This window comes from Rhea pennata, chromosome 9, assembly GCF_028389875.1.
Source record: "Rhea pennata isolate bPtePen1 chromosome 9, bPtePen1.pri, whole genome shotgun sequence".
NCBI lineage: Eukaryota > Metazoa > Chordata > Aves > Rheiformes > Rheidae > Rhea > Rhea pennata.
This window is the reverse complement of record NC_084671.1, coordinates 20,555,564-20,697,889: the sequence shown is the minus strand read 5'-3', so window position 1 is coordinate 20,697,889 and position 142,326 is coordinate 20,555,564. Positions and strand designations below refer to the sequence as shown.

General features: G+C 44.9%; 5 protein-coding genes across 8 annotated transcripts in view; 2 read left to right on the top strand and 3 right to left on the bottom strand.

The window, feature by feature from the left end:
• The window catches only part of PAX3 (paired box 3), a 72,510-nt gene extending 64,014 nt beyond the window's left edge, over positions 1–8,496 (bottom strand). For 3 of the 4 annotated variants that reach the window (XM_062582466.1, XM_062582464.1, XM_062582465.1), the window contains exons 1-4: positions 8,412–8,496; positions 7,382–7,617; positions 5,811–5,940; positions 5,174–5,308 (exon numbers count right to left, since the gene is read on the bottom strand). In XM_062582466.1, coding sequence (XP_062438450.1) covers positions 5,174–5,308; positions 5,811–5,940; positions 7,382–7,617; positions 8,412–8,496 — 586 coding nt within the window. The remainder of the gene's footprint in view (positions 1–5,173; positions 5,309–5,810; positions 5,941–7,381; positions 7,618–8,411) is intronic. The other variant, XM_062582463.1, reaches the window with a different exon arrangement.
• Positions 8,497–21,006: 12,510 nt separating this feature from the next.
• On the bottom strand, positions 21,007–22,111 carry LOC134144273 (RING finger protein 225). Its single transcript, XM_062583067.1, has 2 exons — positions 21,470–22,111; positions 21,007–21,147 (listed from the first exon to the last, which is right to left on the bottom strand). The coding sequence occupies exons 1-2, from the start codon at positions 22,109–22,111 to the stop codon at positions 21,007–21,009; spliced, it is 783 nt and encodes a 260-aa protein (XP_062439051.1).
• Positions 22,112–32,551: 10,440 nt separating this feature from the next.
• On the top strand, positions 32,552–57,580 carry SGPP2 (sphingosine-1-phosphate phosphatase 2). The gene is made up of 5 exons (XM_062582836.1): positions 32,552–32,764; positions 42,636–42,794; positions 50,383–50,562; positions 52,836–52,925; positions 57,035–57,580. Exons 1-5 carry the CDS (start codon positions 32,552–32,554, stop codon positions 57,578–57,580), a joined length of 1,188 nt encoding a protein of 395 aa, XP_062438820.1.
• Positions 57,581–62,973: 5,393 nt separating this feature from the next.
• FARSB (phenylalanyl-tRNA synthetase subunit beta) lies at positions 62,974–103,950 on the bottom strand. The gene is made up of 17 exons (XM_062582641.1): positions 103,876–103,950; positions 102,668–102,723; positions 102,374–102,528; positions 101,744–101,816; positions 101,209–101,324; positions 100,428–100,578; positions 99,224–99,332; positions 96,675–96,745; positions 95,300–95,361; positions 95,165–95,216; positions 93,475–93,536; positions 92,845–93,052; positions 92,321–92,401; positions 89,834–89,926; positions 88,722–88,839; positions 81,302–81,454; positions 62,974–63,659 (listed from the first exon to the last, which is right to left on the bottom strand). The coding sequence occupies exons 1-17, from the start codon at positions 103,931–103,933 to the stop codon at positions 63,508–63,510; spliced, it is 1,770 nt and encodes a 589-aa protein (XP_062438625.1). The 5' UTR covers positions 103,934–103,950; the 3' UTR covers positions 62,974–63,507.
• A 1,729-nt stretch (positions 103,951–105,679) lies between these two features.
• On the top strand, positions 105,680–131,082 carry MOGAT1 (monoacylglycerol O-acyltransferase 1). Its single transcript, XM_062582355.1, has 6 exons — positions 105,680–105,849; positions 115,967–116,145; positions 116,563–116,764; positions 119,812–119,986; positions 123,288–123,487; positions 127,075–131,082. The coding sequence occupies exons 1-6, from the start codon at positions 105,756–105,758 to the stop codon at positions 127,227–127,229; spliced, it is 1,005 nt and encodes a 334-aa protein (XP_062438339.1). The 5' UTR covers positions 105,680–105,755; the 3' UTR covers positions 127,230–131,082.
• Positions 131,083–142,326: the final 11,244 nt, after the last annotated feature.

The following is a 142,326-nucleotide window of genomic DNA, read 5'->3' as shown; positions in this document are numbered from 1 at the left end:
CCCGGGAACCCACGCTGGCTCCGAGCCTGCAGACGGCACCGAGAGCCGCCGGGGCTCGGCGCGTTTCGGAGCCGGCTCCGAGACCAGCCTGGTCCCTAACGGGCCGAACTCCCGCTGCCGCGCTGAAGTCACCCGACCGTTTCCTCCTTGCTTCGGTTGTTTCAGAATGGCGCTATCAATTATATATATATATATAGAGAGAGAGAGAGAGAGAGATAAAAATATAGATCAACAAGCAATAATCTATTATTTTAGATTTCCACGGCAATGCAAGGAGATGCAATCTTGAATAGAAATTCAGCTAAATAAACAGATGTGCGAGGAGCGATCCTGATATTTGCTAAAGTAACTTTTATGTGTGTTCTAGATGAATATACTTAGGAGAATTGGAAGTGCAGTCCACAGTGATTCTGTCCGCATCGGTGCTGACTGCTTTAAGTTAAGGTGTTCTCAAGACAAAACATGTAACACAGTTAATGTAACCCTAATTTCAAGAAGGGGATAGGATGCATCAATATTCTCTGAATTACTTCAGAGAACTCTTGCTAAAATGTGTATTTCTCTTCCCACAGCTGTGAGTCTAATTATTGCTCATATAAAGCTATTATAGGTACACTGTCATACATATCTGCGCACTAACAACGAGTGCTTTCCTCAGTGTCTCCCGACTTGCCTTCAGGAAAGCAGCACAGGCTGCTCCTGGGAGATTTGGAGCAGCCAGCTCCACCCCAAAGTCATGTAAAATTGAAGATTTAGCACCTTTCTGGAAACGCTCAGCATGCTGTGACATTTCTTTTGCTTGTTTGCAAGTTATTGATTACTGAAGCCAATAATTACTACTTGTTAGCTTAGAATAAAGATTCAGATCCTGACCATGGTCCAGAGCCCCACAGCGATGGACACACTCAGGCAGAAGAAACAAGGCTCCTTGAGCTGCCATCCAGCTACATCGATTACATTTGTACAGCACCTGGCACAAAGACTTTTCTAGTCCATGACTAAACTCTCACATACTGCTACAAAACAAAGGAAGAAAAGGAAGAAAAAAAATACAGGCAAAAATGCTATCGATGCTATCTGCCTTGAGCCAAATCCTGAAGCCATTAAGGAGTTTTCCTTAACTAAGCACTATTTTCCCATTGACTTTGAGAGCCTCAGAAACGAAATTCTGTTTGAATTACATGAGCCGATCCATTAGACCTGCTGGTCACCAAATATTTAAGGTACTGTAAGAAATTCCAGGCTCAGGAAGATGATTGCCTGCAGCCACAGCCATCGCGTTTCATTCCTTAAGTGACTCTTTGCCGGTAACATTTGGCGAGGAGAACGCATCGCGCTCTTTAGCCCGAAGTCAGAGCCGTGCTTTACGCGGCGAGTAATTCCCGCTGCCGCCGCTCCCCGGGGCAGCAGCAAAATCCCAACAAGCCCCAGATCAGAAAATCGCCGCCTAAATCTAACGCAGCCGCTGCCTCGTCCCGCGCTCCCGCCGCCGCCGCGGCACGGCAGCCGACGGGGTGACTCAGGCCGATATCTGGCGGCTGCGCGTTAATCCTTTCCCTTAATAAACTGCCTTTATTAGTTTAACAACCTAAAAATAACTGGCTGCACGGTACTGACCAACCCTAATCAAAACATCTGCCGGCCCGGCCGGCCTGAGCCACCCTCCAGACCGAGCGCCACCACTTCAAAGCCCCTGCATCAAGTCAGTAATTGTAGCATTGCATCTAAATATTTGAGCTAGGGGCTGGTAGTCGCGTGTCCCGTTTACAGTCAGCATCTGTCCTCTAATTCCATTACAGTACAAAGCAAAAATGCTCCCCCGAACGCACAAACAGGAAAAGCACCGCGCGGCCGGAGAAGCGGCGGCCGCTTGAACTTTCGAGCTGCTGAGCAGCGCTTTTGTGCTAAGCTCTTTTTCTTTTCTTCCCCCCCCCCGACCCAAACTGCCCAAATACACACACAGAAATAGGGGTGGTGCCGAAATTGTATTAATGTGAGCCTCGGGCGGGGGGGGGGAGGGAAAAAAAAAAAAGAAAAAAGAAAAGAGGAAGGGGAGGGAGAGGGGGGAAGGGTTTGGTCCGAGATGAAAGTACGAAGGAAATAAAGAAGGCAATTTAGTCCGGGGAGCCTGAATCGCCCTCAGTGAAGCACAGGGAAGAGGGCCGGGAGCGGGGCGCTCGGGGAGGGGGCGCGCGCCACGGGGGCGGCTCCGCCGCGCCGGGCCCCGGGGCCGAACGCGCCGCCGCCGACAGAGCCCCATTGAGGGGCGCCCCGGCCCCCCGGGCCCGCCGGCCGCCCGCTGCCCGAAAACAACAGCTGTCTTGTGACGCGGGGAGCCGCCGCGCCGGGCAGCGCCCGCGGCGCCCGCGAAAGCTGCGCCCGGCTCCCTCTGCCCGAGCGCTTCGTCTGCGAACGCCGCCCCGGGCCCAGGAGCGTCCCTCCGCCTCGCTCCAGCCGCCTCGTACGCCCCTGGGCAAAGCGGACCAGAACCGCGCGCAGCGCCCGCCGCCCGCCGCGCGCCCGGGCTCGGCCCGGCCTCTCGCCGAGCGCGCGCCCAGAGGCAGCGCGGAGGGCCGCAGCGGCGCACGTGCAGAGGCGCAGCACAGAGGGCGGCGCGCGCCGTCCGCGTTCGCGCGCACGTCTGAGCCTCCGGAAACAGAGGCTGAAATACAAATACAGTGGGGCGGACGGAAGTTTAGATAAAACATGTATCTGTATAATTATATATATAGGAAAAATATATCTTTCATATATACATATACATATATATTTATGGGGTGATTGCAGGTGAAAAAACGCAAGGCACCAAGGTACTGTTTCTATCACTCATTTTTTAACCATGCCATCCATATTCTTTCCTTTCCCTTATCCCGCTCTGCCGCAAGTACTTGCAAACTCCCAAATTTCGCAGAAGCCTGAATTAGCTGCCATCAGCACCAGAACAGCTGTTATCCTTCTCCCCCACCACCTCCCTCGAGATAATAACTGCCAGAATCACCCCAAAGCCCTCGGCGAGGAGGGATTTCAGCCCACCGGCCGCCGAGCAGGGCGATCCCAGCTCCCTCCCTCCCAGGTGCAGGACCTGCCTTTGGACCCGATACCAGCTGCGCCGTCACGGCGCCGTGCGGCTGCGCTGTGCCGCCACCACAGCCTGGCCCCCGCGCACCAGAGGGGTAAAAATTACTTAAGACTCCAGAAACACCCTACAACACCGCTATGGGTCTGCAGCTCCATGAAGTGGAGCCTCCAGCTCTGCAGGGCCCCAGCACCTCCGCGCAGAGCCCCCTGCCCAGCACCTGGCCGCCCTGCAGCCCCGGCACCTCCACACAGAGCCCCCTGCCCGTGCCCAGCGCCCGGCTGCGCTGCAGCCCCAGCACCTCCACACAGGACCCACTGCCCTGTGCCCAGCGCCCAGCCTCAGCCCCACTGCCGACTGAGCCTGGCCCTGCAGCATCACAGCCCGTGGGAGCACTGCTGGTTATTTGGACAGGAAGGGTCAGGGATCGGACCTGGTGGTTTTTGCAGACCGAGTGAAACCGTAGCTGCCCTGCAGGCCACAGGGGCTGAACAATCTTTGCTCCTGGCTGCATGCAGAAAGGAGAGGTGGGCTCTGTTTTTTTTTCAAATGTGCTCCCCAGCGTGCTCTCCCTACCGCATCATGCTGTACATAACATGTTACACAGCAACTCTCTCCAGCATCTCTCCCACTCCAGCAGCAACTTTAAGCAGCAGATTGCGAGTCAGGGAGGAGCAGAGCCCAGGTTCCTACAAGGAAGAGCAGAGTCTCCCGCGACTGCCAAACCCTCCCAGGAACCAGTACTGAATCTGCAGGACGTAAAGGCTGCCATTTGCACAGAGCTGCCTAGCCACGTTCATCCAGTGAGACCTACTTAATCTCCGTTCACCAGCTCAGGGGAGGCAGAAAAGTTAGTTATTTTAACAACTGGGGCTCCAAATTTGGCCATTTTTTCCCTTGATGAGCATCCTTCTCAGAAGGAGAAGCAATCCCCTTCCAGAGAGCAATTCTCCAGTGCAGGAAGTCCTGGGAGAAACTCTGGAGACCTGACACGGAGCGGAGGACAGACCAGAGGACAGACGGGGCAATCCGACTGCTTCCTTCTGGCCTTAAAGCTACGACTCCGTTAGCATCTTCTGTGTGCATGTGTTACTCACATTTGCACAAACACAGGCACACTGAAGATGAAGCTTCCCTAAAGCCCTAGTAACTGAGCTGAAAACTAAGTTTTGAGAGTGTTTTTTGGTTTGTCCTGACAACAAAGGGATACCCTATTTTAAAGGATGGGTTTCAGTTGTTCTTCTTGAACAGCACGCAGTCAGCATCTCTGGATGCCTAGAAATGCTAGAAACATTTTGTAGGTGAAAACAGTCACTTTTTCCATGGTGGAGAGTCCATAAAACTGCGTGGAGCATTGGCTATTAGGGGCTCATTGAATAATTCATCCCTCATTGCAAGCCCATAATGTCTTTTCTCGGCCTTTTGTGGGGCTGTTTTCTCTTCTTTTCTCCTTGAATTATAAAAAGGTTGCCTTCTTTTGTTCACATCAAGCTGCTGCTAGCTGAAGCTTTGTCTGTGCAAAGCCAAAGTGTGAGTTTCAATGGACTCCCCCCTCTTTGTTTTCCAAGTTCATCTCCAAGTGTAGATTGTGTATAGAAGGCCTTCTTTGTAAAAGCTGGAAAAGTTGTACAAATGTTTGACCAGCTCATTTGGTACTTTTGTCTCGCCTTCCCCAGGGCCGCTGCATGTGCTGGGCAGGCACCTCGGCGCGGCGGCCGCGGCTGACCTGGCCCGGCCCGGCCCGGCCCGGAGGCAGCAGCCGCCCCCGGGGCAGGGGGGGAAGGCGACCTGCTCCCTCGCTCGGGCTGCGCCCCCGCGCAGCCCCCCGCGGGCTCTCAGCGCGCAGCCCCGCGCCGGGCCGGCCGCCTCCAGCCCGGCGTGTCGCCGTGCCCCGCCGCGGTGGGCAGCGCACACCCGAGCCGTGCGACCCGCGGGGCCTCCGCGCCGCTCGCCGCGGCCGCCCCGTCGGGGCGCGGAGCCGGCGCCGCGGCTGCGGGCGCCGCCAGGAGGGAGGCGGGGAGCCGCCGGCCGCCCCGGGCTCCGCGCCCGCGCAGCCCTGCCCCGCGCCCGCGCAGCCCCCCCGGAGCCGGACTCTACCTCTTTCGCTGAGGATGCCGTCGATGCTGTGCTTAGCCTTCTTGTCGCCCTCCTCCACCTCCTTCCGCTCCAGCTCGGCCTCCTCCTCCTCGCCTTTCCCAAACTTGCTCCGCAGGATGCGGCTGATGGAGCTCACTTCGGGGGGGAGCGCAGAGCTGTGACCGAGCCGCCCCCAGGAGTCCCCCGGCGCAGCGATTTCGGGCTGGGCTCCGGCACGCACGGAGCCCCGGGGCGAGCCGGGTGCCTCTGGCATTATTTTTTCCCCGTGCCAGGGCAGCAGGTGACGGGAAAACACCGCCGACACCCGCGCAAACGCCGCCGCGGCTCCGTGTCCGCCCGCCGCGGCCGCAAATCGCCGATCGCCGCCCCCGGGCCCCGCTCCGCCCGCCGCCCCCCGGCCCCGCGCCGCCGCCCGCAGCCCCAGAGGCGGCCGAAGAGCCGGCGGGGGTGCAACGCAATTTAGCTGAAAACACCCACCACGGCGGAGGGCAGAAACTCCCGCGGGTCGCGGGGCCGCCGCGCTAAGGCGGCACTAGCCCAGTCGGGGCTCTGCTCGCCACCTCAGCACCCCGCAGGCCCGGCCCGGCCCGGCCCGGCCCGGCGCGGCCGCTCCACCACCCCCGACGGCTCCCCGTACCTGAAGGCACCGTGTTCCGGTCACACACCCCGTCCTTGAGCAGCTTGTCTCGGATCTCCCAGCTGAACATGCCCGCGTTTTCCCTCTTGTATTCCTCGATTTTCTTCTCAACGTCCGGCGTCGTCACCTGCTTCAGTGAAGAGAAGCGAAGCGGGCGCGGAGGTTGCGGGGCTGGGGAGCGCCAGGTGGCCCGGCCCGGCCCGGCCCGGCCCAGTCCGGGTCCCGGTCCGGGTCCCTCTGCCACCGCCGCCCGGGCTCCCGCTGCTGCCAGCGAGAGCCGAAAACAGTCCCTCTTAGAAATCCGATTTTAAACCCGCCTGAAGACGGGTGAGTTAAATTAAGAACGCGCAGAATAAACAAGTTAAAATAAGAAGAGACATAATACCTAACAACGGGCCAGCATAATACAACCCCCCCCCCGAGTCAAACAAAACTTCCCACGAAATCCTCTGGGGTTATATGAGACGGTAGGATCGAGCCCTCCGCAATGAAAACCTAGAATTATACCGCAGTGTTATACAGCAATAGCATGGTGCGCAGCTGTGCGGGGCCGGCTCTGAAATGCCCACAGCGGAGATGAAAATCAGAAGCAAACACAGGACCGTGATTAGAGGAGGAATCTATGTAACTGAAACTTCGCGTCAGGAAAGTTTCTGCACAGCAAAGTTAGCAGCACCAAATAAAAAGTCGCATAATAAAAATGCTGATGAGTACCAAGACTGATATAAAGAGATTTACTATGTAGTCTGAAGATTTTAAAATTAAGCCGAATTCAAGCAAAACAAAGAACTCCTGGCAGGAAGTAACATTTCGTTCAGATAACACTCAAAAAAAATCTATACTTTAGCATCGGAACAGAAAGTTCAGGAATTGCTACTTTAAGAAGCTGCAAAGGAAAAAAAAATCTCTGCAAACCAACTTTCAACAAAAACTCAAACTTTTACTTTTTCTGGAGATAATAAGATATAATAAAAGGAAGAGCGTAATCTTGAGATAAGGATCAGTATTTGTCCGCCTTATTGCGAGCGCAAACTTTTTACCAGTGTAACTATAAATACATGCAGCTTTGGGGCAAATAGAAAAAATAAACGGTAGGAGAAAGCAACAGACAGACAGAGTGATAGCTTCGGGGGCCGCCGAGAGGCAGGCTCTCGGACCGCGGCCCGACCCGCGGAGCTCCCCGGTCTCTGCGCGCCCCGCCGGCTCGGGGCTCGCTGCCCTGCAAAGCGCCGAGCCCACCCGCCGGGCCGGGGCTTTTCGGGCAGCGAAACCTTTGCGGAGCGAACCCCTGTTCCCGCGATTCGTTTCAGAAAGCTTTCTGTTTGCTTTTGTTTGTTTGCTTTTTAATTAGCATTTTCTTAGAAAAGCAAACCGTAGCCACAAAACTTCAACAATATTTTTTTAAAGCCTCGAGTACTCCTGGAGCAACAGGCAGGGAAGGTCGTGGCCGGTGCGTGCGCACGCCGAGAGCCCGCGCGGCCGCGCGCGCAGCCCCGCGCAGGGGCCCGCTGCCTGCCTGCCCCCTGCCTGCCCCCGCTGCGCGGGTGCGGAGCGGCGCCGGCGCGGCTCACCTTGGGCTTGCTGCCGCCGATGGCCCCCGGCCGGATGGAGCCCGTCTCCTGGTACCTGCAGAGAATTTTGGAGACGCAGCCGTGGGACACTCGCAGCTGGCGAGAGATGACACAGGGCCTTATGCCATGGTGGGCCATCTCCACTATCTTGTGTCGGATATGGTTGGGTAAAGGCCTGCCATTGATAAAAACTCCACCGAGCTGATTGACTCTGCCCTGCCCTAGAGGAGTAGAGACTAGAAAAGGAGGGGAGGGGAGGCAGGAGGGGGAAATGGCGTTAACTTCTCGTCCAGTTCCTGCTGGCTCGCTTTTTTTAATTATTATTTATTTTATTTTATTTTATTTATTTCAGCCTTCTCCGTAAGGCAAGTCTCCCCACCGCGCCCGCGCGCAGCGCTGCGGCGGCTCCGCGGAGCCCCGCGCCCCGGCCCCGGGGCCGCTGTCACCTGCTGCTGCTCCGCGGCGCGGCGCGGCCGCCCGCCCGCGCGTCCCGCCGCCCCCCGCCCCGCGCGGCGGGGTCTGCGCTGCAGCTGCCCCGGGAACGGAGCGGCGCTCGTCGCGGCGCAGCCTGGCCCGGGAGCGTGGGAGCCGCGCATTTGTTTCCAAGGTCCTTTTCGATTCGCCTTGGTTACATTAATTTTGGTTTATTTATTTTATTGTATTTTATTCTATTCTTTTCTCCTCTTTCTCTTCTTTTCTGTCATTCTGTTTGTCCTGCTCTGCTCCCCAGATCATCCCCCTCACTTTGCTAAGGAGCAGAGGGATTCACGGCAGAGGCCTGCGGCGGCCGCCGCCCCCAGGTTCAGGCTGCTCTCCTCGGAGGGAGGCTCGCTGCCGGGATCCGGGGTGCGCCGGCGGGGCGGGACGGGACGGGACGGGACGGGCGCGGGGCACCGGCATCCCGGCCGCGGCCCCGGGGCTGCCCGCGGAGCCGCGCAGCGCCCGAGCGCCCCGGGCCCTAACACCGAGCAACTCCGGCTGCGCCGCTGCTGCGCCGCTGCTGCGCCGCTGCTGCGCCGGCGGGGCTTACCTTCCAGCGGGAACCCGCTGCGCGGGTAGCTCTGCCCGGGGCCCGGCCGCATCATCCTCGGCACAGCCCCGGCGAGAGCGGTCATGTCGGGCGCGGCGCGGCGGGAGCGACACCCAGGTGACGGGCGGCCGGGGCAGAGCCGCTCTGCCAGCGCGTCCCGCCGCGGCAGCGAAAGTCCCGCGAGGGGGTGGGCGCAGCGCGGGCGGGGGGGGGCGGAGGGGGGGAGGGACCTGCGCTGCCGCCCTTTTGTCAGTGCCCGCCGGCACCGGGAGGGCCGGGGCAGGACGGAGAGCGGCCGGCGCGCTCCGGGCGGGGGAGGAAGGGCGCGGAGGGGCGGCGCGGGCGCGGGCGCGGGCCGGGACCACTCATGGCCCCGCGCCGCGCCGCCGCCGCCGCCGCGATTGGCCGCCGCCCGCCCGGCCCGGCCGCGCCGCCCCCGCTGATTGGGCGAGAGCCCGGCTCGGCTCGGCCCGGCCCGGCCCGGCCCGGCTCGGCTCGGCTCGGCTCGGTTCCGCTCCGCTCCCGTCGACCCGACCCGGCTGTAGTCGACCCAGCTCGGCTCCGCTCTGCTGCGCTCCCCTGGATCGGCTCGGCGCGGCGCGGCTCGGCTCGGCTCGCCTCGGCCCGGGGCTGTCCCCGCGGCCCGATCCGCGCCGTCTCCCTGCGGCTACAGCGGTGCGGGCGCGGGGCAGCGCGGCCCGTCGGGGGCCCCCGCCGGCCGCCACCGCGCTTTGTCTCCCGGCTGCGCCTCTCCCGGCGCGGGGCTCGGGGGTCAGCTGGCCGCAACCTCCCTGCCATTTTTTCCCAACAAAAAAAAAGTTTTTTTCCTCCTTCTTATTTATTTATCTTGCACTGAAATCTGTCGCCGCCGGGAAGAAACATCTCTGGACCAAATGGTGCTAACGGTTTTGAAAGCGAGAGCTGCCATTGATCTCAGTGGGGATTTCTGCTTTTAAAAATTGATGGCACGAGAGTGGCCCTGCGGTATATTCGTGTGTTCGAGTGTATACATGCGTGCGTGTATGTGTGTGAGGCGGGGTGTGTGGAAGTCTTGCGAACAAGCGTTTGTTCCCAGGAATTTATTGTAGTATTCAAACTAAACTGCTGGAAAAATAAAAGAGGTAAAGTCTGCCTAGGAGCTGAAGTGACCACAGCAGGATATGACGCCAGGAGTGTTGTAAAGACTGTCTGTCCTTAAAGAAGGTACTATTGTGCATGGGCTTTTATTTATAACTTGGTAAGTGCCAGCAAACTCGCCTCCTTTACACTCTGAAGTGCCAGCCCAGCTTTCCACAGTGCTCTTTATTTGCAATAGTCTATTCAGCAACTGTCACTCCCGAGCTTCAAGTTATTCAGGACCTTAATCAATCAGAAGGATGAGAATCGTTCAGGTTTCCTCCTTTGAAATAAAGGAAACAATGTTTTCGGGCCGCGGAGCCCACTTCCCCCGACGATTCGCGGCGATTCAGCGGCTGGTACCAGTCTCCGGGGATGCCGAGGATCCGCGTTGTTTAAAAAGAAATCCCCGGGCGGAATAATGAGGCGAAGCGGCCGGCGAGGGGAAGGCGAGCGGGGGAGCGCCGCGCCGCCCGGCGGGGGCTCCGCGCCGCCCGGCGGGGGCTCCGCGCGGGGCCCGGCCGGCGGCGGGACGAGCCGCCGGTTACTCACGGGCCGCAGCTCGGCCCGGCGGCGCCCGCGGGCGGCTGCGAGGCTGCGGCCGCCCGAGCTGCTCTTCCAGCCCCCGCGGCGCGCCGGCCGGGGAGCGCAGCGCTTTCCCTCGCTTGCATAACGCGTCGGATAAAAAGTACGACTCCCTGGCGGCCGCCGGCTCTCGCGTAGCCGCTGAGCAGCGACCCGGCAGAAAGGCTTTAAAAATGCCAAGAAACAGGTTGGTAACAGAAGTTCGCATAGCAGAAAATGTCACTGTATGTTTTATACAAATTTCGTACTTTACGAAATAGCGTAATGACCAAAACTTTGAGAAAAACTTTAGCGAGACCTGTAAAATCTCAGTCAAAGCTAGAAAACTAGAATACGATCGCTGGCGAAACTACTGTGTTTTCTCCGTGACTCCCATTGCTCTCCAGGCTTTGCAGTACTCCCTGGCAGTCCTACCACAACAGGATCCGAGCAGGAAAAATGTTAGCGGAGCAGGCAGTTCCTCTAGAAATTTGCAAAACGTACAACTTAGACTGCACTATTTGTCACGCATTTTTTTTTTTATCACAGAAGGAATATGGGAGAAGTACTATTAAAAATAAAACTAAATATTTATTTATGTATTTAAGAGTTAACTGGCTCTTGAAAAATACGCGGGTAGAAGTATGCGCGGCATAGAGGTATGCACGGGAATGAAACACGGCTTCGCCAGCGTAGGAGCCCCTCGGTCGCTGCACACCGCAGCACTAACGCGGGGGCGGTAATCACGTCCCTCTTGCCGCTGAGGGGCTCGCCGGCACCAGGTTTGTGCGCGGCGCAGCGCAAACAGCGCGCAGCTCGGCTGGGGCTTGCTCCGCGCACCGCCGCGGAGCCGGGAGCGGAGCCCCCGCGCCCCCGCTCCTGCGAGATGGCGCTTCGAAGTCACCAAGCCGCATTTTCCTGCCCCCTACGCGTGTGCGGAGCGGAGCCACGCCGCGCGGGCTCCCGGAGGTCGGTCTCAGCCGCGGCCGTGCGCCCCGACGGCTCCGCAGCGCGGCCCGCGGGAGCGGCAGGGCCCGCGCAGCCCCGCGGCCCCGGTGCGCGGGCCGGGAAACCGCTTCCGACCCACCTAGTCGGGCCCGGCTGGGCCGCGCCGCTCCGCGCTACAGCGCACCGCCTGTCCCGGAGGAAACGGCCCCATCCTCCTGCTAAAATTCAAGGAAAAAAAAAAAAAAATAGACATGAATGCCTGGCCCTGCTCCTCCCTCCCCTCCTTGCCCCCACCCCCATATTACAGTCCTTTAGGCCAGCAGAGATGATTTCACGCTTTTTCAGTGGAAATAGCTAAAAATGCTCCTGCTAATTACAGAGCTCTTCCAGGCCAGGTGCACTTTTAATTGGATTAGTAAGTGCTCTGTATTAAACCTGCAGCACATCAAATGGACAGTGAAAATTAGTGCTATTAGGAACAGAGGCAATCATTTCTGAACGATAACATTACTGTTTTCTCCTCTATTAGAAATAAATCAATTACACTGTTTCCGGGATTGTGCGCATACAGTAATTTCTTATAAGGATTTCGGATGGAATTCTCTGCAGCACTATTTCCAAGGGAGGTGAGGGGGGAAAAGAAAAAGAAAGAAAGAAGGAAAGAAGGAAAGAAGGAAAGAAGGAAAGAAGGAAAGAAGGAAAGAAGGAAAGAAGGAAAGAAAGAAAGAAAGAAAGAAAGAAAGAAAGAAAAGAAGGAAAGAAAGAGAGAGAGAAAGAGAGAAGGAGAGAAGGAAAAAGAAAAAGAAAAAGAAAAAGAAAAAGAAAAAGAAAAAGAAAAAGAAAAAGAAAAAGGGAAAGGAAAGGAAAAAGAAAAAGAAAAGAAAAAGAAAAATAAAAATAAAAATAAAAAGAAAAAGAAAAAGAAAAAGAAAAAGAAAAAGAAAAAGAAAAAGAAAAAAACAAGAAAGAAAAGCAAGCAAGCAAGAAATACAAGAAGGGAAACAAGGAAGTGAGCAAGAAAGAAAGATCACCAAGTAAGAAAGAAAGAAAACGAAAGAAAGCAGCAAGCAAGAAAGAAAACAAGTAAGAAAACAATTAGGAAAGAAAGAAAAGAAGGAAAAAGAAAGCAAGGAAGCAAGCAAGGAAACTGATTTTTTCAGGAAGCTTTCCAGAACAGACTGCTACGTGTGCGCAACTATTATTTCAGGTTTTCGTTCTACGGTGGCCGCCCCAAACCGGGGGCCCCTGGCTTGGGGGATCCGGACCTGGCCCGTCTCGGGGTGGCAAGTTCTGGTTTCCCCGGTTCCTGACGAGCTCGCCTTGACGCAGGTTTCCTCGTTTCTTTCTGACTTCCAGAGGGAGCGTTTCCGTGGCTGGGCGAAGCCCGTGCAGCCGGACGGGGCCGCGCTGGCACCACGGTCTCCGCTGCCGGGCCGGGCCGGGCCGGGCCGGGGCCGCCGCGGGGCCCGGGGTCGCGGGTGGCCGCGCCCCGCAGCCGGGCGAGATTAAAATATACCGACTTTTTTATTATTTTTATTTTCGATCGTAGGAGAGTTACCTATAGACGATGGCAAGTTGTAAAACGCCGCGGAAGAGAAAGCTCAAACTGCATTAGTGATTTGGGACATGGTTGAAACTTTCTGTGCTTTGCACAGCGGCCACGCAGCGAGGCACACGCGTGGGGCAGCGCAGGTGACGCGCTGCGCCCCGCACGGGTCGCTCCGCGGCTACAAACACACCGCGCTCTGAGCCCCCGCGGCGTTTCCGCGGAAGGGGCCGCGTCTCTGCAGGCCGCGTCTCCGCGTTTTCTCCCGCCGAGTTCACGGAGCCGGAGGAGCCTCCGCCCCGCTCCTGGGCCCGAGCCTCCGAGAAGATTTAGAGACAAGTAGCTTCAAGATTAATTGTTTTAAGTTTTTTTTTTGTTTGTTTCGGAAATACAATATATTTGGCGAAAAAAAAATTACCAGCAAAGGGCCGGGAAGATTAACATTTGGAAGCTTATGAAATGTAATCTGCATATCCAATTGATTCCCAGCGTATCAGTTGAAAGGATAAAGATGCATATCTCCATGATGGATATTGCATTAATAGGCACATAAATAAAGGTTGAAAAGTCATCACTGAAAGCTTTGAACCATTTTTTTTTCTGCTGCTTTTATGTCCCATCCACACGCCTCAGCGCAGTCTTTTATTTGTTTATTTATTTATTTATTCCTTTTTAAGCTACGTTTCCTGTCCTTACCGCCGCAGCGCGCTGCCAGCCCGCGGGGAACTCCTTGGCCAGGACCAGGGAGGAAGGAGAGATCTGGCGGGCAGAAGAAGCGCCTCCACGGGCGGGTGGGTCCGAGGGGGCTCCCCCGCCCCGGCCTCCGCAGCACCCGCGCCGCGAGGGGGGCGCGAGAAGCCGCGAGAGCCCCCAAATGGCCGCGCGGGTCCGGCCCTCGGAGGGAAGGGGGGCGGCCGCCCCGGGGAGGCCCGAGGCGGGCTCCCTGCAGGCCGGCGGGGCTGCCCGGGGGCAAGCCCGGCCCCAGCACCCACCCTGCTCACGGAGGGAGCGCTCCCCGCAGCGCCGGTGCCCTCTCCCTTTGAAACGGCAATAAATACAACATGTATTTCACTAGCTCCTCACCTTTCTGATTACTACCAGATTTCTCAGTAAGCGATACTACAGCTGCCACTTTACAGTAACAAATGCCTGCTGGGAGGAGGGCAGAGACGCCTCTGCGGTCCCGGTGCCCACGAGCACCTGAGCTCGGCTCGCAGCTCTGCGGCGGCGGAGTGCGAGGCCGGGCCCCGCGGCGCGGCAGCCCCGGCGGGGGGGCCAGGCTCCGGCGAAGCGGCAGCCCCGGCGGCGGGGCCAGGCTCCGGCGAAGCGGCAGCCCCGGCGGCGGGGCCAGGCTCCGGCGAAGCGGCAGCCCCGACGGCCGGGCCAGCTCGGCTGTGCGGGAACAGGCAGCAGCAGCCAGGAGCTCTGCTAAGCCCTGGGGCTTCCTTCCAGCAGGCGGAGGTGGCAGGGACGAGCTGGTCCTTTCCCGCAAAGACATGGGAGGAAAAGGCAAGTTGTGTTTGTTTCCTTATTTATGATTTCAAAGATTGGCACTGAGCTTTTGACTAGCCTCAGAGAGGGGGAGTGCTCCCCAAAAGGAGGGTTTCCCCGGCTGGGCCGCTGCCCCGCGCCCACCTGCGTGCCTATCCCAGGAGGTCACCCTGGCAGAGGGACTTCGCCTCCCCCCTCCTCACCTCCCCCGTAATTAACAGCCACGTTTCAAAATGAAGCGTCTAATCCTCGTTAATTACTTGTAAAAACACCAGCGATGATTAATTCCAGCAGTATCACAGGAGATTTCCACGGGGAGTTTTACTGCAGCAAAGGGACCATTAGGGCTTCACAAACGCCGGGCTGGTTTGATCAGGTAGGTTTGCCTTCGGCGGGGCAAGGCGCGGAGCTGAGGGCCCGTCCCGACGGGGGACGAAGCGGCGCGAGCCCCGGGGGGCGCAGCCGGCCCCGCGCGGCGCGGCAGGACACGCGCGGCGCGGGGGAAGCGGCCCTCCGCGCTCACGCGTAGGATTCACGAACTGGTATTTCGGCCGCAGCTATATAATTTCACCACTTATTCTTTTAAAGACGGACTGGATTAAAATCTAGCAAGAGCGAAAGAGAGAACGAGAGAGAGAAGAAAAAGAAAGAAAGAGGAAGAGAAGGAGGGAGGAAAAGAAAGAAATTGATAGAGAAAAGGATAAAGATAGAAAAAAAACAGAGAACGAGAGAGAGAAAGAGGGAAAGGAAGAGAGAGAGAAAGAAGAAGAAAGGAAGAAAAAGACAGGAAGAGGAGAGGAGAGGAGAGAAATAGGGAGAGAGAGAGCGAAAGGGAGAAACGCAGAATGAAAGGAAAGGAAAGGAAAGGAAAGGAAAGGAAAGGAAAGGAAAGGAAAGGAAAGGAAAGGAAAGGAAAGGAAAAAGAACAGAGAAAAGATTAAGGAAAAGGAAAAAAACAGGAAAGAGGGGGACGGAGAACGAAAGGCGGCGGCCGCGGCCGGTGGGGAGCGTGGGCGGCGGATGGGTCTCGCCCCGCGTGGGCCCCGTCGCTACCTGGGGCCGGCGGCGGCGCTGCCCGCCCCGTCGGTGCGCGGCGCACCCCGCGCCCGCAGCCGCGGCCCGGCCGAGGCCGCTGCGTTTCCCCCCTGCGCGGCGTTCACAGCCCGCGGCAGCTTCTGGCTTCAACGGCGCTGCCTTTCGACTCGAAGAAAGCGCGGTTCCCATTTTCGTTTCACGGTTTCATTTGATTCACTTCAAAGTCTGCAAGAGTTTACTGCTTTTTTTTTTCTTTCCTTTTTTGGACAGAAGTAATTTTTTTTCTGCCCCCCTAATATTAACCAGCTGACCTAATGAGTCTTTAATTTCCACGCGGAGATAAAGTTAGAATTATTGCTCACCATCACATTTTATAAGCCATAAAAGTCCCATTATACCTTTCTTTTTTTAAAAAAAAAAAAAAAAAGGTGAATTCTGATTGGTATCGCAAACACATTTCTCAAATTTCAGTCACTGCAAAACAAAGCGATTTCTGCTATTGCTATTCACTATTAATCAAAAGGTGCCAAGATAATAATTTAAGTGGAGTTGTTAGAATTTGCTAAACGGAGTATTAAGCAGCCTAGAGGTAGGATGAAGAAACGTCACTTAGATCTGGACCTGCAATTAGCTGAAATGTGAGATTTAGATTCCCTGGTGAATCAAGAGTAGATTATGCGGATAAATTCAAATAAAAATGTCAACATCTTCTGAGCTATTCCTCTCTAATTTCATAATCCAGTGAGACAAATCAGCCTCAAAATATTTCAATTTACTGTAAGAATCTTCTTAAAATATCTGGAATAGCTCTTAACTGAAGCGATTATCTGTAGGAAACTGCAATCATCTTGAACCAAAATCTCACAACTAGAAATAAGCCTGAGACTAATTTGGCATCAAAGCTGCAAGGCCAATTTTCAATAAGAGACGATACCAACCAAACTGAGGTCCAGTATTGTTCCTTCTCTGTCACACTAGCAGGGTATTTTGTGCAGCACTGATCAAGGATCAGTACAGCCAAGCATATCTGTATCAACCTATGTACAAATATACCCCCCCGACATGCATTGCTTTTTATTAACACAGTTGTGACATTTTTCAAGTATCTCAATTTCTAAATGCACCTGGATAAAATGTAACAGCAGGAAAAGCTGCAAAGTTTTCTAGGTTTAATAGAAGCAGGCCAAAAAATTCAATTACTCTTCATAAACATTAGAAATTGTAACCATGAAAGACCTGTCACACATGGTTCCTTGACCCATTTGTAAAGGGAATATTTTTAATGTTTGTGTGGAGATACTGCACAAACAGGCAGCTGACCAGGAGCTCTCTCTGATGAGGTTTACATGACCAAAGGTTAATACAACTAAAGTTTTCTTTGGCAATGTAGTATTTTAAATTAACTAGTTTCCAGTGAGATAAAGCATATTTTTTAGAGTAGTAGAACAGAACGGGGACATTATATCTACAACAGACCTGTGATATGGGCAAAGGGACCATTGACTTCAGGAGAATTTAAATGTGCATCAAGAACTCTATCACAGATAGGCAAACACCTCTCATACACTTCTATTTCTGATTAATACCAGGCACTTGATATCGTGCCCATAAATGTATCTTGTACTGTACTAACATCAAATGTACTGTTTATGCTTAACCCTGCAAGTCAGAGGTTATTAATAACAATTTATCTGAATTATTAATAACGATTTAGCTGAATGATGTACACATATTTACATGTTGGCTACTTCAGCAGTTGTTAAACTTTGGCTCATATGCACCTATACAGAAAAGAGACTGTACTATATCAATCAAAAACAAGAGCAAGCGAGCTGCAACAGCCATCATCTTTGAGATTGGCCACAACCCTTCTCCCAAGCAAGGATTTTCAAAACCAGGCCTAAATACATGATTGCACACTGTTTTCCAGAGAAACTCGTGGTTCACATGCATCCAAAATTCCAGTTTGGCAGGATTTTGTTTGTTTGCACAACCAGTAGCCTTGGCCAGTAGGAAAACCTTGTTCACTCCAGCAAGATTACTCACTGAGGTAGTGTTTCAGCTCAAAATCCCTGTTCATGCTGTATTCCTCAGAGACAGCGGTGACTGTCTGTAGGGAGGCAATTCACTCTCTCAATTGTAAATGGTTTTTATACAAAACGTTACACACAATAAGCTATTTCCTTTGGAACCTAAACCTTCAAGACAAAACTGAATCCCCATAAATGACAATTTGAAGTGGTAGTATTTCCGTATGTATCCGTAATCCATCAGATTTTAATAGTACAAGGGGGGGAAAAAAAAGAACTTTGTTGTTCTTGTTTTCTAAAGTATAAACCCAGACAGAAACTCACTTTTCCGAATAAGAAGCTCTCCTAGACTCTCACCCTGCAGTACCACTACTGAGCCTGATTTTCAAAACGTGCTTTTGGAAAATCAGGCTCAGCTGCCTTAACCCAGGCAAAAGTAGATAGGACCCAAATCACCAGTAACTTTTGGAAATCCAGGTCACTGATCTAATTTCCAGTGAAGTACTACTCAGCACTCACTGCTGTCAGTTATTTTTCAATATATGGCTTTGTAATATATTTCTAAAGCTCATAAATATGAGAGTAACTGCTACACTGCCTTTTGTATGACAGAGGAATACAAAAGTACCTCTTATTTCTGGCCTTCAAACAACCAGACTAGATAAGCAAAGTTTTTATTCCTTTCAAGCATTCATGAAATACTTGGTATTTTTCTGTCAAACCTGTCTTTCAAAAGATGAATATCTGCAATATATAAATTATCATTGCACAATTGTTTACTATTAGTGGGCTAGTGGTGTAAAAATTAACATAATTTCTTGCCCGCAGCCATGGTATTATCAGACACTTTCAAAGGGGAGAACACACACGAGAAGTTGGACACTGTAGCACAGGCAGCATGTGGGTCGCATGTTCAAAACATAACGGTGCTTAACAAAATTGAATTCTTACACACTACGATTAAGACGGGCAACATTAAAGAAGCAAAGTTGTAATGTGGTAGTGATTGTGCTAACTAATTTCCATGCGTCTTAAAAGGCAGAAGGTCCCCTCCACTGCCCAGCAAAGAGCGTACACCAAGCTCTATCCTGCGGCTGCAGCGAGCTTCAGCAACAACTGTTCTTAAGTAGAGCCATTAGGTACCTCTCAAGATGAAGAAGTTTACCATACTTCACTACTGAAGACCACATGCTAGCCAGCAAGGCTCTATATTAATAAGTTAGGTTCTGCCTTCATATGTGCTTTTTCCCCCGTCTTGGACTGATGCCACCGATGCTGGCGGTCTATTCTAGATCGCCATAAGCACATTTTATCAGACCTGCCAGTCTTGAGTCCAGTAGGCCTCCACTCAGGTAGAGGAGCAGGGGATTACCACCATGCAAAACTTTAGATCTTTTGGCATGACTAAAAACTACAGATCTTTCAGAATTCCTGCAGCCTGTGAACTCAAACGGGTCAAGGAATTCACAAGAAAGCCTCAGACCTCTGTTTAATTTCTGGGAAAGAGGTCCACAGCCAAAAAAAAAAAAAAAAGTTGTAGAAGTTGTAGTAATAAATAAATAAATAAATAAATAATCAAATGGTATTTCCCATGATTTTCCTCATGAGGTGGTGGTATGAGCTACCCATCTTGCTTTTCCCATGGAGAGCCCCAAAGCATCGTTGCGTCTGCAACGTGTGTGGACAGCATCACGGATGCATACCTCGTGCAGCTGCGTGCCTCTAAGCACTTTTTTAAACAACTAGAAAACACAAGTGGTCTGACTGAGGTAAGTATCAGATAAGAAGACATTAGCAACACTGATTTTCTCTTTTGGCATTTTACTTAACTTTTTTACTGCACCTTGAACGTCTGGCTTTGGAGAAGCAGCCCGTACATTCACAGGAGCCTGAAGCACAAACATAATCTGGGCGTCCCACAGCGGCCAGAGATGTACACGACGCACGAGCTCTGCCTGCCTGCTGCCGTGACGCGGACCCAGACCAACGTTTCCTCCTGGAGCCGGTGGAGTTTCCCCAAATTTATGTAAACACAGAGAAGGATTTGGCATATGGTCAGACTGCCTGTTTGAATTTGGCTCTGAAATATTTTCAACTACATGGCTAGGAAGCGGATATGTAACGTGATTGCCCAGTTGTGAATGAGCCTGAAAATTCTGTTTAGGCCTGTGATCTTCAACCTTTTTTTTAAGTGTGCAAACTTCTAAACATTTTGAAGTTGTTCCTTGCACAACAAATTCAAGCTTCTGCTGGTAGATTTGCTTCTCTCATTCACCTTTCACAGATCCTTCAGAAGCTGTCCATGCGTCCCAGTTGAAACCACTGGTTTAAACCAAATGGGAAATACTGTTTACAGAAAAATACTGTTTGTTTTACAAAAATAAAACTATCATGTGGAAAGAAAAGGATGGAGCACACATTTCTTGCTGTGATCAGTATTTACTTACTTTATTTAGCTACGTAATAGCTTCTGTTGCGACTGCAGCTCCTTTGAACACAGGCCAGGCAGCTGGCCGCAGGTCTGCGCCGTGCCCGCGGCAGCCAGCAAGGCGTGGGCCGCGGTGTGAGCTCGCGCTGAGCTTCCCTGGAGCTTCCCTGAATCAACGAAAAGGCTGATACACATGCGGCGTTTGCAGCAGAAGCACAGTTAAGTCAAAGACTGGCGCGTATAATGTACTCACGCACATATTTTATATATTTATTTTTCTTAGAAAACATTGCTGCTATGTCCATTAATTTACATAATTATTCCTACAATAGTATTATTTATAATACTTTCACTTCCAGAGCACCTTCTCTTCAAGGATCTCCAATTGCTTAAAAACTTTATTAAATAAAGCCTCACATCTTGCTTGTGAGGTAGGTCAAGACTAACCGAAGAACAGAGAGGTTAAGGCCAAAATTTTCATATGTTTGTACCTGAAGCCAAACATCTAAATTCTCATTTAGATGTTTAAATAAAAGTCTCATGATTTTCTTTGGTGCAGAACATCGACAGCGGCTGCTGACGTCAATGGGGGCTAATGCTTAGGCCTGATTTTAGGAGGCACACCTTTTACAAAGTTTGAAAACAGTGCTCTAAATACACCAGCCATGGCCAGAGCCAGAACTGATCCCAGCAACTTATCTCCTCAGGGCCTTTATATACACTGCTTTAAAAGGCTGGTCGGGACTTTTTTCAATGAACATAATTGACACAAAAATCATGTACTACTTCCATCGTCTGCTTCCACCGTAATGGATTCTGTACAAATAATACTTTTTTAAACAGATTTGTGATAATCAAGCAAATGCACAGTACACATCACTTGTGCAGTCATAAAACACATCACACATCTTCAGTTGCTGTATTTACCTTTCTCTATAGTTGGTAAATTCCTTTGCACTTGTGATAAATAGAAGTGGTCAGGTAAAGGTCTGTTAAGAGAATACATGTCTGAAGATCATGCAGACAACTTGCAAAATACATATACTAAAAGATCACTTCCAAATGTCTTGAATTATTAAGCATGAAAATAATTACGTCATTCCAGTACAGTGTTGTGCAGAAACCTGGAATAAGAAGCATCATCTTATTCCTGATATGATAGATTGTAACAATTAAGTAAAACAAAAAAATCAGGCACCAAATAAACTATCCTGCAACATGGAATAGTATCTAGATGGAGCGCTCTCCTTAATGAACTACAAAATCGGTCATACGGCAATATTTTTCATTTCGTATCATGAGCATCTCATCACATCTCGAAGGTATCACTGCTGTTTCAACTTGCCAAAACAACAATTTTTTCTACGGGCTTTTCGCAGAAATTCACAATGCAGAAGAGAAACGTCCCAGGAGGGAAAACCCGCTGCCAGGCCGGAGCTACCTTGACCGCAGGTAAATGTTAAACACGCCAACGTTGCCACGGTATCCCGCTCCTGGTGCGATGCGAGAAGTCTGCCTCTCAGTAGGGGTTTCTCTCGCTTTGTAAAAGTCGAAATCAACGGCCAGCGAGGTATCGCTCTGCACGGCAGGAGCCCCTCAGAGCTGCTTCAGGGCGCCGCCACCCACCGCCGCCGCTGCGCGGGGCAGCGCGGGGCAGCGCGGTGCTTCAGCTCTCCCGCACCGAGCGAGGGTTTCGCAGCATTAAAATGAAGCAGCTTATTTGAAGCGCCCGGCGGGGCCCGGGGGCTCCCAGCAGGACCGCGGCGCGGGGGCGCTCAGCGGGCGCGGGGAGCCCGGCGCGGACGGCGGCGCGGCGCAGCCCGGCGCCCGCTGCGCGCTACGTGCGCCCGCCGCGCGCCGCCGCCGCGCGCCGCGGCGGGGCGCCGCTGCCGGCCGTCACCGCCGCCTCGGGCCGGTACTTGAGCCAGCAGATGAGCCAGGTGACGGCGACGGAGAGGAGGGCCAGCGCGCTGGCCACCGAGAGGCAGACGGGGCCCACGGGCGAGGGCGGCGCGGCCGCCTCGCCGCCGTGGCGGTTGAGGAAGATGAGGCCGGTGAAGAGCAGCACCACCATGGCGAGGAAGGAGAGGACGAGGCAGGCGCAGCCCGCGCCGAGCGCCGCCCGCTCGCAGCTCTGGCAGCTCTCGGGGGCGGCGGCGCGGCGCGGCGGCGGCGGCGGCGGCAGCCGGTCCTGCGGCAGCGGGTCGCGGGCGCGGAGCTGCGGCGGGCAGGCGGCCGCCAGCCTGGTGTTGACGGGCAGGCCGAGCACCCGGCGGGCGGGCAGCGCCGTGCGGTGGCGGCACAGCGGGCAGGCCAGCGAGGCGGCGGCGGCGGCGGCGGCGGCGGCGCCCGCGCCCGCGGGGAGCTGCGCGGCGCGCAGGTGCAGCTGGCGGAGGCACTCCTGGCAGAAGGTGTGCAGGCACTCCAGCAGCCGGGGCGCCCGCCGCTCCCCGTCGAAGTAGTTGTAGCAGATCTTGCACTCGTAGTCCTCGGAGCTGCCGCCCGCCGCCGCCGGCCCGCCGCCCGCCGCCGGCTCGGCCATACCATCGCGGGGCGGGGGCCGCCGCCGCGCTGCGCCGCCGCGCTGCCGGTGCCCGCGCCCCGCCGTCACGGGGGCGGGCGGCGGGGGCGGCCCCGGCGCCTCCCGCCGCCTCCCGCCGCCCCCGGCCCCGCTGCGCTGCGCCCCGCGGAGCGCCGCCGCCCGCGCGCCCCCGCGGGCTCGCCCTCGCCCGCGGCGCTGCGCGGCGCTGCCCTTGCGCGCCGGGGGCATCCGCAGCGTGACTGCGCGCGTTGCGCCTCGGCCACTCGGCAAAGCCCGGGGCCGCATCGCGGAGATCCCTGCGGGCACGGCGATCCCCTTTCTTCGTGAGCAACGGAGACGAAAAGGTGCTTCCCCCCCTTCTTCTTCTTCTTCTTTCCTTTTTCTTTTCTTTTTTTTCTTTTTTTTCCTTTCCCCCACGGGAAAACAGAGCTGGGAATAGCTGCTGAGGTTTGTGTGCATACTCCACCATTGTATTATAACGCTGAGAGCTTTTGTCCAGTCTAATTAAAAGTAATCCAGGCAACAAGGCTTTCATAGCTTCCAATATTATACTGGAAAACAGTCTGATAGGTTTCACTAAATCTAAATCTGATTTGTTGCATCATGTAAATCTGGAGTAACTCCGGTATCCTGCTTATATATCACAGGCCATGAAAATAATTAGTTCTTGTTGTAGTTCTGCAAATGCACCTGCCATCGGGGGAGCTACAGGCCAGCAAAGGTGATCGTCGCTAAAGCTGCATCCCAGGCACTCAGCTCTGGACCGTCTTGGCTGCAGCATCTTCCCCATCCTCTGCCGTGTGATGCGCCATATCAGGCATGCTTCACTGCAAGCGCTGCAGGAAGGCATGCTCTCCCTCAGTATTAGACCCTTTTTTTAATCACTCTATCCTAGGCCCCGATTTTTTTCCCTTCATTTCAGTCCTTGAAGGACTCAAATGCTTTGAAGAAACAGGAATTGTTTAAAAGACTGATTTCTTTGGAAAGATGAAAAGGCCCGTATTGCTAAATTATGAGGGCAGGCTTGAATACTGTCCACAAAGACTCGAACAAGAAATCTAGGGCAGGAAGGAACTTGTTTAAAGTTGATCAGCTTAGCATAAGCTGAAATAATGGGATAAAATCACTTGGAGGGAGTAAGAATATTCTCTGTACAAGGGCCAGATCCTTGTTATAATTTATCCCAGGATATGTTTCAAAATCTATTAAAAAAACTAGTTTCAGTCTGTGAAAAGAAGCAGGGAAATGACTTTTGCTCCACCGTGCATGGCTACTTCTGTATATGTGGTCAAAAATCAACCCTGTTAAAATTTATAACCTCATAGCTAATCTACACGTATTCATCTTGAGAATTTCTTTCAATATTGTTTTTCTGGTGCTGCATATCATCCCTCATGCATTTGGGCTATTTTCATCTAACTCTTAGCTCTCTTATCCTGTCTCTCTCTTTTTTTTTTTTTTTTAACACGGAATCTCATCTTCTCTCCTGCCTGCATTCTTAAATTCTTTAATGTACACTTCTGGGATTTTTCTTGTTGTTGCCTGCTAGTGCTTCAACAATTCCCAGTTTAGTGTTGTCTTCCCATTTAATTAGATCATTGTTTAGTTTCCGGAGGTCTTTAACACAGACGTATGTGAAATTATCCCAGACACCACTCTTCCACTTAATATTATTGCCATTTTCATTATGCTACAACTTTCAATTAATTTTCAAGGCATGCGAAAGTGCTTAGATCCAAGCAAATTTGAATTAATTTTTCAAGTAAAAATTTTTGAGGCACTGTATCAAATGTTTTAATAAAGTCCAGATATATCAGCTGCATTTCTGGATCAAACTGCTTTCCCTTTGTCTTTTGTGTTCTGAGATTTCTTATCCGATCTGTATCTGCCTTGAGGTCAGCTGAAACTCCACCTAATAAGAATATAAAATTCAACATTGGGAAAGCTCCTTGTAATTCTGCCATGAAAACTCTGCAAATTGCAAAGTTTAGCATTACTGACAATACATATTAATTAAAAATGCTAAATATGAAATTAGGATAAAATTTACATTTTTTGATAAAACCATCAGTGAGAAAAACTAATGCGTGGTCATAGAAACTTCTGTGATAATAGTTGCTCTCGTGAGCACTGTGCTGCACTATAACTGCCTGTGCTAGCAAGATCATCCTGCGACATGCTGTCCCTACGCAATATTACTTAATGGAAAATGTAAACAGCATGGGGAATCACAGCGGCAGCAGGTGTCCCTGTCCAGGTCTGTTCTGAGACACTGCTTTTTCTCCGGAAAGATGCAGCCAGTGGTCGCCGTGTTCGAGGGCCCCATGGCACTCGCAGTCCCTGTCCGTGCCCTTGCATGGGCGCGGGAACTCATGGGACCGTACTGTACATCAGGTCGTGGAGATGGTCCACTCAAAACCTATTCACTTTTTTTTTTTTTAATTAGCTTTTCTGCCGGACCAACTCTGTGAACCAGCTTACTGTCACGTCCCGTGAGCTGTGCCGCCCGTGCAAGGAAAGCGGAGCTGCTTGTGGCCAGTAGAGGAAATGAGGCTGGAACCACAGCAACTGGATTTATGAGCGTTTATCTTCCCATGGAGCAAAACCCTGACTGATTTCAGTCCTTTTAGTCCTCAGCTGAATTGATTCTAAGAGCTGACTTTTGGCTGAACCAGTATCTAAGATTTTGGATGTTATTCAGCAAAAGTTGTGTTATCAATTTGAGTAAAAGTGGCGAACAACCCTTATGAAATGCACATTTTTCTACTTAAAATAATCATCCTGCAGCTGGTAAGAATTGCTTTTTTATTTTTCTTTAGCATTCTAAGTATGGGGCCTGATTTACCCAGTGCAGTATGCCAGTTTTATGCTGGTGAAAGACTTAATCTAAGGGAGATGTAGCAGTGTAAAGTGAACTCACTGATGAATCAAGCCCAAAACGTCATGAAAGAATCCACACTTTTGCACCATGGACGCACTGGCATACATGGCTGTAGCAATAATGTATTGTTTAGCTGTTTAAATTCATTAGAATCTCTTTATTGCTGTAGAATAAGTGTGTTTAGTTAAATGTGAGAACGTTTTTATTTATAGGTAAGAAGAAGGTTTTCTCTGATGGGTTGTAAGGCAGGAACGGATGGGATGCCAAGCCGTTCACAGGTAAAACAGGATTAAAAAGCTTTTTCTTGCTTGTGTTTTCTGTACGATTTAACAATGAAGTAGCTCGGTTTGGACTGATGCAGAAGATTTTGAAATCAGACAGCTCTTTTTGTGAGACCTTGTGGTTTTATGTGTTATTCTAGTTGATGTCAGCAGCTTATTGATGATATTTTAGTGTCAGGGTTTGTACTACTACCAAAGTCTGCTTAGTGTAGTAGTTTCTAGAGTACATTAAGTAAATAATCCTAGAGCTCATTTGGCAAATATTTAGAAAAAGAGAACTCTCCTGCTTTTCATCCTTCCATGCAACTTCATTTCCACAAATTCCCCCTTCAGATCCCATATCTGCTCACTGTTGAGGGGTAGCAAAAGCTGGGCTTTATGCTTATGCCCTGTCATTGTATCGTAGGATGCTGCAACATCAGCTTCTGCTTTCTTCACGTTAACATTTATTTGGTATGATGTATTTCTGAATAATTTATAATTAAAGTGCTTTTTTACCTTTTCCATCTACTGCAAAAGCTATTCCACATGCTGTCTATTGCCTTCAGTACAGAAAAGAATGTTAATTTTCGGTAATGTTTGCATGCTACTGCAGGGAGTGGAAAAAGAAGAGAAAAAGGATTACAGTTAGGAGCAATTCCATGAGTCAGTCATAGCCATATATAACATGCGTCGTATGCATTTCACAGGAAAGATACTGTGTGCAGAAGCAGGGAGTGCCTTATTTGACTGCCCCCCAACCCCTCGGTATGCTCTGGTAGCTGCTAAATAACGCCCCAAGCGGGGACGCCCCAGCGGTCCCCAGCGCGCCGGGGGGACGCGGCCAGCCTCGCACGCCCCCGCCAACGGGGCCGGAGCGGCTCTGGGAGGAGAAGGAGGTCTGATTTGCTCCTTGGCGTGCGTTTGTTAGCTCTGCTGTCGTGCTGGCCCTCTGGTCTCCATAATATTGGGAAGGAAGATAAGAAAACAGCTTCTCATGGGTTGGTTAGATATTTAATATTTTGGAACAAAAAACAACTAATGATGGGAGCAAGAACTAAGGATGTTAGAGCTGGAGAGAAGACTATCCGGTTAACTAAAAATGCTGTTCTAGCCGAGTCAAGAAAGAGGCTCCTTCACCCCAGTTTGAAATCTGAATTACTTTAATTGACAAGTTTATGGTTCCTGACTTTTATGAGTAATCATAATTGCAAATTAATTCAATTGCAATCTTTTGTTCGCAATTGTTTTTCCCACAAAAATGTGGACTAAATTTGTCCTCCCACCAGTGAACGCCAATTTGGAGAAGTTCCACCGCATTCATTGCAGTTACCCTACTTGCACGTTCCTGAGTGCGTACCAAATCGTGCCCCGCATGCATGATTTTTCCACTTTTAGACCTGAGGGAGTGTAACAGGGAGCCAGGCTCAGGTTCCATTCCAGATCAAGTCTTTCATATGCAGATTATAAAATCAGTGAAAAACAAGCTTGGTTTGGCAGTTACTTTAAAAGAGCCCTTTAGATGATTTTATCAACAGCAGAAGAGGCAAATCATTCTTCATGCTAGGAATCATCATGTATCTCATTTGGGGAGATGTGAGCTATACTGGCTGATTTTCATGTTGAGAGAAAATTATTGTATTTGAGAGAAAATTTCTTAGGGCCAGTTCAGGTCTCTGGAAGTATGCCTGCCCTCAAAAACCTCATCCTGCAATCTCAGTGATATATTTTTTCATGGGACATTTAGATCAATACTATTGTTTTATGTATTTCTGTCATCCTGTCTCATCTATTGGACTGTCTGACACTTCAATTATGCTTTTAGAGTCCCATCCAAAGCCTCTGTATCAATTCCACCAGAAGCACGGGCTTGGAGCTATAGTTGTGGCTCACAACTATAGAAGTTGTGGCTTCCGCTTGCAAGGAAGCAAGCAAGAAACACGTCTTCTCTCGGCTCTTGCACTGCTGGAGACCTCATAGCTGCTGAGAAAGGAAGTTGAAATAAAATTTTCTCTCCAGACATTGACAGGAAACCTGACAACGTGATGGATGATCCATGATGAACAGAGACCAACCATGGTTACAAGCTCTGCAGATGCTGCCGTTGTGTTTTGAGAGGATGCATGTTCCCCAAACAGGGAACCCTCTCGGGCCAGGGCCGACCAGCTCCTGCCGTGTGCGGTCCACCGTCTCCTGGCAGAGGTTTCATATGCCACGATTAGATGCAGAGAACATATATTTGCTAAAATGCCCCAAACCAAGGATCATTACTAAAATAGCAGTACAGGCAGTTGGTAGAGTTTGCATTACAGAGAGATGACAGAGTATGGCCATGTTTCTCCTCAGCAAAAGAATACTGAAAACACCTGCCATTTGGTGATATTTAGATACATTTCAACAGCAAAATGTTTGCTCTAAGAGAGAGGCATAATAAAAAAACACTTCTCTGATGAGTTGTTAGAAGTGAAAGAGCGAGAACCGCGTTGTGAAGGGAGGTGAGGGGAGCCACCGCCTGCATTTGCCTAATCCGACTTCTCTGCTCTCCCCCCAAAGCGCCCTGTATTTCCATCTTTCCTGGGGGTCCATTTTCCTTCCTTACTTCCCTCATTTTGAGAAGGATCATATTTATAAGAGTTTCCAACCTCTTCCAGAAATCAGGGGCATGACAGTCCACAGCTCTGGAAAGACACTGGTTTACACTGGGATTTTACCCCCGTTCCAGCCCTCCGGGGCCAGTCCAGGTCCGATGTAGAAAAGATCTGATCTGGAATGGGGGAAATGACCGTAATGTCATGCCTGAAACGTAGGGTAATCTCTGCTCGGTGTAAGCATGGCAGTATTCTTGCTCTGTCAGTAGTTGGGCACTAAGTGCTAGCATCGGGGCAAATTCCCGGGATATGCTTTTCTTACTACTGTGAACGAGTACAGTTCATTTTGTTGCTTACAGTGTTTAAATTGCCTGACCTGTATTTTTTCTACTGAATCAAGGCATTGTCCAGTTTCCTAACAACTGGCTCCATCTCCTCTACCATAAAGGATGTGCCTGTACAGCCACCTGGGTTTACTGCCAGTCAATCAATGCTAAAAAATTGACATATGGGCGTGGGATTTTTTGTTGTCTTTTAAACAGGCTCAGAGACATTAGGGTTTGTCATGTAAATAGTACAAATAAAGCAAAAAAACCCAAGAGCTATTTATGGTTTTAGGATGACATCTGTAGTGTGGGTGGCAGCAGAATGAAATGCAGAGAATCTCAAAGCTCTTCAGAGTTGAATGAACTGACTGAACATTCATTTTTTGGTGGCTTCAAAAATATTAGTTACCCCCATGTCATGCAAATGGACAAAATAAAACTGCCTGGCTCCGAGCTCTCTGCAGGGCAGGACGAACCAGCACTGCCCCTCGCTGCCGAGTACCAAAGCGTTTTCCTCCCAGAACACTGTGCGATGAAAATCAGCAGCTCCCTTCCTACGATTATTTTGTCCGGTTTTGTATGTGCTGCCTGGAGAACCTGCCTTCGCAGCAGCAAAGGTTAAGATATGCAATTGTGAACAAAATCAGACAGATCAACTCTTCCGATAGCCATGCTTTTAAAATATCTCTAAGGGTTAGGATAATTACATAATTATAGTGTTACTAAGTTCCTTTTTGCTGTTATCCCCAAACCCTGAAACAGCCAAGGTATGGTACAGCCTACAAATAACTAGAAATGTGAGAACATCTCTAGGAATTTCACAGTAGAGGTGCGTGCAGTTGAAGTCCCCACATGATATGGTGCAAAGTAATTATTTAAATGACATGCTAATCATTGCTGGAAATTAGCAATACCATTTCAAGCAATGCAAATCATAAGCAATTACATCGCATTATCTGGTTACCTACGCTGCAAACAGAAAAGTTAATTATTTGTACCCAAGACAGCAGCAGCAGCTTCAGCATATTCTTATTTTGCAGTTTCTGGAGGAGATGCTTTCATCTTCCCAGGTTCTAAAATTCACTTTGCTTTTGTTCTTTTACTGCCTCAACTGGAAATATCACCATGTATACAATGAGAATTTTATAATAAAATTATGCGAGTTTTAGCAAAACTTGGACCTACAATTCCATTTTTCTGTACCTAAACTAATGGGAGCTGAGGAACAGTTTGGACTTTAAAAGAACGTTATATTTGGCACATATGATCCCACGTGCTGGAGCTTCACACTTTTAAGACCATCTGTGCAAAGACAACCAGGTACGTGGTCAGTGCATTGCAGACGGCTGACGTACTACGGAAATGTGTCCCAGGCTTGTTAAATTATCGCTTGGTTAAATTAAAGAAGAAAATATTTGCATATATTTTCTCATAGTCAGAAAAGGCATACGAAACATGCCAGCTTGAGACCTGTTACAGCTCTACCAGACTCCTGTGGTGTGAAATCAGGCTGGTTTTATGTTACGGCTTGTCAATGGAGATCAAATTTGGGAGGGATTCAGTGAGAGTTGCACCTATCCCCGGCTTCGCGTTGCAGACGCGTGACCGTTCCTACCACCATGGAGCAAAGCCTGCTGCAGCGTTGCTGTCCTAATTTTGTTTTGCTATGCCGCAGGAGACCTCTTCTCAGAAGATTTCTTTATAGTGAATTTTGTATGAGCTTTGGTGGCTTTCACGGCGGTTTTGCCCGTGCCGTTGGCCTGTGCACGTCCAGCGCGCCGTCTCCCGCCCTCGGGGGTTTTGCTTTGGAGAACGGCGGTCGCGACGCTCGCGCGCGTAACCGGCCGGGTGGCGTCGGCGTGGCGGCGAGCCCGGCCGTGGCCGCGGCCCGCGGCGCCGCCGGAGGAGCCGCGCTCGCCTCTGCTCCCGCGGAAGCGCGGGCGGCCGCGCGGCGGGAAACCCCGGCGGCGCTGCCGGCTTCCCCCGAAGTTCCCCTCTGGCGGCTACCCTTCCGCGCTCATCCTCAGCCCCGCGTGAGGATGCAGCTGAGCGCTGACCTGCCGCCACCGAGATCGTCCGCGGTTTCACCCGTTACAAACGTTCTTTGCAAATGGACATTTTATAAAGAGCTTCTTGAAAACGGCATGTGTTTAGCCCTCTGAAGTGATGTTGTGTGTGCTATTTTTACAGAAAACGGCATTTCGAAATGTCAGAAAATCTGTATTTGGCATATAAAGTTAGGGACAGTTCCTGCAGTTTTTATTTGATTTGAAAGCAAATCTTTCACGGAGCCAAACCCTGAGCATTCGCATCGGCTGCCAGAGATGGGATGAGGCACTGTTATCCCAGGAAAGAGCAAGGATTCCTGCACTTGCTCCAAACAAGCATAAACAAGTTGTTCCATGAACAGTATAAATAATAAAACAAATTTCCTCTAGGTTTTTTATTCTGCGTCACTGGGACATTTCCTCTGCAACAGACAGTTTTCTACCTGCTGTTTGGGGGTCCAAACAGCTCCCACTCTGCTATTTTGAGGTCCTTCCTATGATCCTACCTTCCATCCTATCTCTCTCCGCTAAAATAATCTTTGCTTCTGTCAAAATAATCCACTAAAGTAATCTAAAGCCACAGCTCTACTAAGCCAATGACAAGAAAATGGTAAATTCTTGGCTTCCACCTCAGGTCTCCCTGGCTTTCCTGGAGGCCTCAGTGAATAAAAGACAAACCAAGAGCTGGATAACTCAGACATGCAAAATAGAGATGAAAATAAATAACAGGTTTGAGTTTATCCAGCCCTCCTGCCTTCCTATGGGCCAGATCGTGCATTTCTCACTGAAGTACATGGCGCTAACCTAAGTGAGTGTTTGAGTGTTTTGCCCCGAGCAGAATTAGGTAAAAGTTGGCTCTGAATTGTCAGTTCTATTTTGATACTTGGGAAGCTCTATAATGCTAATGGGGAGGACATACAAGTATGTAGGCAGATCAGGTAAATACTGACTTTGTGGTTGACAAAGAGTGTTTTAAAATACTGATACAGTATTGGCCCCAGCAACACGCTTTTGTTCCTGCTTTATATTGTGTCTTTGGATGGATTCCTGTCTCACTGCCATCAGTGGCAAAACTCCCATCGCCTTCAGCAGGGCTGAGGTTTTACTCTTGAAATTAGCGTGTTAAAACCTCCCATACACTCTGTCATGTAGGTGGATAAAATAAGAATGAAATTTCTTTGAAGACCATTGACCAAGCATAAAGGAACTATGGGCCCAAGCCATTTCTCATCTGGCTTTGCCAAAGGCACTCTACGTAGAAGGAACTGAGCAATGTAAATGCAACCTTGAATTGAAATTCCACACTTACGGAGGTTTTGCATGCCCAAGAAACAGGAAAAAGCAGCAAAAGCTTCTGAGATAGTTATCTACACTTAATATAGTCTACATCCATTAAAACAAAACCCAGAAGCAAACAGTTGTCTAAGTCCTGCATGTCAACAGTATAAACACATACACAGGTTGGACTGGGCAGCTGCTGAACTGGTTCTGCTACCGAGCGAGCTGAGCCCTTTAATTGCGAGCGCTGATGAGTGTGTGCACGCACCAGCAATCAGAAAAGTAGTCACGCTTGAGACATGAGGTCATCTGCAGTCGTGGCTGGGCAAACCTCAAGTGATAAGTGATTGAATTTTGCACAGCTAAAAGAAATGATTCATGCAAGAAGCAGCGCGCTGTCTGCCCGGCGATGCCGCGGGGGCAAACCGGCTCCCTAAAAGCCCGAGGAGCACGGCTGCGGTGTTCAGGGGCTGTGGAAGACGGCGTTGATGCAATCCTGGGCAATCTGGGGTATACAAGTGAAATAAAGGAATAAATTTGCAGTGAGCCTGCACTGAGCTAATGATGGTTTGGCAATGAGCGCAAAATACGCTTCTGGTGGGAGAAATGCTCCTTTCCAAAAGCACACCAGCAAAACGAAGGTCCTTGGCGTTTCAAGGGCACAAGGGGGCAAGTGCCGCCCGCGGCGCCTCCTGCAGCCTCCGCGCCCGAGCAGCGACTTTGCAGTGCAGCAGATTCCGCGGCAGATGCCGTGATCAGAGGCGAGTCCGCGTCTGCAGGAGCGCGCGCGGCACGCGGCACCGTGCAGGGGGCAGCGCGGGGGCCGCCCCCGCGCAGAGCCGCCCCCGCGCAGGGCCGCCCCCGCGCAGGGCCGCGCAGCCCACGCCGCGGCCCTCGGCGCGGGCGGAGCGGTTTTCTCGCCGCGGGGCGGCAGGGGGCGCCGGCGCGGCGGCCGCGCGGGCGCGCACCTGCCGCGGGGGCGCGCACCTGCCGCGGACGGGGCGGGGCGGCACCTGCGCGGGGGCGCGCACCTGCGCGGCGCGGCGCGGCGGCGGCAGCATGTCCCGCCTGCTGCGCAGCCTGCGCAGCTCGCAGCCCGTGGCGCGCTTCCAGCGCTGCTGCGGGCTCTTCCCCGCCGGCGAGGAGGGGCCCGGCGCGCCCGCGCAGCCCGGGCGGCCGCAGCGCGGCGGCGGGGCGGGCGGGCAGCGCTGCGCCGCGGCCGCCGCCGGCCGCGGGGCGCCCAGCGGGGCGCGGAGCGGCCGCGGCCCGCAGGTGAGTGTCGCCGCGGCGCGGCCGCCGGCTCCGCGGGGCCCCGGCGCGGTGCGGGAGTGCCGCGGCCGCGGAGCCGGGGGGCAGCGCGGGCCCGGCGGCGGCAGGCGCAGCCCTCCCCGGGTGCGGGGCTGCCGCCTCCTCGCCCTGGATTTCCCTGGGGCTGCGCCTGTGCTGTTAATTTTATTGATCTGCTGCACTCAGCCTTCCCGTGGCTCCCTGGTCCTTATTAATATGTTATCTAATGAAACTTTGCACTGGCAGCTCTGCCCCCAGCCGCGCCGCTGCTGCTAACCCGGGTGTTGCTGGGTTCCTTGCTGTGCCTCTGATGGAGGTAGCTGCGCTCGCCCGGCCGAGCAGGTTGCAGTGCTTTATGGCATTGCGCTGTAATTCCCCTGTGTATCTGCAAGCAGCAGGGAAGGGCGTGATGCAGTCTGTGCGGACGGGTCGGTGGCCTGCTTCTTTCCCTCGCTGCGATAGCTGGGATTCATTAGCAGATGGCTTTGTAGCGCCTTGGGAGAGGAGGCGATCGTGGCCTCCCAGCGCCTGCCTGCAGAGCGAACCAGGCCTGCCTGAGCAGTGCAGCGCTGCCACCCCTCCTGTTTTGTACTACATTTTCCTCTCCCTCCTGAATGTGCTCTTAGATTTCCATTTCAGGCATCTAAAATTCTCCAAGAATGTCCACATCAATTTGCAGATAAGGAAAATTGGGGTACTCCTTCCATCTGCTCCCTTTTGAACAATAATTAATAAAGTAAGGTTTGCATACGTTCATTATAAGAAATTACTGCTTGCTTTGGAACAGTGACATAGGTAAGATATGATCATGTTGATAATAAAATCTTACCAAGGTGAATGCTCTTTGAATGCAGCCGTTTGTGTGGGCTGGAGCAGTTGATGTGGGCTTTATGAAGGAAGCGAAGGCAGGAGGTGTTGTGCCAGGAGTGGAGCCTGTCTAGGGTGAGGACTTGGCAAACCTTGGCAATAGAGAGGAAGGATTTGTTTCCGTGTGATTAGGGCTTTCGCTTCCAAAATGCACTGAAAAGTTGGGTTCAAATCCAAAGAAAGGAGATGGGAGTGCTGGCTTGAATGACGCTTCAGTGGAGCGCTGGAGCTGTAAGGACAGACTCTCTCTAGTCTTGTGAAAATCCAGGTTGCGAACAGGATCTTTTTCCAACCTGCCCGTTCGTGGCCTTTCTGCAATAGAAGTAGGGGTATGTGGGTTGCCATCGTGATGCGGGAAGGGAACCTGACTTTGCATTTCCATATGCCAGGTGAGCACACTCGCTGCTCAGCTGCGGAATAAACTGGCATGGTCCTGATGTGTCTGCAGAAGTGGGTTTAGGAGCCTAGTACACCTGGCAAAATCCCACAGCCTTTCTGCGGTCAGCGATGTTTTCCTGTTTTTGTGGCTCGTGGCTGCCAGCGTTTGCGTGAGCCTGCCCTTGCAACTCCCACCCCGTGGCCTTGGAGGGGTTGGTGTGCCGTGGGGTTTGGGTACCCCTTCCTGATGCTCCTCACTATCTCCCTGCAGCTTGCAGGGTTTCAAACCTACATTTGCTGTCATGATGCAGTGGTCTTAAAGGTTTTCAGGTTCCCCCTTGCAGGTTTTTGGACCATCAGGAGGTTGACTGTGTCAAACAGTGGAGCAGCTAACTGCATGCTTGGATGCAGGGGAAGTGCGTGGGTGGCCAGATGGGTGGGTGCTGCATGGCGCGGAGGGAAGGGGCCCTCAAGAGGATGATGAAGCAATAGTGACGAAACAAGGTGCCTCTGGACCCGGCCCTTAATTACCGGCATGCGTTGATTGCCAGCAGTGCTGCTCGTGGATGTGTGTGTCACGTATAACCTGCCGGTCGGATGTGCAGAGACAGCAAGAAGGCCTGGCCGCGGCGGTCAGTGGCACGGTGGCCAGCTGTGCTCCGCGTCGCTGTAATCCAGTCCAGCTGCGCCACGAGGAGCTGCGCGACGGCCAGGCTGGGACTGACGCGCCTCCGAGGGGCAGCGAGGGCTGCGGGCGTTTCTGCAGTATTGAACCGGATGCCTAGTCCATGTTCTTGGTGGTCTCTTGATTACCAGATCAGGTAGAAACGCTTCCTCTGCCCCCGCCTTCAACAAAAGCTCAGATTTCTGGGAATAATACAAAACGGTGTGAGTACAGCACGCTGGCCAAACTTATATCCTGGCTGAGACTTAGTATTGAACTCATGGGTTTTCCTGGAAGAATTGTCAAGTTTTATTATTATGGAAGACAAGATGCTAACTTTCTATAATTAGCTGTCTACATTATCCTGTCTCTAGCTAATACCTCTTGGTGTTCTACATGCCTTTGTAATACTAGTTTCATTCACAGGGGGGTTATTTTTGAAACTGATTGGAAGGTATCTCTTCCTGATGGTCTTTTTGATGTCCTAAAATAGGACACTTAAAAATACCACGTAACTTCCTGAAGACTTGTCCAGTGTTTTAGTGAGTGCCCAAATAAACATTCATATTTAAAGAATAGAGCTCTGCTTGTCTGTAACATTGTGATGGAGTTTTGCTCATTAAATTGGTATTCTGAATTAAAGGGAACACAGGAAAAAAAAAAAGCCCTCTGTAGAGACTTGCCTGACTTTTTTTTTTTTTTTTTTTTTTTTTTATCTCCCCTCTTTTGTTTCACGGATGCTTTATCATCTTTTGAAATCTATTTTTTTTGACTGTAAAAGAGTACAGTTCATATCTGCTATGCAGTTATACCTTAACTGCTAGGAATGCCAGAGCAGTATAACATTTACAAGCTGCCTGGCTCCATTTCATGATTGCTTTCTTGCTTATGTCTTAGACGAGGAGGCTAATTACCAGGAGAGGAAGGCGATGGCGACAAAAATGGAAAAGGTAGATAGACATATGCATCCCTCTCAGATGGAGCATAATCCTAGAAATCTGGTCGGTTCTTGGCTCCGCGTTGATGAAAGCTCTGCTTTTGCTGTAATGAGGCATGGGGTAGTTTTGAAGTAGGCTTGCTGTAGAGCTCAAATCAAGCTTTTCCACTGTGTTGTGCTCCCTTGCAATGGGTTTTGCATCAGCCTCAGAGTCTTGTTTTTCCTATTTTAATCATGATACTGGCTTATTAGATTTTACATGGTTTCCCATTACTGTGCAGCAGAAGTTGACAGTAGCCAAAATGGGCAAATCCAGCACCTTCCACGCAGAGCTGCAAGCACTGTCAGGAGCAAGGTGGAGCAAGCTGAAGTGCCGACTCTTTCTCCTCATCAGAATATAACTTAATATTTTGGCAGTACCTCTGCAGGAAGAAGTTCCTCTCCAGCTGCAGCTCGAGAAACAAGAGATCCCTCTGCTTGTCTAAGTGGGCTGTGCGTGATACTGGTGCTCCCCAGCATTGCTCCAGGTGCTCTGGGGCTTCCTTGGCTGCTTCCCTGCTGCTGCTGTGACTGCTTAGGGAGCCTGTGTGTCCTACAGAGTCCAGTCCTTAAGATTCCTGTGGGAAATGATTAGTAAGTGCTTAGGTAATCTGCAGGAGTGAGGGGGATTGGGCCTGTCCTATGAGTGAAAGTCCTTTGGAAGATGACAGTACCTACAATCATAGCCAAGATTTGCTAGTGTGTGACAGAAGAAAATAGGTAGCAGACCAGAAGGAAAAACAAACAAAAAAAAAAAAAATTCCAGAAAATGGGTAGCCAACAAAGCCAGGCACATGCAGGTTGCTACCTGCATTTAGTGATCTTTTAGATCTTGTTGTGGAAACACTTAATGCTAGTAAATGTTTGTGAATTGGTACTTCTGGATTGTGCTGTGTATCCTGTTTAATTATTTGGTGCCTGTTGCCACAGAGGTGGCTCGTGGGGATGTGGGTGGTGGTGCAGGGGCACGCTGAGCATGGGTGTGGGAGCCGGCAGTGGCCAACGGAGGCAGCTGCAGAAAGGCAGCGGTTGGCCTGAGTAGTGGTGCAAGTGATGAGGGGCTTCATGACTCGGTGCTTCCCAGCACACGGCTCAAGCCATCTTTTTGGAGGCCACTGGACCTTGCAGCGAGGAGCCGTCACGCTCCTGGGATTAATGCCAGTGCTTGGAGGTAAGCCGCTCCGCGCCTTGGAATTCTGCTCGGCATCTTAGGCCATTAGTTCAGATATCAGACATAACAATAAAAGCTCAACTGCTGTTGTTTTTCTCCTCTGGATCTGTGGAGTACAGGGTAGGTTTATGGGCAAGGAGCCAGAGGAAGCCTGCTGTCCTTGGGAGATCCTTTGGACAGCCCATTCCTCTGCCTCGTGTATGTGCTCTGCAGGAAACACTTACGGGTTGCGTCGGCAGTGGAAGATGGCTGTTGATTGCTGTGGCCTTGCAGGCAAGTAAATCTGAGGTCTAGAATGGACAGTAGTGTTGTCTAAACATGAGAAACTACGTCAAGTTGAATCAATTTTTGTATTTAAAGTGACTATTAAAGTTCTTGTGTGATAGGGCTTCGTATTATTCCAGTACAGTCAGCAGCTGTATCTTCTTTTTCCAAAGTAAACCACTAGGTTTAGGGGTGTATGAGTGCTTTTAGGATTATGTTACTCATTTATTACTATTTTATCAGTGGATTATTTACTATTTTACGTATTTGTTACTAACTGTGATAGAAGAAAGAATATATATGTTTAATCCTTTCTCTTGAAGAAAGCTGCCTATTGTGGACTATTGCTAACAGAGTCCCTTGAGTCTGCCAGCTGTGGTTCCCATGAAGATACCGAACCATTCTGCAGTAGCAGACCATTCTGCTGTTACCCCTTCTGCAGCTAGAAATAGTTATAACGATAAGCTGCTAGTGAGTTTAATTAATGTGTTGCCTTCAGTGTTCCGTGTTCGCATTTCTCTGCAAATGGAGAACGTCCAGATGGTTTGTTTTATAGAAAACAGTGTCAATTACGTAAACCCCCAAGAATGAGGGATCTGTGTGTGAAAGGGCTCGCTGGCATCCGCAGTGAGGACCTCAGGGACCCCGTTCCTTGGCAGAGGTGGGGCCCTTTTACACGGAGCTGCTGCATGAAGCAGGGACAGAAGAAGGATGCCCCAGTGGGTGGCAGCGCTGCAGACCCAGAGTCGCTCCTTCAGCACGGCCATCTGCTCACGATGGTGCTGGCTGGCCCTGCTGAATTACCTGTTGGCCTCCTTATGTAATACCCTATCTGAAATGGGGCTGACAGCAGTGTGGCCTGGGCTAATTGCAACTAATCACGAGGAGGATGGGTGGACTGAGTGTGTCTTGCCTAGGGGCCCATCCCTGGCACTGGCTGCAAGATACCTCTCTACACTTAAATCTGCAGTTTGAGCACTGTGCCCCTTCCTCATCTACAGTGGCCTCTGCCTTAGAGGGGGATACCTGCCAGGGACTTGCATGCTTACAGTGATCACTGATGCAACGATCCTGAAGCCTCGTTGGCTCCACCTTAGAAAACTGCTCTGTGACCTGAATCCTAAAACTGCCTGCCAAGGAAACAGTCATTTCTCTCCCTACAGTTGCCTAATTGTAATGTAGCAAAAACAAACACTCAAACAAAAAGCCCAAACTAGCTTATGTGAAGGTGGGGGTAGTGCTGCGCTGCTTGACCCGTTTGTGTTCCCGAGGGCTTGCTGCGCTGTGCCTCTCCACGCGGAGGTCTGCAGCGGAGCCGCCTTTGTGCCCAGGCAAGCTGCCTGGGTCCATCAGGCTCCTGGAGGGGAGTAAGTGACTAATCCCTGGGCTCAGGTTTCCAGGCTATGGTCCTAACCTTAAATTGAGATCAAGCCTTTTGCTCCAAAAGGAAGCACAACAGCCAAGCCCTGGTTCTCCGTGGTTGTCCGGCCGTTCCCCCATGCTTCCTTTGACTTCAGTCATCCATCAGCTGAGACTCCCCAGACCCCAGCGTGCTGACGCAGAGGGAGCGAGCGGCTTTCCTTGCCTCCTCCCCACCCCCTTCTCTTGCTCTTGTGGAGCAGTGCAGGTATCTCACAACCGTGCTGCTCCGGGTAACGCGCCGACTGATGCATTTTGGCAAGAAGTCAAAAGGAGAAGAGGCAGTGGTGCTAACTGGGAGCTAGTGCGCGGGCAGGCTGGCCATCTAGTATTGCGCCGTTTGAAAACTGTTGTCGAAAAATGCTGCTGGTAGCGCTCAGCCTTAGAGCTGTGAAGTACAGCTGGGTGTCAAAGCAATTTCTGAGCTCTGTTTTGAAGTTAACTTCCCGTCCTCCTGCGTGGACTGGGACTTGCTCTCTCCAGTTCTTGCAGCACGTCTCCCCCTGTGTCCAGAGATACTGCAGCTAGCCAACCCTTACAGTGGCTTCCTCTGACGCTTTCAGGTGTAGGCTCCTTGGCGTATCCCACAAAATTTCAGTCTAATGCTGGAGAATCAGAATGCAATTAAACAAACCTGTTCTTCTGCAAAATAGAGAGGAAGGAAGTTTTTTTTTTTTTCCCTGCCCATCCCTCCTCTGCCTCTCTCTTGCCCTGTTACTTCCTTATTGCACAGACCAGGCAGTTCCTGCAGGAGTAGGGGAGGCTGCTGTGTCGCACCGGCCTCCCACGGCCTCGTCAGGGCACCTTGGACCCCTGCAGCTGACACGCTTAACCTTGGCCAGCTAAGCTCGGAGGAGCAGCAGCCTTCCGAATGCTGGTCAAAAAGCAGCCTGATTTATGCTAGTGTTGCCCAGCTTTCTTGGCAGGAAACGGCTGTTAGCGTGCACCGGCAGTTAAAAACAACAGCTCGAGAAGTGTGTCCTGGACCTGTTGGAGCTAGCACGTGCTGAGCGCGTTGAGCATCCCACGCCTCTGTCCAGCTGACCATCTTTTCACGTCTGAGATGGCTAATTTTTGCTTAGTTACACTAGGGATTTTTTCACAAACTGTAACGTTACCGTAGTTTGGGATTCGGCAAGGGATTTAATAGCTGTTATTAGAACTGGCATTAGACCTTCCGTTTCCATGACTTCCGTTTTTCTCCATGCTCGAGTTTCGTGGGTGTCTGTTGGCTCCAGGGCTCATCCCTGCGGCGCCTCCGGCACTGCCGCCCTGGGCGCCCTCCGTGCCGGGGTGCTCCCGGCTGGCCGGGGCCTCTGCGCAGGGCGGGCTTTGACGCGTGGCTGCGCCGCGTGCCTGCGGGAAGTGAGGTCTCGGGCGTCGTGCTTCTTGGCTTCTCCTCGCCTCCAAAATCTGCTACCTCATTTTGTTTCTTTTAACTTAATAGGTTATTTTATTTACTGTATCCGGTTAATAAATGCAGAAGCGACAGTGCACTGACTGCTCGTGCAGAATACTGCACCCCACCCGCGTGGAGCATTTTTCCCGCTGCTTACACAGTGCACTGTGTTGCCCTGAATTGTCTGATACCTACTGTCACCGTGCACAGCAGTAGCTAGGACTTTCCGTTTTTTTTTTTTCTTTTCTTCTTCTTCGTTTTTTTTTTTCTTTCTTTTTCTTTTTTTTTTTTTTTTTTCTTTTCCCCCTCACATGCCTGGTCCCTGCTGGCTTCTCGAAGTTTTACAACTTTCTTTTGTAGCTTTTAAAAAAACCCTTAACTAAGAGGTATCCCATTGCATGAAATAGGGGCTTGGGGAGGGAGGTTTCAGCTCTTCCGCGAGGCGGTTCTGCAGTCAGCAAAGCATTGTAGTGACTTCAGGAACTTTAAACTTGCACATCTCCTGGAAGACCCAAGGTAATTGAAAGCTGAGAGCAAATGTGTTTAATGGTGTCTCTGGGTCAGGCTCTAACCCTCTGAGAGCTGACGTGGCACAGCTCATCCCCAGAGAAAGTGAGAAAAAGCCAGTGCCCCTGTGGTTCTCTTGTAAGATATATAAATATATATATGTCCTGCAGGAATGGGAAGGAGAGCGATATCTTTACAGCTTTCTCTTTCCTGATGTTGGGTCTACCTCTGTTTCTGTTTTTAAAGTTTAATTGGATGTATATTGTGTTAGTGATTCAACTGCTTATTACACTTTCTTCTAAAATGTTCTTGAAAGCCTGACTTTCTTTTAATTACTGTGCTGTAAAACCTCTCCGATTCCAGCTGAGTAATGTTGGAGATGGATGGAGGGGCTGGTGCATTCGCAGTGCTTCGTAGTTACTGAAGGCATCAAGTCACTTCGCTAGATTAAGTATAAGCAGCTCTTACCTTTTAATAATTTGCAAGTCTTGTAAAAGTCCAAATTGTTTAAAAAACAGAGATTGAGTAAACTTCTGAGAGTGAGAAGACACCAGATGTTCAAACAAAAATGAATTATGTTGGTTTTCTCCTGCATTGAGATTAGAATGGAAATAAAGCGGGGAACGTACTTCCCAGGGCGCTTGCAGCAGGGTTTGCTTTCTCCAGAAGCAATGAATTAGTACAGTAAATGCCGTCTAGCTGGTCAGCTGCTGGAGCTGGACGTGGAGAGCAGGGGGGGCTGCTTGTTCGCAGAGCCCCCGCTGCGAGGCGGCAGCGTGCTCGCGGGACGCGTGAGCGGGTCCCGCTGCGGGTTAGCGATCTCGGGCAGGAGCGTCGGGGCTGCTGATTGCGCTGCCGGTGGCTCCTAAGTGGCGTAGGAGTCTCAAGACGTGCAGACTGCTTCTTCCTTAACTCAAACTTCTAAATTTACTTAGTGACGCCGGGAACTGCTCTGTGACCTCTATTACCAATACCTGGGGGAGCGCTCCTGCAACCCGAGCGTTTCAGAGCGGTGACTCATCTTTTCTGCTCTGCGTGTTGAGGCTAAAATCAATTTAGGAATATTTTTTTCTGTGAGAGGTGAATGGATGTTACTTCTTTCTGTCTTGCTTTTCTTGTCTTCCTACAGTTGGCCTAATATTGCCGTACTGAAAGCAGATTAAAGGATTTCAACTTCTGATTGCTTTAAAAATGAATTGCAATTGAATGTCTAGATTCTTTAGGCAATTTTTACATATTTTCACTAGATTTAGGATGAGGATTTATCTCTGGTAGATTAGGCTCACAGTCAGCTCAAAACCTAATAGTTTTACTCTCAGAAGGGTTTCAGATGCTTATGGCGAAGTTGTATCTTAGCCTAACCCGCCAGCGCCACTGCTGAGACCTTCCTGCTCCCTTCTCGGCTGTCACGGTTGGGAAGCTTTGCCTTGTGTTTACGCTGCCAAATCCCCAAATCCTCCCGACCCCCCCCCCCTTTTTTGCTTTGGGGAAAGATGGGGACAGAAGAGATTGCCTTCCCCTCCCCTGTCTCCCCGATTTAAAAATCCTCCTCAGAAATCTTTCCTTTTCCCTTTCCTGAAGTGTACAGGTGTTTGTATAAAACCCGATTCCTTTGCCCGTTGCTCAAAGTGGAGATTTCTTGGTGACAGACTCATCCCAAAGGTCAAAGCAGTGGCAAAAGCCTCCATAAAATGACAAAAATCTTATGTCTTTGAGAAAACGTGCTGTCCTGGCCGGGGCCCGCCGTGGCGCTCGGAAGGGCTGCCCGCTAGCAAGGTAGACTTTGATCCAGTAGGCAAACGAGGACATCTGTCCATTCGTTCATTTATTTTATCTCGAAACACGTTTCTAGCAAAAGCAATTTTCTTTTTATATACAACCGTAGAAATTTTGAAATTGAAACATCAGAACCCTTTTGTTAAATACAGCTGATTTCCCTAGAGCAAAGATAGGTCTGATCTCTTGCAAATCTGTTTTTCGAAGCGACTGCTTCCCTTAGTAAGTTTGAGCAGATTTCTGATGCGCAGTAAACGCGATCAAACACTGTGGTCTCCATTTTAGTATAGAAGTTGAACTTGGTTTCCTGCAATTTGTTCTGACAAATTGTTACTTGATTAACAGATAGGTTTATAGGGCTGGGAAATGTCATGGAAAATGTCCTAGGTGTTTTGTGTAATTCACTAATACTCTCTAAAATCCTCTTATTTTCAGGGTTGTGCACAGAAGTATGTTGTGAAGAACTACTTCTACTACTACTTATTCAAGTTTTCGGCTGCTCTGGGTGAAGAGGTGTTTTATATCACTTTCCTTCCGTTTATCTACTGGAACATAGATCGCTCTGTGTCCAGAAGGATGATAATCATCTGGTCTGTAAGTATTTCTGTGGCTTATTTAAACATGTAATTTTTAATTCTGTAACTGTAGCAAACAGATATTTAAGGGTAAGAATAACACACAAGCCAGCAAAACCCCAATGTTACCCGTGCTAGAGCTACGAAGCCTGACTTAAGGATTATTCTTGGTCGTTGTGGGGCTCTTTCTGCCACCCCAATCTCTCCTGCGTGACCTGTTTGTACACCGTGGCACGGCCCGTGCCGGTTGGCGAGGAAGGGACGTGCAGGCGGTGGCGGGGAAAGGGGTGCTCCAAAAGAGAAGTCTCTTCAAAGGAAAAATCGCAATCCCTGCTGCAGGCTAAGGCTTACGAGGGCTAATTTTTGTGATACAGGGGCATTCTGAAGTTACCAGATTTTAGCACCACTTCAGCTTTTGCAAATGCAGTTTGGAATAGCCAAAATAATGTATTTCCATTCTGGCACTCAAAAGGAGTAGATAACAAGGCACTTTATCCTTCTGTCTGGGAATGATTGTGTTGTTTTATCACTACCATTGCTCATCTTGTTATTGATCAGGTCTTTGCTGCCCAAACAAGCTCTTTAGACATCTCTGGCAAATGACGGACCCTTGCGGTTTGGTTGTCAATCTGTATTGATTAGAGAAATTTAAACTTGGTGGAAACTTGGATGTGAGTTTTGTTTCTTTGCAGTGAAACATCACCTTGATTGAATCAATTCTGATTAATAATATTCTGTCTATGTCCAAATAATACGACCAGAAATAATAAATACAATTTGAATTGGGGCACATGTTACAATGCAGCCAGTCTTGGATGGAAGCTGTTCTGTGCTGGTAACCCTAGTCAGTAAGTTTTACCAGGAGAAGATGGAAAAATAACTTGCAGATGAAATCTAGAGGTAGGTGGACACTGTGTAATTAGAGTTGGGGTTTGGCCAGGAGAACACCTACTGCTTCTGGAAATGTGCCACCGAAAATGAGAATTGCTAGTCACAGCCTCCTGTTCTCACATACTGCACAAAAAATGATTCTTTGGAGCTACTCACATGCCTTTCTGAAGACTTGCTTTGCTTTACCTTGCGAGGAGTCTGTCTGAGTACTGGCCAGACCTAGCCCAACTTGTGTTCAAGTATTTGATATTAGAATTATTTGTATTATTCTTTCTAGTTGCTCAGAGAGTTGTGGAGTTGCATTTTGTACTGAAAAGTAGAAGAGGAGAAGATACTTTAAACATGAAGACTTGTGACAATCTGTAGTTTTAGAAACATTTTAATTGTGCGTAATTGTGGAATGGCTAAAAGCGTCTGAGGGCTCTGCGTTGCTGTTACGGCAAGCGCAGCTGGATGCCTTGATTGCTGGGACGCAGCCTTTGGGCAGTCGCAAGCAGTCAGTGTGTTCAGCACAGAGACCCTGGCCACCTACGCGCCAGCAGAAGTGGCTGAGCAGCCTGGGAAACGCCAGGGCGTTCGGCACGGCAAACCTGTGCCGTTCAACTGCAAAGCAGCCGGTGGCAGCGCTGGAACGTGCCCGACCGGCGCAGGTCTGCAGGCCGCCGGCGGTTCAGCGTCTGCATGGGCAGAGCAAAAGTGGGTGAGGTAAACTGAGGCTGGCTAGTGCACCCTCAGCGTCAGAGCGGGGAAAGTAGAGAGGGAATTAGACCATCTGTGGCGTGTCGGTAAGGGTGATGGACACCGGAAACGTGGCGTATCAAGTGTTTTGAGTACGGCGTCTGATGCACGGCCTGCAGAAAGGTCTTCTCCAGCTGGAGAGGAGAGCGGGTCTCGAACCTGCGAGGGCCCAGGAGAAGGTAATGGTCGCTGCCTTTCAGCACCATCTGCGATGAAGAGAGAGCGTCAGCGGAGTTCTTCCATGGGGATAGGTTGGGGAACGGCACCTGTCTTTTGGTGATTTTTAACGCAAAAACATGGGTGTACGGGGAACGTGCTGGTAAAACGTGGTTGGCCAACACGGGCATCATATAGGAAAAGGGGGGTCACCCTTGAGTGGTGGAGAAGTAGAGGTGGTGTTAAATGTGGTGCTTCATGATTTGCGTTATTTGGGATTTAAACCTGTGAGTTGGTGTCATAAGTCAGGAAGGATGGAGTAGGGATCCGGGCAGTTCCTTCCTATAAAAATTGAGAAAGTATTAATGGTGTTTACAAGGCATTTGCGAGATCTTGTCAGTAGTAGTTTATGCGGTGCTGGTTACCCGCATTTGAGAAGGACGTGTTTAAACTGGAGCAGGTCCAGGGACGATGAGGCAACAGGCTGTTTCGTGAGTGGAGACCGAAAGCTTAGATAAGTTCCTAGCAAAATGAAGTCTGGCAGAGACTGGTGCTGCCTGTAAATACCAGGGAAGGGGAGGGCAGAGAGGGAAAACCCTGCCAGAAGCCCCCGAGCAAGGGGCAGTGCTGAAGGTGCCCCGGTGCCTTCGCGTCCCCGGTGCGGCTCCTGGCAGCCGCAGGCACACGGCTCCCTGCCTAAACCGGGAAGTGCAAAGGTGAGAAACAACTTCAAATAAACCAGCTCTCAAGGATAATTCAAATTTACTGCACACTGGAGCTTAAAAGGTGAAGGTTTGGTATGATTATTTGTGTATCTTTATGCGCCTTCAGGGCTGGAAGCTTTATTTTGGTGGGGAATTTGAGCTGTAAGGTTGCAGCCCCCCCACCCAAAACAAAAAAAAAAAGAGAGAGAGAGAGAGAGAGAGAGAGAAACCCTCTGTCCTCCGCTTGCCATTCAGCATCCTTCCAGCATTTTTTTTCCTTGCTGTTTTTCTTTAGGGTGTGTGAATGCAAAATGTGCACACGCCTCTTTTAAGCCTATAAATTTTTGATCTCTGAGACATAAATAACAGTTGGCCAGCACGGACTTTGCCAGGGCAGGCTTGGGAGCTGTCAGTGAATCAGGGAGATAAGCGGGTGACTAATGGGAGCTGGCAGCTCCGGGGCGAGGGGGAGCCCTGCGTGGCTCTGCCGCGGGGTCCGGGCGCTGCCGCGCGGCTCCCGCGCGGGTGGGAGCGGCGCGGCTTTTGGGGGGGTTTCGGGGGTTTCTTTGGCGTCCCGCTTTTCAGCGGAACGGTCTTGCAAAGGCTGTCGGCCTCTGGTTGCTTGCAGACGTTTGCAAGTTTGGTTGTGAGCTGCGAGCTCCGGCATCGCAGGTAGCTCGTGGGCGAGCGCCCGGCAGGAGCCGAGCTGCGTGCGCGGTGCTGCCGACGCTGCTGGGCGGCCGCGCGGTTCCTGGGCGCTGCTCTGAAGCCCGCTTGGCGGCAGGCTGTGGTGTACCGGCTCGTGTGCGTGTCTCGGGGGGGTGGTGGTGGTGGTGCGGCGTTTCGCTGAAACAAGTTCCTAAGGGCTGATAAGTGTTTTAACTCAAAATGTGAGCTCTTCAAAGCACTGCACGTGACATGCATGCAGCATGTGAATATGTAAGACTCTGTTCAGGCAGGTAAGTAACACAAAATGTCAGAAAACAAAATAAATGGTATATAGATCAGGACCATCAAAGGGTTTGACACTATGCAATTAAGAAATTCAAGTCAAGTGCAGACGAATTTTAGCTCTGTGTAGGTGTATGTGCAAGATGATAAACTATTGAACATGAATTTTGTAAGTGCAGGTAACAGCCTGAGCAGAAACTGCAAACGAAACTTTCCTGAGACAGTTAGGATAAGCACTATCTGATGTCAGCCCAGGACTGGCACGTTTCGGTAACCTGGCCAGAAATAATTTAAGCTGAAGTTTAAATCAGACATGTTTGTATTTCACTGGAACTATGAGGTACAGCAGTTTCCCAGTATTAGGTGATAAGCCAAATCACTGTGAGCATGACTTCTGCTGCGCCCGTTTTTTTTTTCTCCGCTCCCCCCCCCCCGTTTCATTCTGGGGAGTGTTTTTCTGAGCAGCTGCCGTCTCTCTGCTCCCGCACCGCGGCGGCGTGCCTGGGAACCCGCTGGCTGCCGAGCGGGGCGCAGCCCGCGGTGGGCTGGGACCTGTCCCTCCGCGGGCGTCCTGCTTCACACCCTGCGCAGCTGGAATAAGTGTTTGAAAATCAGTCCCAGCAGCTGAATGCCATCCTGAGCTTCCTGCAGCACCTGAGCAAGCCCTTGAAAAAGGCTGGGTTACGTTTCGGCGCTCGCAGGACGGCGGCACCAGTGTGGCTAGGATGAGTTGTGGTGTTTGTCTGAGGATGCTGAGAGCAAAAGCTCTCAAAAAAAAAAAAAAAAAAAAACAAAAAAAACAAAACAAAACAAAAAAAAAAACCCAGAAGTGACATAATTTTCAAACAGTAAATTCCTTTTCTGAGAAGCAAATACTCTTGCAGTCCAGGGTTTCCAGAGCCAGGCTACGGGGTTGCTATTTCAGACTCAAAACGGTGGCTTCGGAGTCGGGCTGCGAAACGGGAACGAGTTGCCGTGGGAGGTTTGCGCAGGACGAGTCACGCTGGGTCGGACTTGCCGCTGTCAGCTGGCGGAGCGATGCGAAGGGAATTAGCCATGCCTGTCCCATCAACTGTGAAATCCCAACTAAACTCCCAGGCGTTTCCGTGTAGTTACCTTCTCCAGCTGATTCCGTCTTGCGCAGTCCAGCACGTTTTTGACTTCTGGTGCTTCAGTAATGAGAGCCTCTGTGTTCAGACAAATTCTGCATGCAAAAACAGAGGTACTTACTAATGTGCAAATTAAAACTATTTATGGTGAAGATGTCCGTAAGATGTTTTCCACCAGAACAGCAGAAAACTTGGTTGATCTGCATCACTCAAACTGAATGGAAGCGAGCCTGTACTGGAAGTAATTGCAGAGGAATAGCACTGAGGGCTGTAATGTAACTCTCTAGGCAGAGAAAAAATGTTAGTAATGTAGGAAAGAAGCAAACTGCACCATAATGCATGAAGAAATGATTTGCTTCAAGGTTTCTCTTCTTCTCCATGTGTATAAGACAGCAAATTGTGCCCTCCTGCTCAGTTTTCGAAGGCTTCTTCCCTTTTCTCTCAAACTTTCAGCTTTGGGCCTGGAGACTTGCTGGGTGGAGACTTGCACAAGCATGTAAGGGCTTTTTACATGGATTTTGTTTACATTTTAGATGAGTTTGGTTTAATCTCTTGTTCTTTCCTTCAACTCTCCAAAATTGAAGAAAGTCGTGACCCCATTTCCTCCACTTTGAATAAACCCGCTGGAGCCGATACCCCGGCTCTTCCGCTCCCGCGTGAAGGAAGCCGTGCCGGCACCGCAGACGCGGGGGCTCATCCTTCTTCAGGCTTGGAAGCACGTAACGTGCTGCCACCTGCTACGGGGCGATGCGTTCCCCAGTCACGCCTTTAGCTGCTGTCCTCTCTTCATCTGTCCAAAGCCATCGTTAAATGTGCAGACTTCAAAACAAAACCAGTTGCAGCTGAAATGCCGCGTGGCTGGTGTTGAGTAGGGGGGACGCAGCAGCACCGTCGCCCTGTCCGCTGGCCTGAGCAGCCCCAGGTCACCGCCTGGGCTGGGGCTGGGTAATCTCTGCTCATACTGTATTTGTCCTAGGGTCATCAAAGGTTTTTAACACTAAGAAATTCCAGTCAAGCGCAGATGAAGTTTAGCTCTGTGTTGGTCTTTAGCCTGTTGCCCATGCTTGTTTATCCTCTTCCTTTCTCCTCCTTCCCAGAACTTCAACCCTTACTTACTTATCAAGGGGGCTTCTTACCTGTTAGCTTGAAAAACACCAATAACAGGCCAAAACTTCCAGTCTACTTACTCTCTTTCCTGGGATTGTTTGAGAGTAAATCCAAAATGATCATGAAATAAGGTGTGGTGGTGGAGAGAGGAGACACCACCTCGCCCTGCAGCGTCGTGGCGGAGAGCAGCGCGGGTCTCCTGCCGGGAGAGCAGCGCTGCGGCACCTGTGACCGCGTCTGCAGTGGCTTCCTGCTTGCTTGCTTTTTTGCTTCCTGACACTTCTGGATGAGCTTTGGAAATTTATGCTTGGTAAATTCATTAGGGCATTGCCCCCAGTTGCCAGCTGCGCTGCTCCGCTGCCAGTGCAGTGCTCTCCGGCAGGCTCGGTGGAAACGGTCTCTTTGGCTGGTGACTTGCCCGGGGGACCTGGTGCGCTCCGCCTGCTCCGCTTCCTGCGCCGTGGGAAAGCTCGCCGCCGTGGCAGCCCATCTGCCCGGGGCGCTGTGCTGCTGCCTGAGCAGTTCTTCACTCTCGTAGGCGATTTGGGGCACCTTGTAAGGCAGGTGACACTGCGTTGGATGGAAAGCAAGCAGAAGGGCAGCCCCCTTGCTGAGTGGTTTTTGGCGGTGTCGCGCTCACCTTGCAGGAGAAACGTGTTGGTTTGGCTGATGGGGCTGATTTACTGCTCAGCAAGTGCCACTTCTGCTAAGCAGTCTGGGGCGTTGCATGTGAAGCCATGGGCATAACCCCCAGACGAGATAGAAGCGAGAGTCGTGCTTAGTCTGAAAGGCTCTGGGTTCCCCTGGGTATTTTATGTCGTCGTCTCGCCTCTTAATGCTGTGTCTGTACAAATACGTACTCTCTGAAAGGCTCACAAACGAGCTCGGAATGAGAGGAAAAAGCAAGTGGTGAGCGCGCCTGATGTTGCTGCTTAGCCGTGCCTCCAGCGTTCGGTGTGCTTCCTGCTGTTAGATGAGTCATAGCACCAGCCTTGCTTCAAGGATGACTTATTTCCCTTTCTGTAATACTCTTACGTGTTGGTGCTAATCATACTTTAACGAGTGGAAATCGTTATTACAGAAGACTTCTGATAACTTAGCTTGTCCTACCTTGCTTCTAAGATGGCATCACAAATGGTAGGCTCAACATTTTGTATTATATTAATTTTGCTTTCAATCTTGAAACTTAGTTATCTTCTAAAGATGGGCCTGCCTCATCATCTGGTGGTGATAACACGCTGGAGGTGGGTTCAGTGGGTCTCCTTCCTGTTGTCTGCAGCGACCCGGGAACGCAGCATTTCCCCTTTCCTGGTCTTTTGGAAAAGCAGAGCGCTGCACCGGGGCATTAACAGAGCCCTGGCTTAAACCCCCCAGGCAGCGCGCGGGGGTGCTCGCTGGAAGGGAGCGGGCCGGGCAGCTGCTACGCGGTGTTGCTCGTCCCGTGTCCTCCCTGCTGCCCTCCCGGCGCCGCCAGGTCCGTCGCCCGGAGCCTCGGCGTGGAAGTCCTGCGGCGTGTTGGGCGGCGGGAGAGCCCGCGCGGAGGCGGCAGCGGCGCGCCGGGGCCGGGCGGCGATTTGAAGGGGCGGCAGAAAAACGTCGCATACGCCTGTCTGCTTGGCAGGAAAGAGGTTATAAGGGATAGAAGGGAAGTGGTTTAAACTGAGCCTCGCTAATGCAGGGTAGGAGCCAGCTGTCTGTCTCAGCCCGTCCTAGTGTCGTGTCTCATCAGTGAAACCTCCTTTCGGTCCCAGAGCTGATTGAGTTACAGCACGGTGCAGTAAAGCCGCTGCTTCCTTCACTGCCCAGGATAATGGAAAAACCTTTAATAATTCAGGAGATAAACTCTGTTCTCAGAGCGATGGATTTGGCAGCAAAAAGCTCGGAAGCGGATAGGGCTCCTGGGTGGGCCAAGCGGGAGCCCCCACGCTGACTGTAGGTCTTCTCCCTGCAGATAGTGATGTACATCGGCCAGGTCTCCAAGGACATCTTGAAGTGGCCCCGGCCCCTCTCGCCGCCCGTGGTGAAGCTGGAGAGGAGAACGGATGCAGAATATGGGATGCCATCTACCCACGCCATGGCAGCTACTGCCATCTCCTTCTCCCTTCTGATCGCAACCATGAACCAGTACAAGGTAAGAGGGTTTAAACAAAAAACAAACAACAAAAGCTGCTTCTCCTAAACTGTAGAAAATACTAACAAATCCAAGGCTGCTGCTGCTTCTGGAGGAGCTCCCTGTATTTCCACAGACACGTGCTTTCCCCTGTAGTTATCCATAGCTGGCAGATCATAGATGCAAAAAGAAATTTAGTGGAAACGTCCCTTCTGTAGCACAAAAGCAGCTCTGAGTGACCGGTGGGTTGTGCTACCACATCCAGGCTTGGGAGCTCGCTGCGTCACCGCCTGCCACCCTGCGCAGCGAGGCCTGGGGAGCCCCGGTGCCGTCGCGGAGGACCCCTGTGCGAGTGCTGGGCCGTGTGCCGTCTGCGCTGAGTGCGCCCGGTTCCACCTCGGGGAACGCCAGCTCCTCCGAAACCAAAGGATCCATACAGAGCCTCGTGCACTGGGTGAGGTGGGAGAAGCATCCTTGGAAATCTCCCTGTATTGGATGAGCAGCACCTAGCACAAGTTGTTTTCCAGACAAGTAGCATCTGCATGGGGAGATCTCATAATTATTTCTCCCAAACCTTGAGACTTTTCTCTTTCCAAAAGGATTGTCTCCTGGATCTTGCAGACTTCTTGCTCCATGATGGTTATTTTTATTTCATTTTATGAATGCTAACGTGCATTTCCTGTACCTTAGCAATAACAACTTTCTGGCTGCATCATACTGAAATGTGTTTCTCCACCTTCTCTAGTGTGCTTCAGAGACAAGCCTGTGTAACCATGGGGGCCTTGGTCTAACTGGATGCTTCTCAGTGTCTAAGCATCCCTGGTTGTCCTCTCCAGGACAAACTGAGTGGTTCCAGCATAAGCACAGGAAGAAAGTGCAACCACCCATTTGGTAAAAGTTACGGGGCTGTAAATAGTGAAGATGGGCTCCAGCTTTCATTTAGAAGAGGATAGGGTGATTCTATATAATTCTGGTTATAAGAAGTGAGAACCTTGACACTGAGGTCTGTGAACCTACTTCTAAGTAGATCAGGTCTGAGGAAGAGATCTGTTCTGCAGCGTCTCCTGAAGGCTGCGTTGTCTTTCTAGCCCTGCACTGTTCAGAAGGTGGCAGTGGCTCGAAGGACCTGATTAGTGGTACTTTCTCCCTCTTCTCAGTCGGTGGCTAACGGTGGGGCACATAGCTCTTCACAGGCGGTCTCACACTTGTTGGAAACTGCCATGAAACAGTGAAGCCGCTGTAAAATAATTAAATGATTTAATTGCTTCTATTAAGAAGGAATTGTGCACCAGTACATCATGCTGCCGTCTTCCAAAGCCGCCCTGGTATCAATTACTGACCTGGACTGGCTCCCAGGCTGCCTGCCCAAGAGGGGGTAAAGCAGATGTAGATACTCTGAAGGCTTAGAGGAACGAGGGAAAAATAGTGCTTTATGAATTGGGAATGACATCTGTAGACAGGGTCTGAGCTGTCTATATCAGGGGCTAGAGTATGCCAGAGGGAAAGGGTCAGAAGTGAGTCGTTATGCTTAAGAGATCTGCAGAAGAGTTTTTGCCCTGACCCGTAGCCACCGTGCTCATCTATTCAGTCAGGAGACTCTCGGGAGCCACTGTGTCAAATTGGGTGAATTTACTGCATTTTTCTATATCTGGTTTTGTTTTACTTTTCAGAAAAACATCCTTTATGGACTAAAATGAGTCCACTAAACTCATCTTCAGTGAAGCCCTAAGACAGGATTCAAATGAATGGATTAAGTGCTAATGTGTTATGCTTGTTCTTTACCAAATGTGATCTTTTCTTTTTAAATGCTGATTTTTTTCAACTCGTGCTTCCATATTAGTGGGAAACTCAGAGAGGGAAGTATGTGAAAACAGCTTTGTAAGAAGATTGTTAATCCTTGGATGTGGCAGGAAAGATGGTCCTGACTGCAGTACTACTGGACCGTCGCTTCAGCCTAGCCACTGATTTTCCCTCCCACCCTGCTGCTTGAGAACTATTGATCGGGTCGGACTCGGACATCCCGTTTCCCTCCCGGGCGATCAGAGGCAGCGGTTGAACCTTGGTGGTCGCTCCTGCGATGTGCTCTGCCTTTTTTTCTTCTTTGGGGTCTTTGCTAGCGTTTAGTGCCAGGTCCGCTGGATTTTGCGGGCGGATGTTGAGGGGAGCAGCTCTGCAAAAGCCGTGCGTTGCCCGAGCCTTGCGTCAGGCCGGCTCTTCGGATGCCTCGTTTAGGATACGTGCTGGCGTTAGAGCGGGCAGCGGGTGACGTGTGCGTGTGTGTTTTGTTTCCGCAGTACCCGTTCGAGCTGGGGCTGGCGGGGGCGTTCGTGTTTTCCACGCTGGTGTGCCTCAGCAGGCTCTACACGGGGATGCACACCGTGCTGGTAAGGAGCGCCGGTCAGGAGCGGGCCGGGGGTGAAAGCCTGGTGAGGTTGGGGTGGGTGCGACTCGCAGTCCCGTGGTTTGAAGCTTTAATTGCAAAGGCCGCACTTGAGCAGCGCTGCGCCGCGGTGTAGCCGAGCTCCTGGGCAGCGGTAGCGGTGCTGTCCGCAGGAAGCCCTGCGGGCCGGGGGCGAATAGCAGCTCTGTGCATTAAGCTTGACAGCTAAGCTGTCTTCTGGGGAGCAGCGTGTTTCGTATCACCGTGCAGGGATGTGAGAGCTTAAGAAATTATTATGACAGCTTCGAGAAATACTAAACCGGTAGGAAACTCTAAGGATCTAGATGCACAAATACTTCATCAAAAAATATTCATGGAATATCTGTGACTCTTTGTGGGATAAACTTGCAGGCCATGGGGTGTCTGCCCTGCTTTAGGAGCAGATTGACATAACCATGATTACAAACGACTGTTCTTGAGCTGTTGCATGTATCTACAGAGCGGTGGTCCAAGTCCCTAAGCATGAACACGCACTTCCAGCCAGCTGCGGGTGTGTGTTTGGTACACGTTGCATGTTGGTTGCACAGGAAGAAGCATTACCTCTCTTACTAGGTAGTAGTCATGTTTGCTCTAATAAGGAGACTTGATGAAATCAAAAAGAGACCCCTTACGAGATTAAGGTTATCTATAAAATACGGCCCAACTTTCCCTTCCAGCCCTGGTGGATCAAAACAGTATCTTATATCTAAGCTGGAGACATCCTTTCTTAACTAGTGACCTTAAGTCAATCAGCAGAAATTCTTAGCATATTTCCCTTGCTCTTCCACGATAATGAAAGACGCTTCTAAATTTAGATGGGTTTTAGGGTAAAAAAGAAAAAGTCCTTTGTGCCTTTGACACCATAAAAAAAGACATGCTCCAGCAGTGGTTAGAGAGAACCCGAGGAGCTTTTTTATTTTAAAGCCTGAGTCATCTCATATTTGAAACGATGAATGACAGCATCCATATGAGCACGCAGCATCCCTGAAAGGTATGAGAAATACCACGTCGGTCGTGTTCGGAAGGACTCAGCCAGCTGCGGGCGATCCTCAAAGCAAGGGGGAGGCGTCTGCCCTTCCTCTAACCCGTCAGGGCGGTGGTAGCAATTCCGTAACGCACCAAGCTAATGGACCTTGCGTTAGCGGTCGCGCTGGGCTCTGCCCCAGCTGTGCCGGCCCGGCCCGGCCCCCGCTAGCGCCGGGGGCTCAGGGGAGCAGGCGGCCGCCGAAGAGCCCCGTGCCGTTCCCCGTCTGGGCAGCCCCAGTTTAAAAGCAATAATATTCTGTGCTGGCCACTCCCGGGGAACAGGGGAAGGAGAAATCAGGAGGCTTTCTTTCTTTTTTTTCCATTGACAAATTCAGTAGATTCAATAAATTAGATCCAGTCTTGATGCTTTTATTGCAAATTATGCTATTTTAAAGATGGAGGAGTCGGTAGCGGCATCCTGTCCCTTTCTCTGCTGTATCTCAGTTTTTTTCAGTAACACCATTAGTCCTGAAATTACCTTAAATGTTATAAAGCTGATAACCAGCATGCTGGCACCATTTTACGCTGTATAGCAGGACAGTCCTCCTAGGATGGAGCTGGGTGTCTCACGAGAGCAGAAGGCCAACAATATGTTTCTGTTTAGTAGAGCCAGTGTAGCGTAACCCTATTTCTAAGTGAAACCATGAAGGAAATTCAGGCATTACGTTACTACATACAAGACAGAGCAGAAAAGTGTTGTTATTGCTTTGGTTGGAAATATCAGCGAGTATCTTTGAATGCCACCATATCTGGAATGCCGTTTGGTGCTCCAGGGGTCTTTTATCAGTGTTTGCAATTCCAGCCTTCAGCCTGAGTTTAAGTGTAATGGGAAGAGCGTAATATGGTCTTGCCTTCAAAAAGCCAAGCCACGTGGTTTTGCAATCCTAAAAAAATTCTGCTGTAAAATCTGGTACCAGAAGTGCAGCAGAAGTGCAGGGATAGTGCTGCGGCCAGCTCTGGAGGTGCCCAGCTTCCCGGGAGAAGTCCCCAAAGTAGTGTGTGTTTGAGCCACGGCTGCTGCCCTGTGCACAGGCGTAAGTCAGCAGTATTTTAAATTGCTCAAGTCCCGTATCTAATGTATCGCATGCAACTGGGTATTTATGTCAACTGCTTGCATTTACATACTTTCCTGTAGTGTAGGAAAATGGCTAAAACTTTCAGCATTAGAAACTCGATGCTGCAAATTTCCTCCTTTCCAGTTAAAATAGGTGGAAGTTGGGGCCAGGGCTGGGGAGGACGGCAGGGCTGTGGGGGTGGGGGCAGGCCGGGGCTGAGCGCAGGCCTGGCGCAGCGGCAGATGGGCTTCGCAGCGGGGAGGAAGCCCCGCGTAGGGCTGCCGCAGCGTCCTACGCGGGGAGCGTCGAGCGACCCACAGCGCCCAAGCTCCCAAGGGTAGTGCTGGGTAGTGTTGCACCTTGAGCAAAAGCCATTCCCTCCCTAAGTTAAAAATGCCTGTATAATTATGGGTTTGATGGGATGCTAATCTGTTTACACAGACAAACAGGCAAAGGGTATGCTTCCCAAGAATATTAAAAGTGTGTCCAGGACGTGAAAAAAAAAAAAAAAAAGGTCTCTCCTGATGCACCGTGTCGGAGTTCAGAAAGTGATACAAACGTTGAAACGCTTGCAAGGAAGCCTTTGGAGTCAGCTTGGTAGAGCTAGGTAAAGAATTTGGCTTGAGGGACGTTAATGTTTGATTAAATATTTTTAACTGGAACAGAAAAGCCCATGAGCAGCTTTTCAGTCTCACTCCTTAATTGCACGTGGAGGCAGTGTTGAGATGTCAGGCCTGTTTTATTCAGTGTAAGGTGGACAGATGGTGGAGCTGGAAGTGGGGATATGCAGTGGGGATGCAATTTCGGAGTGTCAGCGCTGAGAGCAAACCCCAGCGCTGCCGTGTCCCCGCTTAGGCCGAGGTGCACCTTCGGGTGGGAAGCGCTCACGTGATAACTGGTATCAAAAGGCGGATTATTTTGGTGTTGTGAAGTATTGACAGCTAATGGTATTTACATTTTATACGTCTGTAAACAACTTCGGGTATTTCCACGAGTATCCTAATGCCAAGGATAGGGAAATGAACTTCAGTGGAAGTTATTACTGAGAATATTTAAAATGGCTCTTTGAGTCTTAAAATTAAATGTACTGTGAATCTATTGCCTGGAAGTGGTAAATACCTGAAGTTCAACCATACCTGAGTAATGCATTTTACTAGAAAGTCAGGAATTTTTCTGTTGCAAAGAAAAGTCCCCTCACTCCTGCCTAACTATAACTGAAGATCTCATAAATAATTCATTTTAGACTGTGACCAAGCATAGAAATGGTCTACTGTCGTGACTTCATGAAAAAAATACAATCTTGAGACTAGGATGTTTTTGTATGCGACTACCTATAGCTTTTGTAATCAATTTCATGGTAAGAGTACAAATTCTGCTGATCCTGAGCTGATCCTGATGCCTGGAGAGGAGCACAGCAAAACTTCTTACATTGCTTTTTATGTGACTGCTGCCGATGACACGCAGAAAGCTTTTGTTACGGGTTAGCTTTTGTCTCCTTTTGCAGTATTGTTGACAGCAATCAAGTTCTCAAAACAGCTTATTTGCCTCTGTTAATAAATTAGATTTTAACTGTGCACTTGCTTCAGGCACTTAACTACAAGCCAGATTTCAGAGGCTTGGGCAACGAATTCCTTACTGACTTGTTCTTGCCTAGAGGTGCTGTCTCTTGCTACGGTAGGCTGGGCCCAGGCCGTGTGTACCACATCTTGCAGCGCTGCGCTTGCCTTCCCTGGAGGTTGCGTTCCTGGATTGGGGTTTCCCTGGACAAGGGCATCCTGCTGTTTATGCAAACGAAGCAGTCGATAATCCTGTCGATAGGAGGAAGTTACTGGTGGGATTATGGGAGGGGATGGGCTTGTATTAAGGCCTCTTACTGTGACACCACCCATGAGATGAAGTTGTGCAAAAGTTTATTCTGTTGAAGTAATTCTCATCTGAGGATTTCTGTTTTGGCAAAGTTTTTATGAAATTCTCAAAAACGCTCCCTTTCCAGGACGTGATCGGCGGAGCGCTGATTTCAGCCGTGTTGCTGGTGCTCCTGTATCCTGCGTGGGACCTCATCGATCACCTGCTGTTAACGAGTCCCTTCTGCCCGCTGCTGTCCATAGCTGTGCCTCTCGTCTTGTGTTACAACTACCCCAAACTCGAGTATTACAGCCCTACCAGGGCAGACACCACCACTATCCTAGGAGCGGGAGCCGGAGCGACTGTGGGATTTTGGTTGAATAACCAGTATGCAGCACCAGCTTACACCAGCGAAAATTTCCATCTGGGGTTTCCTCTGCTCACCGGTACGACGCTCATGGTTATGCTAGCCCGGTTCTTGGTGGGGATCTGCACTATTCTCCTGACGCGCCAGCTCATGAAAAACGTGGTCCTCGGCGTGCTGTGCTATCGGTACAAGTTTCCCGTTAGTGACCTAGAAGCCAGAAGACGACTGGAAGTCGAGGTGCCTTATAAATTTGTAACGTATTCTTCAGTTGGCTTCAGTGCTACTGTGATTGTGCCGCTATTGCACCAGTTATTAGGACTGATCTGAGCCCAGTTCCTTAAGGAAATGATTCATGGCACCACCGTTTCACAGATGCAATAACTTGTTCCAGGCGGGTAGTTTGACCAAGAAGCGTTTTGTGCCTTTCTGTACTGGCCTAAAATGCCGAACTGTGAAAATTCACGGGGATGGCTGTATGCAAAGAATCAGGCGAAGAAACCACGGGCTCCGCTGCGTCCCTTGGTTATCGGCCCCGGGCCCGGACGACGAGCCGTGACAAGCGCAGCGCTTCTGGGCCGCGGCCGCGGAGGCTCGCGCGTGGCCCGCGTGCCTTTTCCTGCAGAACGGCTGGTAAAATCAGCATTTTAAGCACAACCGTTTGTGTCCTTGGGCTACAAAAAAAAAAAAAAATCAACGTCAAGAATTATAAAGGAGGTGCATTTCTACCAGTTGACCATCTGTACAAATTAAAATCAGCGCGGCACCGGCGGCGGCCGGGGGCCTTCCCGGCGCTGCGGAGCGGGGCAGGCCGGCGCGGCGCGGCGCGGCGCGGCGAGCGGCACCGAGCCCGGAGGAGGCGGCGCAGCAGGCGGAGCCGGCGGCGAAGGGGCTCGGCGCCTGCCGCCACTTTCTCTGCAGGCTGCTGTTCTGATTCGCAGCTGTTCTCCGCTGGGAGAAAAATAATAAAATCAATCCAAGCACTGATTTAGAAGAAGTATGTGCACGAATACTATTTTATAGTATTCGCCTGCATGTGATTTATGCAGTACGTGGAACCTGTGCTTGGTTCAGATTTTAAAATACACACGTTTTTCAAAATTTGGCATGTTTCTTTGTTCATTTTGTGTTTCTTGTAAATGCTTGAAAAAATGGGAGTGACTTGCACTTCAGCAAGCCTCCCAGCTGCAGCAAATGAATGTCTCCGACTGTAGGCCGGTGATGTCCAATGTAGGTGAAGACGGGGAGCTGTTCTGGAGCAAGAACAGGACGACCTGAGCGGGCGCCCTACAAACGGCATTGAAAGGCACTGAAAACCTTTCCAGCTCTAATTGCTTGCCTGGTGCTAGACAAAAAAAGTCTTTAATATAGACAGTGGAAATTCAGAAAAATCATTCTTCCTTGTTTTGACCAGACTAAAAGCAATTAGATAGTTATTTTACTTAAACCTTGCTAACCAGCACCACTTTAAATCCCACCAATTCGTTACTAAAGAGTTCATGGTTGGCCTGAGTTGGTGGTACAGATCAAGCCCTGTTCCTGATACAAAGAAAAGAGAGTAAAAATTGCTAGTATATGCCAGGACTAGCAGCAGCTTTATGTACATCCGTATCCACTTTCAGACCTTTTTTTGAGGAAGAGAAAAAAAAAAAAGAGAAAAGAAATGCCTTTTCTGAAAAAATCCAACCTAGTCACACGTAGCAGACAGGAAGGCACAAGTTACGGCGTCTTTGACGGCAGCAATGCTTGGGCATCTCGGATTGCTTTCACTTGCACTCTCCACCTCCAACAGTTGGTTAACTGGAAGCTGAATTTGGGCTTCGACGAACGACGGCGGGAGATCCCGCCAGCGGCAGGCTGCATCGCGTTCAGCGAGGAGCCTCGCGAGGCTCCCTCGGAGAGGAGGCGGGCGGCTGCTCCCGCCCGGAGGCGAGGTGCCCGCAGCGGACGGGGATGAGCTCAGGTGGCCCCCGGGCCTGCCCGGAGGCTTCAGGAGATGCCACCGCAGCGGCGGGTGGGACGGGGGCCGCGCTCGCGGGACGGCCGTTCGCGGCGTCCCTTCAGCCGTGCTCGGAGGGTCACAGCAGTTCGCTTGCCTCCGTGTGTCCGGTGTTACTGTAGAAAACCGGATTTTGGCAGTCAGTCTGCTGACTGCTTTCTGCACCCTCAGTGCCGCAGAGGAGCGAGCAGACCCCCTGCGAACACGCGTGCTCGTTCTGAGAAGCGAAGCCCTGCTTGGGACGTGGCCAGGGCGGGATGCAGCGCGGGTGCACCAGCCGTGGTGGCCCTGGGCTCGGGCTTCCTCTCGCCGCGGCCCCGCTGACCTGCCCCGAGATCAGCGCGCTCCGGCCGGGCGTTTCTCCAGTTGCAGGGACGGCGCCCAGAGGTGTTTCCGAGGCTCCCATCCGTACGGCGCCGGGGGAGCCGCAGGCACCTTGTCCCTGCTTTGGCCCTGCCATGAGGCTGCCCCTGCCCGAGGTGCTCGTACCCCCGACAGGCTTTTGGGGCGCGTGGCTGCGAACGGGCCTTTCCCGAGGGTGCCGGTGGCACGGTGTCCTTGCCTGCTGTCCCCTGAGCCAAGCCGGCAGCGCCCTCAAGTTATCACACCCCTCCGCCAGGACCAGAAACCAAACCAAAACCACAGCACTTGCCTGTTTTAGCTTCCTAGCAGTAACGTCGTCAGGCGATTGGTGTCCTAATCCTTCCAAGATGCTGTGTAAAACTGCAAGTAAGCTTTCACATTGCTGTTCTAGAGAGAGGTGACTTGATCCAGGGCAGAAAAAAAACAGAAAAACATTGTTTTGAATTTCAGTCTAAAGCCTTCCACTGTCTGGTGCAAACGCAAGGTAGGAAATGTGGGCTCATCTCTGACCTGCGTGGAAGTGCCGTTCAGCAGTGGGTGGAATCTCTCAAGTTTACCAACCCCCTCTACCCCCCCAAAACCCCCCAAACCTCACAAATACATCCAAAACCCTGGTTTATTACTACCAAAGCCCATTGCTTACTCAGTGTGCGTGGGTGCTGGGGAGCCCTCCGCTCTCCCTGGAGGAAACGAAGCCCTGCCCGTGCCTGGCTGCAGAGCCAGACCGTGCTGCGTGATGTCCCCTGTGTCACCCTGCTCATCTTCCCGTGTGCTGGGGTAGGTTTCAAGGTCACTGGGTGGTCAGAGGTGTCGCATGAAGCTGAGGTGCCTGCTGCAGCCTCCTGGCAGCTGTGAGCATTACGCCTGGTGGCTCAGTCCATTGCTCAGCCTATTCCGTGTGCACCTGCCAAATCAAGAACAGTTTAAATCCCAAGTAACCATGTTACCAGCCCAAGATGGAATCAGGCTTAAGTGTTACCTATACGTATTTACACACACGAGAGTGATTTGCAAGTACAGGATAAAATTGCAGTGGGGAGCTGGAGGTCAGATGGTCTCGATCTTTCTACTGTTCAATACAGCACCCTTCTTCCAAAAGTATTTTTGAATCAGCACCAAAGAGCAGCAAGCATAAACTCAAAAGTCAGCACCTTTAGCCAGATGAAACAAAACACATTAATACCAACCTTAATCTTCTCACTACTGATGCTCCAGCTTGCTGTGCTTGTGTTCAGCTCCTGAGTGATGGCACACTATCCACTACCAGCAGGACTAGGCTAAAAATACTTCATAATTTGAGATCACTAGTGAAAAAAAATGTAACTTCTGAATCTTCCTTTAAAATACTCAGTGTTCAAAAGCTGTTCAAAAGACACCACCATGGGTGGACAGCAGTTGCTTTGTGTCAGAGAACATCACTAAACCAAAGGTCAAAGAAAAATAAGAAAGACCACAGTGGCTTTCTCTAGCACCAAGATGTTCCTATTGGCACTGTGTTAGATGCCTACTGACTACAACTATGAGCAAACTGTAAGTATCAGATAATTGTTATTTGGCCAAGAAAGGCAAAGTCCTGCAATGACTGTGCTAGAATCATACGAATTTTCCCACTTGGCACGATTCACAGAAAATCCTGAGCCCAGCACTATAGCAAAGCTTGAATTGCAGAGCTACAGAAGCCTTGCAGATGATGCTGATGTCGCGTGTAGTTCTGGAAGGGTTCAGCAGCTCTGGAAGAGGCTTTGTAACCTTTCTGATGAGTCTGCTCTTCTGCTTTAAGCAAGTAATGGTACTTCCTGGGACAGAGCTAATGTCCTGCTTGCGAAGAACTTAGGTACTGACATACAAGCAAATGGTATGGAAAAGGGGAACGCCTGATCCCTGAAAGCCTTGCAACACATACCGCTGCTGCTCAAGCCTGTAGTTACAATCTAATCTGGTCTTTACACTCAAAGGACAGCAAATTCACAGGAGAATTGGGACACCCAAAGAGTCAGAAGATCTTGTACAGAGAAATGTATTTAGTGCATGCAAATATGCCTGTAATCTGCTGAAATGCAAATCTGCCTTATTGTCGTCCTAATCCCCATGCATGACACACTAATAAACAGGGCTTTTTAATACTTACCATCTGTGTTACAGATTGCTTCCCACACTGTGAGCTTGCTTGGTTACAGTTGTGTAGGCATCATGGAGAGATATATCCTGCAAATGACAAGCTGGATAATCTCTTGGGAGGCTTTAAAATGCGAATTGCAGTTTTCTCTCTCTATGCATTTGAGTCAGTTGTGGTACGTATGGCAGTATCTGTCTTCTCATTTCATGTCTATCACGCAGAGATAACTAAAATCTACACTTCCATCTGAGGGAACTGTAGGGTTTCCAGCTGGCTAATTTAGTGCATTCTTCATAATAGATTAACGCTTCCACCAAAAAGCCTTGCCTGCTGCCTTCCCACCTGTTAAGATTAATGACATCTACCATTTAAAAGCCATCATGGGTCCAGAGTAGGGGTCTGTGCAGACATGCAGCGCAAAACTACGGTCTGATCTTCTCATCACCATTGTACATCTCTTCTTATTTAGCTAGTAACTATAACATCCTTCCCCACCATCCCAAAGTTGTCTAACCTTGGACTGTCCTCTCTCAGGATCCTAGAGGATCTGGCTCCCACAACAGAAATGAGCCACAGTGTATTGACCTAATGTAAAATATTTACTAGTGTTACCATGCAACATTAGAAATGGGTATAATATTGCAAATGAGCAATAGCCAGCTTCTTTAGAAAGCCAGTAAGGAGCTAGCTTAAAAATACTGAGTTGGCCACCCACTCAGTTACATTACACCAGAATGGGTATACCAAGAATTGCTATGGCTGGATGAAGGGTCTCAGCGTCCAAGCTAGCAGAAGCACAGTGGACCAAACCCTAGCTAGCGTAACAGTTGTCAAAAATCCACCCAGAGGAAAAGCCAAATCTGTGAGAGAGTCTTGTATATTGTTAGAAGCAAGACTGGAAGAAAGGTAAAACTCTGCTGTGCTGCTGGGGTTAAGAAATCCTTTGGTAACGCTATGCAAGTGCAGCAGGGAACACACAAACTTCTGCTAACAAACGTACTAGCCTTGCTCAGATAAAAGCCTTCATATTTTTCAGTGCTTCATGCAAAAGACCACTGGCATATGCTCTTAAATGCATTTTCTCAATTTGGTTTGAAGCTTCAAAACCACTAGGCTTACTTCAACCGTGAAAAAATTTAATTTCTCTCATCCCCTCCCCCTTTGAATTTTGAACGATAAAGGATCAACAGTTATGTCTGGGGTAGGGAAGCAGATATTACACACATCTTGCTTACAAAATAGCTCTGGATTTCATGAAACAAGTTTATTTTCCTCCCCCAGCCAATGATGAGCACATGACAACCGTACAGAATAAAAGCTCAACTCCTTAGTTCTGCTCACATTCACTCAACATTTGCTCTAATCAATTATCTTATTTCATGCAACAAGAAAAGAATGAGATTCCTGTTATGCAGCCATAATCGGTTACAGTATGAAGCTGTGTCTGTGGAACATTTCTGATTTTGAAAACTAATCATGTGCTCTGCCATTACATCTCTCTTGTAAAGCACTGGGCTTTTACCCAACTTGTTTCTCCCCGCCTCCCACCCCCTTTAAAAACATTGACGGCGCAGTCTAGTCCTAGATACTACATTCTTACATTGTAGAAGCTAGCCTAACTGCAGTGTAAGGAATATATTTACCCAAGGAGCCAGACTGTGTTTTCCTAGTTTATTAAAACATAAAAGCACAGGCAGATGTTCCCTGCAGAGAAAGACAAAAGAGCTGAGGGTGCTGCATGTGAAAGTGGCTATCTGTACGAGGATAAAAGTCCTGCCTTTACACAAAAGGCTCAATATTGATCTCTAGGGCAGAGCATGGCATGGTGAGCTCAAATTTGGTGATAACATCAGGGTGTAGGACTCCAAGTTTCCCAATGCTCTGACCTTTGGCAATGACCTCAGCACAGCGACCAGGAAAGAAAGCAGAACCTGTAAAGAAAGTGAGAAAAAAAATCAATATTTCTCCAGGTCAAAAAAGTCAACAGGCATTTTGCATGGATAACAAAGCTCTCAGTATTCTAACAGTTCTCTTTGCTAAATGCTAAGAATGGGCTCCTACTGTCTTGCATTAACAGTTGTCACGATTGATAGAGAACGAGGAAACACTTTGAGTTAAAAATAAAATGTGAAGCCCCAAGCACGGGCATTTTTCACACTCCAGTTGTTTTATCAGAGGTTCTCTGATAAATGAGTAAAGTCAGAGTGATACTGAAATTAGGAACTTTTACAGGCTTTAGGTACTATTTAACACCTGAATATTTCCCACTTTTCTGTTTAGGGAAATAAAGCATCCTGTGATCTAAGGGGTAAGTAGGAATGTCACGCTTGATTACATGTCAAGTAATTAGAAACTTAACCTACATTCCTCGTCTGCAGAAGAGCTTTTAAGCAGTTTCATATATACTGTAAAACTGAAACAATGAGTGATCCAAAGAAAGCCCCAGATCATCATCTTCTTACTTAAAACTTAGCCCCAAGTTATTTGGAAGTTTTTTTTTTTTTTTTAAAAAAAAAAAAAAGTTGAACTGACCATGGAAGACTCAGAGGAACCATGCGACTTTTTCACTGAAAGCCTTTCCTGTCTGGGAACTTACCTGTGTGTGTGGAGATTACACCAGCAACACGTTCAAGCTTGGATATAGCAGCCACAACTGCATTGTTTTGTTTGTTTGTTTGTTTCTGTTCTGAAGTGAGTAGCATTTCTGTCTGCTAGCCCTTCACAAGATAAAACAAGACCCCAGAACCAGAAGAAGCAACCTTCCTCTTCTGAATCCACCTCTTTCAGAACACGCGTCCACCTGCGAACAAAACTGAGCAAAAGCAGCTTCCCTTTCCTGTGCAGACAAGGAAAGGTTTCGGCTCTGCGCAGTCAGAAAGTTTTACTCCTTACAACTGTGATGGTTGATGATAAACATTTTCTTCCAGCTGCTCTAACAATGAAGTATATAGTACAAACACCTCTAGCATGCAGTAATGACTGAGACTGAAAGTGATACTCCTCAAGTGTACTGCTACTGTTACATTCCAACCTACCAGCTCTAGGAAGATACTATTTTAATCTAGCGCAAACTTTGTAAGATTTAGGATTTTTTACGTGCCTTTTCATAGAGGAAAATCATGGAATACATATGTTCTGAGGCAGGGAATGCGTCATAGGGAAAAACAACCCCTCCCTTCTCTTTTCTTGGTCACTTCCAGCATGATTAGAGCACTGTGATGCTCCAAAAGAAATTGAATTAAACTAGAAGGAATGGAGTAAGCTTCGGTGGTCTAAGCTGAAACATAAAGCTTGTATTTTTTTGCTTCCTTCAATTATTTTCATCCTGAAAATGAGAGGAGGTCTGGATGCCATCAAATTAAGGCACCCTGCTTGGGACCTACAGCTAGTGGTGCTGTAGTGACTGCTGTAAACTGTCCCCTCAAGGGACAGAAAAGGATTAAAGAAGGCTGCTGAATCCTACAGATCCTCCTGTATCCTGAGAGCTGCCCTGGCTGTGTTTTTTATGGCACTGCCATACCTCTGTGGCATACTCTGCCACAGGGGAAGAATTCTTTACTACCTTTCCACTTGGAAGTCTGACAAATCAGGAGGGACAGTATCAGAGAACAGTCTGTACCCCTTCCCTTACCCCCCATCCTGCATCTTTTTCTCAATATCCTAAAATCCGACAGCATCTTCTACAAAAAAAGTGAATTTTCGGGTGCGAGTCAAGTTGCATCAGTGCAGATAGGAAACATCCCCTCGCTGTTTGCTCCTGTAACAGGATGAGGATGACTGTGTGCTGACGAACTGCTTTGATGATTCAGCCTTCGGCCTGTTATCGATGCTGCACGCGGCCCTTCAGCACGCTCTGGGCAATGCAAAAGGACGGCAGTAATTTCCCAAGGGCAATCTACCCTCCGATTGCTCCAAGCGCTACTAAAGAAAGACCTGGGACTGGATCAGCCCAGTGCATTTTACTGCATTTGCAAGGGGCTTTTAAGAAAAGGCAACAGAAGGCCAAGTTTAACCTCAAATCTCAGAAACATGTTCGCGATGCGCTGGACTGCTAGTGGGTAAGCCCAGAGAGATTTTCATTTTTAGCTCCCTAATGGAAATAGTTCATTTAAGAACAACCTCCTGTCAGGTCTGTAGTCATAGCTTGCAGCTGCAAGAACTGGAACACCAATTAAGTTTCTTCATTGTCCAACTGGCTGGAAGTGCAAATTAACTCAAATGCGTACTTCAATTTTGGCAGTCTTAGGAAATTTGCTGGCATTGGTAAATGATCACAGTAACATAGCAGATGTTTTAGAAAATATTTTGACCTGGTATCTTTTAGATCATCCAGCTCAAATCTTAGCTATGAGCGCAAAACATCTACTTATACTGGACATGCAAGAATAAAATTATCTAAACATGGAAATTCTGCTAGCACATGAATCTAGCCAAATAGACACTTTCCACTGCCAAATAGCAGTATACAAAATAAGCGTTAAAATAAAACTTGACAAAACAAATTTAGAAAAGAAACAAATTCTACATGCAAAGATCACACAAGAAACAAATTCTAGACACACAGATCACACTGCAGATTATTGCTGAAAACATAACCTAAAAATAAAGTACCTCTGTAGTTAGTGGTGAAAGTTTTCCTATTCGTGAATAAAGCTTGTATTGTACCGCTCATGAGCAGGATACAGTGACATTCTTTTAGAAGCTTGAATGTAAACTTAAACTGGCACAAAAGCAAGAAGCAAGCAAATGTTAATGCTGTCATGAAATCCTTCCTTAAAATTACAGAGAAAAAGAAAATAGGGCGTCAACAGTATGGTCAGTGAGAAAACTGACAATCTGAATTGTCCGTTCTTCTGAGCTGCTTAGTGTGTAACCTAGGGAAAGTTACTTCAGACTTGCACATCCAGTTCCAAATATATCATGAGTTAACTCTTTTTAACTTGGTTTTAGACCTTTCAGTGGTGGTGGGGGGGTCTAAAATAATACTGCATTGAGTCACTCTATTGCAAAAGCAGTTCTTATCACTGCAGCCGTATAACAACACAGGTTTTTCCTCCCTACAGTTTGAACTACCGCGCTCAGCAAGTTAATACTGAGCCTCAAGCTTCTCACAGAGGCTGATTCAACTGCCGGGTGTGACAAGGGGCTATCATCTTCAGGAGCGCCCGCCGACTTCTCACGGCCATCGCGAGGGGTAGGCCTGGACAGTCCTGCCTGTGAGAAAGCTTGTGTACATCAGATACCCCTCAGCTGGACTTCAAAACAGCAAGCTTGCTGAAGACATTGGCGTCAGCACCAAGTAGTGCACTTGCCAGAAGAGGAGTACTACAGGCCCCAGGGGTAGTCATCCGGCAGCCAGACCTTTCCGAGTCTTTGTTTCGGTTCTAAAGCAGTGGACTCTGAGGAGCTAGGAATGACTCAGTGACTAGAGGTGCTGCAGATGGCATGCTTTCTTTAAGAGGTAAAACACCCTGTGTAAGTAAAACACATTACGTGTTTTAGATTCGGAAACAATCATTGCTACCTATATTTTTCTTTTTTTAAAAAAGTTTGTAGGGATGATTTAAATTTCTAAGGATGCAAAGAACAAACTGTTGAAGGCAGTTTCCAAGATTGGTGCAGCCTCTCATAGAGTGAAAGAAACATTCAGTCTCAGGCACAAGAACTGCTCTGCTACCCAGGCGTCAGCAGTCATCGGTCAGAAGTTAGGTAGAATGGGGAGAGGTGGTGGGGGCACTTGAAGCCTTACCCAATCCTCACATCCAAAAGTATCGAATTTCTTTCGAAGGTAAACTTCATAAGTTCTTTAGAATTTTAATAAATAATGCATATTTATAATAAATTTTGAAAACTATTGGCAATTCAGCACATTATACTGGAAGCCATGAAAGTGCTATGTGATAATGCTATCAGATGAAATGTTAATTTAGCTAGAACCTGAACACTGATAGAAATGTATCCCTTCTTAACATGACCAGGGATTATGGTACAGCTTCGTAATACAGCTGCACTGAGCTGGTGGCTTCCCACCAGCAAAAGGTGGGCGGCTCTCCACTCACTGCTCCTTGTCCCTGCTCCTTGGCTGCTGATGCTAGGCAAATTGCATCAACTCACTAAGGAGGTGAATACTCCTCAAATACTCCAGAATACTGCTCAAAGCATTAACTTTTTGTAGGGTTACTTTTCTGCCCTTTTACTGAGCCAAACTGGCTTATGGCATGCATAGATCTGTGCCAGAGCTGCTCAAGGTAGGTGATAGGAGAGCATGCCTGGGAGAAGGGAGGAGAGCGGGACAAGCTGTTGATTGAACACAAGTCTGTAGCATGAAACCGTACATTCACTCCAGCTCTGAGTATTCTGCTCCAGGCTACGCATTAGGCATTCAGCCATGTTTTCAGTTTCATACGTAGCAATCAATGCTGGAAAAATGACTATGATGTTATTTATCTTACTTTGAGAGTCCTTGCAGAGTGAACATATAAATATATAATTAATTTCAAAGTGGAACACATAGTTCCATAAAGTGCAGGAAACAGGACTCTCAAATCCCCTTTTCATCTTAGTTAGGCTAACCCTGAAATGTTTGTTACTTTGCCATGCAATGACTAGCCTGCAGAGTACTTTGCAGACGTGGCACTAGCATGGTATCATTCTGTGACTGGAGGAAATCAGACAACAAGCAAATAGAAAAGAAAGAACCTGTTAAAAGCTTTAGGATCTGCATCTGTTCAGCTAATGTCTGGTTCTTGCACCAAAGGAACATAAGCTGAGGAATAGCCTTACAGATAATTTATGAAGTCTGGTTAATAATGAAACTGTTATTATGGTAATTCCTGTACTAGGGGATGTTGCTAAGTTTATTCATGTTTGCCAAAATGGCCTCCAGACTGCATCCAGCAGACAGGGCATCTCAAGTCTTCCTCACCATAGTCACTCTCCCTTCAACTAAAAATGAGTTAAGTGAAGGAGACTGGCTGAAGCCTGAAATTTGGTGTTTGTCCACATATCTCTGCAAAAGCACCAGAATTTGGAGTGAAGGTGAATTTCAGATTAAAAAAATTCAGCTATTGCAAAGAAACTACATAAAAAAAAAAAAAAAAAAAAAAAAAAAAAAAAAAACAGATAAAATTCAGCAGGACCAAAGATCACTGACCAGAAAGAGGGGGAAAAGAGATACAAGTCTTCTGTAGCAGGGGGAGCAATTTGACTGAGGGACCAACCAAGACTAGAAAAGGTGAGGTGAGCTGGGAGAACCTCACTATGTAGAGGACAAGCCAGGAGTTACAGGAGAACCTGGACAACCCATAGAACAGGACACCAAACCAGAGCATGAATCAAAATAACCAGGAGACGAAGGTACGGAAACTTTTTCCTGCTTTGTGCATTTTTTGTCTTATCAAGCAAATGGCAATGGTGTTTTAGACCTCTAGCAAAGCTTGTGTAGTGTGTTGTGGACTGGACTATCGCATTGCTTCTTGCAGTAAAGTATAAAACCTTGGAATGAGATTCAAAGCCCTGTGAACAACATGTGCTTACACTACTGCTGTGTATGAGGAGCCAGGAAAAAATGCACAGACTACCATCTTGTTTGAATAAATTGCACTATAATCTGAAGCTCAGCACTCTTAATTTTATACTTCCAATTTCAAAGTATAACTTTAAGTCCTGATGTCAAAATGAATCCAAAGGGCACCTTCCCCCAAAAAGATAGCAGCAGTGATCTGCAACTTTTGAGCAGGAACTCAAAGTTGACAAGTCTTCCTTGTACTGTATGTCTATATCATGTTCTCAGGAACTGTAAAGGTGTGAAGAGTAGACACTTTTTCCTGAAAAAGTCTTCACTAGTCAAGTGGTCACCATACCTCACCTGAAGGGCACTGTTATCAATAAGCATGCTAGGAAGTGACTGCCTTTGCTGCTGGTGCAATTGTATTACATCCTTGTAGATCTGGTTGCTTGCATTATCAAGTACATTAAGAGCCCTAAATCCAAGAAAAATTGCAATTTACTATTCCATACACTTTAAGGATATCACATTTATCACTCTTTTGATATAGTTAATCCTTTCTGCTCTGCACACATATTTTGCTAAGATAATTTCAAAAGATGTAGGTACAAATAGTACTTGAGTAAACTTCACCTTGAAATCCAGTCAGAGATCACATTGTCTCTGCTGATAGAGATCTAGACAATGTTAGAGGAAGCCAGAAGGTTTGGCAATGGAAATGCACCTTTTAGTATGTCAGCATTATAATTGGTAGTTGCAAGCGGGGTAGGGTGAAACACAATATACATTCCTAAAATAAGAAATTCCAAAGCCAGTCATGTCTTAGGTTGACATACTGCACACAAGCAACAGACAAAAGCCACTTCTTGTGGCTGCAAGTAAAAATTTAATTTCCAATGTTCAGTGATGTAGAAATAACACCTTTAATTAAAGCTTCTGTAGCATGTCCTCAAAAATCTGTAATTGCCTTTCTGAATTCAGGCAACAAGGCCACTTTGATTGCTTTGGGGTAATTCTTTGGCCAGTAATCCAATAGAGCATGTAGTCTTTAGCACATTTTCTGGCTAATTGACCCTCAAAAAAGTCTGAATTCCCTGCACTCTTTGTTGTCAAACACCTTGCACAGTTTCTTTTCTCTACTCTATGCTCCCTCCTTTTCAAAAAGAAATAGATTAAAGTAGTATTATAGGCCTACAGTTGCACTAAGCCTTAAAACCTCCCCATTCGTTCCCATAATTTGAAGGAACATCGGAAGCTGAAGCTTAAGATGGTAACAGAGCGGAGCTCATGTGGCCTCTGAAGTCTTTCATCTTAATTCCCATTCCCCTTAGTCACTCCAGCTGCCCTTTCACTTCCTCATCCTGACTCACCTGTTGAAGTAGTTTTATCTTTGCTATGTCATATGGAATTTATTTTTGTGAGGCTACTGGCTGTTTTTCTTTTTAGGAGCTGGTTCTTCACCTTTTAGACAGATATACTCAAATACAAAGTCACAATACACTATGAGCCAGTATTTTAGAAGGCAACCACCTTCTCTTGTGTATGTGTCCATGCAGTGCATCAGGCTCCCAAAACTTTACACAACATGAACCACACAGACCTCTAAATTACATTTTATGGGATGATTCACCTTAAGGCACTTTTTAAACTATGGAGATTTCAAATCTTGAATGATTTTGGAATATACTGCGAGAGACCAATTGCTCTTACGGTTGTCAGCTATTCTTTCCCTATGCCCACTCTCACACCCAGAGAAAACATGTTTGGGGCTGAGTGGGATATTCATGAGCTAGTTTCTTGGTTTGGAACTCTTGAGAAAAGGCTGGCGAGAACCTCCACCCAACAAATCACACACAACGGTAATGACACAGCAGCGAATAAGAAAATTAACATTTGAAAAAACAATAAACAGTTGTATGATAAGAATGAATAGGTTCAGAGCCTACTAAGGCTCTATTTAAAGCATATCTTTCATTTTGATTTCTTCTGTTTTTTCATAAGCTTCTGTATAAAGGGCATAACAAAAAAGGGCAAAAGGACAATCAGTTTATCTGGACAGGTACTCTGTATAGCAAAAGGACAGTTAAATATTAGGGTTCTTGTGGCTACAATGAGGCCAGAAACTATGTACAGTCATTCACAAATTTGCAGTGATCAGTGAATTAATAATCTTTTCCACATTGCAAGTCAAGGGCTGTATTTTTATTAATTCATGCCTCAAGGAGGAGGGTATGAGGCAAACTAAGTCATTTTCATATGTAAGAACTCTTATATAGAATTCTACTCTATTTGGTTATATTGAATAATATTTATGTTGGACAATATCATTTTACAAATATAAATTTACAATATACATCTTTGTAATAATATCCTCTATTCTGGTTTGTCTGCAATTAAAAAGTACAAACAAACACAATGCCCTCTTTTTGTAGATATTTTACTTTAATACAGTAACATTTAGCAGACTATGTCCTGTTCATCTCATTACTTTTACAATGTCTAATGTAACTTTTAACTGTAATCAATGTGAAATAATCATAATACTGCTTGGACCCACAGTCACTTGTTAGAATCATGTTAAAGTGTTGCAGTGATGGACTGAGGACTGATATATCTAGCAAATTTTTCCCCCTCAATACAGAGACAGATGCTGATTTTTAGCTTAGCTTTACTTCTAATTCTTGCTGGAGAGCTCCCCAAGAGGAGTAATGGAGGATGTGTGGGTGTTGCTAGGTGCCCCTATGGAAACAAGTCAGGAAGTGGCTTAAGGAAGGTAACAGGTTTACAGCTCCCGTTTATTCTTCTGTGATGTATTTATGATTACAGTACAGATTATGTGGATAAAAGCACCATGTTCCTGCCTCTCCCGGTGGAAGGTGGTATTTGTGCAGATGCTGAGGCTAAGAAAAGCAGGCATCTCAGGTCACTGATCTGGGTAACAGGGTTTCATGTGCTCAGTTCTGGAGTACCAGGGTGATTGTTTAAATGTTATGTGTAGAAAACCTTGTCTCGAATAGAAAACCTAGAGAGAATTCTCCTGGATTCTGTATATTTTTCTATAAATTAGTGTTTGTGTCATAAATTCACTGAGCTCAATAAATCTGCATTTGTGCAGCAGTTGTGGGAAATGGCAATTCTACACTGGAATTTAGCTGCTCTGTAAACTTACCATTACATAGCTAATCTTTATTTTTAGGCCAGTTTTGAAATCAGGATTTATATGGAATGTTATAGTTTGTCGTGTTTAAAAGTCCCAAACCCATGTTGATACTGTCACAGCTTTTTGCAAATCCGGAGAATTCCTAATCTCAAATAATGCTCTATTTTTCTCAAATGTCCAGCTATTTCACTTAAGTTAGAGAACATAAAGCTTTGAATTATAGAAAATTTAATTTACTTCTGTTCCGTGACTGGTTTTGTCCCTCTTTATACATCTAAAAGCATAACTCACCTCTACAAACATCAGAATCTGTCAGAGACTAAAGAATGAATAAACCATATTCTTTATGGTAGGGGGAATAACACAGTCTATGTATGTATAGTAATTCAGCAGGTTTTGGCTTTAAGGCTCTAACTTCATATAGACCATTAGAGAATAACAAGAAACAGCACTAAGTCAGTCTGTAAGTTTACTTCAGCATGTCATATTTAGTTTGTATAGTGTTTATTCATTTCATGCCCTAGATCGAGCCACCCTTCCTGTGCAGTGCCCTGACATTACCCACTCTGAGACAGATACAGCCACTGATGTTATGCTTTCATGGCTACCACATTTCATGCCTTTTAGAAAATGGCTCAACAAACTAGCATGGAATAGTACACGATTAAACTAAGAATTCCAGCAGTCACTAAAACTGTTAGTCATTTAGTTTTTAGCAACTAAAATTTCACTTACACATCAAAGCCTTATGGTTTAAGAATTTGGCTACCCCACTAGGAACGCAAATCTGCAAACTGGTTAAGTGCAAGCCAGCTTATGATGAGAAGCAACACAGAGTCTATAACAAATTTGGATATTCTGCTTCTCAGTCCAAGTAAGGAAGCTCTGTGACCAGCAGACATACTAGGTTGTGCCTGCACTAGCTCAGAGGCTCTTTGCTACCTACGGCTTTGTAATATGTACGCTGCAAGAAAAGGTAAAGTCAATTCTTCTACCATGGGCATGAGAAACACCAGTCTTAAGATTCTGCATTCATGTTGATGTAAAAGTTTGAGCTAAAATCTTGCAAACTCTTGTTTAAATAGTCATTGTATTAATAATTGAAAGAAAATATGTATCATAGTAAATTTGAAGCACTCTTCCTCTCTCACTGCATCACAATTCAAAAATCAAAGCAAATCAGAGAACTGCTCAGCTCTCGAATCTTGCAGCAATGTCACGCTGAGCGTGTCCCCTCAAGCCCCTCGCATGCCTGTGGGTTTCTGCAGTGAGAGCAGATGAACTGTGTGACGTGGAGTTCTGCTACCAGCCACCAAACTTGGGGCTGGTGTCACCCCAAACATCAAATCCACAACACAGCCAGCCTGCAGGAGCTCTCTAGATATCTAGAGAAAACCGATGCGTATGTGGGAAAGAGTCTTCACTGGTTCCTAAAAAAAGAAAATACCAAACCTCTTCACTTAATTAAAAAAAAAAAAAAAAAGACAGCCCAAACATATGACACTGGCATAATAAAATGCATATATGAATAAATATTATTTATTTAGCATGATATTTAAATAAAACTCAAAATAAATACAACTCAAATTATTTGCGCACTAATCCTCACCTCTGTGAGACCACTGACATGGTCCCTGTTCACTCAGAAAAGAAATTTGTGATTTGCAGCTATTTCTGCTTACTGATTTGGATGAATCATTTCTTTTCTAGAGACAGCTTTTCAACAGCTGTATTGAAAATGTAATTTTTAAAAGTAACTTTCTATTTCAAGATGTAAGAGAATAGAAAACAAAAAAAGTAGTGACCTAATTCTATGTAGTATAATGTAGTATAATGTAAGTTGTGCTAAAATTTTTAAACTCTTGATGCAAGGAAGATTTTTATCTATTAGACTTGCTGTGATGTATGATTAAAAAATATAGCTGCTTTGGGGAAAAAAGAATTAAACTCAGAAGAGGCCTCCACAATCAAGGAACAGCAGAAAAGCACAGCCTAAATGGCAGGGGGAAGATATTAGCATCTTAAGCTCAGAATCATGAACGCCAACATTTTAGATGATTCTGTCAGTTGATAGAAAATGGTATAAAATTGAAGCTTAAACTGTCAGGAGAAATGCTGCTACATTTGGAGCATTCCTAATCTGTTAGAAAAAAAAAATGCAGTGGGAAGAAAATAATGGTAATCTTAATTTAGTACTTGGAAAAAGAGGAATATATAAGAACCTTATTTGTAACTCTCTGTAAGTTGACTTGTTGATCCCCCCTTCTCCCCCAAACCCTGTAACTTCCATAGATTTTTTTCCCCCTCACACTGTTATACTATGAAAAAAATACTTCTAAATGAACCAGTTCAAAGTGCAGTTTCTCATCTGAAATAATGGTCTGAATTTATCTGAGAAAAAAATACTTTGTTCTCTTGAACTTTATTTCACATGTGGGGGGGGGAGTTTCTGTCAAACTAAGTTGTTGATGAAAATTTAAAAGACAAAAAAAGTTCAAGTCTGTCAAACACTTTATTGTCCCATGCTATGCTGAAAGAACATACTTATCTGTCAATCTGATAAATCTTTTTTGGGAATGAGCTTTGTGCAATCTGTTTATACTTGAAGGGTATCAGGAAGATGCATCAAAAACTTTCAGAAGAGTAGTTGAAATAACCACATGAATGGAAAAAGCCCTCAAACCCACTAACTTCTGATATCTTCCCCTCCTCCTTTTTTTTTGTTCCCATGGTAAGTGTAACAAAGCTTATGAAAAGAGACCTATTTCCAGAAACCACTATGGTTCAGCACCCTCCTGTATGCTTTGTTAATGCCCTTCCTCCTGATAGTCTTTGGACTGCTTGTTTGGCACAGACTGCTTTGGTGCTGCTTGGCATACCTGCTTCCCTTCCAGGAGCCAAACACCTCTGAGAGGTCCAGCGATACAGCTTGCTGATCGCTGATAAGTCACTTCTGATAAATCAGGTTTATCTGGAGAAACTCCAGACATTGTAAACTCCCAATCTGGCTAAGGAAATAAAATAAGCAACTCTTCTGTATCACATCTTTGCCAAGTACCTTCCTGAGTGTTAATTCAATTACAGTCAAATTTGAAGAATCAGCACTGGTATAGAAGATAGTTGTTAGGGCTGAAACAAACCTGGCCTCAGTTTTGTTGTCAGGGACTTAGCGCCTGTAAACTGCAAATCTTGCATCCACAGGAAGGAAGGAAGAGCAGAGATAACAGATGATTAAAGGGACATTAAATGAGCCGCGACACCCATCTTATTAGAGAATTTAATTTAATTCTGAATTCTTAGAGCTGTATTTCTTCAGGTAACTAAGCTCTTTTGATGCTGCAGGGGAGATTGCTTAAGAGAAAAGGATAAGAAATCAATTAGAAATTCATAAGATCTTAAATAAGTGGCCAACACTGGGAAAGCCATGAGAACTAGTGACAAATACCTAATTTTGCAGGATGTGAAAAGATGATGTGAGAACTTTGTTTGCGACACTACAAATTGACATGACACCCTGCTCCCCAAATCCTGTAGTTTCCATAGACTTACAGTTAAGGCATCGTAATGGTCAGTGCCAGAACTGCTAAAAAGCTGTGCAGAATTAGGGTAGTATGTTTAAAAGTATTTGGGCATTTAACTTGCACTAAAATCATTCGATTTTAAAAGAAAAGGTCCTAACTCTTAGTGCTGTTAGGTGAAAGCAAAACAACCCTTCCCCAGAAATGCAGGAGTGGAAGATTGGGAATTCCACGAGACCAATTTATTAGATAAGCATCAGTATCAATTCTGCAAAAAACAAAACAAACAAAAAAACTAACTGACCAGCCAAAGAAAAAAAAACTGTGAACAATTTTGGGCAGACCTTACCCATATTCAGTGGTGAAGTAAAAGCAGTCAAAAATTAGAAAAACTACTTAAAATGAGAGAAATAAATTGCATTTCATAAAACCTAATTAGTATCAGTAGCTGAAAATGCATCAAGCAAACCGAAGTGATTGGGGAGGATTAATTAACTGGCAGCGTTAAGGACAGTGTTAAAAAGATTTTTAAGAATATCAGAAACAAATCATAGGTGGAGATATTTTCTTTTATTAACGAGACTGATCGAACTTTTTAAGTGAGATAGAAAAAGCACAAGTTTATACAACTTTTCTTTTCTTCATCTGGAGAAAAAAAAAAGTAAGGTATTCTTGAACATAATGAGGTGTATTCCAGTGCACTGACATACTAAAGCTAATGTTTGGTTATATCTACCAGGAGTAAGATGTTTTTGAGATATACTAGAGGTCTTAGACACCAGAACTGTAAATTCTCAAAGCAAATATCCTACTTCCTGATGTTAATTTACAATAACAGTACTGGGGAGTTCCATAATTCTAGTAAAAAAGTTAATATTGTGCCAGTATTCCAAGATGGGTAATCAAGATAATCATAAACTAGTGACTGTAATATTGAACCTGAGTGGTAAAACAAAACAAAAAAAAAAAAAAAAAGAGAGAGAGAGAGAGAAAATCAGGAAATGTGAAATGCAGAAGACTTAAATTCAATCAATTACCAGCTTACAAATTTTATGGAAAACAGATGTTGTAAAGCAAATTTGATTCTACTCTTTCAAATTACAAGTTTGTTATATAAATGCAATTGCAAGGATGCAATGGCATCTATACAGTATCTATTTTTCAATGCCCATTAAATAAGAATTGGCTGATACTTTCTAAAATGTCATAAATGATGTTTTGAAGCTTCATACTAAGCACATTTCCTTTAGTTTTCTATGAGTAAATATACAATTATTGCCAGTCATGAATGACGCAGTGGTTGCCAAGACAGGAAACTAAAAGGCCAGGATTGCCATTGATAGTAACCAAGTTAGAGTTCATTAAAACAAAACGGGTATTAATGATGCTAAATTCAACACAGACACTAAACATCTATGTGTGTTACAATCTCCCAGTTTAAACTGCTCACAAGAGATAGATGCATGGGCTCAATCCTGTACATAAAATTCAGAATTAGTCCCAAACTTCCCTCGTCTTGTGTCTTGTGAATTGAGGTTATCTTTAAAAGGAGATTAGGTTGTGATTTGTTGTATAATTATTATTGTAAAAGCAAATGTTTATTGATGTTCTTAGTTATGGAGATAACTATTACACCTCTAATTTCACAGCTAAACCTTATTAGATGGGAAGCTATTACTATGATTTACTGTGGAATTAAAATTTTCTACACTTTACCACACCTTTCATTTCATTAAATAAAGGCAGCAAAAAGAAAGGAGTGCAATCTCTCTCACTTTTTCTTTCTCTTTCTCTCTTTAAGACAATTGTCAATTAGTGAAGGAAGCAAGACTAAGTATGTGTTCTAGCTGAATACAAGTTGGCTGATTTCCCAGCGTTATTAAGCTGTTGATTACCATAAATGGACGAATGGCCTGAGCTAAACATTTAATAAAAAAAAGTCCAATAGTTTAGTTGAAATTCACAAGATTTGACAACATGTATCTTAAAAAAGCAGCTCATGTCATAATTTCACACATTCGGCAATTGTTTGTATTCACAGAAGAGGATGCTGTTATTCATCAAACATAAATTTTGTCATGGAAGGCAACGGGATAGACAGTGAAGCAGTCTCTATGCCCAGATTCACCATTTTTTGTGAACTTGACAAGTTGCTTTTATAAAACATTCTTTTTTATTAAAAGGGATTTTTTTCCTTTTCAAACAGTTTGTTGTGCCTAATTCACTTACATTTGACATTGAGACTCTTAAAAGGTACTGCAAAAATAGGGTTTCTTAGATAAGGGACAGTCACTCTAAATGTAGTAATGTAAAAAAAGGTAATTATACCTTATACCACAAATGGTTCACACTACTTCTTTGAAGACTGCAATACAGAATCCATTGACAATATTTAGTAAGCATAAGCCTTCTTTTTGTTCTTTTTAGCTTAAGACTTTACTATGGATCTAAATCCTTTGATTAACATCACCTTTAGTGATTATGGTCCTGACCAGTGGAAGAAAACCGCCCTTTGAGATGGTCATGTAGAAAAGATGATCAAAATATTGCAGTAAATTTACCCATTTCTGCAGAGATTAAAACTTGTAATTAAGAATACCTTCCAATATATTTGTCAGAATGCCTCTAGTTTTAATTTTAAGTGAAGTGAAATCAGTTAAATTGATCTCAAAAAGAAACCAATTTATTAAATAAAATTACCCAACAATATCTGATTAAATTGGTTGGCTCTTTCCACTCATATTTTTATATTTTACAAAGCTTATTTTTATTTTAGTTTTGTTTACCTCCTACATGTACATGTCCATACTGCTCTTTACATTTTAGTAATGGCATAGTATGTTGAGAAATTGCATTATGGAACACACAGACTGAGAGGAGAGATGCAAAAATAGTACTCCTCTCAATCTATGTTTGATTATGGATTGCTTTGCCATTTTTTCATCTTTAAAGTTGTATCATTTGGTATATCTAGTGATAACAAAAAAGCAACTGGTTTCATCAGTACTTTTAAGAAACTGAAAGCATCAAATGCCAAATGTATGTTGAAATCCTTAAATTCAGTCACTCAAAACCCCCTCTTCCTTCAGGCTGCTCGAAACATCCCTTCTCTGTTTATTAGCTAGCTCAGATTACACCAAAGAGCAGTGCAAAGGCCAGGGGAACATCACAATTTCACCCATGTTTTCTAGCATCTGTACTTTTTTCACAGGTGCTGCTAGAAAAGCAATAAGGCTCTGACCTTAAGGTCAAATCACAGGGTATTTAGGTGTTAGTGGAACAGAAGGGGTTTAAATAGCCATGATTTGCACGTATGGACCAAACAGAATGCAGTACAGGCATTTCATTTTTCAAAATGAATTTGGAAAAAAGGCAAATATGTGCCCAATGCATCTCCTCAATCTCTTCTTTGTTGCTTATTCAAAACAACATTTTTCTCCATATTATTTTCTAATAATCACTGGAAATATCTTAATCAGTTACATAAGGAATGTACTCTTTACACTGTGCTGCATGCTAGTCCCAAGTTTTGCTGAAGATCACATGCATAAAAAGTATCTGGAATTTTTCTAAATCATAATCAGTTTCATAGGATAAACCTCTTTCTCAATATACAAATTTTAATTTTGAATAGGCAGTAAAAAAGTGTGCTCCATAAAAAAAACCTCTAAAAATCCATGCCTTGTGTTATTATCCTGATTTAGAACCTCTGAAGTGACTGGCACTGCTTCTCTACTGAATATTTCAGTATGCTGCAGTCTGTTAAGATGTTACAGGATATCTTTTTTTCACTCAGCAGTTGACCTTACTCCATCATCTGCTGACATTCTCTCTCTCACACACACTTAACTGGCAGAGTGCCAAGCAGGTTTTTTTAAAGAAAAAACAAAAAACAAAAGAAAGAAAACCCAATCCCAAACTCCTTTGACATCCAACTATCTTTGCAGTCAAGGTCTTCTAAATAAGTTGGTGCAGTGATACTGCATTCATTATGGCACTACACTATCGGCCATCTGCATTGTCACCAAGGTTAAACTCCAATGTCAGGAGAACTGCAGGGAAGCTACGAGTCATCCTGGGAGAGCTTCTGCATCACCAGTGAAAGAGGAAGGTGCAGACACATTTTGTTCTTTGTCTATAGCCCAAAGTCACAAACTGCTTATAATGTATTACATATGACCAATCATAATCCATTCTTTACATTAAAAAATGCTATATAACGTCATGAGAATGCAGGGATTTTGAAAGGGCATTACAAATCCCACAGCATCAGCAATACAAATAGCACTTGGATCTAGAAATGACTTATGCACAGTATTAGGATTATTCTTTGAGAGATTTTTTCCTGTTCTTTTTTAAAGTCAGTCAGACTTTATTGAAACACTATTGTAGAGAATACAAAACATTTGCAAATATTTCCAGGTACTAAAATAAATTCTTGATATGTCTATTCAAAAACAAGCTACAGATGGGTTTTGAGAAGGGATCTTGACTGTCATTTCAATGGCAGCTGAGTACCCAGCTGGGTACTTCTAGACTCTTCTAGGGGCTCTTCTAGACCCACAGAATAAGAAGATTTGCCCTTATATGTTCTTTTCTTGGCAAGATGGCAATGTCTGTCGTATCTTTGAACATCAATACATGAGGCATAAGCAACTCTGCAGCCACTATCCCTAGAGTCTTGCTTTTCTTTGCTGTATTTTTTACATTCTTATTTTAGGTAACAGAATAGATTAGTTGCCAGTGCTTGCTCCCTTACATCAACCTGCGCTCTCTGAATAAGGCAATATGGCCACCTTTTCTTTGTCTTCTACACTTCTGTACATTCTACACTTAAGGATGTTATTTCAATTTATGTGCAGCTCACTCCGTATGGAGGAACATGAGGCCTGTTATAACACTACTTGTGTAAGCAGCTGGATCAGTCTTAAAGACAGCAGGGCAAAGCTGTAAACTAAAAGATCACGTGTAAGAAGTTGTCATTTCCAGGCATGGTTAGTTAAAGCGAATGTAGTGGGTATCCGGCATATTCATCAACTCTTTCAGTGAATTCCCATCTATTTCAACAACTGCTGAATTCTTTGCAAATAGTCCATGAAGCTCATGGCATGCACTCTGAGTCTCCTTAAAAAGTTGTCAGCTTACAATTTATATAAATAAATAAATATATAATTTATATAAAACTACTGAGAATAGCTCATCCCATTTAATAACTAGTGAATACTGTTTATGTGTTTTCATTCACACTGCAGTAAGGTAGCATATATAATACTAATTCTTCTCTTAGTGCCTACTGCTGACAACAACAGAAAATTCACTTTAGACTGCAATGAAACATTTGAGCTCCAGAACAACCTCTGCTGTATACTGCAGCTATGTGTTCCTTACCTTCCGTTGCCTTGATCATGTATCCATTCTCTTGGTTTGGTGGTACTTCCAGAAGCTGCATGACTCTGTCCAGCAAACCATGGATAATCTCAAACCCTGGGCTCTTGTTGTAATAAAGTGCACAGAGGTGCCGGTAGTTTCTTGCCCCTACATCTGAAGAAGAAGCATAAATTACATTTTTCTGGGACATTTTATCACAGTTTAAACCTTGCCTTTTGCATCAGTTTCCTTTTGTGATACAGTGAAGCACTTGGTGCTCAAAGGAAAAATAAGTATGCAAAACTCTGATACACCTATCATAATCTGAAGAAATAACTGAATTTCTTTAACTCACTAGACTCTTGGTCAGAAATACGGATTTAAAGTATACTATAGCTTGGGCAGGAAACAGTGATAGATAACAAGCATATAGTTAAGTGTTAAAGAAATTCAGAGTAGACCAGCCAAAACACAAACACTTGGCAAGCGTCAAAAGACTCGTGACACTGATGAAAAAACTATATAAAACTTAGTCCCAGAACATCTACGAGCACAAAACAACTAGCCCACATTTTGAAATAGCTGATAATGTTAGCATAGTGATTTATGAAAAGATCTAAATTCATGCAGGTTTCCAAATCACAATTGGTGCTTTTCATGATCATCTTGGACATCCCCAAACCCAAGTGACTAGGAAAAATGTGCTATACTTCACAAACTCAGGACTGTGACAGTGTGTCACGTTTAGGACAGCTGCTATTGCTGTGATTCTGCTGAACTTATTTTGCAGATACCCTCTAGGGCTATTAAATATAGCACCTTTGAAAAACAGATTGCCTCCCTCATGTGCTGCTATAAAAGCACTACGTTTGCCTTAACTCAAAAACCTAGCTTCTCCCTCGTAAGTTTTCTTACATTACTCATTTCATCAAAATATATTTTCCTTTTTTATACTATACAGATGTTTTTAAAATGGACTTGTAGTAATACGTCTTTAGGCTACATCATTGCCACACATACTGTTGGGACTAGTGTGGTCTACTAAGAAGCTTTACTCATTGCAGATCTCAGCCTTTCTCCTTTTTAGGAGGAATATTCTAGGAACAAAATAACAAACCTATTGTAACACGGCTGCCAATTCAGCTGCAGTGAAACTGAAAATACTGATTAACCTAATAAACTTGTTAGTTGCCTCCATGTCTTCTCCTTCTCAATGTTCAACCGAAAGTATGTATTCAACAAGGCTGACTTATACAAAAGGTAAATTCTGCTGAAACCAGGGAAGGCACGCTCTCTCTGTGACAGTCTTTCTCTAGAAATTCATATGCTTTTAAAGTATATTCAGTATAAAGGTGCATTACATTTCAAGTTTGAACCAGATGTGCATATCTGAAGCATATATCCTGATTATCCATGCTTACCATGCTTCCATTCTCACTGTAAAGCAATCCCAGAGCGTATAAACTGGATTCCTTTCAGTTGCAGTTAAATCAGAAGTGGTGTTCCAGGCAGGCATTAGCTTCAACCACTAAAGGGCATTCAGCATGTATGACTTGACTACAGCTAGTCCAAAGTAGAGCTTAAATGCATCTAACATGGATTTCAAGTCATCAGTGTGAACTGTCTTCTCCTTTTGCACTGCACTATTTTGTAATATAGATGCACAGCCTAACAAGCTACAGTCAGATCGATTACTTGCACAGTATGATCTAAGATGCATAGATTTCCTAGAGTCTTGTGGCATCTGTAATCTACTAGTTGGTCTATTAGTTGGAATGTCAAGGTGGACAGTCTCATCTCTTTCTCTTCCACCTGATGCTGGTTAGATATAGGGAAGAAATGTATTTATTGAGAGCAATCATCTTCCCCTTAAAAAATTGATCAGAATGGAAATCCTTCAGATCTCTGAATACTTGTAATGTTTGAGGGGAAAGAGGGAATAAGAACTTATTCAGCAGTGAATGAATAAAGTATGAAAGAATAAAAAGAACTTCATCTGGTCTTCAAGTTAAGGTAGGGTTGTACCATGAGACATAAGGTTGCATGTGTAGGGCTTTCATATTTTTTCCAGGAAATTACTCAAAGAAATGCACAGAAAAAACAGCATATCCCAGGCTGAATTATGTTCTTCATGCAGTCAAACAGAGAAGGCATTTGTCAAGGCCTCTGGTCATGAAACATCTCAGTAGGACTCAGCATTCCCAGAAAAAGGGTCCTGCACTGAACAGTGCCCAGAGAAAGTATGGTTAAAAATTCCTGTAGAGTTAGAGAATCCACAGGAGTTGCATCTGCACCTACTCTCTGAAGTATATTTCTGCATAGTTCTGGACGTGTCAGAACTAGGTACCTCTGATCTCTAGAAAGTTATTTTCTGTGGGAAAAAATTGTTTCCTGGTGCATCCAATACATGAATTGGAGGACATAAAAATCAGTCGGAGCCAAGTTCAAAACAAGAAAAGGAGTGGGTTCTGTAAGCAACATATAATTAAACAGTAAAACTCCTCCCCACAAGATTTTGTGGATGCTAACAGTTTACAAGAGTTTAAGGAGATGCTGGAAGTTCATAGGAGAGAAATATATTACGTGTTACTAAAGTCATAAAAACCCCTTCTGAGTCTGGAAGTCCCTAAGATACAAGTGACTGCAGAATGGATGGTACTCTCGAAGTATTATATACCTTATCTGTTCTCATTCTTTTCACTTGACAACCACTTTAACTAGTGTTAGAGACAGAACATTGGCTAAACAACCTTTCAGTCTGACCCATCATAGACAATCTTTGTGCTTGATGTACAGTAAGCCTAAATACAAGCAGAAACTCTTGGCACTCATTAGGTGCTCCCTGAACTGTTAATAGCTACCATACAGGAAATTAAACATTTATTAAATCTACATCTTGTTTATTTGGTGCCACTAAACATTTAATGACCAAAAAAAAAAGAAAGAAAAAGAAAAGAAAAAAAAACCTCTCAAAAAGTAAACAGGAAAAAGATTACCAAGTGGATACAAATACATGGGTTAAAAGAGTAATACAAATACAGGAGCAAGAGCCTACACAAAAGATCAAAGCACAGCCTTTTGTGAGCCAAAAGTCATTCAAAACTTCTGAAGCAGCAACTTAGCAATATAGTCAAAAGTTTTCTCAATGAGTACTGGAAGTTGAACTTACTGTTGGAGCATTTTGTCACTCAAGAACCTTTTACTGTTATTATTATAATTTGCAGTTTTAAATAATGATGGAGAATCCAATTTGGAAGTCTATGTTAAAATGGCAAGCCAGAAAAGGAAGTGCTACAGAGGTTATAGGGCTATCAATAACTGCAACATTTGATCTCTGATCTTTGCGAGCACACTGGCTTCTCAGTCCCATCACTGTGTCTCTCTGTTTCCTAGCTCTACCGAGATACCAATCAGTAACACCCAATCATGCACGGTGACCAATCTGTACACATGTAGTATTGGGAAACTGAAAAGAAAAAAGACCCTTTTCCTTCCTCCAAGTTTTTATTTCGCCTTAGGAAAGCAAGTTTTGGGGCTAGACATTCTTTTGTGTGTGTGTGTGTGATTCATTATGCTAGCAGAATTTGTGGCAACTATCTGAATTTCACTGCATTATTGTTTAGTCAGTGGTGTCTTCGGATCACTATTCTTAACTAAGAATCAGAAAGAAACATATACAGCAATTTTTATACTTCATGATTTCCAACCAACTGTAAAAATGCTTGGTAAAGGAAAGGATGCATTTTCAAGTACTCCATAAAGCTATGTGTTATGAAGCTTATTCTTTTACAGAGTTATATTAAAACAAAAGAAGTTCATTCACTACACACCACAGGAAGAAAGAAGAAAGTATTAGGGAAATGTATGCAAAAGCTGGCAGATGTTAGAAATGCTTCACTTCTTTATAACTCACTTAAGAGATCTCTTGTGTCATGCCACGAAACAATTCTATTTTTTAAATGAGCCTGCCAAGTATGTCAGCCTAAATTATACATATGTATTTCTGAGACTTCAAAGTACTTCCTGGAGATGCTGCTGTAAAACAATCCAAAGGATGGGCAGCTGGATAGGAATATGTGAGCCAAAAGAGAGCAATGGAAGATAAAGCAGTGTCGTATGGTGCTCCCTAGCAAATTAGAGATGCTTCAGAAAAATGATCTGGTGATCTGAAAGGGAGCACCTGTTCTTTTAAACTTGTCTCAGCCTCACAAAAATGCCAAACTATTTTCTGCATATGATTAAAGTTTGCTGACAAACTTTTTGGAAAAATGCTTCAAAATATGGTATCAGCTATACTCACAAATTATGTACGTTATGTTAAAGGTACACACTACCGAAGGCTTCTCAGCTTCTACTAGGTCACTGGTCAGAGGTGATTATTTGATAGGATTAATTTCTTTTGTTGTGGTAAAGGAGAGAAAAGGGATTCTTCATTTGAACTAGTGGTGTAAGGTGATGATTTATATGCTGAACTAGTGTTAACTATGCTACTAGAGGAGACTATATAATGTTACAAGCTACCTACACAGATACACAAATGAAACAATATTCACTGCCACATTTCCTCCAGCTCTGAGAAGCAACATTTATGTTCAGATTTGGTTCTATTTAGTTATATTAAATCTGGCACACGTTTTGCTTATTTAGTACATCAAACCTTTCTGCCAGATATGTCTGGAGAGAAGAATGGTCTGTTCACCTTAGTAAGCATGAGTTCTATGTAAGAAGAAATTTTTTTAAAAACAGTGCGTTTAGAAGAGCTAGATTCATTCACCCCTGAATGACTACAAGATGCCATTTCAAATGCAGTTAAAGTCAGTACTCTCTTGACCCATACTTTTTAAATTATTAATTGGAAATTCTGCATGCCAAAATCATGAAATAATAAAATTAAATTAGTCAGTCTGATGACATAAGCCTTCTGCAGGAAATCTCATTCCATATGTGAGAGGACAACCCCACATTCTTCAGTATTTGCAGAATTACCTGTTATTTCTTTCTCCCCATCCCTTTCAAATTATTTATTAAGCAAGTTTAATTTTGGAAGTAAATTTGGGGAAAAAATTAGTTATTCTAAATACACCATTAAAAACAATTTCAGATATTGTTCATAGTCTGCCAACGCCCAACCTATAAGAGGGCTGCCCAAGAGGACAGGATACAAAGCTGCTGGCTCAGAAGTCTTATCTTTCATCTGCTGCAATGATTCTCATCAAAATGAAGTACACCACAGAATCAGACTTAAAACTGTTAAGCAACCATTCACATAAAACAAAAGCTTAAAAGAGCTACAGTTAAAACACACACACACACACTAAAATTAATCAGTTATTTAACTTGCAAATTTTATGAAGCCAGAATAAACACACTCCTTATTCCAAGATAAATAGCCCTACTCTCAGTCCTGAAGAATGCTAATGGTATTCTGCCATCTGTACCAAGTTTATTTCCATACTAGCTAACTTCATGCCCAAGAAGGAATGAGCTGTACCACCAAACTGTCTGTATTTAATAAAAAAGTCTACATGCTTTGCTAAGACTGCTTATTTTGCTTGGCAAGGCTTTTTTTTTCTTTTCTTTTTCTTTTTTTTCTTTTTTTTTTTTTTAGTAATCTACAAATTAAATTCATCAACAAAACAATTTACTTGCCATTTTGTTTATGCCTTATATAAACCTTTGTTTTGCAGATCCCAAATACCTCAAACATAACCACTAAAATCTGAAACCAGATAACAGAACAACAGAACCATATCTGCTGCTGAATTTAAAGTAGTGTCAGCCTTTCTCATGGAGAGGCAAAACTGGTTCCAGAGTTGTAACTCAGTGGTCCTCCTCAAAAGCTGTACCTGTGCATTTGTTTTCCATTAATATGCCATACAAAAAGAAACGAATCAGTAAAGTTCTTCAGAAAGCTTTCTGTTAATATTTACAACTCTGTGTATACATTTTACTCCGACACATTTTTCCGGATAAAAAAGATAATCTAAAACTTTTAGCCTATACAGTAAAAGAAATACAAAAAGGCCCCATCACATAGGAAGACTTTCACTGAAGCTTTTGAAAAGTGACCTAGCTACTTTGGCTGTTTCACATAAAACAATTAAGGTTACTGCATGATTCTAAGGCAGGCATACTCTCTTAGCACAGTTGGATAAAGTGGAAAGATAAGGAAATTTTTACTTCCTTATACAGTTTTACACATGGACTTGATTCAGTCTTTATCTAATATTTGCAGTACATGCCTATTTCTTCATATTGGTTGTCAGTTCTCCAGAAGATCCTTCTGGAGAACAAATACAAGCAATCCAGTTTTAAGGTGATGGAGAGGTGGACAAAGGACTCTTGTTGAGGCAGGTAATCACGCTGACCATTAACGTTTTTCCTCTGAGTTACAGGTCTCCATAATAAAATCAGACTGCAACTATAACCTGAGATTTCCAGTCTCAAGACTTTTATTTACTTTTATTTTTTCTTAATACTGCTTTTTACTTGGCAGTATTGCTAGTCTTTGAGACTGCAGCAGTTTAACCAGTCACTAGTACTGTAACAGTAACGTGTCTTTAGTGTTTACTAGTCACCAAGTTTGTGTCATTTGAAAACACTACCAGTAGAGAATTTCTCTCATGAGTTACAGTCCTGATAAGAATGCAAAGGACCACTCAATCAAGAGCAAATCAGTATGGGTGCTTTTATGTAAGCGATTTAGATTAGGTTCTTTTTTGGTGCAAATCTGCCTTGTGCTTATACCTAGGAGCCTTGCAATACGCACAAGTGACTTCTCTGGTGCTGGAACCAGTCGCACACAGATATACCAACCAGAGTAGCCCACCTGTAACATCTTGCAAAGTCTTACAGTAGTTGGTTCCCTCCACTTGCATAGTGTGTACCAATGCCTGGCAATTGGAATAAACAGCATTGCTGGTAAAGATGAAATATAGCTATTAAAGCCTGTAACTGTAACAGATTACAGCAAATCAAACTGCCCTTTTTTCCTCTCTGTGCTGTACCAGTTAAGTAATGCACATATACCCAATGGTTCCATCTACGAATTTACCTGAGGTTCATAATAAACTAACTACCCTACATTTTTCACAGTCATTCCTTCTGTTTATTTAAAATACTCAATCTACTTTCATGTTTTTCCATTCTTCTGGAAAAGAATTTAGCAAGTAAACACACACTTCTACTCCCAGAGAGTGTACAACAAAGTACAACCCCATGGAGTTGTACTAGGTTCCCTGAGGGATGCAAGATGAAAAAAAAAAAAAATCAAGGATTGTGGATCAGCAAGATAAGATGTATTTTAACATGAAAACTCTTCTAGAAACGTTTCTTCTTAAATAGAAGTTAAAATAGTGCAAATCAGGCTTCTTTTAGAAATCCTTAAATCCCTTAAAAGAGGAAATTAAAAACCTGTGAACGCTGAGAAAACTTCTCTTACCTGTACTGGCATCTTTTACTACAATGTCAGAAATCTCAAAGAGTTTCAAAGGCAAGGGCATCTTTCGATTAGCAGCAATAGTTTTCAGTAGTCCAGGAAGGAGGCTTGTCCGTGCCACCTGCAGGACAAACATGGGTGCTGCAAGTGAAATACCTTCCAACATAGTGAGTGCTACTTTTCCTAATTTCTTATTTTATTCATTTGCCAAAAAAAAAAAAAAGTTTAAAAGTAGCCAGGTGCAAATATTGCAGTAATCTCCTATGCTTCAGCATTGTTTAGAATTATTAAACCCCCAAAAGTACATTTTCTGTACAGACTGTATACTGTGTGTGTTGTCTGAACACATACATGAGCTTAATAATAGCTTTTTGCAGGTGCCAGAGCTACAGCACAGAGTAGGATAACAAACAATACTCAAAGAATTGCAAAAAGGTTCCCTTAAAATATAATCCTACTTATGCAAAAGGTAAACACTAAATGACATTTTCTAAACATTAAATGCTATCTGAAATATTATGTTGACATATCCTGATATAAATCAATGATATAGGCAGAACCTAAGTTCAGAATGGCTGATGATATTGTATTTGAGCTCTCACTCTCTGTCTTAGCAAATATAAAATGATTTAGAAATGGATATTAAAATACTTGAAGAACAATATAGATTTCCCCCAAAAAATTGCTATAATGGTTAACAATTTTTAAAAAGCGTATTCTGTGCAGAGCTCAGAAAGATTACAGATTGCCAGGTCTAATAATTCCATTTATGCTAACTAGCATTTCGAAATGTGGGAGCTGATCAATCATCTGGGTGGAATTTTCTGTAATAAGACAGCTCAATCTTGCCACATGCTGTCATAATCTGTATGCTACCTCACTTCACTGAAAAGTTAATAGTATTTCACACTGAATAGGGTATTACACTGAAGGAATAACAGCAAATGAGTGCTAGCAAGTCTGGTGTATATAAATACCCAGATACTCTTTAGTTCATTAAAAAGCTGTTGTACATTTTATAAATTTTATTTTCTGCTAGTTCCTTTCTACCTTAAATAACAGCATCTGTGACACCATTACTCTCTCAAAATTGAACCTGAATTAAGTCATCTCACCTGAAATTCTGCAGTTTTGGGGTTTGCTATGCGTACTGCATTTGTTGCAGAGATATCCATGCCAAGTTTATCTGCAATATCTTCCTGAGAACACTTGAGACGAAGAGACAAAAAACCCACCAAGGTCAAGCAGTTAAAATAGACAGTGAGCCAATGATGAAACTTGATATCAAGAATGAACAATACAAGCATAGCAGTGGCTCTGAGGCCCTATAATATTCTCTCTCATCTGCAACATCCACTCATAATCTAAATTAAGCCTCAGCTTTAAGAATAAGTGGGCAAACTGGTTTATCTACAAATGTTAATCACTAAGTAAAATAACGCCTTTTTTTTTTTTTTTTAAGTGTTTGTTCAGGCTTCTATCATAGATTTCTAGTGTTTTAAAAACAGAAGCTCAGATTTTGTCCCCTGACTTGCATTGGTTAAAATATTCTGAAAATAGTACTTATAAAAGAAATGGTACCTAAGCATTCTCACAAAGAAAACAATTCTGTATGAAAAAACAGGTCATATGGCCAAGCCTTTCGTTTTCATGGCAGTATAAGAGTCTCATAGTTCATTGTTGTTGTTTTCTTTTCTTTTTTTTCTTTTTTCCTTTTTTTTTGAGCTGGAATTTGGAACCTATTTTCAAGGTGTATTTTTAAGCTGGTCAGTAAAGCAATACACATGCACTTTATCAAGCTCTGCCAATGTCTGTGCACATACAGCAGCAGATGCTACTGATAAGATCCACACTACAGATTTCCAGAATTTATAGCTTCATTAATGTATTAAGAAACTAATAGCAGACTAGGCATGTAATTGAGGATTTACTAGTATACTGCAGTCTCCCAGAAGTGTTCTTTTTGCACTGGCAGCACTCTGAAAAGGGTATTGATAGACCAAATGTGAGGAAAATGAGAGATGATACTATCTGGAAGAGTGGATTTTTGAATAGAACAGAAATCTTAAATAAACGCTGACCTCAGGAGAAGAAAATTGTGCTCAACAGTTTTCAGGCATGTAGCTAAACTATACTATGTTGTTATGATGGAATTAAACACATTTTGGCTAAATCAGAACTTCTCACAGAAAATAGTGTTATTCTGTAAGTGTGATAATTTGAGGCTCAACCCAAAGAATGGATTGTGTGTGCAAATACATAAACAGTGCTTGTTATGTCACACCGGGCTACATAATGTTGTAGCATAAACGATACTGGTCATAGGCAGAGGCCTCACTTCTATGTTTTAATAAAGTGACAGTGACTCAGTAGGATGTGGATGTTGTCATGCCATGGCAGAAATAAAAAGATATAATGTGATAACATGATATGTTGTGTGACCTTACAAAATTCTAGTGTTGCAGTTCATAAAGGTCCTTCTGTTGTGATGATGTAATCATCATCATGATGTTTTAATTTCAGAAGATTGAGAAACTTAACAGAAGTTTTAATAGAATATGTATGTGATGGTGGCTACATGTATGCTAAAGTGGCCACCAAGTGCACTTCGAGGAAAAGGCTTTCATCAAACCTTGAAACAGAAAAATATAAGAATGTATAGTGTATGTTCAATAGCTGACTATGCAAATATCCACATACTGACAGCTATGGTACACTTTTGGCAGGGAGAAGAGGAATTTAACTTTTTTTTTAAATGGTAGATCAAGTTCTCTGATCCAGTTCTCAGCTATAGCAAAGGGATAAGAACAAGTGGCTGTGACAAAGATGGCATTCACTACCAAACATTTCATTTCGTCAAAACATAATCCCGCTGCAAAATTTCTATATTAGAAATTATACTAGCTGTTGGACTGGCACATGTGGCTGCAGAGACCTAATTTTTGGTAAACCCTGTTCACAGTGTTGTAACAAATAATATGAATAATACCTGCAACCACTGTTATTAATGAGTAATATTTTTAAATTGTTCTTCCATACGGGAAAATACTCTCATGAAATTTACAGAGGAATTGTTGTTCCACTAGTGTGCATTATGTCCTTTTTACAAGAATTCTTAAGATTAACTCTTTTGCTGACTGAGTAACTGCATATTAACTTTACATTTAGTGCAAGAAATCATGGGCAAGTAACAACATTCAGAAAAAGAGACAAATTGAAACAGCATCATCTCTAAACAGTAGTAATAATCATCAGGAATTAATAAATTTTGATGTCTGTTTTCCAGATTATCAAACTATGATGAACTTTACATCTGGTAATTTCATACTCTCAGTATTAAACTAAACTAAAAAACATACTACTTCAATTCTTTTCACCTTTATACTTAGAACTACATATCAAATTAAGAGTCAGTCAGTCAATTCCTCTGACCCACAACTCTCAAAATAGGATAATGTACTATCAAAGCACTAGCAAACAATCACCTGCCCAAACAGTATCAGCTAATACTGGTACATAAATACATGACTATCCTCTAGAGTTTTGGCCGCATCACAGTTCCATCATGCAACTAAGAAAAACATGAAATCAATATAATATACCAGGGCAAAAGTGAGAGCTTCAGTAAATCCAGCAGCTGCCAAGTCCAGTCTGAGAAGTTCTGTGAGCTTATTGAGAGGGAGCTAAAATGAAACAAAAAACAGTTTTAAACTTCCATCTAAAAACATTTTTCTATTTTTTCCTGAGGAGTTTCTGCCTGTTACATTACAGCAAAGTCACTAGGGAGGTACTATGCTTGTGTGCTTATAATTTTTGAAAGCGTCAGCCAGCTGCCTTTAGGCTTGCCTGAAGAAATGAATCTCCCAATTAGAGATTTAATATGGGCTCCCTATTTAAACCCTGGGTTTTTTGTTTTGTTTTGTTTTTTCCAAGTACCAGCAACCACTGATCCTGGACTTATTCAAATCAGTGGGGCATCTGTTTTGTATCCTATCCATGGTAAATACTTCTCAAGGCAAAGCATGTCAAAATATTTAATTCCTAGGTTCTGTTTTCCCCAAAGCCCTTCTGGCATGCACTAGTCATTTACTGACAACAGAGAGTTTATTTGAAGGGGCAATCTTACTTGATTAGCTATGGTGTACGTTTTTGGAATAGTCATCTGAATGTTGTTATAACCATAAGCTATTGCTGCATCTTCTACGATGTCACATGCATGGATAATGTCTGGTCTGGTAGGAGGGATTTCAACCTCTATAGTGTTCCCGTTCCCTATGATGTGTGACTTCAAACACATCCTAGTCAGCAGCTTTGCAAGGTTTGATGGAGTTTCACTGAAACAAAACAAAAGAGTAGTAATTTATAGATCTCACACTGTACTGTTTTTTTTTTTTTTTTTTTTTTAAGTAATCAGTGTTTCTGCTACATTGCCTTGTATTCTGAAGGATTTCCAAGTGCTTTATGGAGTGCATATAGACTCGGATTCCATCAGAACCAACCCTCAGATGAATCATGGCAGTCATTTTTTCCTTTACCTTGCAAGAATTGTGGAAGGCTATAAAGGATCATTCACCTTTTTTGAAAATAGAAGTCTTAAAAAGTTGATCCCATTACCCAACTTAACCTCTGAATTTTTGATAAATAAAATCATAAAGTGTAAGCATCTTTAAAACAACGCAATAATCAATGTTTTCAGTTAGTTTTATCCTGATTGTTGCCTATCAGTAGAAACTATGTTTTATTTGCAAGAACACACCTGATTCCTAGTTTCTTGTTAATGAACTCAGGTTTCACCTTCTCTCTTCGGTAAGCCAATTCCTAAAAAGAGAAGCAAAGCTTTACAGAATACACAACACTTGCCATTTCTGCCCAAGAGAAATTAATTTTGACATTTTGCTAATCTAGCATCTTTTAATTATGATACCCAAATGACATCCACAGAAGACAAGTGTGGTACATTAAGCTAAACCTAGTATTTTAAAATAACAGGATTATTGAAAATAATGTTGTAGTATGTGATGTGAAAGCTGTTCTCAGTTAAGCTAGAGGTCTGAATACAGCAAGAAATCCCTGTTATTGAAATTTCTGATAAAATATACACAAGTAACTGAGTTTCTGAAAGTTTCTAGTCACCAGTTCATCCTAGGACAAAGCCCTAAAGCGGTGAATGGTCATGCATGAGACCTCATGGTCTAGTACAGATCAAATGACTTTTAGAAGGAGGAAGAAAGAAAACTTTCCTTTCTCCCTCCATATTCACACACAAATCCTCTACCAATATTTTCCTTAGAAGCTTGTAACATTTTTAAAAAAATTATTTTATATGTAAGTACTTAAAGAAGGTATTTCCAAATTTCTAGATAACACTGATGCTTGAAAACATTAGTGTCTAAAGCTTTGGGGATTATTTTGGTCTGTTTTATCTAGGTAAACTACATTGGTTATTATAGGGATCTCTGTTTTGTTGCATGTCTCTTCAGGATTCTACATCTTTTCTTAGAATTAGATTAGAGAAGTGGAAGCTAATAAGGATTTTTTTCTTTTTAGGATTAATTTGGGCACTGGGCACATTACTAAAAGAAAAAGCTGAACCACCAATAGAGAAACTCTCAGTAAGTCACTTTCCCTGTAATCAGGTTGTATTTGCTTGATATACCTGATTTTATGAATCCAGCCAGATCTCCATTTGTCTTCAGTCATTTATAGGAAATAGAAGGGATTGCTTTCTTTATACTTATTAGGAGAACAAAAAAGTAAAACCCTGTTACCGCAAAGAGGTCTGCCTGGAACCTCGAATGCAGGCAAATTTGCACTTGAAGTCCACATCATGTCTGAACACATCTTTATATAGCGGGAGTCTATAAATTGAAAGACTGAAAAATCCATCACGAAAAGGCTATTTTAACAAGGCATTGTAACTTCCAGATCTGATAAGTAAGTTATGCTGAGGCTGATCTCAGCTGTCTGCTAGTTTAAGCCTGAAGGACTCCCTGCATTCATTTCTCCTGATTTAGAACAGGTAGGTTTTAAAGGCTTTAGATTATGACACTTGATTACAATCTTTACTTATTCCTGAAGAAGTTCATAGTAGCAGCTACCACTTAAAAATTCGAATCCTAAATATCTTTTTAGAGTATCAGACTATGTCAGTAAGACCGTATTTTTAGCTGTATCATAAACGGTTAACAGTTAAGATATTAGTGGAGCTGCATGATGGGTTTCCTAGATAAGGGGAGAATGGGGCACTGTGTTTTCTTTTATGGGTCTAGGAAAGACCCTGACTCACTAATACCTAAACATTCCCAAACTAAGGTTTTCTACTGTACTCAGAATCTATTTAAACTACTTGTATAGTAAGAAGAAGTAGACAACGTCACCCTAATCAAACTTTGTGTAAACAAAAATCTTTTTCCAAGGACAGTGAGATATCTTCTCACTATACTTACTGGATAGGTGTGCGTCTTCCCATTAGGATAAATTACTTCTGCTGCTTCAACACTGTGAGAGTAGGAAAAAAGAACTGAAAATGTTTTTAAAACATGGACAAAATATATTGTTTCTGACTGGAGATTTAAACTCACCTGAATGGCTTCTCACAATATTCACTAAACATTGTGACTAGAATATCAAGGACAATTTTTGCCTACAAAAAATAAAAATAATAATCACAATGAAATCTGTAAGCTGTTTGTGTTGAATTAGACAAAATATCATAACCGAGAAAATGAGAAAAAAAGTGTTGTCTGACTCTGTTCATTCTATTCTATTTAGTAGTTTAACAGCAACCACGTCCTGGTAGTCTAGAACACAGTTTGAATTTTAAGAAGTGTTTTGTTTCTGCTACAAAGGTTTATGCAAAACTTGAAAACTGGAAATCTCTGTTTTTCAAGGTTCTGCAACATTTGCGCATTTTTGCTAAACTCTGTTCCCAAGATATGCAGGGGTCTTTATTACCCACTGGAATTGAACTTTCCCAACCTTTTGCCTCATTAGTCATTTCACTGAAGTTCAAATGAGAATGTACAGACTAAAGGACTGTGCATTGTTTAAGAATATATTATCAATTTAACTTCTTTTGCAAAATCTTTTGGTTATTTTTAAGGGGTTAGGATAACAAAAGGATCAGGAGATTCAGATCAATGTCTACAAGGCATCAAAAACAGCTTTTGCAGCTTGAGGATAATTTCCTTCACTTAAAAACAAAAAAAAAAAAAAAAAAAACAAAAAAAAAACCCTACCATTTTCATTTTTACTATTAAAGCAAGCAGTGACAAAAAGCTGAGTCATTAGTTTGCTTAGAAGCCACTTCCCAACATGCAAACTTATTTATCAGTCATTAACATATCATTGTGTAATTGGGTAAGTTAAAGGGGTTTTTGCTCTTAAATGTCAAGATACACACTTCAGGGAAATTATCAATGAATGCACAACATATTCAAAAGAACAAGCAACTGTAACTGCTAGGCTTTCATGCTTTGGCTTCAAGTTACACAATGTGCATATTAAAGACTTCTGTTTGATTCTTATTTGCAGAGCATCCCTGCTTAAAAAAGATAACCAAGTGGAAAAAGTGTCTTTTCCCCTCCCTCAACTTAAATTTAAGTGAGAGACAAAATGATTCTTTACAAAGAGTGTTCTGGCAAAACAGTCTCAGTAAATATTACCCTTTTTGAAGCCTTTCAGATTTAGAAAACTAACAACAAGAAAAGCTCCTAGTTTATTTACATTACTTTCTTGTAGAAACTGAACACTTAATGTCACGTCTTCTATAGAGCAAGCCTAGAACTGTGCTGAGGAAATTTCAGATAGTCCCACAACTTATCCTGCCTTTCAAAAAATGAAGTCTGCTCTTTAACGTAACTGCCTGTCTATTGTAGCTCTTTGTACTCAAGTCATATTTCCCAAAGAGAAAACAACGATATTACAGCATATCAAAAGCAGGAAAGTTTAATTTACCTTTGTAATATCTGTGCCTGTGCATTCAATAAAGACATTTCTGGTGTTTAGGCTTATTTTTGTATGTTCTCCTAAAACATGTAAAGACAGCAACATGTAAAGAAATGTTATTACTTTTATTTAAATGACACTGATATTGACTCCATTTATGATTCAGCAAGATCACTGTCTTCTTAAAAGCCACTATTTCTACTGCATTGACATTCACAATTCCTGTCAGATTAGCAGTTCTATTTTTAAATTTGTAAATCAAAAAGAGTAAAAAGATCTGAAATGGTAGTGCATTTTGTTTGGATACGGCAGACCAGACCGAGTGATGGTTAAACCTGTACATTTAAAGATATGCAAATTACATGCATTATCAGTATCTGATTGAGAAAAGCAAACTAGCAAAGCAACAGCCATCTGCTGGTTACAAAGTGGTTCTGCAGTTGCGCTTCCAGAGGATTTCATCTTTCCTGGCTTTAATTAAAGTAACACATCTGCATTTGATAGGGAAGCATAGGAAAGCAGCCTTGGTCAGGAATGAACGAAATTGTTTTTAAAAAAGTGATTTAGACTGATGAATATCCAAAGCTACTTTAATGAAGAATCAAGATATCTTGACACTATCTCCTGAGAAACTGTAAGTTTGTCTGCACTACTGATTTTTTGCTTAGAAAGGGCCCTTTTTAGGTATGAATTTTCTTTGTGTCTGTATCTGAGTCAACAGATATGCACTCTGGCATACCAGTGATGCACTCAGAACTGTTTCTGTGCTAGAGTAAGCAAGGTATGCACAGAGGGACATTATCGAAAGCAGCCCACTTGCAAATTGGATGTAAAGTCCCCTGGTAGTTGGTTCCCTCTACAAGTGGAGTTCTGTTAGTAACGGCAGGCAATCTAGAGTAGTTGTACAGAAATCTGCTTCGCATTGCCTTTTAGTTATAGATGTGCCTTGCATACTTTGAATGAACTGCATTGCCAGTGATCATGCAGTGTGGACATACGGTCCTAGAATCATACAGCATTGTGCCGAACAAAACCTCAGTCCTTCTCTTCTCCCATTGCGCTATTCAGTAATTGCCATGGGGGGCAATGGGAACCACACACTTAGATGCACATGGGCATTCCTGCTTCCATTGTTTGACCTTGAACAAGTCACTTAGCTTTTGGGTTTCAGTTTCCTATCTGAGAAACTAGGTTACAACTACACTGAGAGAAAAATTGGGTGCACTGAGGATCTGAACAGTGAGGGATCTTGTTTTCCCTTCCTGAGGATGCTATACCTCTCTGCAGCTGGAATGTACTCAGCTCTTCTGGACTCGCTCAAAGCAGATATAACCTGACAGTGCTTATAGATAATCCAAAATACCACTTCAGATGCTTATATTTCATCATCTGTTAAAAAAGTAAATTTAACTCAGAAGCTTCTTCAAATACTAGTCTTTAAAATAGATACAGGAATAGGAAATTTAGTCCAGCCTTTTTAATTGATGAAATCTAAACAATACAGAATATTTATACATAGAAAAATTTGAAGCTGGAATGAGCCTAACCAAGAAGGATCAGACACAGTGGCTGATAGCACCTTCAAATTCTGAACAGTTGTTTTTTTATCAATCCCTATCACAGGGTATGAGCTGCCTCGTAAGAAGAATTGGGTTTGCTATTTAAGATTTGGATAAGGACGACTAGGAGAAATATATCTAAAGAGATCGTTGCTGCAGATTTTATCAGTCACCATATGGAAAAAGTTACTGATTCCTGACCTAAGTAAAAAGATATACTGAAGTATTTTGTTAAAGGAGTTCTTGCTATGTCATTAACTGGTCTCAGTAATTAGGGTTCTCAAAAATCACCCATAAAGACCTTTTGCATTCAGAGGAAATGCATGTTTAGAAGCAGTGCCAATAAAAAAAATGTACAGCAGATTATTCTTTTTAACTCACAAAAGACTTCAGGACTCACTCCTTGTGTAATTGCAAAAGATTTCACAGTAACTGATTCACACTGCTAATAAATCCACTGGGCTTAGAATCCAATCCCAGCCCAGTACTGTGACCATCTAAAATAAAGTACAAAGCAGAATGTTACAGTTACCAGCTTACAAAATCAATTCTTACACCCTTCTTTTAGCTAACTGACTGCTGAACAATTTGTCCACTTTTCCTCTTTTATGCAAACAAAAAAAAGCCTTTCTAACAAAGGGTCCTATCGCCAGGAACCCTTCTTGCGCTTATACCGTGATGACATAGAAGGATAAAAGAAACTAAATGCAGAGGTTTGCAGTGGGACTTTTACACTCTCTTGACTGAGAAAAGAACATTAGCAGCCTTGCGGAGCAAAAAATTTGGCTGTGTTTAAACTGAAGGAAGGAAAGAAGACTGTATGAAATTATTATTGTTAAAGTAAAATATAAGAAATGTAAGAAACTATTATTATCAAAGTGAAATAATTTTAAGAATAAAAAGAATAATCCATGTTACTTATCAATGTTTCTCTTAGACACGCTGACTCAAACACACTAAATAACAGCAACTATATAGGCTAGTTATAAGTAATCTTACCATTGATGATTGGTGGCATGGACAGAACAACACCATTGCTGTCATAAATGACGGGATAAAGTGGCTTATTTTCAATTAAGTGCAAATAGTGTCGAAGATGGCTGTCAGTCTGGAGAAACAAAGCACAAATGTCCTGTTAATTCATGTATGACTCTCCCTCTGCTAAGATACAGAATTTTACCAGAGGATGTGATATGTGAAGTGATTAGTGAAGCTAAGAGCTTCACTAGCACAAGCTTTTTGCTCTCAGAAGCAAAACTTTAAAATGAGAGAACTGGATTCTGGGTTTTCTTCAGAAATGTTCAAAAATATTTCTTTAAGGACTACAATATTTATAATTATCAATTATGAATTGCTGAAACATTTGTGCTTAAATTTGATGGAAAACTTATATCTGTTGCAATGACATGGATATCCACTGTACCAAAAAAGAAAAAAAAATGTTTACTTCTAATCTCTCTGATATCCTTCTTTTCCTAGCACCCTCACTTGTCTACTTTATCAGTTTAGTCAGAGATCTTTGAGGATCTCTCTTATCTTTATGACCAGCGTGTGTGTTCCAAGAGAGCTACATAGTGTAATGATGGTGATAATAGCATCATTTCAAATGCAGATATTTAAAGAAGTCCCACGATGGATTTTTTTTCCTAACATTTACCTGGTTTTATTGGGATGCCAGGCCAAGAATGCTGCCTAACTTAACTTGAGCCTCGTACACAGCTACACTTGCTTAATATGTACTAGGGTACATAACTGAACATCTGCAAGTAAATTGACCAAATTAGAAACAACATAAAAAAATCTGATATTATTTACTTAATTTTTCAGCTTTGTACACTGAATTTCTTTGCAGTGTAGATAATTTTATAACCCTTGCACAGTTTTACAAAGAGTATTATGAAAAGCAAACTTTGCATTGAAAAATTGGTGGGTTAAAAACAAAACTACTATTCTATTCTACTATTCATATTTATGTTTAGCCACAAAACACTACAGTACATCTTTCATGGACAACAGAATTTAAATATTACCATGGATTTCTCATGAATAATCAAAATGTGAAATGTTCATTGGCTGAAGCTAAAGAAGGTAACCATGTTTTGTCACTAACATCATCTCTTAATATCAGCGATACACAAGAGCTTAATCCTTGGAAATGCAGCCTCCTGCATTCAGTGCAACAAGTTTGAAAAATCACACTTACCCTATACAGATCCATAAGTTGTGAAGCTGTGTACTCCTGAGATTGATTCAAGGGTTTGAATTTAATTTCAGAAGGCGCTTTAGCTGTAAAAGTAAATGGACCAGTGATGGTGTCCAAGTCATGGGTACCTATTGCTACTAATGCTCTTTTCCTACAAAGAAAGAAGGCAAAATAGTAATTAGCAATAGTACTAGTAGGATTTGGAGTTCCTTTGAGATGATATCTCATGATCAGGAGGATCTAAAGCTCAGTTGGTTAGAGTGTGGTGCTAATAAAGCCAAGGTCCCAGGTTCGATCCCTGTATGGGCCAGTCGTTCGAGGGTTGGACGAGATGATCTCCAGAGGTCCCTTTCAACCTTACCGATTCTATGATCTTCTCTATGCTGTATATTTTTTATATATTCATAGAACTTACTGAAAAAGTATAACATCAGCTTGGATAAGCTTAGAATTATTTCTATTCTGCATACTAGTGATGAGATATAAATATGAACAACAGATGTAACAGTCAAAGTGAAATCTAACAGGACTGTGGCAAAAGGCTTCTTTCTTAACCGTTGTAGGAGTCATAACAGCTATGTATATTGAAATATATTGAGAGGAGGCAGAAACAGGCGTGGCAAGTGAGAAGGGTCAAGAGCGGTGCTGTAAAGGATTCCCCTAGGCAGGAACAAATACAGTAACACTTTCTAATAAGGAAGAGAAATCTTAACATAGTTTTACCACAGTCATCAAACTACATACACAGATACTATATACTACTTCAACTTTAGGAACTAACCTGCAAATATTTTGGTGTAGTTTTTCTTGGAGGTCAATGAAACTATCGTAACGTTCTTTGGTAAAGGTTATGTTACGAAGGACTGCAGCAACAGCATGAGGACGGACTTGGGCAGTCTGCAATTCAAAACACATTACACATTTCAAGTGCACAGAATATATGAAACTAAAACTGAAGAATAAGCTTCTGTTCTGTAAAGCAGTAACAGAAAGGAAAATTCACAGAAATTTACTCCAGGTCTGGTAAAGGCAAGGACGTTTTCAGCATACTGTACTGGCTTAGAAGGCCAACACAATACGAGTGTCCGAAACTTTGATTTGACCTGCTACTAGGTATACCCAAAAAAATTCGTATAATGCCCCTCCCCTTCCATAAAAATAAATCACACTGACTAGAAAATATTAGATTGCTTTAGCTGTTATTCTACAAAGCAGATTTCTAGTCTCACTGCTCTTACAAAATTGGTACTGATAGTTCATACTTGGTCGTTGAGAACCTTTCAATAAATTTTCGAAGGTGCAGTAAACACTTTTACCTCTTCAGTGATAATCAGCTTCTGACCTTCACCCTTAGCTGGCATTATCTTTTGGTACGTAGGGAGATTTATCCTGGAATAAAAATGGAAATAAGTCTATAACTGAAAGTTTCCAAGATGCAGGAAACTTTAGAAACGTGTCAACAACTGTATGTAGAAAATTTTCTTAATAACATTTCTTGTCATCAATTGTGTTTACACTAACTGTTTAAAACTTAGGTTCTCTACAGTATGTTATTAAGCACAGTACACAATGACTAGATGGTGAATAAATAATTGAAATAGATGAGAGGCACTTAGGAAGTCACAGCAGATACTTGTATTGGTGTTTACTAGAGCATAAGGAACCTCCCCTGCAGAAGTTCTTTACAGAGGATGTGTCAAATGGAATAGCAGTTGAAAAAGAATGTAAAATAGATTTAAAGAAAATTCTAATCCAGTCTTTTAATATTATATAATAGAGCCTCTTCAGAGAAATGATCATGACGCATATAGACATTTGACAGATACAGCTGATCTGTACATCAGAAAATCCTCAAAAGCCAAGCAACAAGCTTATTTATTGATCAAAAATGGACTCATATTTAAGCAAATAATAAAATACAGAAAAATCTCACAACTCTACTTTACCTTTCTTTAAAGACCTGCAATCCTCGGACCAGTCCTTCAAGGCAAAGAAGATCATAACGGTTGGCAGGAACATCAATTTTATAGAGAATAGTATCTGATGCCCCCTCTGCCTTTCCATCACCTCGTTCTTTACTTATAATGTCTTTCTCAGATGTCTGAAATTAAGCAGAAACTGGGTTTTTAACTTGAAATATCTTAACATTGGCAGCAGAATGACAGTCAGAAAATAAAATAGAAAAAAAGTACCAATTAACAAAATAGTTTAAAGGCATAGCTCACACAAATGTTACTTACAATTTCATCAAGCTCCAAACCAAACTCAAAGCAAAGTTCATCAAATTCTTCATCAGCTGTGACAAAAAAAGTGCATTTTGGTTAATAAGCAAACCTCAGACTTTTAATACACAACTTTATGCTTATTTTGAATGTTCTCAAATGAGAGAGTAAATGCTCTTTTGGAAAAAAGAAGTCATTTCAAGAATTTTGCTGATTTTTGCATTTCAGTAGCAGTTTCTTTAAGATACACTCTATTTATTGACACATTGTTGTTACAGTTACAGCAAAGGCTTCTGAATATCAGAGTCTAGCTTCATTACCAGCTCTTCAGTCTGGTTTGTCAAAGGAACTCCAGCTGAACAGCTAATGAAAACATGAATGAGCAATTTGAAAGTACCTTACTTACCAATCAGCTTATCCTACCAAGGTTGAATGAACCACTTTATGACACATAAGTAACACAACCCTGACCTGAAAGTCAGTATTTTCAAATAGGCACCTATTTTTCAAAATAAGCGCCTATATGTCTTAAGAACCTACGATACTCCAAGTAATAGATAAAATGCTGCATGTTGCTAAAACGTTCTTTCAGTTAGAAAACTAGTTTCTAAGTCACATTACCAAACAGGCTGAGATGAATGACAGAATGAAAATACGACCTAAACTGTTTGCTTTGCTTGCTCGAATCTCTTCTTTTTCCTTTTCCATTTGGGCTAACTCTTAAAGCAGAGCTAGAACTTCAAGTAGAAACTGCAATTTGGGAAATACATGGTTCTTATTTTATTAGTGATTTGAAATCCAACAGCATCTAGCCAGGGGACGGGCTAGATAATCCAAGGCAAACATATGCATTTGCCCAGTGTATGCCGTGGGCTTCCGAAGAACTGACAGCAAGTGAATCCCGCGTCACACGTGTCAGTGGGTCTGGACTAGACGCCGCGCTGCTCCTCAAGCGATGGGTCCGCCCCCGCCACGCCTGCTGGCCTCAGGGGTAAGCAGCCGGCACAGCAGTGTAGGCAGCGGGGGGGCGGCCTGCGGCGGCCCCCATCACCCGAGCCAGCGTACGCGGGCCGCGCACGGGGGCCGCGAGGCCGGCGGCAGCGGCAGGCGCTCCCGGCCGGCCGCCATGCGGCAGCAGCGCCTCCCAAGGGGCTGGCGGGCGGCGCGGGGCGCGGCGCGGCGCGGCGCGGCGCGGCGCCCGGGGGCCCGGCCCGGCCCGCACTCACCGTAGGCCCTGCCCAGCGCCGCGAAGAGCAGGTCGCGCTTCACGCTGACAGTCGGCATGGTGACCGCCGATCCCGCCGCCAATGCGCCTGCGCAGCCGCCCCGGCGCCGAGGCCCCCGCCGCGCCGCCGCCGGCCCCCGGGGCTGCTCGCCGCGCTGCCTGAGGGCGCCTGCCCCTCCTGCGGCCCCCGTCGCCGCTTCGCTGCCTTCCAGGCCTCACGGCGCGGAGCAGAACGGTTACGCGCTGGTGGAGCGGTACGACAGGGTGCCTGAGCCGGGGGAGGGGAGGGAGGAAGTGCGCTGTGTGCGCTGGCAGAGCTCCGGGCAGCTAAACCCGGGTTACATCAGCGGCTGGTTCAAGGGCCCCCAGCCGGCTCGTGACGTGCGGCCGCAGCTTCCGGCGGGGCGGCGGCCGGTGGCGGTGCCGCGGGGGCTGAGCCGTGCGCGGGCGGCGCGGCGGGCCGGGCCGAGCCGGGCCGGGCCGGGCCGGGCGCGCTCTGGCGGGCGGCGCGGGAGGGCGCGTTCGCCCCGCGGCCCGTGCCGCGCTCAGCCGGGGGAGGGCCCGGTCGCGGCGCTGAGCGGCTGTGCGGCGGCTGTGCGCTCAGGGGCGCGAACGCCCGAGGCGGCGGGCGGCGTGAGGGCGCGATGCGCCAGCTCGGCGCCGAGCTCGGTGCAGGGAGTAGGGAGGAGCTCGGCTTCACCCAGGCGGTGTCAGTGGTACCGGGAAAGCTCCGCTGTCTGTTACGTGGGACTGCCCGTGCGAGTAGAGCAGTGCCGATCGCCGCTTGGAGGGGCGGCCCGTGTGGACGCAAATAGCCCTGCGCCCGTCTGTGGCCACACAGAAATAAGTCTCACTTTGGACCGTCCCCTTTCAGCTAGCAAGGGGCATCCCGTTGTGCTGGTGAGTGAAATGGCTACAGCCAGCACAACAATAGCCTCAAAAGTTTCTTCTTCTTACTGTATTCTTTTGCAGTAACTTCCATCGATATCGCAGTTTAAATGTCAGAGGTGAGTGGGGGCTGAGTCGGTTGATGTAATTAGAAATGAAAGAGTTAAAACTGTAATGCTTGGAACCACTTTTAAGTTTATGGTCAGCTTCTGGGTAATCTCTTTAATAGCAGCTTCAGTGCCAGCTGTAGAGTGTATGCTTGAAATGCAATTCAGAGCTCTGAAAATAAGAAATGGTCTCAGGTGCCCCGAGAAGAAGAGGGGAAAACTACCTTCTGGTGTAGCTATAGAGATCCCATATAAGAAAAATCTGCTCCAGAGAACGTGACCCTTCAGACTTGAAGTTTGCAACTTTGGAATAATAAAGCCACTTGCGTTTGGACTGTTACTGTCTGTTGCAATTGATTTAAAGTGAGGACAGGCACGTTTCACAATCTGCAGATAAGGCTGAGGCTTGCTCGAGGTCTGCTTGTCGCCCCTGTGTGTGAAATGCGAGTGGCGGCTGCGTGTTTCTGTAACAGTCGCTACCGTGGGAGTTCGCCGGACATGTCCTATCCGGCTCTGCTGACGAGGGCTCTCGCCGCAGCGAAGCGGCGGGGGCTTGCGAGGGGAACCCGCGCTGGAGGCAAGGGCCGCCCCGGCGCTGGCTGCGGGCTGGGCTGCCGTGAGCGAGGGCGGCGGAGGAGCCGCAGCGGGGCCGGCCCGGCGCTCGCCTCCCGCGCCCGGCCGCGCAGCGCCCGGCCCGGCCCCTCCCCCGGGCGGCGCCGCGCCGCGCCCGCCGTGGGCTGCGGAGGGGGCGCGGCCGCGCGCGGCCACCCCGCGCCCGTGCCCACGCGGGGCCGGGGCCGGGGCCGGGGCCGGGCGGCGGCGCGGCGCAGAGCGGGGCCCGAGGCCGGCGGTGCGCGCTGCTCTGCCGCCTCCCGCCGCGCTCAGCATGAAGGTCCAGTTCGCCCCCATCAACGTCCCCCTCCGGAGGAGGATCCAGACCGTGGCGGTGCTTCAGTGGATCTTCTCCTTCCTGCTGCTCGGTAACCGCCTCGCCTCGCCTCGCCTCGCCTCGCCCCGCGCCGCGGGCTCTCCGTTGGGTCCCCGCTGGGTTTCTGGCAGCTAACGCCAACGCTTTAACGAACCTCGGCGCGGAGACTGGTACAGGACTAACGCTGCTTTCGCTACTGGCCTCGTAAAATAACTTCGTATGCTGTAATTCAGTAAAATCCCTATCTAGACAGGTGATAAGGGTTAAGCGACTAATGCTGATAATAAACTGGGTCAAATCCAGCAGCTTCAGTAAATTTATGAAAAATGACCTTGCTTGCTCTAAGAAAGTGATCTTAGCAATGTTACTAAGTAATCCTACTCCACTGCTTTTTTAACCTATTTATATATATATATATACACATAAAATGAATTTTCCTAATATCTTTATTAATAGACTCCTATCACTAAACCTTTAATCACAGCAGCAAATCTTATTCTCATGGGTAGTTATCTTGAATTTGATGAAATGAGTCACTTGATTAGGTGAGTTGGGCCTTAATCCTTTGGGACCAGGTCCATGGATTGTGTAAATTGGCAAGAAATTATTGAATATTCTCTTACAGAGCGCACTGCTCTGATGTATAGAGTAACTACTTTGTGTGTTATTGTACGTGCTGATAATATCTTATGCTAGTGCATGCTTTGGGATTTACAAGAAGAAGAAAGTGCGTATATCTTCCTTGCATATTCTTACAAATCTGTTACGCTGAGGTGTTGGTCTGATGTGTTTCAGACAACTGTTTTTGGGTGGTGAGAGCATAAGCTTGAGAGAAGCATGGAAGGTATGAAGCTCTGCCACAAATGTGTTCTTAGTGTTTGACCATTTTATGTTGCCTCTGAATTGCATGCAGCTGGAATATAAACAGTTTATGTTTGTGACCACACTGCAAATAACCTGTGTTTTTATTCCTTAGTATTGAATTAAATCTTGGCATATTCCATCACTCTAGTCTAGTAATAATGCAGTGGATATTCAGTGGCAGTGGAAGGAAACAATTTTTATCCTAGCCTAATTGGTAACAATACTGCTACCTCCGCAAGAAGTACAGAAAATCGTATCATCTGCTTACTAGAAACAAATGGATTTCAGAAAATTCACTATTGCTACAACTCCACAGAAAAAGTAGGCAGCTGTCTTCTGCAGCTGGCGTAGCTTGTGAATAAATGCCAAGAAAAGTCAGCAAGGAAGTTTCCTTGTTTCCTTATGGCTGGTTAAATCAAATAGAGTAAATACATGTGACTGAAGGCGGGGGGGGGGGGGGGGGGGGAGTGTTTGCAAGAGTGTTCTATTTTTTATATGAATTGATACTACTAATAATCTGTTCATGCTTTTCATAGGGATGCTCAGCTTTAGCGCTATTAAAGGTGACCTTTTCATTTTGTATGTGTGCCTCTTTGATCACAGATGTAGGAATTGTCATGTCAAAATATTTCACTTAGTTCCAGGAAAACTCACTGTTTGAATCCTAAATATCTTTAAGAACTGAAGGTTGGGTTAATTCCTAATATTCTGGATTGCCAGTCTGTCTGGATGTCTCTTAGCATTTGTCTTTTAGTTACCAGTTATGGAAAGATTATTTGCTTGTAAGCTCTTGGATTCAAAAGTAATGCTTTCAAATCACGTGAGGAATGCTCATGTACAACTGAAATATTGTGTGAATTCAGCACAGGAAAGATTGCGTGGTTGTTTTTTTTTAATTAATTCACAAATATCTTTATATGGCTGGAACTAGATTATACCAAACAAGCTCTTCTGTAGCTTCAGTCTGTTCTATGTAAAAATATCTGCACGTGAAAAAAATGAACAGATAATATCATATGATTACTAACTGTTTTGCATTACAGATCTCATTAGTTATTCCAGTTAAGCAGTGAATAAATAGGGTACTGATTTAGTTCCTAAAATCATTCATGTATGTACGTGGTGAGGTGCCATAACTTAATGAAATAGTCAAGCAGATAGAGTAAAATAACTCTTAAAAATTAGTGCCAGAAAAAAGGAAAGCTGAATCAGGTAACGATGTCCTTTAAATCTGAGAAGTGGCATGTGAAAACAGGATTAGACATACAGAGTGAGTCACAAGAGTAACGTGGATCAATTATAACTTTAAATCCATAATATTACTTTGTTTTAAATCTCAAAAAACTAGCATTGTATGTTCCTGGCTATGAATCCTGAGAAGTAGCTGAAGTAAATGCAAAAAGCTCTTTGTGTTGGTCTTTCACGTTCCTCTTCAGGGCTGTCCTGCTGCATAATTTCCTGAGATCAAGGAACTGATGATTGAAAAGGCCCTTCTGCTTGTGTGCCTGAAAACTACACACAGTTTGGCTTGAAATACACATATGCAATACTTACTGTCAAATTGCAGTTGCTTATCACCATTTGTAGAAAGAGCTAATCAGTCAACTAAAACTAAACAGGTAGCTGTGATAGCGTGGTACAAACAAGTAAGCTCTGCTTCTTTGCACTGCTTATTAGCTTGGGCTACATCTGCACTTTGTACAAGCACATTGCTTCTGCTTCAGAAAGCAGGCAGAACAAACATGCATCACCCCCTGAAAAGCCGTGTGGATGTACACAGAATTTCATTAAATACAAAAGGGACCTCTTTAAAATTCTGAATGTAAGTTCCTGTGCTTTCCTGGTCTCTGCTTTAAAAAGCTGCCAAAGTTTGCTCTCAAGCAGAAAAAACAAGCTCTTATTGTAGCAGTGGTTCTTCTGCTGTTACTTATCCATAAAGATCAGGGAGGTGACAGTAGAAGTAAAAATTAATTCTAGAATGCTGTGATCTATTTATAGAAGTTTGTGGAATAGATAAAAGAAATGTCCATCTCAGTCTCGCATTCTGCACGATCTGAAACTGCCCTATGTTTTAGTCTCTTATGCACCCTGAAGTGCAACAAGTTAAAATAGTTAGGTAAACTTTTATTGGGGGGGGGGAAGTGTTTTAAATGGACTTGTTTCTTTTAAAAGAAAAGCGATATTAGCCTGGAGTCTAGAAAACTAAGGCTATTAAAACTGAAAAACAACAAGAGCTTAAAACTATGTGGTTTCTTGCAATGTTAAACAGAAATCCAAAAAAGCTTCAGACTGAAGAATAATTTCAAACCATTAGTGTTTCACTACTGAAATGATACTTGAAGTTTTGCAATTTTAGATTACCTACTTAAAAAAAATAGCTGAAAGACAAATTTGATAAATGTAGATTTATGCCAGTAATTACTGTTGTTAGAGGTTTGTTGGCTTAGTCAAGCTGGTGACAGTGCCAGGGCAGACCTGGCCGGTGTGAAGCTGGTGCACAGGCTGCATCGTGCCTGCCTCTGAAGCTGTGTGGCAGTATTTGCTTGTGCTCTGGGGCTGTGCTGGTGTCCAGGCAAACAGCAGGCAGAAAGTCACCTGGAGAGATTAAATCCAAAAACCTTCAAGTACTGCCAGTCTGGCTGTGGGCCATAGCAAAGAGATTATATCACTCTGTTTTTGTACTTTAGTTTTTACAGTAAATATACCCAGAAGAAGTTGTGACTGTCTATGTGAATGCAACTAGTGTCACTGCTGTTCAGCTTGAAGTCATTGTTTTTAGGCTTGGAAATCTTTTTTTTTAAGAATCTTGGTCGAACGCCCTTTTGCAAGAGTTAACAGCATGTCTGATACCCTTCTGTTAGGAACCCGTTTTGCAGGTGTTTTGGTCCTCACACAATAACTGAACAGTGATTTACGCTTGCTGTGTAACTCAGCTGCGCTGGGCGCTGCAGGACTGCACGTGTGAACGACGTTCAGATGTAGCACTCGGGGATCAATGTCTAGGCAGAAGGTAAATCAAATGGTTCATGTCGAGCCAAAGCACTTTAACCAAAGAAAAATGAATTGCTTTGTAGGTGTTGCAGGTTTTTTTTTTTTTTTTTTTTCCTTTCTCTCTAATCTGCTCTCTGGAAGAAATGACAGTGCATTGCACAAAGTGAAGCTAACAGGCAAGCTGGCAGCTTCTATGGATTTGATGTAAAAAGAAACACTGGAATTCAGCATGCACAGAATTAAATGCAGAATAAGGTAACTTAAGGGGTTTCTTGGTCTGAGCAATGAGAGATGGAAGTGAGAGGGGGAACTTGAACCCTCTGACAAGAATCCCAGGACTCAATTTCCAGATAAGGCAGTGATAGAGGGCAACGGTGTCTCTTTGGTACCTTGTTTATGCCATACTTGCAGGTCAAGCAGTGCTGGGGCCAGTCCCCTCCTTTTTGGGGACCTAGGAGGTGATTGCTGTGCATGTGCACAGGGGGTTCATTTTTAGTGTGCATTCACAGTGCATCCAAGGAATTTTGCTATAGGTTCATGAGATTCTGTATTGACTTGTAAAATAATAATACAAAAATCAATATGTAATAACTATATGCTAATATGCACAAGGCTACAAAGTGACATGCTAAAGACATTGGTGTATATTAAAGTACATCCTGTTCTCTAGCAATTAAACTTCTGTGCATGTGTCACGTAGGATGAAACACTGCTAATTAGATTTGGTTGGAGACAGTTTTGAGTTGTGGCTGTGGCTTCCATAAAAAAATACAAACGATGAAACACTTGCCAAGGAATGGGATATTGCTGCTGTAAAAGTAAGTTGCTTAAGTGAAGAGAAAGCAGATGTGCAGCATAATGTGTTAAAACAACACCCCCCCCCCAAAGGAAAAAAAAAAAAAAAAAACTTGTGACAATATTTAGTTATCTGGTGCTGATTTAATTCTTCAGCTGTAGCTGACTGCAGCTGCCATCTCACTCCTCTTCGAGGCCTTCCTTAAAAAACTGGCTTTTGTTGACTAAGAAAACTCAGCTAAACTGCTGTGACCTCTTCCTGCCAAGCTGGCTGATATTGCTACCTTGTTTTTGTCTGTCTGTCTGCACTTCTCTGCCCCTGACATTTAATGCTGGCCCTTGGGCAAGGACTGTTGTATGGTCACAGAGAATAACAAGGTATTTACTGATGCTTGGCTGAGCAGTACTTTTAGGAATGCTACCGTGGCTACCTGCGTCTTCAGGAGGAGATTTAACTATGTCTCCAAACGTATTTGTTTTTTGTCCCTCTCGAGCAAGAACAGAAAAATGGTTGGGCCCGAGGACCGCCCGGCAGGGCGTTCTGTAAGCAAATGTAAATGGCGGTGAATGCTTAAGGAGCAATAAAATAAATGGGAAATACAAAGGCTATAATATATTCCCTGGTGTGCTGTCTCAGCATCTGGTTATCGCTAACTTGGGGATTTACTAAATCCAGACCTTCGTGTCTAACGGTCAGTAGTGCCCAGTTCGCTGTATCTCTAGTTAATCAGTGTTTGTCAATGGAAGATCAGCTCAGTTGGGAACTGGAGCCACATTCCAGAGTAAACGAGCCTTTAAGCCGTCCTCCAAGCCTTTGCATCCAAAGGTTTGTGTTTGTTCTTGTGCTATTGTTGAAATTCAGCTGCCTTGGAAGGAATACTCAAATATCCGTGTGATTAGGACTCCTGCTTGTAATCAATAAACTGAGGAAGGACCTTGACTGCAATAAAGACTGTGTTCTGCAAGTGCTGACTTCCTTGCTGCTGTCACCCCTGAAATAGCTGCCATGTATTCATGTTGGCTTCAAGTGTTTCCCAGCATGGTTAGTTTAAATCGCTTCCCAGCTTGTTTTTGCCGGGGACTCCATAACAGGTAGCAAGTGGGAGCACGTTCCTGTGCTTCTGGTGGAAATCCGTGTGTAGACAGACTTGCACAGGCTAGTGGGATCTGAGCAGCGTAGTACTAACGTTCCGGATTACGTTTTGAAAGAGGCTCTCGGTGTAAAAGCTGGGGGATTGTGCTCTGCAAGCACAAGGAAACTCGCTTACCGTTGCCTTGGCAGATTATTTCCCCTCAGGGGGTGCACGTGCATGTCCCTGTGTTGTGACTATTGGAGTCCATTTGCTGGGCATGTTCCTTCATGTAAAGTTCAGTTCTATCCTTTACCATTTATAAATAAGTTATAAAATATTCTAGAAAGTTTTTCTTCCTCATGGAAGAATTCACTAAGCAGGGACAGTCAGTGCTGCATGTCTTTCTGAGGGTCTGCCAGCATCAACTGTCGGTGCTACCTTGAGGGATAATAGAAAGGAAAAAAAAACGCACTAGGGATTAAAACTTCACTGTGCAATTCTCCTTCTGTGTTCCCTCCAATGTTGTGTTTCTCAAGCATCCACCTCGGAAGTACTGCTGCTCTGAAGCCTTCTGAAGCCCAGGAAGGGACTGTTCTGCTGTAGGTACGTCACTGTGGTTGTTGGAGAATATGCTATCTTTCATTTTTTCCCCCGTGGCTGGAAGGTAAGAAATGAGATTTTCAGCTTGCTTTCTGCCCTAGGCTTGCTTTGTGTGTTGACATATACTCATAACGCCTAGAGAAATATAAATACTTAAAACAACATCTCTCTCTGCGTACTCACTAGCACGTCGGTGGGTCCTGTCCTGACTATCACGTTGTTTGCGGGGCTAGGTCCAAATCCCTGAACTCCGGCAGCCTTGGGCTGATTTAAGCAGTAGCAGCACAATGTGTTTTCAGAAAGCTTCGCTAAGGGCTGCAGTTAGAGCAGGACCTGCAGCGCAGCTCGTTTCTGAGCTGGCTCCGTTGTCGAGCAGCTGAGGGGTCTGAGCGTGAGCTGCTTCATTTAGCTTTGTGGGATGCCTTGGAGAGCTCGCTTCTGGTTTGATTGATGCCAGCACCGGCCGCGTGGGACGTACCTGTGCTGGCTGGGCACGGTCGCTGGCTGCTGTGAGAGTAGTGGACGAACAGCGTTGGAGTTTGTGGCCTTCAAAATAGATAGTACTCAAGCATTTTTGGCTCCTTATTAATTGCACATACATTCTCGGCTTAAAACTGCGTGGATCACCCTTGTTTTCCCACTCAATGTGCTCGTTTCCTATTTCCTGTCTCTGAGGTGTTAAACTATTCTATGAATTTGATGCCCACGACTGCAATTTCAGAGCCTGTTTAATGAGGGGAAACATTAGGCATTCAAGCACTATTGGTCAGGATGCTTCTGGTGCTCCTGCCACCACTATTTGTAGCATTTTTCATCAGTTTCTCTCAACAGAGCAGTATCTCCGTATTATAAATAGGGAAATGGGGGGAAAGGGATGTAAGCTGACTTGCTCGGTGTTGACTGACAAACTTGGTTTTCAGAGTCCCATGGTAGCATGTTCTCTTCTGACCGGTATTGTTTCCCTCTTTCCCAATTGTTCCAATACACTGCAGAGATAATCTTCAAAGCTTTAATTCAAGCTCAAGCAAAAAGATGACACTTCAAGTGTGTACTGGAAGCGTATCCAAACTGGCAAGGATACAGTGAACTGATAAATTACAAGTTGTTCCTCATTTGCCTGGAATTTGTTCATGAATTTAGGTAATGTGGTTGTCACTTATTTACTCACGGACTTCCTCGAAGGAGGAAATACTGTTTTTGTGTTTATAGGCTCATTGGTTTTGAGTCATCGGTATTTAACTCATCTTACTGACTGTTAATGCACTGAAATAATGAGGAGGCATAGTAACAGGAATTTGTTTCACGTGTCTCATTGTAAATGCACTAATAAATGGGCCTTGTCCTGCAGGATGCTGAGCTCCTCTCAGCACCTCACACATGCTCAGGGACATGGGATCTAGCTCTGTTTTAGCTAAAGCAAAGCAGTGAGCTTATGGACAGAATCAGTAAGGTTGGAAGGGACCTTTGGAGATCATCTACTAGTCCAGCCTCCCAAAGACTTCCTCGTGTTGGTTCCAGTGGGGCTTGAACCCAGGGCCTTCTGCATGTAGAGCAGATGTGGTAACTACTACACTATCCCTCTACCCCATCTCCTTTCTAACCCTGGCATCCTGTTGAGATTATGATACCTAGAAATTTGTTTAATTTCAGGATCTCTTTTTCAAATAGCAGATATTAATGACTTTTGTTCAAAATATTCCTGTTCCCTATTTTGAACTGTTGCAGCGTGGGCTTCGCAGCAAGTTCTGCCTCAGGAGAAATGAAAGTTAGTGTCAGATTCTTCACCCATTTGACATTTAAAAATGTTTCCTAGGACTCAGTGTTGCAGTTCCTGGGAATTTTTCATGTTGACTTCAAAGGTCTTAGTTAGCTGTGGTATTTTTCTGGAGCTCTTACTGAGGTGCTAGTTTGGGCAGGGCCAGTGTTGTCTGGTTAAGCAGAAAGCAGAGTGCTTCCATAGCGATGGTGCTGAAGAATGGGGTATCCTTTAAAACAGTACAGTTAAGCATTGATCCCATTCCTGTTTTTGCTTGTGGTTGTTGCCTTCTCCCTTCTCTGGAATGAGTGAGATTCCTTTTGTCCTGCTCATTCTCTATCAGTAATGGGAATATTCATCTCTTCTGCTCAGTCAAATCAGCAGCTTTCCCTGCTTTGCTGCTGCTGCTGGATTCTGGTAGTTCTCACTTACCCCGTGATTATTGATGTTAATTCTGGGGACAGAGTCAAACTGGAAGCAAGATCAAGTTGGAAGAAGTTCAGAATTAAGTATGTATTCACACTGTAGGAAGCGCAAGAGTGCAAATAGGCTCCATGAAGCTCTGTTCTTCAGCGACTAGAAACCTGTTTATTACAGCCAGTCTATTATGAGTAATTTCTGCTGGGGAAAATCTTGAATCAAGCTGAACTGAACCAGGCTGAGCTGTTCTTGCTCTTGGTCCATCTGTTTATTTCTGTGTTTTCTGCCAAAATTTACATTGTTTTAACCAAATTGTTGATTGATGTACTTCTGTTGTTCTTCACTGTCTTTGCAGATGTATTTAGTCCAATATGTTTCACCGATACAGCTCCCTTTAGGATGTTACAAGATATTGTCCTCGTGAAAGCCAGTCAGTTGTGGGCCATACAAAATACTTCATAAAAGCTGGCTTGTACAATATCACAGAATAACTCCTGTATAATACAACTCTGCATGCCGAGTGTTGTGGTGGAGACTCGGTCTGGGCTTGCTAGCCATTGTGTAAATAAACATATGCCTCCAAAGCCCAGGCTCCCTAACAAGCTCAGAGTTTGACATGTGCTGAATTACTCCAGTTCACGAGGATGACGGTGCCTGTGGATTACTGGAAGCCGGAATAACCAGCCTGAGGCAGGGTGAACTGGCGAGCGGGAGCAGCAGGTGCTGGCTGTACCCCGCTTGGGCTCGCGTGGGCTCTGCTGCTTGGTTTGCTGCAAGAGGGCACAGTTTGGCAAGTCCTATAAAGGCAGTGTTTCCATAGATGTGGCTTGGGAGTTTTCCTGAATAATTATTTTAGGATTGGCCCCCCCAAGTAACATGTTCTGTTTAATCAGATACTTTCTTTTTTCTTTTTCCTGGCTTTTTGAACTGTGTATAATGCACTTCCTTTGTTCTTGTAGGAGGATATTACAATTCTTATTAACCCAGGTCTGAAAGCAGCAGCAGGTAAAACTGCTGTCATGCTCCCACGGAAATGGTGAGTTTCCACGTAGCGGCGTGTTTGGAGCCTGAACTGGAACCTGCTAGTGTTCTGGTCTCGTCTAGTGCGTGTCCTTGCTTAGTCGCAGAGTGCTTCTCACAGGGGGTCAGAACTGTTATCCCTATTTTATAGGCTGAGCAACACAGGGAAAAGGATTTGCCAAACACTACTCCCATTAGAAAAGAGATCTTGCTGCTGTCTCCTCTCACCTCTTTCCTTCCCCAGCTTCGCTCCCCTCTTCTCACTTGCTGGAGCATCGTATCCCTGTTAGCACTTGCTGTCACCTTCTGTCCCATCTTAGGGAGACCAGCTGCTCTCCACCAAGTATTAAATGTTCACCCTTGCCATGGAAAACCAAGTGTGTTGGTCCTCTGCTCCTGCTTGTTTTTATTAAAGTAAACCAGCATCTTCTCAAGCGTATTCATCCAGTTGCGCAGTGGAGTTGGACTGACTGATGTGATGCCTCTTTGGCGGTGAAGCAACATCCACGCAACATGGAATAAGCAAACTTAAATTTGTACATGTTTTGAACAGCATCCACACTGAAAACAGCAGGGCTGAGAATTCAAGGGCTTGCAAGGAGACGGTTATGATTAATGCTCCTCATGGTTTCCTTTTCTGTCTCTCATAGCGGAGTTTTGCTGTGGGATCTTCGTAATCTTGATTCTGGGCAACTTCTGGTTTGTCGGCATCTTGTACTTGCTGTGGCTCTACCTCGACTGGGAAACGCCGTGCGCTGGAGGGAGACGGTCCCAGTGGGTCAGAAGTTGGACTATTTGGAAATACTTTAGGGAATACTTTCCCATTAAGGTGAGTAAAAGGTTTCTCAGGACAGCTAGAACAGCCATGAACGCCACCAGGCATTGAAGACTTATCGTTGGTAAAATTCAAATAGTTACTTCAGAGTGAACAGGACTTCTTAAAACACGGGGAGTCTGAGATTTAGCAACAGCACGGGGGGATAGGAGTCGATTTTTCACGTAGGCTATGTGGTCACAAGATAGTGCTCCAGTACAGTAAATGTTACAGAAATGATCATTCAAGATGGATCTATTTTAACTTTGTTCAGGTGTAAAATGGGGCAGTTTAAAGCCCTCAGAAGAGGGAAATGAATTGTCTCAGTTCTGTGTCCTGTCGATGTGCACCCTCCAAATTTTATTTTACTATATTTGAAAGTCTCTGTGATACAGACATATTATAATCTCTTATACCATCTCATTTTTTTAGCTTATAAAAACTTCAGATTTGGATCCAAATCACAACTACTTGCTTGGCTTTCACCCTCATGGGGTGCTGGTAGCTGGAGCCTTTGGAAACTTTTGCACCGGGCCAGGTTTCAAGACGCTCTTTCCTGGCATTACTCCATACCTTCATATCACACCCATCTGGTTTGGCTGTCCCTTCTTCAGAGAGTATGTAATGAGTGCTGGTAGGTAAAAGCAGTGTGTCTCAGCTATTGCTCAATATCGTACCTTCCACCTAAAATGTAGAATCTGCTCCTGTACCTATCAACAGTAAGTTGTTATTTCACTTCTATTAGATCAGCACCGGCCCTAAGTTAAGCCTCTGTTTTATGATGAACTGTTGTTGCAAAATAACTTGAAAGATTTTGTTAATTTTGCTGAATTATATGTTAATGTGTCATTGTTTAAAACTGATTTCAATGAAATTTCTGATTGTTCTGTTGAATCATAACTGGCAGTTACAATACAGCTAGATCCACTGCCGCCAAGAGCTTCACTGCAGGAAAGATTCACAGTAAGTCTGTTTTTGTAGTGAGACTATTCCCAGAATAAGATCTACTGAATCTAAAGCTTCACCTCTTCAAGCATGAGTGATAATTACTAAATCTTGGATGTTAGGATCAGGCTATGTTTTTCTATCTTTTAAAACATACCTATTTTAACTAACATTAAATGATAAGTCATATAATCACTGATCATTGCAGATACTTCTGTAAATGTTGCAATGCTCCTGTAGCCCCCCCTTTTTTTCCTTTCTTTTTGTAATTATCTGATGCTTCTAGATATGGTGAGAAAGGTAGGAAAGGGAGTAGGAACCAAGGCAGTCTGTGGCTGCGTGGTTTTGCATCTGCTGTTATCCGCCACCCGGCAGAGAAGGAGGAAGGAAGAGTGGCCTGCAGCGGCTGCAAGCTCTCTCTGGGGCGTTTGAGTGCCGTTTTCCGTAGCTTCGTCTCCCTTCTGCACCCAGCTGGTTCCCCAGACCCTGCTCTGGGGCTCTACTTCAGCGGCCGTTGGGCCATCGCCATTCCCGTGCCCTCCCCTAAATGTGCTGTGAGCACGACCCCTTTCAGTTGTTCTCAAATTGGGGAAATGATAGAGAGGCTTTGGGGGTTTCTAGGTGTAGATGTTGGCCACGGCTGTGCTTCTTAGCGCTGCCAAGCTCTGATCACGCACAGAAACAACCCTGCTTCAGGGAAGGTTCTCGTCTGGGCAGCGAGGAAGGGATGTGGCACAGGTTCCTCCAGAGCTGTTGTGATGCCCCAGTGCTGGCTCGTTTCTCTGTTTGTCCAATTTTTTTGTTTGTTTGATTGGTTGTTTTATTTTCTTTTTGAACAGAAAATCCAACAGCCCTGAAATGACAGAACACACACTGTCCATGTAGTAAATGGAGCACTTGAACCTGCATTTCCACACTAACATTCATATAATTAAGCCTTTTTTTTATGAAGAAAATGCTGTTCTCTCCTTGAACTATGAGGCTACAGTACTAGCTACTAGTTACTTTCAAGAAGGAGGTGTTTGAAGTGTAACACTACTTAGTCATTGCACAATGACACTTGAAAAACAGATTGAAGATAATATCTTGCTCGAGAAGCTTGAAGTCCCACTAGGTACAAGTATTTTTCTAGTCAGAAGTTAATTACCTACTTCTGACTGAGGTCCTATACTTGAAACTTGTGTAATTGTAATGATGATGTAAACTCTGAGGACAGAAATTTTTTCTCTGTTCTGTACAGCACTTGTCATAAAGGGATCATACTCATGACTGATAATGCAGTAATAATAAAATATAACAAGTAATAAACTGTGGGGAATAGAAGAACAGGTAACAATTAGGACTAGTTCCCTCACAACAGCTTAATACAGGAGTGATTTTGCTTAAATTCATTAAACTACAGTAGTTGAGTAAGTACAGTCAAGATAAATCTGGACAAGACTAGATCTGGGAGATAGAGCTGTAGCTTTTGAGTCCAACTTTTACATGAATGCTGTGATTTCCAACAAGCTATTCAAGCACTCCATGCTTACAGACGTGCCTAGGATGCAGTTCAGATTCACGTCAGAATTGCATGGCCTTGGATGGTTCAGCATCACAGGAGAATGTCCTTCCATAAGAATGTTCTTTTTGAGGGGATTTTTTTCAGGTTTGCAAAGTTAAGGGGTTAGTAATTATGGAAGATGACAAGTTTAAACATGGCTCAGCCTGTTTTTTTGCCATCTTGACCTGTAAAAACAAATATTTACTTGCTAGATGAGAAATAAGCAAAAAGCAAACTTAAGAATAGTTAGCATCTTAGCTTGTTTTTGACAGGTGGCCCAAAGTGGACCTTCTGTATAATAAAGGTTATCAGTCAGGTAATAAACCACTTATGAAATCTTTGTGTTACTGAAAGCTATGCTTCTATCACATTATTTTTGGCTTTTGCATAAATGGTACTGGTACGAGCCTTGTAAGTAAAACCTAGGTGGGGCTCAAAGGAAGTCGAGAAGGCTTGGAGAAGGGTTCAAAGGGAACAAGGGCCAAGCTGACGTTAAAGCCTCGTGCAGCAGTGTGCCTCAAATTAGCAGTAGCTGTCTTGGCTGCAATATCAGAAAAGCTTCACGTTCTGCTGTTCTAGCCTAAATAGATTTATGAGTGTCAGATGCTGGTTGCTAGAGGCTAAGCTGGTGCAGTCACTGGGAGTAGCACAGCTGAGCCTCCGCCGCTGCTTCTGACGCTGTGGGGCCACTGCCTTAGATGGAGCTGCTGTATCCTAACTTAGGAAGGAACGGAAGGGATCAGCTTGGCCCTGCAGATCCTTGCTTAAGGTAGCAAGTCCTCTGTCTATTCTGTTAACCCCTCTGCATGCATTTGTTTATATGCACCTGCTTCTGCAGGGTTAGCTGCAGCCTCTCTACAATATCTGCTGCAATTTTACTATCCTGTACTTGGCACAGGAGTCTCTCTGATAAGGAGTTATGTTGGCAGAAGAGCCTCCTCTTTCCTGAAGATCTTGTAAAACTTCTGTGGTAGGCAAGCAGAATTTAGCTCACCAATGGGAAATCAAAGGGTGTGCCTAAGACTGGATCTGTTGCAGTAAGAGGTTAAACCTATATCTTAGAACAAACCCATAGCTCTGTCATGTGATATTTAGAAATATCATTTATGCATCATTTACAAATATTCCTTAAATTCCACTGTAATCCTGCGTGAGGGTCTACTGAGTCACTCTTAAAATGTTTGCTCCCGAAGGAATGGTTTCCGCATCCAAGGAGAGTGTCTCGTACGTGCTGAACAACGACGGCGGTGGCCACGCGTCCATCATTGTGATCGGAGGAGCCGAGGAGTCTCTGAACGCACGTCCTGGAAGTTTAACGTTGAACATCCTCAAGAGGAAAGGTTTTATTAAAATGGCCTTGAAACATGGGTAGGTTTCTCATGGAGACTGTTCTGATAAGCATGCTTTGAATTCAGACCGATTCGTAAATATAGTACATGTTACATACAGTAAATTCATAATTAGAATCTGAAAGAGTCATTTGTGTATGAACATGCAGATATCTGAAACAGGAACAAGTCTGAGCATCCAGATCCAGTCTGGGAGTGTGGAAAGCTCCTTTTTGCCTTACATAATTTGTAAGCAGTAGGTGGAGATATTAACATATCTTGGTTATTTGTTTCTGTTGTTTTATATTGCAGTAGCAAAAAAAAAGAAGTAGTAATTGTGAAATGATATTAGTAAACCTTTTATTGCTGAGTGACTCAGATGTTGTTCTCTGTTCTGTAAATTGAAGTTACATTAAAACAGTATTTCCGTATCATTTTAAGCAAAAAGGTTAGAAAGCTAGGCCTTGTTTTATTAAATCACTTCAATGTAGTCCACGAGTATTTTTCATCTTTATTTTAAAGACTTTCTTTTGAAGCTTGTTATTTACAAATGTAAATTTCTGGTAATTTGAGGTGTGAATCTCAAAGAAAAATTAGTGTTTTTTTTTTTAACTGACAAACATCCATCAGTGTGTTACTGAACAGAGATGGCATTAATCTTTTGAGTGATTTACATAATACGAGCTATTGCGTTTGTGTTGCACTGTTCTAGGTGCCTTGAGTATTAGAAATATTGGAACCACTGACTTGTTCCTGCTAACCTTTCTAGATAATACCAGAATTACACATTGATATGCTAAGCAATAAGGGGAAAAAAGAATCTTAAACTTTGATTTGTATCTTTGATTCAAAATCTGTAACAGTGTTTTTTAATTAGAGGAAAAGATGGTCGCTGAGAAGAGTGCTCTGTTTTCAGGCAGGCTGCTAATGTCGTCTTTATTTCTAGGAAATATTCTGTGTCAGAAGATTCCAATTTTTTTTATACATTTCCCTAGGAGTCTCATAAAGGACCTGTTCTCCTATAGAGAATAATATTTTAGTCCAATTTGTACCCAGAAATAAAACTTGCCTAAATGGGTCTTTACTCAATCCCTGTTTGACTGCTGCTTAACCCAGTAAGAATCCTAACCACCATCAGTAGTTTATTCCTTACCATAAAGTTTACAAAATATTTAGGTACTTGTTTAGGAGCATATCTAGAAATCTCTCCAATCTGACAGATCGCAAAGGTTGGTGCTCGTCTCCCATGTAAGCTGCTCTGGATCCAGAAACGAGATACTCCCATCTCTCGTGTCCCTGATTTCACAAGCAGCCCTAAGGCAGGCGGAGGAGCCCAGGCTACTCGCAGAGCACACGGGTGGCCTTTATCTCCTCTGTCAAGTCCTGTGCTTCGAGTGGTGGTCCTCCTCTTAGTTAAGGCGGCTCAGCGTTTACAGCCCTCGGCTAGAATGAAATGGGCACCAGCAGACCCCCGGCTCGACCTGCCTGAAAGGTCCTCACCGCTAGGCTAATTATTCTGGGTCTGGGCGTCTCCTGATGCTTCTGATCTGCAGCATCGAATATCAAGAGAGGAAGGGGCAGTGCGGAGCGACGAGCCCTGTGCTCCCCACCCTCGCTCCCACACTGCCCATGCAGAGAAGTGCGGCTGTTCCTGCGCTGCTTTTTTTTAAAATGTAGTCTGAATATATGCGCAGAAGTCCTCTGGACTCCTAGAAAAGACATTTTGGTCCAAGGTAACACAATACCTAATACAAAGTAAAGAAGTCCTAAAGACGTAAGTGATGAATCAGCTGACTTATCCTTAGTTTCATAATCAGAAGTTACTTATTTCTTTGTTGCAACCTCCTACCTAGTGTCTTGCAAAAGCCTTTAGTGTGCAGATTAAAACAAATCCCACAGTCTCGGGGTGTACATAAAGATGCTATTGCACCATATGATTCTCCTGTTTGTTTTAATGCTGTAGTAAAAAATGGAGTATATACCGAGCCATGTTATTTTCCAGGCTTTCCAATGTTTCCTTTACAGGTAGTGGGGTGATAGATGAGAAATACTCGAGAAAGCAGGGTTTGAGCAGACATCAGTCAGACCTGAGAGTGGGAATGGTAGTACTCAGGAAGCCTGAGGCATGAGGAGCTATGTAAGCTCTTCTTCCTTCCATGCAGGTGGTTGTGATTGCCCATGGTATTTCCAGCCAGCTCCATCCTCAGTGCATCTTCCTTGGGCATTTGGAGTTCTTCAGTAATTCATCTTGACAAAATTACTAGCAATGCAGCTGTTCTACATTTAGGCTTTCATCAAAGATAGTGTAAGCTCAATAGCACTGAAGTACAGAAAGTAAGATTCAAGTAAAGCAAATAAAACCCACTGATGTCCATCAGAGATTGGTTAGACTTCTTTTGGCTGTATAATCTGTTTTAATGAAACTAAACATTCAAAAAAAAAAAAAAAAAAAAAAAAAAAAAACACGCAGGCAAGGTTTTGAATAGAGTTGGAGTTTTTTTTTTGTCTCTTGTTGGAGACAGCTGCACTGATTCCATCAGCCTTAAGTAGTTTGTCCAGGAGGTAGTCAGTGCCTTTCCTCCCAAGCCAACTCGTGAACTGAACAAAAATTCATTAAGCTGTGCAGGAGCCAAAGTGAATTAGTATAACTTCTGCGGGTACGATTTGACTTGTGATAGTAACAGATTAAGGCTAGTGTTTTTGAAGAAGCCTGGAGGAAGTAGGATTTTGCCAGGAGTTGGTCACCAGGTGAATTTGGCATTGGACTCGTGCCTGTGAGAATGTCTACTTTTTATCATGTTTTTTTTTGTGCTGAAATCAAGTGCATGCATTACTCCGGTCAAAAGGCAGGGGAAAGCCAAGATCTGACACTGCCCAGCCAGGAGCATTATCAGGTTAGCAACAAGGTTTCTTTACTTGCCAAAGGAGAAAATGCAGTGAAAACCGGGCTGGGCTTGCTGAAATACTGATGGATAAGATTATAATTATGATATATGTGTAATTATATATTTTTATGACTGTGACTAGTCATAAAAAATTGCAGCAGGTAACAATCAGCTAAATACTGCCTCAAAGCTAGCTGCTAGTTGTGTACGAATGACTAAAAAACAAAACAAAAGGTAAAAAAAACAAAAACAAACCATCAACCCCCCCGCCCCCCAAGCCCCAAGCAGCTGCATTTCAGAAGGGAGTTGAATGCCTGTTGCTGATGAACTCTAGAGCCACCCGAGTTTGCTGTGCCGGCTATTGGGAAGTCTCCACGCCGCAGGTGGGAGCTGCGCCGCAAGTGCAAGCGGATGTGGGATTCTCCAGTGCTCATTGCAGTTCTGACTGTTCTCCAGGGCTCATCTGGTCCCAGTGTTTTCCTTTGGCGAAAATGAACTATTCAAGCAAGTTGCAAACCCCAGGGGTTCACGGCTCAGAAATATACAGGAGAGGCTGCAAAAGATAATGGGCTTTGCTCTGCCACTGTTTCATGCCAGAGGAGTATTTCAATACAGTTTTGGCTTAATACCTTACAGGCAACCTATTCATACTGTTGGTAAGTTCCTTGTGCCTTTTCCAATGCTTTTCTTTTTTTTTTTTTTTTTTTTTTTTTTTTGGTTTAAAAAGGTGAAATTGTGCTTCTAGTATCTGTGTAAATTTATAAATTTGTTTGAACAAAACCAGTTGGCTACTGAGCGTCTAAGGCAACCATGTGAGACTTGAAACAAACCTTTAATATTTTTTTTTTTTTACTCTCTATTCTCGCCCAGCTGAAACAAGGGAATCCTTTCTCCCTTCCCCCTTTCTGTCTTGTACCTAACCTTATTCTTCATTCACACTTCAGCCAGTGGCTCGTATCCTCGGGAGTCCTCGAGGGACTCGAAGGGGTCATCCAGTCCGCAGAAGAGGGCTGACGCGGCTCCGCGGCTGCTGCTGCCGTTGTTTCACAAGGTGCCCAGCACCTTCTTTTCTTAGTCCCGCAGAGAAAAAGCAGTTACGTGTTTCCACTGGCCCCAGGCCAGCACGTGGCACCACAGCCCGGGGCCACGCTGCTGGCAGGAGCTCCTGCCACCATGGCCTGGTGTGCGCCGGGACCCGGGAGAAGCCGAGTCCTTTGGGGGGCTGCTCCGTAAATGCCGTTGCAGCTCCCGGGGGGTTTCCCCTGTTTTCGCTTTTTGCCATGGAAAGGTCCGTTTGTGTTTAGGTGAGAAGTGCAGGCTGTATTGACAGACAGTTTGGAAGAGATTTTTTTTGCCAGAAGTCTTCATTCCTGGTGGTCATCTCTCACTGGAGCATAGAGGTGAACATCTTCAGACTTTAATGGCATTTACTAGTGCTCTGGACAGCCACATCTTCAAAAAGTTGTGCGGGGTGTCGTGCAAAGGCAACAGCTAGCTGCCTATGTGTTGGATAAATCATTCCTAGTGAGATCCTGAGTGACTGAGTGAAGTCTGTCCAGAAAAATAAAGCTGCTCTTACATTCCACATTATCGCCTCAGAGGAGGGATGATATGGTTTTAGCATGAGGCAAGTAACGTGAAACTTAACGTAAATTACTACTACTTCTTTGTCTTACACAAAGACCTGTGTTTTTACTGGGGTATATATTTAAATATTTTGAAAAAGATTTAATTTTGAAAGCCCATATTTTGTCTAGGCAGGCTGAAAATGTTGCTTATTTGAAAACCAGAAAGTTTTCAAAACATGGGAAAGAAAATAAGGCATTTTCTGCACTTTTTCATTGGGTAGATGACATCAAGACTTGTGAATTTAAATTGTCTTTTACTCTGAAGCAAATCTTCATCACTGTTTTATTTACTGCCAGAGCAGGAGTGTGGTCCATGGCTAAAGCACAGGAGTGCTACAAATCAGCAAGGCCAGAGTCTTGCAAAAGAACTTGTTATATGACCTCATGAAGTCCCTTATCTATAGTGTCTCTGTTTCCTCATGTTTGCAAACTATTACAATGTCTCTGCATTCCTGGAGGGCCCCTCGGTATGGCTCAACAGGGCTTTGAAAGTGTTAGCTCAGCTACTGCGGAGCCGCATCCAACTCCACCCAACCGGTTAGCCGTGTTGACAGTGTGGGTCAGGTATCAGCGAGTTGGCCTCTTTCAGGGGCTGGAACTGATCCAGAAGCCTCGTTTCCTAAAGCATGGAGGCAAAATTCAGAAAGAAAAAAATCAAGATCTCGGAAGTCTGAGTGTGAGTGCTTTGGGCTGCACGAGTAAGAGTAATCTGGTTTTGCTGAAAATTATTGCTGCTTTTCAGGAATAGAACCAACTCTAAAATACATGATTGGGCAGTTCCTTCAAAGCTGCATGGAAAACCAGGGAAATCACAGTTTCCAACTCCCCTGTTAGGAGGGCAGACGAGGGGTGGGGGGGTTGATGCGTGCTCCTGGAAATCCCTTATTTGATGTACAGCGATTTCATCCTCCCAACGTCTTACCCAGCCCAGGGCTGTGTTCTGCCCCCTAGCCGTGTGGAGACTGAATTTCAGCGCTGCGTAGGGCAGGAGAGCTCTTGGCAGCAAAAGCTGCAGCAGGAATCTGCAGAATCAACTCCTTTGCAGACGGCTACAGCTGCGCTGCCTTTTACCACCACCTCCCCATCTCAGGTGGCAACATCTGCTGAAAGGGATTGCCAGGTGCCTCTGTCAGGCACCTGAAAATCTGTTTAAGTCGTTTTTCCTGCAGGCTTCCTGTGTGCTCTTGGCCAAGTCTGTTAAGCTCTCAAGGCCTCCGTTCGTTTTCAGTGAAGGAAGAGCAGCTATCAAACACGGTAGGGACGGAATGGCGTAAGGAAGACCGCGGCCGCTGGCGGGCTGCGGGCTTTGTAACAGCCGCTCTGCCCTGCGGGCTGCGCCGAGCGCCGTGGCGCGTGCGCTCTTGGGCCTGTGCGCGTCGAAGCGGGGCGAGGGCGGAGTTCGCCTAGCGCTTCACGCATGGAGTTGTTTAGGTTGTGCTGGTACTCGCAGGCCGCGTACGTCTCAGAGGCTTCTTACAGGATTTGGGGGGTTTTAAGTACTGCTACTCCCTGGGCTGACGTAACTGAAAAAAAAATACGGTACAGGTGCAGTGGTAGGTTTTGTATGATTGGAGGTACCTGTTTTTCCTTTTATGCCTCTGTATGGTTGAGGCTGTCACTGTCCTCTCAGTCTCTCTCATGCTGGGCACGGTTAGTACTCAGATCAGAACAGAAGACAGTGAGAAGCTACAGATATTTTAATTAGCATATGTTCTTGCGCTTAGAAAACTTCACCTGTAGGGTTTCAAGTTTTCCTTCTTTTTCCCCCCTGTCTTAGACGTGTCCTGAGCCCGTAAGGATTTGTAAGAGGTTCAGATTGCAAAACCCACAAACCCTAAGGGGTGAATGGCAGTTTACCTTTGCAGTGAGAAGCGTCTTCCAGCAAACTCTTGATTTCTGTTATTCACCTGAACTGAAGCCGCTGACTGAAACGGAGCTGGTGGAAGAGGAGAAGGCTGAGGCTGTTCCACAGCTTTTGACCCAGAGTAGCAATTCCGCTTGCAGTTTTTTACTCCTCGCTGTTACTGTTAAAGACAGGAAGAGCTGCAAAAAGCTCTGACTTATTTTTCTGAGCACAGATGAACCAGAATAGTCCAGCCTGGAAAACTGCAACTCCCTAGGCATCCGTAAAAATGCTTTAGCATCAAAATGTCTCCTGTCTCACAAGGGTAAGCCTAAGCACTAAGACATGCTCTGGCCAGTACCACGGGCCTGAGCATTTACGCTGCATGTATAATTTCACACCTATTTTTGAACTTGCCCTGCAGGATGCAATCCCAGTGGCAGGTCAGCCCATAATCCATGCAGTTGTACATTACTGTGCAAACTGTTCCCTCAAGTTAGAGCTAACCTCCCTCATTTGTTCTGCTGCTGCAAAACTGATGAGTGCGTTTTGTTTGTTTTTAACTCATTTTGTCCGAACTCAAGCAAAATGTGGAAAACCAGACCCAGGACTTTGGTTTGTGAAAGGTGGTATCAGGTCCAAGGCTAAGAGAATTATGCTGTGATTTTGTCACCTCCCTGGGAGCTATGATGGAGCTATTACAGGAGGGAGGGTATTTTTACTTAAATGAGATATCAATAAAGTTAACATTGCTCATGTGTTTAATTTACAGTGGGAAGCCCCATCCCTGTGAAACAGAATTTGAATCCTACCACTGAAGAGATTGAACAGCTACATGAGCTATATCTACAGAAATTAAGTAAATTATTTGAAGAGCACAAAAGAAATTATGGGATCCCTGAGCATAGATCTCTTGTCTTTGAGTAGTGAATTACAATTTGTGATTACATGGATCAGTTTGGAAAAAAAATATTGGATGCCGAAAGAGGTCTTTCTTGCAATCTGTGTTTTGCAACCTGTAATTGTTCTTGTGTAAGGAATAATTTTAAGAAGGGATTGTTTGATTTTTATCTTATGGAAAAAAATCCTTAGGGTGTGATCCTGGAAGCCACTGCTGTTTTGAGTTGTCCTTTTAGATTCACCTGTACTAAAAATGCTAGTGAGAGACTCGGCACAGATGTTCTTACCACCATGGATGTAACCATATCTTGAGCAGAGGAAATCGCCCTAGCATGAGATCAGGAGCAGGAAAAGTATATGTCCCTGAAGTATCTAGTTAGAAGTTAAGAGACTTACTAGCACGTATCAAACATTACATCAAGTTGTTCTTTGAATATCAAAAAGCTCTAATGCTCTTCCATAGAGATGAAGTCTGTTTTCAGTAGAAGGCTGAAACATTATGAACCATTTACACAGGATTTCAGGAATACTATGAGCTTCCTGCCCTAATTAAGCTATCAGCAAAATTGGTTTCTTTGACTTATGGAGCAGACTAAGCTCTGCTGGAGGAAGAACAATGTTGTTTTACATGCGTGCAGTTGCTGGGTGGTGGGAAACACTGAATAATGTGACTTTTTTCTTCTTTTGGACAAGCTGTACTTTAGAGCATCAGTTTGTAAGATGATGCAGCTTGGTTTGGTAGTTTTAGTCTCGCAGGAAATGGCAGGCACAGTACAGGAGGTGTTTACCAGTGAAACTGGTGGGTGAGTCATGTGAATTTTGCATGTTATGCATATTCAAAATTCCTCTTATGCTAAGCTAACATTCCTTCCACAGAAGGAAATGAAGCCCACTTTGTTCAGTCTAGTCCTGAAACTTCATCAAGGAAAGTGTACTTGTAATGCCTTTTTCTCCTCCTCCACCCCCCGTACGTGTGGATGCCATCTCTCCTAAGACCAAAGGATGGGGAAGCAGACTGTGAAGTTTCATTCTTTTTTCCTACTAGTCTGATGAACCAAATTGTACTCTGCAGTTTCCTTATCTGGAAAGTATGGGGAAAGCTGTGCATCAGTGTGGCACAGCTGTAACTGCCAAGGCAATGTGAGCACAGTGCTAAAGTGTAAGCACTAGAATTTGAGAGAAGGTTTTTCTTAAGTATGGGTATCTATTAGAAAAAAAATAGAAATCTTGGCAAAACTTTTCCAGTTAAAATCCCTAGGCCTCCAAGATGATGATGTGTGAAGAGAATTATAGTATACTATTATATTTTTATATATGAGAAATTACTATATTTGTAAATGCTTTCTATCTGCACATGGACTCTGCAGATCTGGATTTATTGAAAAGTGTGTGTTTTGGTTTAAGCAGGTTTGATGCCTGTATCAGGTGCATGTCGTGCAGGTGCTCTGATAGGACATGCATAGGCTTGTTGGGCAGCCTGGGGCATTTGCAGCTGTGCCAGTTCAGCAGCGACACACTCTGGAACTAGCCACTAGTTGGCCCCACAAAGGCACTGGACACGTGTGCTCGCTGGGCTGGAGCCTTCCCAAAAGAAACGTGATAGTGGTTTGGGGAAGCGTTAGAACTCTAGGGAGAAAAGATTTTTAACAAGATGAAGGTCTTCAAAAAATAAAATAAAAGCAAGGAAAAGAAAGGGGGGAGTGTGTGTTGGAAATAACTCCCGAGGAGTGGACTCTCCATGAACAAAGCCCCAGTGTTGAATAAATATTTGCCAGACAAGGCTCATGGATGTTGGTCTAACCTGTTCCAAAAATCCTCCAGCAACAGTATGGTTTGCTTAGGAGGGCTGTGCCTTCTGGTGTGCATCTGTCATTCAGAGATGACCAGTGCTGAGCCAGTGAATCCTGCCCTCACTTTTTCTAGGGCTATAGCTGTCCTTTTAGGAGCTGGGATGAGAGCTGGAGTTCTTGATGCCTGGAGAAGTAGCTCTCCTTTCTCTGACAGACTGCTGTCAGCATACCCACAGCTCATCTCTTCTGTACTTCAGCTCTCTTGGTGCCAAATGTGCTTCCCCTTACTTTCCCAATGTTTTTGCTGCCTAATGATGGCTGTGTGTGATGACCATGAGCGCATACAAAATTTTCAAGGGCTTCCTATCACTGATCAGAAAGAGAGATTTTAGGATCAGGGCTTGAAAAGAGGAAGGGCTGTCAGCATTAATGTTTGGCATGAGCTTAAGGTCCAGGACTATTTCAGCTGTTCAGATAGCAAATATTTAGGGAGTCAGATATCCCAGGTTTGATACCTGCAAGAGGCCTTTAGGATGCTGAAGGCTCTAAGTGATGAGCCCTGAGTAGTCACTGACCCAATTTTGTTTATCCAGCTGTGTTTGAACTTGTTTTTTGCTGCTTGCCCTGATGAGTAATGCTCATGCAGTCATGAAAGACAGACTTGGAGTCTGTGTCAGACTGCTCTCTCCTAGATCACCTGATCTAATAAGATGCTTCCTCCGGTATACAGTCTGTTTTAATCCTATTACTTTAATGATACAGAAGCTCAGGATGTAAATTTTAAAGCCATAGTGTAGAGTTGAGGATTGGAACTGCTTGGATTGTTGTTGATTAAATCAGCCTCAAATTCTAGGGAACACGAGGATACTGATTTGGGGGATGGAGGGGGAAATATATGATCCAGAATGTACCCTATGTATAGACTCACCTCTGAATTCCATGAGAAAAGTGTTTGTGGGTGCTAAATAGTATTCATAACTGGTATGGTTAAAACAAGTAGGAATTGTGTTACTCTGGCTACTAATACTGTCATTGATTTATAACACAGAAAGATGGAGAAAAGAAAAAGTCTCCACCTAACCTAAATATGTATTAGTGCCCTGCATATACAGTTGCTCTGTAACTGCTGCATTTTGCCTATGCTGGTCCTGCCAGCTTACATTCTGTTAACAAATGCAGCTAGGACAGGACTATGTTTAAACAGACTGTCAGAATCTAAAACTGATACGCAGATTTCCTCTAAAATATTTACCTTTGTGATAAGGTAAAACAGCCCTGCAAGACTGAGCTAAAGACCATGGACAACTCAGAGCCCTGGAAGCTCTGTTGCAGGTAGCGCCAGCGCTGATCTGACCATTGCTGCAGCAGTGAGGAGGCTTGCTGTGTGCTGCCAAGAGTATCAAATCAAGCTTCCGTGGCAGTGCAGGCTTGACAAAGCAAGAGGAGGTCAGTATAGGAACAGTGACCCTCCCCCATGTTCTCCCCTCCCCACGCCCAGAATCTACACTCAGAAGAATCATATTCCTGGTGGGATGCCTGTGCCTATGCAGACCTGTGGTGTGCCTCTCAGAGGGTGTCTGTGGCCACAGTTATGGATTAGGTGCATGACCTAGGCAGATAGCTTACCTTTTTTCTCCCTAAGGATAGACTACAGAGGTGAAACTTGTACCTGTGCCCTATCACCTTCTAGAGAAAAGGATTAGCAGTTTGTATGTGCTCACATTGCACAGGGGTTTCACCACTTTGCTGACTTCACTCTGCAGAAGTAACTCCAGGGAAGCAAGGCATCTAGCAAAAGGATAGATGCTCTGCCTCTACACCATGCAAATACTGCCTCTCCAGTGTACTGAAGCTGTTCATGCCTGCCTGTTCCCTTGCGGATAAATATCTCTTCACTAAAATATGTCTACAAAAACTCCTTACACACAGAATCAGTCCTCGAGAACTTTTATCTCTTGAACTACAAAGCTTATTTTACACTCTTTGATACCTTTGTGACTTTTCATGGTACCTGTAAAATAACAATTTTAGTTGTTACAATGATAGCTGTAGCTAGGAGATGTGAGACAATAAAGGTTTGCACCAAAGTGTTTCTGTTGAGTGGATTTCAAATATTTGTCATTGCTATTGGGAAAGAGGTTGGGACTTCAGAGGTTGTATTAGAACAGCATATAAAGCAGCTAAGAGGGCAGTGGTCATAAGCATGCTGAAATCAGGGGTCACTGAAGGTGGGTGGACTGCTCTCTGCAGTTTGCTCAGGGATCGCTTGAAGCTAGGCTCCTGCTGTGAGTCCAAAAGGGTCGGAGGAATGAGTGCCCCGTAGCAGGGAAAGGTTGGGCTGCAGCTGTCCATGGCTGTAAGCAGGCACACAGTACCTGCTGAATTATGAAGCCTGAGAAGAGTTAATGGTGTTTTGTTACTGTTTAAATACTCTTTTTATGGAAGGATCCCACCTTGCATTTTAGTATGCTATAAAGGAAAAGAATTGGTAAAAGGTAAAGTGACTTTGGGTTGCTTTGAAGGAGTCTCATCATACATGTGGGTGTGTAAATGGGAGGTGTGTTGTAGTTTACCAATGGATGAGCATCATATCTTGTTTTTTTGTTGAAATATTGAAAAAGCAAATTATACTTGTAAAGCTAGAAACAGAGAAAAACGAGGAACAGGGAACAACTGAACCTTCATGCTTTCTGAGGTGCTGCAGAAACTCTAATCCTGACCATAGCTGTAAGAGGTAAGCTACGTTATCTCCAAGCTAAAGAGTTGATTCTGAAGGGAATCTGGTGGCCTGAAGGATGTACATGTTTTTTCAGCTGATCCTTCTTCAGGTTGGTATCAATTTTGTCAGCTAAACTGCTGGAGCGCTGCCTGGATGGGAGATCCCAACAGTCCCTTGTCTTCTCGGATGGAATACAGCTGTAGCAAAGGAAGCGGAGGAGAAAAAAAAAAGAAATTTACCTAATTCATTCGTATGCTGGAAAAATACATCAGTCAAAAAAGTAACGAAAGAAGGTGAGGAACCATATCCTTTATTGGAGCCTTCCATACCATAACAGTAAATTTCACAAATAGAAAATGTCTCTGAGGTGGCCTTTTGCAGTACAAAAAGAAAGAGGTACTCCCCTGACGCACGCTGGGGTCCAGAAATGCTTGTTGTCCTCGTGTGCTAAAGTTCAGCCTGGCAACCAGCCTTGGTTCTTTTCACTCTTGGGCAGTGGTAACAGGAAAATTTGTCAGCCAAGTCACACCTTCTGTTCATACAATTTATTTTCAGTTAAATCTCTTACTGATGTGAATGGAGTCCTCTTGCTTTTTTGAATGGTTAGGTTGAAATTTAATAAACCACTGTGACAGACCAAGGAGCACAGAGCCCTGTAAGTTGCTTGTAAGCATTTTAACTAATGTGAATCAAGAACGATCTATTATTTCCTTGCTCCAGTCAACAACAAATAGTGAATATGAAGAGCAGATTTGTTGAATGGAAACCTGGCACTCTCTGTATCTATTGGTAGAGCAGAGACTGCCCTATGTTTAAAAAAAAAAAAAAAAAACAACTCCCCCAAAAAATAAAACCAAAAAAGTCTGTCTTGCTACTCAGATACAATATTGACATTTGTGCTTTAAAATGCATTGCAGTGAAAGTCTGTGCAGTGAAAGTGAAACCAAAATGTTTTACATGTTTCTAGAATTCGAGGTGTTTCTCTAAATTTGTCGTGCATAAATAGAAAGTAAAATCTAATTTTTCAAGTTAAAGCAAGTATTTTTCATGACTTAGATGCAACCTTTCAAGGGAGAATCATACAAAGAAAACTTTCTACTGAATCTCCCTAGCGAACTCCTGCTCAGTAAAGGCCTGTTTAAACAAAGAGCCCGATTAAAACAAGAAGGCCCAAGTACCCTAAATCACTTCTCGCAGAAGGTGAGCGAAACAGTTCGCGAGGAAGGGTGGGCTGGCTGATGCGCCTTTGCTCTTAGGAGTTCCTGACTCCAGGCAGAGCGTTGTTTACCGGAGCTGTGTTATATAGCTATGGGCGGCCTTAGCTTGGAAAAACATGTTTGCGGTGATCACGTACTTCACCATGTCCAGCGGGGCTGACCTTGAAGGGAAGCCAGTGCCGGTGGTCGGCTCGGAGAGGCTGGGTGATGGGCCGCCTGTATGCGGGAAAGTGCTCTAGGTTATGACTGATGTAGGGAAACCCTTATTCTGTCACCCTTCCATGCAAGTATGCACGTGTTTTGATAGTGTAAGGCTTAAAAGCAGTAGCTTTCATAAGACGGATAGTAATGGCTTTCTAAGTTGCTGTCAAGACATCTCTAAAAGCTTGAGCAGCAGAGCTGAACTCAGAAGGTGGCCAGAAGCCCGGGGGAAGCTGTCCCGGCGCGGCCCGGGGAGCTGGCGGGGTGCAGGCGGACGGCCGAGGGGGCAGAGGCCGAGGAGCGGGACGCGCGCCGCTCCTCCACCTTCTGAACCGCGGAACCTCCTCCCGCTGCCTTTCCTGAACGAGTGTTTCTCTCTAGCAGCTCTGGTGCTCCGCGCTGCGCCGCGCCGCGCCGCCAGGTGGCGCCGCCGCGCCGGGGCCGCGGGCGGGAGCGCGGCGCGGAGCGGGCGCGGGCGGCCCCGGGGTGTTCGGGGGGAAAAAAGATGAATTATCTGTGTGTGTGTGTTTGTGTGTATATATATTTGCGTACCTATGTGTATACACACACACACATACACACACGTACCTATACACAAAAATAAATGTAAGCGTGGCGACCGCGGCCGAAGGAAGTCCTGAAGAGCTCCGCGGAGGCAGCCAGAGCGCAAGCGGCGTTCACAACACCGCCCTGGCTGCTGCTCGCCCCTCGCAGTTCAGGCTTGGAGGATGTTTGCCATGTGCCTTGCTCTCTCTGTCTGCGGACTCGTGAAGGCTTTACAAAGAACGGTAAACAATGCAGTTGCATTTTACAGATGAGGAGAAATAATTAAATTACTTGCTTAATCCATCACAAAGAGTGAATAATGTATAAACCACAGTTGGTTGTTCTCTTCGCTGGGTACCACAGAGGAAAGCTTAACATTTTCAAGCCTTTATTTATTACAGTTTCCAGTATACAGTATACAGCAAAGCGATATATATTATATAAACATTCCTACTTCTTTTAGGCAGTTTTTTTGCAGATGCACATCGTTTTTCACATGCTCAAGCTCTCTTGGAGGTGGGTACTTTGGCAGAAATGCAACACCAAAGCAGCCGGGAAGGATTAAGGTCTCAGACTTTAGAATAAGATTTTTTAGATACTTTTTTGTTGTGGTGTATTTTAGAAGCTTTTCAAAGCTTCACAAAACAAAGTGTAACTCCTCAGAATTTTTGAAATTAAGATCTAAAATTCAGACTTTTCTTAAGAGTTCAGCTTCATTTAGGTTACTGCATCGATGGACAAACTTTCAATATGGTGCTGTTTTTTTTTTTTTTTTTTTTTTTTTGTGCTTATCACTAGTCACAAATAAGTATTTTGGGTTGCTGAGAATAGCCAAACCTCAGTCCTCAGTGCCAAGGGATAGGATGTTCTTGCAAACCTGTCCCTGGGCATCAAGACTGAGGCACAGACACGCTCACACTTCCAAAACCAGACAAGGTCACAGCTTGGTCGTGTTCCTCATCACCCAGCACACGTGGTCTGTAGTGCCTGGCTGCAGGGTGGCTTCCTGGTTTCATCGCTTCAAGAGCAGGATGCCAAGGTAGGTGGGATGAAAGGGAGGAGGAGAGTTTGTCTTGCTGCTCCTGCATGGAGGAACTGTGGGACCGAGTCCTGCTGCAGCTTTATGAAGTTTAAAAAATAGACTTACTGCCTCCTGAGTGCTCTGGACAGTTCACATCCAACTTCTCTGCTGTGGGGGCTGCTGGTGCTTTAGTGCATTAATTCACACTCCTATCTTCCATTTTAATTCCTTCTGCTTCAGTGTTTTGCCTGAAAATTTCTTTTGTATATGTGATTTTGTAGCTTGACTTCTTTCTTTCTGAGGGAAGATGTTAAAGCTGGGAAGCAGGAGGGAGGATGAAGAAAAGAAGGAGCCCTACTATAGCTGCTCTACAAGCTATTTAAAATGTATCACTGCTTTTTGATGGTCGGAAAAAAAAAACTGTGAAAAATATTTTATATTCTTGAGTACCATAAGTTGGAAACTGGTTTATGTTCTGGCAGGATTTAATTTTTCATCCTGTTCATTCTTGATTTTAGGCCTTCTGAGCCTCCCTCCCACCTCTTGGCTGATGCTTGACCAATATGCTTGCTTTCTTCCCTGGCATTTGTTCCACTTCCAGCGAGGCTGGCGGTAACCTCCGGCCATGCTGGAGCGAGCACTGCCCCGGGGGAGACGGCAGAGAAGCGGGGCTGTGGGCCGACCCGTCGCAGCTCTCGCCGCGGTGGCTGAGCCGTCCCCGCGCGGTCAGCTCACCGCTGCCGGGCATCGCCGTCCCGCAGCACACCGGCAGGTGTTAGCAACGACTCAGTTCTACTTAGCATCTATAACTGAGTCACATGAAACAAAAAATGCTTTTAAAAATGTGGAAGTTTACTATCCTGTGCCTTGATTTGCTCTCAGTGGCAGAGAGCCGTATTATATATCGTTGTACTCTGTCACTATTAACATCCTCAATCAACATCTTGTCAGCTGTGAACTGGAGATGGAAAAGTTTATAACTTGACCATAAAAAAGTTGGCTGAGGTGGAAAATGTTTGTTTAGCTGTCATGGGATGAGGAATAGCTCAGTTAACTGTGTTGCCCTATGAAATGCTGTAGTTCTGATCACCAGATACAACTCTAGACAACTGGTAGTATTTGCCCTTCCAAAACAGGAAAAGCATTAGTGAAAGTCCTGAAATATTGCATCTCATTGATTTTTGAAATTATCCATCTATTCAAATTGTATTTGCACTCTTTTGAGGAATAAGCAGGCACGATATAACCATACTTTGGTGTCAAAGGGCATTTTACCTGAGTGATGATTGCAAATTAATCCAGTTAGATTTGACCCAAAGTGTGAGAAACTAAGATTCCAGTAAAACCTACCTTTCCACCATCTGCTTCCCTATTAGGGATGACTTGCTGTTGAAATTAGACTGCTTTCTCTGGCCTACTCATATTCATTTTGATAGAAATGGGCATATATTAAGTTGTTTAGTTTGGTAAGAAAATGGTGACTAGCGATTTGACTGTCATTCTGGTTCATGTCTTGAAATAATGGACATCTTCCATAGGACTCCTCCTTGTAACTTTATTTACAAATAAGGTTTTTCATCCAAGCATTCAGAAGTGGGGAATGGAATTAAAGTTAATAATTAAGTATACTTTTAATTTTGAAATGAGGGGTCTAATACCTTTTTCTAAACCTGTTTGTTGTATCTAGCTTTTGCATCTGTTTGCTATGTCTTGACAGGGAACAGTGTGACTGGTTTCTCCTCCCAGGTAAGCAGCTGCTGGTCTTCAAGGTAGAGGTTTCCTTGACTGAATGCCCAGATGACAGCAGGCCTGCCTGTTCCATCAGTTGCTCTTGGAATGGTATACGACAGCACTAATCTGCATTATATGGGATTAAACAGGCACAGTAATTAACTTGCATAAGCGCTTTAGCAACTTTTGGCACTTGAATTGCAGCATATCTTGTATATGGTGATGTAGAGGATGTATAACATGGGGGCAGCACAGTGGGGAGTTGTGGAGAAGAAAACTGAGTTGAGATTTCAGCCATAAACAACAGTGAGGAGAGAGAGAGTGCATACAGCCAAAACCAAGTATCTCTTGTCACTTTTGAGGAGATAATGTGGGCTGAAGGCTTACAGGCATGTTGAAAAGGCAGTATGGGATATTGGGCACTGGCACCCACAACTCTCATTGAATCCAAACAGCAGCTATGGAAAAAGTATCTCCATTTGAGATCCTATGTTAAGTGTCATTCTTAAATGAGAAGTGGAGTGGTACCTAGGAATTTAGATCTTCAGTTGTATAGTGTTTAGTCATCACAGATTATAACTTTAATTCTTACTCGTGATTGGGGGATGGAATTCACATGTGCATATGTAATATGAGAAAAAATAAAGTAGATGTGTCAAAATGTAGATGTGTCAAAAACTTCCCTCACCTCAGGTTTGAGATTGTACTCAGTGCCAAGCACCGAAGCCTTTAAAGGACCTAGAAACATTGCAGAAATAAGTCCAAAGCAGTGTGTCTTTCCACTGGTGTATGACAACTCTTAAATACACCTAATTCAGCTAATCCAGGCCTGCTTTGAATCAAAGCAACAGCAGGGAAGGCTGAAAGGCATTTGACTGCAGTGTTTTCTCTATCTTTTAAAACATACAGTGCCAAGGGAAAGGGCTTGAAGTCAGCAGGAAAACTTGAGAAGATTTTATTCCCCCAATCTATAGCATGTAATCCTGGCGCTTGTGTATGGCTTTTTTCACTTTTATTTGAGGCAAAAGTTAGGAGTCACTAGAAGGTCATCTGAAATGCGTAGGGGTTGAGGACTAAGGGCTGTTCCAGTCTGCCTCTTAGATAACGTGGGGTTTTTGTTTGTTTGCGTGCAGGCTTGGGGCCCTCCTGCAAGCCTCGCGGCAGTGCGTTCTCAAGACCTTTTGCCTCTCAGGAAGTGTTGTCTTAGGAGACTGCACATTTTGAAGCAAAGGCCTTTGAGTTTTCTCATCATCCAGATTGTCCCATATGACTCCAGATGTTTTAGAAAGTGTTGAGAAAATACATACTGCTGAAGTAAACAGAAAACTTAGGTATGGTGGGTTTTAATGTTATACCACAAACCCAGTGAGAATGCAGATCTTCAAGGTGTTCTAAATCACAGTCTTAAAAACTTGTCATAACCTTGGGAGATGTTAGTTTCAAGAATTCATAATCTGCTCAAGAGAATTGCATTTATAAATACAGAAGGTGTAACAAATTCCCTCATGCATTTAAAAACAAACACAAATGGAAAAATAGATCTTCTGCTGACTTCCCAGTCCTTTTACCAAGGTAAAAGAGTGTTTGATCTAGTAATCTGAATGATGGTCTAGAAGTCAGGACAGCGGGTTGTCATATAGGAAACTGAGATTCACAAATGAATTTAAAGGCTCATCATTTTGCAATAAGCAAATCAGAATTTATTAACTGATTGCCTTGGGATTCAGAATGGGTCCTCATGCTCTGTGCCTCGGTTTACCTCTTTGGCCACAGTATTATTACTGCTTCCCAGTCTTCCACTACTGCAAATTGCTAAAAGCATAGCTGGGTGCCTAAGCCTGCTGGTACCACTGGCTGGCACAGCTGTGTCACAGGCTAGTTTCCTTAGTGCCCCTGCAGCACTTGGAAATATCCGTATCTAAAACTCAATCTCTGCAAAGACTGGTAGAAGGTAAAGTGATGTCAAAAGGAGAAAAGAATAAGGTACTTCATGCTGTTGTTTTGCTATTGTCATGATGTGATGCATCCTTTTCAGTATTATAAGGATATTCTTCTACTATGGCTTTATTATTATTTTTGCTGTGTAGGATTTCATACTGCAAGACAGTAAGAGCTGGAGAAGATGGAGTACAGCATGAAGTTGTCTCTTGCAGAGCCAGAGGTGGACATCAATGGGCAGTGGTCTGAATGAGGTACAGAGGCTGGGTGGCTTTGACTTCATCTGTGAGAAGGCAAACCAGATGTCATCAGGGAGTGCAGATGGACAGCAGTGTTTTAGATTGCTTGCATTAAAAAAAAGGGGAGGGAAGAAAAAAAATGAATTGGAGGGTAATATATAACCAACCCCACTGGTTGTTACTGGACTCCCCCATTACCACCTGCTGCCAGACAGAGCACGCTTGTTCTCCCTCCAGCTCTCACTGCAGACAGGGATTTGTTTCTTCTTCTGTTCTAAGCTGTAGTCTTGACTGCAAGTGAAAATGGCACTATTGGCTTCCATCCAGAGTTGTAACCCAGCTGCCAGAACTTGTTTAAAAAGAGAAAAAAACAAACACCCAGCCAACCTTCCAAAAAATTCAATCTTTTCTCTCATCATGAAAGATACCTTCTTAATGTACCAAGACTGACTTTTGATGCAATGCCAATACTGCCATTGCTTTCTTGGCATTATCAGTTTGAATAACTTTCAATTAAATCTTTGACAGAAAAGTAGCTGTCAGTTGTGTATTCACTACAAATACATCATTTTAATTTATCAGATATTGAACAAGTGCTATTCTAAAGACAGCAATCTGAGCCCAGGTAAAACATGCTATGCCTACAGCAGAGTTCTATAGATCTTTTATTAGTTTTTAAAAATTTTAAATAAAAAGGATTAGAACATAATGTCCAGGTTCTGTTAATGCTTGACAAGGACTGTGCAGCATCCGCTAAGGTTTGGTGACAGGCTTGAAGCAAAGGAGCTACCACTATATGGACATGCATGTAATAAAGTGATTGAACTTTCTCCAGCCAATTTCTGTTCAGCTCTTAGAGATTTTGAATGATGAATCTTTATAGGCTTTCTTAGTTCTCTTGTTAAGGCAGCTAAAGACTCACTCGATGTTGTTTAAAGCGGTCTGAGGGCTACCATTGTTCTATTCCATCCCAGTTCAAATTTAGTAATACTAAAGGGAACAGTTTTATGCTTTAAATTTAAATTAATTCCACCAGCATTCTATAATTAACTGTGGCTTTGTTCCACCTTCTCCATGCCTTCCCAGGGCACACCTGGCTTCTCAAGGGTATTTTGCTAAGGATGGCAATATTGATAAAATTAAGTGAAGTCTTTTGAAATGCAAATATACCCCCCTCCCGCACCCCGTGCATAGATTCTTCAAAAGATTCCCGACTGATGATCAGTTTCAAATGAATCTTGGCAGCCAACAACAGAAGCACAAAGAACTAGAGCGGAGCCTGGACTGGAGCTTTCCCTTTAAACTTAAGGAGTGCAAATCTGGAGCCTGACTTTATGGCTGAAGCCCATATGCAGTTGAATGCATTGAGCTAATACAGTGATTTCAGCTGCTTTCAGATCATTCCCTCCAATAAAAGCAAGTGAATGAGGATTGAATAACTAATTCAAAGATGCCAAACTGCAGACAGTCTTAATTGTACGTAATCTAATGTAATGACAGTCTTAGGCTGTAACTACAGGCTCCTGGTATTCTCACTCCTAACTTGTTGTTCATGCCTTTTCCCCAAGGGGAAGGTGCGTTTTGTTTATTTTTTTAAACTGAATCATTTCAGAAATGTGGCCGAGAGCACGGCCACACAGACGGTGAGCTGGAAGAGCTGCGGGGGCCAACCTGCGATAAGGACAGAGGAGCCGGGCAGGAGCGCCTGGGCAAGCCCGGCGCATGGGGCCGCGCGCCCCACGGTGGCACGGCCTTAGATGTGGGTCTGCAGGGACGGCAAGGAGCTGGGGAGCTCGAGGGCGGATGCAAATCAGACCTGAGGATCACACCTGGAAGTGAACCTGCCTAAACTCTACAGGTATCTGAGTATGTACCAGATGGTGTTAATAGAAATACGTTGACTTCTGTGGGGAATGGATTGACCCACACTGCTTTAACTCAGTGGCGATGAAAGGGGGGCCCGGCTTGGCTGGGTGGAAATGATCTTCACCGCCTGGTGGGATCTATGATATAAAGGTCTATTCGTGGTCGTCCTTTAGTGCTTAGCCACTGATTTAATTAAGAGTTTTCCTCAGTTGGGCTTGAGGAAAAAATATTGGGATTTGATTGTTAGCAAATACCACATTACATCTTTTTATTTCAATGTGTAAGTTTTTGCATTTAATGGGTAAAGCACCATAGATAAATTAGTGATGGATTAAAAAAATATAACTAGCTTCACGGAAAAAAAATGCAAGTATGTTAAGAGCATTTTGTTCTGTTTTCCTCATTTGCAAACCTCTTCATCTTTCTAAGATCTTGACTGCAATGGGCTTTTTAGCCTCTGCTTTGATTATGTCAATGTATCCGATGCTAACTGCTGGTATAGATACTCTGCCTTTATATGTGATGACCGGGCAGCAAGTACAGATTGAAGATGCAGAGTATTGACAGCAAGGAGGGAAATCAGTGTATATGAGGCAGACTGGAGTGTGAAGAGTCCTGTGAGAGGGTTTTTTTTTGTTGGTGTGTTTGCTTATATGTTGCTTAGGGGATGAGCTGGAGAGAGGGCAAATGAACACCACCAGCAAGCAAGGTGTTGTCAGGCAGAGGGTACAAAAAGCGGTGCTGAGTCACATATCTTCCTTTGGGCAAGGATGTCCGTCATTAACAGGCAGAGCGGCGTTTGAAATGAGCACTGCTACGCCTTGGTGTCTGGTGTTCAGCTATGCGCAGGCACACTGTGCACGTCACTGAGGTATGCGCTCAGGCACCTACAGCCGTGCTCTTAATTCATTAATTAAGCCAGAGCTGACGCCTACTGAAGCTGATAGGAGTTTGGCTCAAGTGAGAGGGATGTAATTTTTGCTTTTTAGTTAACATGTACTGCATATAATGGAACCTGCTGCAGGAAAGAAAGGCTGATCTTAAGCTGATAATTCCTCATTTAGATGTGACTTAAAATAACTAGCTTTGGAAAGCAGCAGTGATGGCAAGGAGAAGTGGTCTCCTGCCAGTACAGTATGCAAGCTGCACAGAGCACGGGAACTGTCGCTTGGACTAACCGCAGAGGCCCTTTATCCCAGCCTTGCAATCACCCTTTGAATGGCTGAATAAAAACCAACAGCCAGAGCCGGCCAGAGCCAACAAGAACTGAAGAGCTGGAATGCGCTGGGAACTCTTCTTCCTGTCTCATTTCAGCAGAAGCAATCTGCCACCCAGGCAGGGGAGAATTCAGTTAACAGAGCTAAGGGGCAGCGAACGCAGTCATTTAGACATGATCAGTAAGCCTGGTATGAAGAGGGGCTATTACCACAGTTAATGCCTTTGAAATAGGATACAGATACACCAGCCTCCAATTATTTAAAAAATATATCCAGCTTTCCATGGATAAACACTTGTTTGGTGGTTCAGGTTGTCACAGCTAGCTCTTACTGTCACAGTTTGAAATCTTAGCTCCTGATGGAAAAACAAAACCAAGTCGGGAGGTGTCACTGAAAGCGAGCGATGAATCCTGGCACTGCAGGCTGTGCTGTTGGTGTGAACAGCACACCATGCACCGACGAGCTGGTAGTCTTCATCTTAGTCATCATCATGGGTCTAACCATAACTATGCTTTTAGTTACATGGCTCCACAAGTATGTATGTTGTTTTTCAAGTATGAAAAGGTCTTTTGCTTGTGGTTGGATTCTCTGATGCCTCTAAACTTTGATCCTGATCTGATGCAATTGTTTGAAGATCAA

Coding starts and splice junctions, on each gene's coding strand:
- LOC134144273 (XM_062583067.1), bottom strand. CDS start 22,111: ATGGCCGAGCCGGCGGCGGGCGGCGGGCCGGCGGCGGCGGGCGGCAGC. Junction 21,148..21,469: donor AGTACCGGCCCGAGGCGGCG/GTGACGGCCGGC, acceptor CCTGCCGTGCAG/AGCGATACCTCGCTGGCCGT.
- SGPP2 (XM_062582836.1), top strand. CDS start 32,552: ATGTCCCGCCTGCTGCGCAGCCTGCGCAGCTCGCAGCCCGTGGCGCGC. Junction 42,795..50,382: donor GGATGATAATCATCTGGTCT/GTAAGTATTTCT, acceptor TTCTCCCTGCAG/ATAGTGATGTACATCGGCCA. Junction 50,563..52,835: donor CAACCATGAACCAGTACAAG/GTAAGAGGGTTT, acceptor TTGTTTCCGCAG/TACCCGTTCGAGCTGGGGCT.
- FARSB (XM_062582641.1), bottom strand. CDS start 103,933: ATGCCGACTGTCAGCGTGAAGCGCGACCTGCTCTTCGCGGCGCTGGGC. Junction 93,053..93,474: donor AACAAGAAACTAGGAATCAG/GTGTGTTCTTGC, acceptor GTTTTGTTTCAG/TGAAACTCCATCAAACCTTG. Junction 63,660..81,301: donor CATGATCAAGGCAACGGAAG/GTAAGGAACACA, acceptor CTTTCTTTACAG/GTTCTGCTTTCTTTCCTGGT.
- MOGAT1 (XM_062582355.1), top strand. CDS start 105,756: ATGAAGGTCCAGTTCGCCCCCATCAACGTCCCCCTCCGGAGGAGGATC. Junction 105,850..115,966: donor CTTCTCCTTCCTGCTGCTCG/GTAACCGCCTCG, acceptor TGTCTCTCATAG/CGGAGTTTTGCTGTGGGATC. Junction 123,488..127,074: donor GCAACCTATTCATACTGTTG/GTAAGTTCCTTG, acceptor TTTAATTTACAG/TGGGAAGCCCCATCCCTGTG.